This window comes from Bos indicus x Bos taurus, chromosome 2 (assembly GCF_003369695.1).
Source record: "Bos indicus x Bos taurus breed Angus x Brahman F1 hybrid chromosome 2, Bos_hybrid_MaternalHap_v2.0, whole genome shotgun sequence".
Lineage (NCBI taxonomy): Eukaryota > Metazoa > Chordata > Mammalia > Artiodactyla > Bovidae > Bos > Bos indicus x Bos taurus.
Window position 1 is genome coordinate 102,654,654 of NC_040077.1, and position 144,179 is coordinate 102,798,832.

Here is a 144,179-nt window from a genome sequence, read left to right on the forward strand (position 1 = left end):
GAAGGCAGGAGGAGAAGGGGATGACAGAGGATGAGATGGTTGGATGGCATCACTGACTCAATGGACATGAGTTTGAGCAAACTGAGGGAGATGGTGAAGGACAAGGAAGCCTGGTGTGCTGCAGTCCATGGGGTCACAAAGACTCAGACATGACTGAGTGACTGAACAATAACAATAAAGGTAAAATCATGCCTGGCCAGGAAACATTAGATAAGAGGGCTTAGTGCTTAAAAGATTAACCATGAATATCATGATACTTTGTATATAGAATATTACAGATAGAATCAGTGGACTTTTCTGAGCAAAGAATGAGTCAGCCATTTAAAATCATCATTCAAAGCCCCAAATCTCATTTGGAAAAGAAACTGTAGAACTTATATCAGTCGGCAAGTTGCTCCAAGCCCCACACAACTAGCCTGCTTATTTTGTCAAATATTACTCTAAAAGGTTAGACTACACCTTTCTAAACAAGGGTATGTCCAATTATTTCCAAATGGCAGAAGTAGTCCAAAGCACCGTTTTATTAACTATACATAAAAGGTAAAAATTTCTGGTTTTCAGAGGAATGTAAATAGATGTTGAAGACATTATACCCTTGCCTGCCCCTTTTTTTGCCTGAAAACCACACTGAGAAACCCATGAAAACAACTTCATAGACAGGAGAAGGTCAAACCCCAGTGCCTTAGAGGGAAGACAGACAAGAAGGCAGAAGTTGATTCATCCCTGAAAGCTCGACTCTGAGGGAAGTCCATTACCACCTAAGAATTATTTACCAAGCCAAAGGTCAGTGGTGATGGGAGAATAAAATATTTTTCAGACAAAATATTTAGAGATTGCATTCTTTCTCATGAAGCTACTGGAGGATATTCTCCATCAAAATATTGATGTAAAGCAGAAAACAGGGACTCCAATAGAGAAAAGAAGCAGGCAGCTTCCCAGGACCTGTGAAAGGGAAGTCTCAGGATGAAAGCTGGCAGCAGATCTGACAAGTGAGCAGTCAACACTCAAGAGGGGAAGACAGAAGGCTTAGGAGGGAAGTGTTCAGGAAAACACTGAAGCCAGTCCACTGCCCAACCAGGTGTTTCTTGGAGAAAAATTATATCATGAGACCTTTCTCAAAGATCTCAGGAAGTAGTGGATGATGTAGACATAGGTTCAAACATCTGGGTATAAATTTTCTAAACGAATAAAAATAAAACCAAAAATGTTTGCAAAAAGAAAATGCAACCACTGCAGATAACTTGGAAGAGCAAGAAATATTTCCAGTCCTTATGGTGAAAACCCTGAAGAGAGATTTAAGCCACCTATTAGGAAGGTTTGTAGAGGAAAGACCGTGCCAGGAGCGCCGAGATGACCGACCATCTACCATAAGAGAAAATCAATACATGTCTAGAATGGATGAATCAAGAGAACCCAGAGCATACATACTTACTAATGGAGAAGGCAAATACCAATGTGAACTGCTCAAAGTGTGCAGAATGATTGCTTCTGGGGAGAGAGAGAGAGAGAAGTTCAGGAAACTGATGCTTTCATCTGAATCTTTTTTAGTATTATTTGACTTTTTAAACTATGTACACACATTACTCCTCTACAAAATGTAAATTCTTTTAACCACCAATGATCCATATTAAACGGCTTTCTTATAATACATTAAAAAAAAAAACCTTCTTAATGACATCTGAATTCAGAGAAAACCAGCATGAATATTAAAAACATACATTTGCAGAGAGGAAAAGGTAGATGAAATAAATCTGGATAGCTTTAACTGCTGTTTAAATTATCTTGAGATTAACTTTGGTAACTAAGCAAATTAAACACTGATACCAAAAAAAAAAAAACACACCTCTCATTTCCTATTCATGGCTTCAGTAAGATACATTTCCTATTTCTGACTTGACTTTCTAATTAAAGAAAAAACCTTCTAATAAAATATTGATAAAATGTCATTCTCTTATAAATATCACTCAAGGGGAATCAAAAAATGTTTAGTGAATATCATGGTGAATATTAATTCATTTGATCCTAAGAATGAGTCCTAGAACCCTTTTCAAAGCATTAAGCTGCATGTCCAGAGCAAACACTGGTGGGTTCTTTTGCCAAGTAAGTCACTGGTAGCTGTGTGTGAGACAGCCTTCCTGATGTCCTGACATAGAAATGCCCCCTAGGGTACATGGCTCCTCCAAGCCCTTCTTCCTGCACTGGTAAAAGTGGCCTGCTTTGCCAGACACAGTATCTGTGCAGCCATCTGTCTACTTGTTTGACTGTCCTACTAAAGGGTAAGCCCTTTGAGGACTGTGGCCACATCATTCACTTTTCACTGCTCCAAGAGGTGTGATATCCAGCAGTTTCCCAATAAATATTCTAATGCATCAATGTACAAACTAGTGAGTGAATCAGTATCAGACTCTTGTTCAGCCTCCTTTAAAAATGTTAATGAGATCTACATTTTTAAAAAGAAAAAGGATAAACAGCATATGTGTAATTACTAGTGCATCTTTGCAGAGGTTAAAGCGTCTGCCTCAAATGCGGGAGACCGGGGTTTGATCCCTGGGTCAGGAAGATCCTTTGGAGAAGGAAATGGCAACCCACTCCAGTATTCTTGCCTGGAGAATCCCATGAGGGAGGAGCCTGGTGGGCTACAGTCCATGGGGTCACAAAGAGTCGGACACGACTGATCGACTTAACTTTCAACTTTCAACTTAACTTTTAAAAAAGAGAATACTTACCGAAAAAGTCAACTGCCTGCCCTTTGTGCTTTTGTTGTGTATCTGTAAAGGAAAGGTCAGTGAAAAATAGCTTCAGATTTCATTTACTTTTCAGAATGTATTAATTCCTTTTTAAAAGAAATTGAAACATCATACCTGTTATCATTACTTCCACAGTCAAGAAATATAATATGAATTTACCACTAGGTATCAGAACTCCAGAACTTACAGGGAAAATGAAATGATTATATTACAGTGAGAACAGTGATGATTTTAAGACACATGCATCAATAACATTCTATAGCAAATTCCACATACCTTAGCTTTATAAACGTGAGTTTTGAGAGATCAGCTATATTACATACATAAGATATGACTACATTTAGTCAAATTACACCATGCACAATTTGCATTGCAATAGGTGCCTGAATCAAAAAATAATCTCCAAATGGTGTGACCACATAACAAGTTTCCAACAAGAAATGGTACCAAAGATGTAACTTGCAACTGTGGGAAGTGCAGGCATAAAGATCACCTAGAGAGCTTTTCCAAACTATCTTCTTCCTTCCGACTCTCTTGCTGCCTTTGAGCTTGTTTTTCCCCCTTCAATGACCAACTAAGAGGGCATGGCCTCCCAGTTGAGAATCACTTCTAGACTGAGCCACAGTTACTGACTGGGTCCTATACTTCCCATACACTGTGGAGAAAGCAACACACATATAAGGATTACTTAAGTTTTTCGAGCATGGCTGGTTTTAGTGAAGGTAAATAATTCTAACTGAAAAACCAATTTGACTAGTTGGCCGTGACTGCCTGAAATAAGAAAGATTTGAAGATCGTTTTTGGTCTCAAATACAGATGCAATGACTGCTGAGGTGGAGGTGGGTAGGGCTGAATGCTATCTCCTCTTCTAGATCAGCTTGAAAAGTTCAATCAAGTAGAAATCAGATTACAGGCTCTGTAACAGCAAATGCTTTGGATTTCTTAAAGAAACAATGTACCCTGGAAGGTGAGATGGCAGAAGCAGAACAACATATGCTTTTAATGTGGGCCCTGCCAGTAATGAGGTACGTGACCTAAAGGTCTCCAGACCCATTTCCTCATCTTAACAGAAGAGCTCCTCACTGGTCAAATGTTAGTCACACAGTCATGTCCAATTTTTGTGCAACCCCATGGACTGTAACCTTAGCCTGCCAGGCTCTTCTTTCCATAGAATTCTCCAAGAATATTGGAATGGGTTGCCATTCTCCAGCGGATCTTCCTGACCCAGGGATCGAACCCGTCTCCTGCATTGTAGGCAAATCCTTTACCATCTGAGCTACCAGTGGAACTCCCTCACTGGCAAGGTGATCCATAAGGTCTCTACCAAAAAGCCTAAAATTCCTTTTCCTATTTTTCCTTTTAGCTTCTAACCTGTAAGAGCTGGGGTGTTCTGAACTTTACATGTAAAGCTTCATCAACTCATGAAAATTGCAGCAATCAACTAAGGCTCACTTTTTAATTTTTATATTTTAAGCATAACTGTAAGTCTTAATTTAAATAGGTAGGGTGTGCACTGCATTTTATAGAAATGATAATGATAGTGACTTAGCTTGACATTTTAAAGAAACCCTCTCCCTTTCCCCAGGACCAAAATGTTTATATAAATATGTATATATATATATATGACCATGGACTTCCCTGGTGGCTCAGACGGTAAAGCGTCTATCTACGATGTGGGAGACCTGGGTTCAATCCCTGGGTTGGGAAGACCCCTTGGAGAAGGAAATGGCAATCCGCTCTAGTACTAGTGCCTGGAAAATCCCATGGACAGAGGAGCCTGGTAGGCTACAGTCCATGGGGTCGCAAAGAGTCGAACACAACTGAGCGACTTCATGTTCAACCGAGACAGCAGATTAAAAGGCAGAGACACTACTTTGTCAACAAGGTACATCTAGTCAAGGCTATACTTTTTCCAGTGGTCATGTATGGGTATGAGAGTTGGACTATAAAGAAAGCTGAGAGCAGAATTGATGCTTTTGAACTATGGTGTTGGAGAAGACTCTTGAGTCCCTTGGACTGCAAGAAGATCCAACCAGTCCATCCTAAAGGAAATCAGTCCTGAATATTCATTGGAAGGACTTATGTTGAAGCTGAAACTCCAATACTTTGGCCACCTGATGCAAAGAGCTGACTCATTGGAAAAGACCCTGATGCTGGGAAAGATTGAGGGCAGGAGGATAAGGGGATGACAGAGGATGAGATGGTTGTATGGCATCACCAACTCAATGGACATGGGTTTGGATGGACTCTGGGAGTTGGTGATGGACAGGGAGGCCTGGCGTGCTGCGGTTCATGGGGTCGCAGAGTCGGACACGACTGAGCAACTGAACTGAACTATACAGTTTTATCTGTAATAGTGAAGTGAAGTCACTTAGTCATGTCTGACTCTTTGCGACCCCATGGACTGTAGCCTACAAGGCTCCTCTGTCCATGGAATTTTCCAGGCAAGAGTACTGGGTGGGTTGCCATTTCCTTCTCCAATCTCTGTAACAGAAATAACCCAAATATTCAATAGCATGAATTTGATAAAATTATAACACGTTTTTAGTAGGCAACTATACAACTCATCTGGTCCCATCACTTCATGGGAAATAGATGGGGAAACAGTGTCAGACTTTATTTTTGGGGGCTCCAAAATCACTGCAGATGGTGACTGCAGCCATGAAATTAAAAGACGCTTACTCCTTGGAAGGAAAGTTATGACCAACTTAGATAGTATATTCAAAAGCAGAGACAATACTTTGCCAACAAAGGTCCGTCTAGTCAAGGCTATGGTTTTTCCAGTAGTCGTGTATGGATGTGAGAATTGGACTGTGAAGAAAGCTGAACACCAAAGAATTGATGCTTTTGAACTGTGGTGTTGGCGAAGACTCTTGAGTCCCTTGGACTGCAAGGAGATCCAACCAGTCCATTCTAAAGATCAGTCCTGGGTGTTCTTTGGAAGGAATTATGCTAAAGCTGAAATTCCAGTACTTTAGCCACCTCATGAAGAGAGTTGACTCATTGGAAAAGACTCTGATGCTGGGAGGGATTGGGGGCAGGAGGAAAAGGGGACAATGGAGGATGAGATGGCTGGGTGGCATCACCAACTCGATGGATGTGTTTTAGTTAACTCTGGGAGTTGGTGATGGACAGGGAGGACTGGCGTGCTGCAATTCATGGGATCGCAGAGTCGGACACAACTGAGTGACTGAACTGAACTGAACTGATACTATAGGAAATCACATATAAAAATATTTAATCATATGGGAAAATATGGGAAGTATATTTAGGATTTAAATCCTTAGTTATAAAAGTTGTGTGTGTGTGCTTGAATAGAAAAGAATGTTAATAATTCTGCTTCTGAGTTGTGGATTAACTCAATATTCCCAAGGCCCAAGAAGTGGAGAGGCAGGAGAGTAAGGAATGATGGAGGCTGTGGAAAACTGAACCACTCAAGCCCTTTCAATAGCGTTCAATCTTTTTTTTTTTTCCCTACATTATGAAAGCCAAAAACCAATTTGTCAGCTTATGGTTCCTGAATCTGGCTACTACTGTCTTCCTTGTGTTTTTATACTTTGCAAATTTTCTACAGTAATTATATAATATTTCTATAAGAACTTAAAAACTTGAAGGTAGTCATGTTGGTAAAATTCAGAAAAAGTCGTATATATTTCACTGATGGAAGAATATTTTGGCACTATTTTAGCAGCAGGCAACGAGGAGTGATTTTAAAAATTCTGTAATATTAATAATGAAAATATGAGTTTCACAAATTATTAACTAAAGGTAGAAAAAAAATCAATTTTCTTTTTTTAAGAGGATGTGTAAAGATTGGGCTTCCCAGGTGGTTCTAGTGGTAAAGAATCCACTTGCCAGTGCAGGAGACACAAGAGACATGAGCTCAATCTCTGGGTTGGGAAGATCCCCTGGAGGAGGAAATGGCAACCCACTCCAATATTCTTGCCTGGAGAATCCCCATGGACAGAGCCTGGCAGGCTCCAGTCCACAGGGTCACAAAGTTGGATGCGACTGAATACAAAAAGTAAGGTTATCCCAAAGTCATACAGCACAAAGACTGAGGTGCCCAGAAAGTATTGTGACACAAAGCCAACAGGAAACGTTTGGCCAGTGCTTTCCAGGTGTACATAATAAGTATAGAAGCCTAAGCAATCTTGGTAACCAAAGCATAATACACACAATTCCAGGAATGAAAGCTAAATAAAATCTCACCTGAATGGGCAGGAGAATCTACATAGCTGGGGAAGCTGCACTCATAGCCAGGGAGAGAAGTCAGAGAGAAATTAGCCAGGTCCTGGATGCTGTTAAGGCTACCATCAGTAAAGTGAAGACAGCACAGGAAGCATTTAAGCTAGAGTTGATGACGATGGCCAGAATGATTCAGGACCAAGACGACCAAGACCAGGATCAACCGACTTCTCAACGAGCTGCTTTTAGAGAAGTCTGATCCATCTGCTCACACAGGAATGAAAAGTGATCCTGTGAGTGCCTGCACAGTGCTGTGCTTTCATCCACCTTGACATCCATGGGCGACAGACAGCATTTTCCCACCTTTATAATTGTAGACACAGGTTAACTAAACTAGTAAAGATATGGTAAAAAGTCCAACTGACTTTAAAGTCTGTGCAGGAGACATGCCCTTCCTGGGTCTTTAATCCAATCTTCATGCCTGCCATTAGGCTCATTGACCCTTCTCAGAATGGCCTGCACAGGCAAACTGGAGCACTGTGGCCAAAGTAATACTTATCTAAGCTAGGGTGTTAGTCACAAACCAGGTCAGAGTCTGAACAGTTAAGTATTTTCCCCACTTCTCCCTCATCACCATTCTAATAGAAACTTCCAGGTATCAAAAATTGTGTTTCCATATACCAAAAACAAGGTACCAGGAATAGAAGAAAACAGTCTAATTTACACCTGCATAAGGAGAATAAAACACCTACGAATAAATTAACCAGGTGGTGAGACCTGTACCTTAAAAGAATTTGAAGACAACATAATTCAATGGGAAAATATACCTTGCTCATTGACTTGAAGAATTAACATTGTTAAAATGTTCATACTACCTCAGGCAATGTACAATCAATCCTTATCAAAATACCCATGGCATGTTTCACAGAACTAGAACAAAGAATCCTAAAATATGTATGGAACTACAAAAGACCCAAATAGCCAAGACAACCTTGAGAAAGAAGAGAGCTGGAGGCATCATACTCCCTGATTTCAAAACATGCTGGCCCAGAAATAACCATGTATATATGGTCAATTAATCTATGACAAGAGGAAAGAATATATAATGGAGAAAAGACAATTTCTTCAATAAAGATATTGGGCTTAGCACATCTTTACTACTCAAAATAGGAACCAGTAAAATCAACACATTTTCGCCAATGAGAAATGTTTGTTTATTCTCGTAACATAAAAATTTGTGCTTTGGGATTCAACAAGCTCTTGGAAAGCGTTTTCTGCCTCCTGCTCATTGTGGAAGCATTTTCCCTGCAAAAAGTTATCAAGATGCTTGAAGAAGTGGTAGTTGGTTGGTGAATGGTCAAGTGAATATGGTGGATAAGGCAAAACATCACAGCCCAATTTGTTCAACTTTTGAAATGATGGCTGTACAACATGTGGTCAGGCATTGTCCTGAAGAATTAGGCCTGTTCTGTTGACCAATGCCAGAGAAGGCAATGGCACCCCACTGCAGTACTCTTGCCTGGAAAATCCCATGGATGGAGGAGCCTGGTAGGCTGCAGTCCATGGGGGTCGCTGAGGGTCGGACATGACTGAGCAACTTCACTTTCACTTTTCACTTTCATGCATTGGAGAAGGAAATGGCAACCCACTCCAGTGTTCTTGCCTGGAGAATCCCAGGGACGGGGGAGCCTGGTGGGCTGCCATCTATGGGGTCGCAGAGTCAGACACGACTGAAGTGACTCAGCAGCAGTTGACCAATGCTGGCTGCAGGCCTTGCAGCTTTTGGTGCACCTCATCGATTTGCTGAGCATACTTCTCAGATGTAATGTTTTCGCCAGGATTCAGAAAGCTGTAGTGAATCAGACCAGCAGCAGACCACCAGTGACCATGACCTTTTCCTGGTGCAAGTTTGGCTTTGGGAAGTGCTTTGGAGAGCTTCTCCTCAGTCTAACCACCGATCTGGTCATCATCAGTTGTATAAAATCCACTTTTCATTGCGCACTGCAATCTGAGAAATGGATTCATTGTTGTACAGAGTAAAAGACAACACTTCAAAGTGACAGTCTTTTTGATTTTCAGTCAGCGCAAGGCACCTACTTATCAAGCTTTTTAATCTTTCCAATTTGCTTCAAATGCCAAATGACCTTAGAACTGTTGTTCTCTGACACCTTCTAGTATAGCTGTAAGAGTATAGCTTTGATGATTGCTCTCATTTGGTCCTTGTCAACTTCTGATGGCCAGCCACTACACTCATCTTCAAGGCTCTTGTCTCATTTGCAAAGCTTCTTGAACCACCACTGCACTGTACATTTGTTAGCAGTTCCTGCGCCAAATGCATTGTTGATACTGAGTTGTCTCCACTGCTTTGTGATCCATTTTGAACTCAAATAAGAAAACTGCTCCAATTTGCTTTTTTTCTAACATCATTTTTATAGCCTAAAATACATATAAAATACATAGCAAGTAATGTCATTAGCAAAAAACATAAAGCAATGCTCATTAAAATGATGTATAACATTTAAGAATGTATTCTAATATTAAACAGCAAGATTCAACGATGCAAAACCACAATTACTTTTGTACCAACCTAATTTTTTAAAAAAGTGTTGGAGAGAATGAGGAGAAAAAGGAATACTTGTGCTACATTGATGGGAATGTAATTGGTGAAAAGTGAACATCGCTCAATCACGTCAAACTCTTTGTGACCCCATGGACTGTAGTCCATGGAATTCTCCAGGCCAGAATACCGGAGCGGGTAGCCTTTCCCTTCTCCAGGGGATCTTCCCAACCCAGGGATGGAATCCAGATCTCCCACATTGCAGGTAGACTCTTCACCAGCTGAGCCACAATGCAAGCCCAAGAATACTGGAGTGGGTAGCCTGTGCCTTCTCCAGGGGAACTTCCTGATCCAGGAACTGAGCCAGGGTCTACCTGCAGTGCAGGCGGATTCTTTACCAACACTATCAGGGAAGCCCTGTAATTGGTGAAGACACTATAAAAAACAATAGGGAGTTCCTCCAAAAGTTAAAAATAGAACTACCATTATGATCCAGAAATCCTACTTCTGGGTACTTATCTGAAGAAAACAAAAACACTAAACTTGAAAATATATATGCACCCCAATGTTCATTGCAGCATTATTTACAATAACCAAGATACAGAACCTAAGTGCCCATCAATAGATAATGGAAAAAGATGTGACATATATGTACAATGTAAATATACAATATTAACAAATTCAGCGGTAAAAAAGAATAAAATCTTGTCATTTATGACAACATGGAAGGATCTAAAGGGTATTTTGCTAAGTGAAATAAGACAGAGAAATATAATTATTCTATGATTTCACTTATATGTGGAATCTAAAAAACAAAACAGAAAGACTCACAGATACAGAAAACAAACCAGTGGTTGCCAGAGGGAAAGGGGTGGGTGGGTTGGGAGTCAGGCAAAATCAGTGAAGGGGATTAAGAAGTAAAGACTCCTAGTTATAAAAGAAATTTAAGTCACTGGGATGTAATATGCAGCATAGGAAATATAGTCAATAGTATTGTAATAACTGTGGTGATGAACAGCAACTAGTTAACAAGGTGACCATTTGAAATGTAAGTAAGTATTGAATCACTGACGCACGCATGAAACTAACACAATACTGTCAATTATATTTCAATTAAAAAAAAAAAACACAAGGGAATCACTGTGTAATAAATGACACTCTTAATGACGATTCCAAATTACCAACGTTACACTGTATTCAAAACATTTTATTTAAGTAATAAAGTACTTAATACACATTTGAAATATAGTACTCAAAAAGATTAAGCTTTTGTCAGCTGAAAGATTTCCTCACACATCTTGCTGAGCCTCATTCTTCAACAGTGCAGAATAGGCCCCTTCTATAGAAGAAACAGAGATATGCAAGCACAAACAACTTTAATGGTTCACGGTAATTAAGAAGGAAGCGTGAATCTCTGACTGAAAAATGAAAATAATTACAAGTGTATCTATACAGAAAATACAAGTTTTCAAGAGCTTAACATCAATTAGCTGCTGTCAAAATAGTTAAGGAAACCTAATATAAAAATGCTTAATAGTGGGGCACAACATATGACAAAGAGGGAAGACAAACCAAGAGAATGAACGAAGGAAGGCGAGATGTAAATATCAGAAGTGTTTTTACAAACAGGGATTCAGATCAGAGAAAACAAACACAAATTTGTCTAGGATATGACCAATGAGGTAACAGAAAGCAACCAAAAGTCAGTTATAAATCAAAAATGACAACCAAAATCCCAGGGAGTCTTAAATTATTTAATCCAGACATTATCTAACCCCTCAGAATTGCTTAGTGCTAAATATGTTGTTCATCATTCTCCATTAGAATGAAATGCAAAACAAATACATTACTGGTTGAATAGAGTGTTTCAGAGCTAATTCACCCTTTGAAGGTCAGGATCAGCAGTATTATTGTGTTAACACAACACATTTCTTAATATGGAAAAATAACATTGCAAAGAAGAAATTAAAGTAAACTTTATTTTGAAACAATCAGCCAAATTTCAAACTTCAAATAAATGGACCTTAAAATGTTCCTGAACTTCAGACTGTCCATATTCTAACCTAATGGTTACCAAAAGGGACAAAGCTGCCAAGTCTCAACAGTAACACCCTCCCCATGTTTTCAATATTATAAGTACATTAAATTTCTAGAAAGACTTATTAAAGAATTCTACTTCTTAGAAAAATGTTTTTAAATGATCCAATCTACCTTGCTGATTCACAAATAAGAACACTCAGCCCACAGTAACCTCCCCAGGTCTCCCCATTCTCGGCTGATGTCCTGTGCACTACTTTGCAGCCCTGGCAGTCCTGGGATCATGAGCGGGCCCTTTTCATTGCTACCATTAAACTTACTGTCACAACCTTTTGTATCATCTGGACAAACTCAGTTTGAAATCAAGTAATTACCAACTTCTGCCCTCCCAGAAACCTAAACATGAAAAACAATTTATGAAGAAAGAAATTAAGACCTATGAAAAAATTATGTTAAGGATATATGTTAAGGTCTACCAGAAAGACTGCATTCTAAGTCACTTATATTTGACTAAAAATTTGTTAGTCTGGTGAGACCTCCTAAGAAATACTGAAATTAAAATATGTTAGAGAAAATGTTCTACACAGTTAGATACATATGCTATTAACAGTTATAAGCTGATTATTAATAAGCAAGTATATACAATAAAATATCATGAGCCCAATGTTGATTTTCACCAAAAAACGGTAATGTGAAGATTCAAATCATGATTTCCTGATTAAAAGACTTTTTTTCTTTTTAGAAAAGGGGGATAAAAATGTAGGAATAGTCATCCAAGTAAATTATAAGTAACTAAAACACAACTGTAGAAAGCAAAAGTATTTTAACACCTATGGTGGCACATTTAGACCAGGTAAACTATTTTCATTATAATAAAACCAGAATAAATTATTTGACAATATTATCTGCTTACTAAACAAAGGCAAATATTTTTGCTGGTGGCAGGTGTGGACTTTTTTTCATCAAAGAACATTAAAAGTGAGAGATGTAAAGATACCACTTGCAGATGTAACCAAGAGTTCTGATGCCGTCTCATTAATCTTTGATATCTGATGGCATGAATAGTGACTTCCCAGGTGCTGCCGGGGGTAAACAATCTGCCTGCCGATGCAGGAGATTCGAGAGATGTGGGTTCTATCCTTGGGTCCGGAAGATCCCCTGGAGGAGGAAAATGGCAACCCACTCCAGTATTCTTGAGAGGAGAATCCCATGGACAGAGGATCCTGGTGGGCACAGTCCATGGGGTTGCAAAGAGTAGGACATGACTGAGCATCTGAGCACAATGTGAATAGAAAGACATGATGAATCAACACATATGCTAGTTTTAAAAAGAAAAATTCTTTAAAGCAATCTCAGCACTCAGCACCTAAATGGTAAATACAGAATGAATTCCTAATCTGGCAAACAATATATATATATTAAGTTAAGTAACTCTTTGGGTTAAGAAAAATACTCATGAAAATAAAGGTTTCCAATAATTTTTTTCTCCTGAAGACTCTGGCCCTTTTCACTCTTCTCACATTTTAGGTGTGCTATGAGTGTGTATGTATATGTGTGTTTGGTACACATACACATTTAAATATATATATATTAATTCAAGGGAAAAAAGTATATGAATGAGTCTGCTGCTGCTGCTTGCTGCTCCTGTTGCTACGTCACTTCAGTCATGTCCGACTCTGTGTGACTCCATAGACGGCAGCCCACTAGGCTCCCCCGTCCCTGGGATTCTCCAGGCAAGAACACTGGAGTGGGTTGCCATTTCCTTCTCCAATGCATGAAAGGGAAGTCGCTCAGTCGTGTCCGACTCTTCGCGACCCCATGGACTGCAGCCTACCAGGCTCCTCCGTCCGTGGGATTTTCCAGGCAAGAGTACTGGAGTGGGGTGCCATCGCCCTCTGTGATGAATGAGTCTACCTATTTGTAAAAACGTGACTGATGAAAACAGTGCAATCACTAGGTTATCACACTGTGGGAGTTCAGTTGTCAAGAGGGAGCAACTCAAAGGACATCACACAATCTATAAACCAGCTGGAAGGAGCCATCCAGACTTTGCCCTGCCGAACCCTTTCTGGGCGATGATTAGACAAGTCCTCATAGATGATATACTGTGTGCAGAAGCGCTGATCAGAATCAGGTTTGGCATGGTACGCGACTGTATTGATGGTTTGAGTCACGTCACTGTCTGGCTTGGGCTTTCTAATGAGGATCTGGCCCCCACCGGCAGCGACAAGCTTAATAAGGTTGTCCTTTGGATGGTGTTTGAAGGTTCCCCCCAAATAGAAGTAACATCCATCAAACAGCTTTGGCAACTGAAAAAACAAACAAAAAAAGCTCATTAAAAGCAGACAAAAATATTTAAAAACACTGCACATGAAATAAGGGAAATAAAAAGTCACAAGCAGTTAAGAAGTTATTTAATGAGGTGCAAGGACAAGACACACTTCAAGAACTCTCTGGGTTAAGTAACTCTTTGGGTTAAGAAAAATACTCATGAAAATAAAGGTTTCCAATAATTTTTTTCTCCTGAAGACTCTGGCCCTTTTCACTCTTCTCACATTTTAGGTGTGCTATGAATGTGTGTGTATATGTGTGTTTGGTACACATACACATTTAAAATCTGTTCCTCAAACTTCTTGTATCAGAATCTTTATTCATACTTGGTAGGACTTAAAGTCTCAAGAATTCCTTCCTACCATATCTAAAATATGCTTTGGGTATACCAAGCTAAACTTAACTGTAAGTCTAACAGCTTGTCCATGGAGCTTTCCAGCTCTGCCCATCCACATTCAGATCCCTATATACTACCAACCCAGGTTCCCCCAGGGCAGCACGTGGGAGGGTGGCCTCCGGGGTTCTAGAAACATTTTCCTTAGAGCACAACACATTAGAAAGCCAGGGCCAGAGAGCCACTTAGCTATAAACACATTTCTGTGTGCTTTATAGAAAAAGCTTCACAAGTCCCTTCTACAAAAATTCTTCTTCAACATTTTTAATACACTTGTACGTCAACAGAAAAATGGAATTTTGTTCATTAAAATCTCAATATGTGGTAATAAAGACATGGTTAACTAAACCTGAGCATCAGCTGTCTTCTCTCAAACTACTTGCATCTAAGACTTCCCTCAGACTCTGAAAGGTTTATGGTAATGTTTGAAATGCCCAAAATGCAGTAACCATATGAAATTATTACCTTCTGGATTTTACTGCTCATTGTTATCATCTCTCAGAATCAAGCACTTGAAATGAGCACAATTAAAATTTTAACCAGGGGTTTTCCTGGTGGCTCAGTGGTAAAGAATCCGTCTGCCAAGGCAGGAGACATGGGTTTGATCGCTGATTGGGAAAGATCCCACACGCTGTGGAGCAAATAAGCCAGTGTGCCACAACTACTGAGCCTGGGCTCTGGAGCCCGGGAACAGCAACTACTGCATCCCGCATGCCCTAGAGCCTGTGGTCCACACAAGAGAAGCCACCACAATGAGAAGCCCGAGCACAACTAGAGTGTAGCCCCCTGCTGGCTGCAACTAGAGAAAAGCCTGTATAACGATGAAGAACCAACACAGCCAATAAATACATAATTAAAAAAAATTTTAATCAGTCACCTGTACTTGTTAAAAGGGCAGGAGAAGTTTTTCCTCATGGTAATAACAGTATTAATTTATGATAAGAACAATGAAAGCAGAATCAAAAGGAAAATACCAGCTGTTCTCTGTTGAGCCTGCTTTTCTGTGGGCCTTCAGGAATTTCATACTTTTCTTCCTGTTCACATTCTTTGCTTTGTAGACATGCTTTCACCCCTGGCAAAAACCAAGGATAAAAGCAAAATAAATATCAAGTGAAAAGTATTTCTTTCACATTGAAATGAAGCCATTTACCTAAGCCATTTTTCCTCTTCATGGTTAAGTATTGCTCTGAAACAGAAAAAGAAACCTAACTTACGCCAAAACAAAAGGTAGTAAAACTGATCTTTCCTTCACAAGACTAAGCAATGAGGCAGTACTGAATATAAATTTGAGTTTTCTTTGTAAAAAACCTAAATCAATACATTATTCCACATACAAAGTAAAAATCTAAATTTTAGTTTATGGCCATTATCAAAATTAGAGTGAATAAAAAGTCCCACGAAGTTCAGCTCACAATGATCTGACCCCAAGATCTAACCATCTGCCCCACTCATCCTGGCAATCCCATGTCTAACCTCCTGTTAGACTATAAGTGATCTGACATTCAGCAAAGTACCTGAGTCCAGAACACCTCATTTAAGCTGGCCACCTAACAGGGGCTCTATAGCACTTGTTAAAATAAACAGTAAAGCAGAGTCTGCGACATGTTTGGAATTGACAGGTACACACTGCAGTCACCAAGGGATGACTGGTGAGTACTTCAAATGCCTTAGAGCTGCTTCAAGGAAATCAGTCCTGAATATTCATTGGAGGGACCGATGCTGAAGCTGAAACTCCAATATTTTGGCCACCTGATGCGAAGAAATGACTCACTGGAAAAGACCCTGATGCTGGGAAAGACTGAAGGCAGGGGGAGAAGGGGATGACAGAGCATGAGATGGTCGGATGGCATCACTGACTCGATGGACATGGGTTTAGGCAAGCCCCGGGAGTTGGTGATGGACAGGGAAGCCCAAAGTGCTGCAGTCCACGGGGTAGCAAAGAGTCAGACATGACTGAGCAACTGAACTGAACTGAACTGACAGCTGCTTCAGTTGAGATGTTCCAAGATATTATATAGTATAACAAAAGTCAGAATATTTTAATGACTAAATACTCCATCTCTTCAAAAGCATAGTTTTGTCAAGGGACTGAATTTTTCTTAACTTGGAGCTATGAATGCATATCACAATTCAACGTTCAACGCTGGCATATCTGTAATTCTCTATCACGTGATTCTTAATTTTCTGCTAGTTTTGCCTGTGTTTTGGGGTCCCTTTCCCCCAATGTTTTCAATACAAGAATCCTATTTAGCTAAGTCTGCTATGCTGAATCTTATTCTGATCAATAACTTATAAATATGATAGTTTTATAAAAACTGTTTTTTTGTATGTAATTAAAAACTATATTTTAAAAATATAATTTTAATAACCACTCACAGGGTATAAAAAACTATCTTTCCAATGAAGCTAATACTAAACTATCAATTTTACCATTTATTAAAAAATGAATTTCAAAATAAAAATTATGACTAGGTCAAAATCATACCAGAAACACTGACAGTGTGCTTACATGATATAGTATATTAAATATCAATACAAAAAACATTACCAATATAACCAAATAACTGACTTACCTCAGACTTATTATTTCACATATAAATTATTCCTTTTACTTTATGTCACTTAAATATGTAGCCCCCTTCTCCTAATGATATTTGCAGAGCATTTATACTGGTTTAGATGAACTGTACATGCCGGTACATAAAGCCAAGAACTTAACACTGAATACCCTTATGACGTCTAACTGTAACAAGTAAACAGCTAATGTATAACTACAAAAATAAATAAATACACTGTGCCTATGCTGGCTGCTTACCAACCTTATGGGTTTATGTGACTGGTTATTTAAACTATCAAAAAATCATACTAAAATTATTTTAATTGACCCAAGGGATTTGCCAGCATTAGTCAATTAACAGAATATAGCATTAACAGATAGTAGAATGAGACAAGCATGGCATCAAGAGAAATGAGACAGCAGACACCAAGAGGGCAGCTTTTTCAGTGTAAATATGCCTCAAATCATAAAACTTCCAGCCTTATAGTAATTGTTCAGTAAATTTCTGTAAAGGTAGTCAGAAAAATCCAAGGCTCTAATTATAACTGTTGAGCTAAATGAAGAATGCATTCCTCTGATATTCTCTTATTACAAAGAGAAACATTTTGCCAACTCTCTCTGCCACTTAATATCAACTAAAGAAGGAAAATATAGTTCCCCAATGGCACCCCACTCCAGTACTTTTGCCTGGAAAATCCCATGGACGGAGGGGCCTGGTAGGCTGCAGTCCATTGGGTCGCTAGAGTCGGACACGACTGAGCGACTTCACTTTCACTTTTCACTTTCATGCATTGGAGAAGGGAATGGCAACCCACTCCAGTGTTCTTGCCTGGAGAATCCCAGGGATGGGAAACCTGGTGGGCTGCTGTCTATGGGTCGCACAGAGTCGGACATGACTGAAGCGACTTAGCGGCAGCAGCAGCAACCCCGCCCTGCCCAAAAACTAAGGAACAGTTTCCAGTTCTATGATAACATGGTAGAATTATTGCTGCACAGAAAACGTGGAGAATTTTTTGAACCCTGGGTGAGAATAATGCCTACAAGGGCCTTGCAAATTACATAATCATGTTGGGTATCTCGTCTTAAGTGGGAGGAAGTTATGGAGACTGTAATGGTCATATGCACATCTTAAAGACAACAGAAATTAAATGATTATGATGAACTAAATCATATAAATTGTACCTGTTTTGGACTTAAGGCTACCAATTTGAAACTCCTGATGCTTCATCTAATCAAATTCTTCATTTCACAGGTAAAGGAAAGTTAAATTCTTTAAGTGACATAAGTGAGATAAAAACTCAGATATCTTCCAACTCCTAGATCAGTTTTTTCCTATCTTTATTTTATTAAAAAAATAAAGCATTGTAGGAAATGCCAGGTACTCTCTACTCAGATTTAATATATTATATCTCGCTTAAAATAAATGGCCAAACCACTAAACAGATGACTAAATAGGAGGATCCCTATTTTTAAGAGATTGCTGCTAAGTCGCTTCAGTCGTGTCCGACTCTGTGCAACCCCATAGACAGCAGCCCACCAGGCTCCCCGGTCCCTGAGATTCTCCAGGCAAGAACAGGGGAATGGGTTGCCATTTCCTTCTCCAATGCATGAAAGTGAAAGTAAAGTCACTCAGTCATGTCTGACTCTTCACGACCCCATGGACTGCAGCCCACCAGGCTCCTCCATCCATGCGATTTTTCAGGCAAGAGTACTGGAGTGGGGTGCCATTGCCTTCTCCGTTTTAAGAGATTAGCCGTGTACCAAAACGTCAAAAACTGCTGACTACCTGGGAGTTTGGGAGCAGGGAGAATAATGCATTTGCCTTTGTCTTCAGTGAATCAATGAGTTTGTTTAATTTGAAACCGAAGCTGCCACTCTCTCATTTGTACCCTTTGAGTTTCAGAATAGTCTCCAATGTGTCAGTAGACAATTATAATTACACTTCACATCAACTTCCTAGTTGACTTTTTTTTGCAATAAACCAATTGAACAGATTTACTACAACATGAAAAGAAGACTTTAAACTTTGAGAAACTTAAATGGTGATATTTATCTAATCCAATTTCATTTATCCAAACCAATGAAATGGATGAATCTACAAGCCAAAATACTATTTAAAATTACTGCTTTAACAAACCTAAATAGATAATCATTAAGGTAATTATTATTAAGATTAAGGTAATTATTAATAATAGAGAATAATCAAAGTTTTAATTACTCAATACTATGTTAGTTAACCAAACTGCAACAAGAATTATTAAATCTATTTTTCATATTAAACAATCAGAACTTTCAAAATATTCCTAGTCATAAACTCACCTAAAGTAATAATATATACTGTAATCCTTAATCTCTATAAAGACTTTAAAACAGGCCATTTTCACCAATTTAACATTTCCTTACTGTAGAGCAGAGAGACAATACTTAATATCCTATGATAAACCACAATGGGGAAGAATATTTTAAAAAAGGATGCATATATACATATAACTGAATCACTTAGCTGTAAAGCAGTAATTAGCACAGTGTAAACCAATTATACTGCAATAAAACTACTTTCTAAAACTGAAACAAATTATATTTTGTATTTGTACTTAATAAAGTCTATATTATTTCATCATCTGCATAGTTCAGCAGAAATAAAAATCTATGCAAGATCACTGCTTAACTTTCTCAGCTAAACAGGAGGATCTGAATCCAAACTGAAATGACTTTACACGAGTAACTTATATTGCTTATATAAACACAGATTTCTGAATATGCCAGAAAGATACATACTTTAAAATGTGTCAAGCCACTACCCTTGTAAAAGTATGCTTTATAACATCTTTACTTGTCACATGTAGTATTTTAAGATTGTGACCAAAGCTATCATTTTGCAGAGACATAGGAATAAACTAGCTATCTTACTAAAACACAGAGATTCTTTTCAGTTCAGATGTATTCCTGATCATGTCTACCATTTCAGGTAAGCTTTCCTTGTGCCCTGATTTTATTACTTTTTGATACAGAGGTAAGCAGCCCAATTCCCAAACTACTGCTTAACTCAAAGTCATTAACTCTTAACTAATTAAGGCAGCTCTGGCTACCTAAGAAACCTCTGGAACCTGCATACTAATGCAGCTTATGAATTCTGGGATATGATTTTTTTTAAAAAAAGATTCTTGTACCATCCAAAAATGTACTTCTTTATTTTAAATCTCCAGTAACCACTCTTGCCTCCTACTTCATAAAACCATACATATCTATGGATGTGTATTTTCATTTTAGCTACATAAACCACTGATGATGTTCATTAATTTCTATTAAGCTTAGTCACTTTTCCTAGTTTTAGAAGGAGAAAAAGGATTACATAAATGGGAGTAGGTTCCTGAATCCACAGCTACACACAAATGATTACAGAATTTAATGAAGACAGAATAAAGCTTTAAAATGGAAATCTGTCAAATGCTCCAAATTCCAAATGTCCAAAGGGGAAATGATCCCTCGATGAAGCCACAGAACATGCTCACTCTCTTCAAAAGCCAGAGCAATAAACAAACTCTTATTTTAAAGAACTGTTATTCTTCTGGAGCCAGTGGCTATTTGCATTGACAATTAGAATTAAATATTACTCTCAGCCAAGGCTAAATGGTATTCTAAAAAAAATAAAATGAAAATACAGAATCAAAAATTTTATGTCAAAATCAAAAATCCTAATAAATATGTCATTAGATCCAAACTAGGCACTAATATAACTCAAGAAAACTGTATATTAGTAAATTTCCTTTCTGATTCTATTAAAAATGAACACCAAAGTTGTAAAAACAAAACAAAATAAAAAATTATTTTTTAGATGCTAGTGGGCCTTTTAGTCAAATAGGCTATCTTATCACTAAATTTTAGACAAAAGGAAATTGTTTTTAAGAGGAAACTTTCTACAACAATGACAAAAATGGGAAAACAACTTTTATTCTCACTGTAATTTTAAAAAAATTGGATGGCAAGTAAAAGAGCTAAAACCAATATTATGAAATTCCACAGTGAGGATGGAAGGACAATAAAATGAAGGCTGAAAACATAAAAGGTAAATGCTCCTCTCATGCCATCATAAACATTTGGATTTAGAAATCAACTGTCACAAATCATTAGATTTTGCATTTTCATATAAATATCATTGAACAATTATTTATTTTTGGCTACATTTTAAGCCAATATTCTAATTACAAGCATGAAAGTGAAAATGAAGTCGCTCAGTCGTGTCTGGCTCTTTGCGACCCCGTGGACTGTAACCTACCAGGCTCCTCTGTCCATGGGATTCTCCAGGCAAGAATACTGGAGTGGGTTGCCATTTCCTTCTCCAGGGGATCTTCCCGACCCAGGGATTGAACCTGGGTGTCCCGCCTTGCAGGCGGACACTTTAACCTCTGAGCCACCAGGGAATTACCAGCATATTTATACATAAAAATATATTTCTTCATAAGACAGTGTGCTAAGTTTATTTATTTTACTTAATGCATATTGAGAAGCAGGTCAACTTCTATCACAAAAGTATATTACTGTATGATAAAATTTGCTTAGGCAAAATTTGGTATCAATTCTAAAACCTTGTATTATGAATAATAATATCAAATCAACCCTTCTCTTTATAAATGTGGTTAACGAACAAAGTCAGTCTAAGGTTCAAAAATTTTCCTAATAAAATACTTTAAAAACTCATACTTGGTGCTCTTTTTTCATTGTATATTTAACACAAATTATTTATGTAAGATTTCTATGTTCATTGGACAATAACCATATTAAATTGTATCTGGCTAGATCTGCATAACAGGTATACACAATTCATTGCATCAGATTCAAACAATATACACACAGAGGTTCTAATTTCCCTGATTAAGAATGAAACCATTAACTCCTCAATAAATTTTGAGAAAAGATCAAAAAGAAGATCTAATTGTTATTAGAATTTAAGAATTTGAATTTCTTCCTAAAACACTTGAGACATATATTGATGTTAAAACTGTTATAAACAAATAGACCTCTACCAAATCCAATCCATGACTGTTTACTTCCTTCGCCTGTACATATTCACACATTTATGTAATATTGACAGAAAAGATATAAATGTTTTATGCTCTTTAAAAAGTTTAAACAAATTTGTTTTTCATATTTCAGACCTAAGTTATCATATAAAAATATAAATTTTTTTCAGAAAATATCTTTAAGCATTTCAGAAATTTCTTAATCCTCTAACACTCCAGTTATTCCCCCCTATTTCTTGTTATAAGAAATAACAATAGAAATCATGTTTTTTTCCTTCTCAATTACTTGCTTGGGTAGCTCAGAAATAGGACTATTAGTATAGTAACAGATGTTATTATTTTTTTTTCTTAAACAATCTTTGGTAAAATATTTCTGTAAGCATGAAGTTGTCTAACTAATCTTAGTTGACAGAAATGCTTTGGTATATTTATTTTTTGGTAATTAGCAAAATATGAATAAAATTTTTCTTTATTTTAAAAATTCCACAGCACTCTCAATATCCTTTTAAAGAAAATTTTAATTGAAAAACATGTTCATTAATCTGATTATGAAGTTATTTGTAAAATGATGATGTAGTGATTGTCTTTTAGGTTCCACCTTCCACATCTAAAACAAAAACAAAGCAACACTGTATGTGGCCCTTCCTCTCCTCACAGATGAAAGTCCAGAGTAAAATGTTTGGCACATTCCCACACCAATTTCCTTAGGTGCTAAGGTCTTTCAAAACTTCTACATTTTATTTCAACTCAGATGATAGTGGGGAAGAGATTATGAAAGAAAAGATGACAGTCATCTGCTCTCCCTTTCACAATGAGACGAGAAATGAAGAGGCAGAATTCAATTTTTTTTTCAAAAAAAAAAAAAAAGGTTAGGCTAGAGGAGATTTGAAAGCAGTGTACTGAAAAGAACAGTGCAGTAAAATACATTTTCTCTTTCTGAAGGTTAGTTTACATCTTTAGGATGCAGTTCCATCTTCTTCATTCTCTAAGAGATGAATACAATTTATACATCTTCTATTTTTCATTCTAGCCACCTCTTTAATTACCAAAATCACCCTGTACAGGGATGGTTATTAGTTTCCTGTGAGGAATCGGCACCAAAACTAGGACTAAAGTAGAATCTCAGGCACAAACTCAATCTTGAAGAAGGAATTTTCCTATCTATGCCTCCTGTTTCTATAAAATAAATACCATCCAATAAAATATCTGTAAAATAAACATGATGAGAGAGAATGCCTGATACAATAGCATAATTATGGCCTATTCTTAGAATGTTCATGCACAGTTCATTAACTATGACCCTGTAAGATGCTCCATATATATAAAATAGAAAAATAAGAGATATTAACCAGTTAAGAGAAAAATACATTTAAACAGAAAACTTCCAGTTAAATTTGGATCCAAGGAATCCAGACTGTTTTATATAATTATTTTTGTTAATTTATTTAAATTTGTTTAATTTTTTAAGTAAGTCAATTCCCTATAGAGAAAGTTTACATGAAACTTCGTCTTCAGTCTACTTGGTTTATGGAAAATACTGAAAAAGTTAATACTAAACATTCTACAGAGTTCAGCCAGTAAAGATTTTGTCTTTCAGGCAAGTTAGTGAATATCTCAAACACAAAATTTAGTTTTAATAACTCATAGATCTTTGTGATTAGTTTTGAAAGCTTTGGCCCATCATATCATTCCTTAATATAGATGATTTTCAACTAATTTTGAATACCTCTGAACATGTTTTTAAAAATCACACTACGTTGCCTGACATTAAGAACAACACAAAATAATAGAAAAATATATTAGGATAGAAAGTGTTCTTGCAACTATTTCTTGCAACTAAACCCAGCAACTATTTAAATTCATTGTCTCAAACCCTGAACCTATTCCTCTTTGTATTTTGAATTAGAAAATATGGGGATGTGAAATTCAGTAAGAGATTCCATCCACCTTTTATCCTAAAAGAACCACTGATATTAAGAGTATGTTATTCACTACTGTGACAATCACCAAATAGCACACTATTAAGTCAGCTTGAGTCCATTAGTGATTCTATAAAAATGACATGGCCAAGCCATTAAAATGACAAAACTTCCATTTCTTAAAGAAGGCAGATTTTATGGAAATGAATACTGTAGTCTGTATATGTAACAAGATACAAGTTCAGCAAATTCACAAGAACTAGACTTACAGGGTAAGTGGTAAGTGCCTTAATATTTAAAATTTCACATAGCTTCTTTATTACTGAGATTCTTGTTACTATGAAAATCCATTCCTTTCTATAACCACTGGCAAGGTTTTTGGCAAAAGTGGAGTACAAAAACATCTATAATCATGGAAACATTTTAGGTCAATTTTTAAAATACTGAGGCCCAAGAAGACTTGACACAAATCTGAAAGGGAAACAAAGGTCCAAAAATAAGGGACTAAAGAAAAAACTTTTTTTCTACATAAATGGCCAATCAGTCCAACTTCTTCTCATACTTTTTAGCTTGGCTGACTGGCAGAGTAGAGTAACAGAGAGAGTGGCCCTGCTACTTATACATGTCACAGACCAAATCAATGGAGACAACTATCAAAAGAAAAGTGGTAGCTGTTTTACTGAGATGAATATCAACTGCTAAAAGAAAAGTTTTTACCAACCAGTTAATTTAAAACAACAGATTAATAATATAATTCAGGCTTTGATTGAATCAAGCAACTCTACCATAAAACCTTGAAAGTACAAATCTTAAAACAAAAGATTTTTCAAAACTAACTCTAACCCATCATTTGCTTCTTACAAAGAAAGTTTCATGAAAAACACTATTCTTTAATTTTAAAATTTGAAATAATTATAGATTCACAGGTGATTGCAAAGAAATGTACAGGAAAGTCTCATGCACTCTTTTTCTAGTATCCAGTGTTAATATCTTACACAACAATAGCACAATTATCAGCACCAAGAATTTGACATTGATACAGTCCAAAGAACTTACTCAGATTTCATCAGTTATACATTCACCATCTGTGTGTGTGTGCACACACAGACCTGACATTTAATCATATATGTAGACTATGTAATACAACTACCTCTAAGATCAAGATATTCAACTATATTGTAACAGGACTTCACAGGTCCCTCTTTAACAGACATTATTCTTTTTATAAACAATCAGTTAGCAAAAAGGTCATTTCATTGTCCTATTTTAGCTGTCATATCAAAAGCAGAAGACACTTTAGTAATTGAGGAGTAGAAAATAACCTTGTACAAGCTTTCTTTTTATTTTGTTAAGTCCTAGGTAAAACAAACAGGTGAGAGCTGGGAAGGTGAGAGGCAGCATCAAAGGAGAAGGTGGTTGACTACTAACTAGAAAGGAGTAACAGGAACACATTTTCATCAGAGGTTTAGAGAATAGCTAGTGTAATTGCCCCCAATCAGGTGGTACAATTGCCTGGAGGATCCCAGGGATGGGGGAGCCTGGTGGGCTGCCGTGTATGGGGTCGCACAGAGTCAGACACGACTGAAGCAACTTAGCAGCAGCAGCAGGTGGTACAAGGCAGTCTCAATTTTCAAAGATCTTCCTAAAACAAATGATATTAGCTGAGAGAGCTAAAGAGAGTTATGCAGATAAGTTTTTAGACATCACAAGGAAAAGCAATAAACTAATTTAATAGTCATATATTTAAAACAAGCATTTATTGAGTTAAATATATCATACAATGGTAATATGGGCTTCCCAGATGACTCAGTGGTAGAGAATTCATCTGACAAGCAGGAGACGTGGGTTTGATTCCTGGATCAGGACGATGCCCTGGAGAAGGAAATGGCAATCCACTCCAGTACTCTTGCCTGGAAAATCCCATTGACAGAGGAGCCTGTCTGGCTACAGTCCATGGCCACAAAGAGTCTGATATGACTGAGCAACAAAACAACAACAACAATAATGGTAACACAGATTGCTTAAGCTTACAGGTCTATTACAGGATCCATTTACTCTGGATTAAAATAGTTGGTATGACAGGAAGACTTTGAAATGAGAACATACTTGTATATATTTACCAAGAACACCTAAGTGATACCATTAATATGAAAAGCTTTTTCAAAATGTAGGGACTAAACAGAGGTAAAAAACATTAGCATAAGGTCCTTAAATAATTACTGGCAATACTGCAATAAAAAAATGAAATTAGTCTATTTAATTCCCTTTGTAATTCTCCCAAATCCAATACTTACATTCAAATTTTAGGATCCAGCATCCACTGAGAATTCCAAGCATACATTTCAGGGTGCTTTGAACTGTATCACCAGGAACAATGACATGAGTTACTACAATACAAAAAAAGCAGTAAGAGAAACAGAAATATAAACCAAAATAATTATTTAACTAGTCCACTTACATCTGAATTTTCTTCCAAGGCAACAATTTTTATACTTTGGTAAAGACTTCTTTATTTAATTTCATTCTCTATTATGGCTACCAATATGAAAAGTCAGATCACAAATCATAAATCTTAAAGCCACACAGAGTGTATGTGTGTGCTCAGTCGTGTCTGGGCCTTTGTGATGCTATGAACTATAGCCTGCCAGGCTCCTCTGTCCATCGGATTCTCCAGGCAATACTAGAATGGGATGCCATTTCCTCCTCCAGGAGATATTCCCAACTCAGGACTCAAACCCACATCTCCTGCATTGGCAGGTGGATTTTTTTTACCACTGAGCCACCTGAGAAGCCCAAAGCCACATTGGCCAAAGCAAATTTCTTTTCTATTTCCAATTACAACTAAGGAATTAAATAAAGCATTACATTGTTCGACCATTTATCTGTCATTAGCAAACTCATAAAATTGCTCTTCTGACATATGCCCTAAAATAGGGGCAAAGCTTTAAACTTTATATTCCCTAACTAAATGAAGACTGTAAGTAATTTACAACTATAGAAACCTTTTAGAATTATTACCAGATTCAAAGTATATAGTCAGATTCCAATGGGTAAAATGTATAAATTATCAAGGTGAGTTCTACAATGGAATTACCCATTTAAAATTCTCTTCTACCAAAACTAAATAAATAAATAATCCTCACCTGTACCGTCAAACTCGGCACATTTTTTAGCCTTAAGAATCGTTGCAAGCTCACTGAGCATTTTCTGTTGTTCGGAAGAAAGTCCACTGCCTATAAGTACAAGAGGCCCATCCCGACGCTGACCAGTGTTTACCTGTCAATAGAAGAGGTGATGCCATAGTGTCAAAAACATTTAAAGGCTAGAGAAAGATTAAACTGCGTTTCAATTGATATGAGCTCGGATTTCTCTACTTTATCTAGTAATTCCCAATAATTTCCATTGAATCGTCACTCAGAACCTTAAAGCACAATGCATCTGGTTCTATTTCTTTACCCCCTGCCCCTAATAAAACACCATTTGGGATACCTCTCTATAGTTAGGGTGTCTTGTTTCCTCGATTCCAAAGTGGATCTCTCTAGGGTTTTCTAACTTCATTCTGTTACCAGTAAGCCCCACCTTTTTATAAAATAACCCCAAATACCCACTTAAAATGATTAATTCTCTACCCCGCCCAAACTAACTTACTCGAACAGAGCTAAACCCAACCTGGTGTGTTTAATTTAAACTGAGATTACATAAAAAATGAAAAAACACCAAGGCTTCTAGAACAGCACTGATCTTGAAGACAGAAAGCAAAATTTTAACAATGAAAGAATTATTTTTCAAAACCAACAAAGTAAAAACAGACAAGGGAATACTGAAGTTATTATATCAGATTCACCAACAGAAATAAGTCACTGGAGTTTATGAAAAGGAAGTGCTCTAACAAAGATTAATGTTTTCACTTTAATAGAAAGACTTAGAATTTACTGGATACAAAAAAAAGACAAGAAATTTAATTCCAAGAAATTGGAATGAGAGTTAGCCAAAAGCTACCTGATGAAAAAAAGCAATGATCCGACAGATAAGAAAGGGTAAATGAGCACTACTGTATTACAAGATAAAAAGCAAGACATAATACTTTAATTTTCAAACACAACACAAAGGACCCTCCTACATGTATGAGTGTCTAAGTATTCTGGACCTCTGGCCTCTCAGAAGTTCACAGAACATGAGTGAAACACTGCAAGTATAATTACCAGTATAGTTCAGCAACTAGACTGGAGGAAATTTATATTTAAATATTCACTTCACATATCTGAATAATGATAATTTATCTGGTCTGATGCCCTACAATATTACATGTAAATTGCTGGCTACATCTCTAAACAGACTGATCTCAATAATTCATTCACTCAAAATGCATTAAATAGGATTCTACTATATATTAAGCAAGAATGTATTCATGACATTTTAAAAAACATTTCTATAAAGTTTTTTTAATGACAATATTCAGCACTTAAAAGTTTCCGCTTCCTGAACTACTTTTCTTGAAGGTTCAAGTTATAGAGGTTTTACTGGACGTGCCGTGCACACACCACACACATACTGACATCACATATCTGTCCATTTATCTTTCCTATTCACTCAATTATAAGATGAGGTAACCATCTTATAAATACTCCATAACATGAAAATAGTTCAGTCTACTTTATCAATTACTATATTATAATCATATTAAAAAACAGCATTTCAAATATTCTTGTCAGTTTACAAATGAGCATCATAAAGTAGTTCTATATGGAACACATTACTTTTCCATTTTTATAACTCCACTTCAGCTAAATGAGTTCTCTGCACAAAATAAAAAGTGAAAAGATATCAATTGTAAATATAGCCTATGATACTACTTCCATCAATTTCAGGAAAGCACCAAAGTGGGTCAAGCATTTTTCTATCTAGTTTCTAAGTTTGAATAAAAAATAGAAACTAGCACTAATTTCTCATAATTAAGGAAAGCTATTAAAAATAAATAAACAAAATCAAGCAAAGAGCTGTCAAAGCCACATATCTAATTTGGGGCAGGAGGTGGGAGTTTGGAGGCATTTGATTTGAGTAAGCAGAGGTCTCAGAATCAGGAGATTCAAAAGCTGTTCAGAAAATAATCCAAAGGTTCAATAATCTGTTTTTAGAGATATTAGATACTATGTACATTGACCTTAAATAAACTTATCTAAGGAATAATTTGATATGAAACTTTTTCTTGGAAAAATTAGTTACTCTGAATTCATCAAAATTAATGAGTTTACCAAAAACAAAGTTTAAAAAACTACAACAAGAGCCAGAGGGAGTGAGGAAGCATGCCATGTGTACATCTGGCTCCCTCCATTTGTTCCTGGTGGAGAAAACTGCTAGCACCAAGGACTTGAAATGGGAACGTGTCTGGGGGATTCAAGAAACAGCAAGGCAGCCTATGTGGCCGAAAGAGACGAGTGAAAGGGAGTCTGATGCCATCTGTGGAAGAAGATCCCAGATCTTGTCTTTAGTGAGTATACACAAAGAAGCAACTTTTTCAACTTAAGGAACTGTTACTGTTCATGATCATTGCCTTAGCCAAGTAGCTACTATTAAGAGAGTAAATAACGATATTCACTCACGGGCAGTGTTCATGTGACATGCAGGAAGTATAGGTTTCTTACATTTAACAAAAACACAAGAGTAACTGGAAGGCCAAATTAAGCGTAAGAGTGCCACTTTCAGATTCCAATAATACCATTACCATATCTTTATTTTTGACACATCTAAAATAATCCTTTTCCCGATTTTTACATAAAAGAAATATTGGCAAATGACAACTTAGTTACATTATGTTCTGCCATCAGAATCCAAGTCCAAATGAATAGAGTAAGGATCAATTTATAGTTAAGTACAATAGGACCGAATGAATACTGATCTAAATTTTCATAATATTCCGAATTCACTCAACTTCTAATTCATCTATTGGAAAAAAAATGTGTTGTGTTTTTTTTTTTCCTATGGTGGGCTAACCCTGAGCAAATCAAACTACATGTTAGTTTTCTCATCTATAAAACAAGGAAATTAAACTGCTCATTTCTAGGTTCTCTTCCAGGTCTACAGATAGGGCACACTTACAAGGCTGATGCCTGGACCAAGGAGATTAAGAGTTTTCAAAGAATAAGGGTTACCAGCCTGTGATAGCATATACTGTTGTTCAGTTGCTCTGTCATGTCCAACTCTTTGCGACCCCATGGACTGACTGCAGCATGCCAGGCTTCTCTGTCCATCACTGTCGCCTGGAGTTTGCACGTACTAAAGAAACAGAGGAAAACAACAGAATGGGAGAGACTAGAGATCTCTTCAAGAAAATTAGAGATACCAAGGGAACATTTCATGCAAAGATGGGCTCGATAAAGGACAGAAATGGTATGGACCTAACAGAAGCAGAAGATACTAAGAAGAGGTGGCAAGAATACACAGAAGAACTGTACAAAGAAGATCTTCATGACCCAGATAATCATGATGGTGTGATCACTGACCTAGAGCCAGACATTCTGGAATGTGAAGTCAAGTGGGCCTTAGAAAGCATCACTACGAACAAAGCTAGTGGAGGTGATGGAATTCCAGTTGAGCTCTTTCAAATCCTGAAAGATGATGCTGTGCAAGTGCTGCACTCAATATGCCAGCAAATTTGGAAAACTCAGCAGTGGCCACAGGACTGGAAAAGGTCAGTTTTCATTCCAATCCCAAAGAAAGGCAATGCCAAAGAATGCTCAAACTACTGCACAATTGCACTCATCTAACACACTAGTAAAGTAATGCTCAAAATTCTCCAAGCCAGACTTCAGCAATATGTGAGCCGTGAACTTCCTGATGTTCAAGCTGGTTTTAGAAAAGGCAGAAGAACCAGAGATCAAATTGCCAACACCCGCTGGATCACTGAAAAAGCAAGAGAGTTCCAGAAAAACATCAATTTCTGCTTTATTGACTATGCCAAAGCCTTTGACTGTGTGGATCACAATAAACTGTGGAAAATTCTTCAAGAGATGGGAATACCAGACCACCTGATCTGCCTTTTGAGAAATCTATATGCAGGTCAGGAAGCAACAGTTAGAACTGGACATGGAACAACAGACTGGTTCCAAATATACGTCAAGGCTGTATATTGTCACCCTGTTTATTTAACTTCTATGCAGAGTACATCATGAGAAACCCTGGACTGGAAGAAACACAAGCTGGAATCACGATTGCTGGGAGAAATATCAATAACCTCAGATATGCAGATGACACCACCCTTATGGCAGAAAGTGAAGAGGAACTAAAAAGCCTCTTGATGAAAGTGAAAGAGGAGAGTGAAAAAGTTGGCTTAAAGCTCAACATTCAGAAAACGAAGATCATGGCATCCGGTTCCATCACTTCATGGGAAACAGATGGGGAAACAGTGTAACAGTGTCAGACTTTATTTTTCTGGGCTCCAAAATCACTGCAGATGGTGATTGCAGCCATGAAATTAAAACACGCTTGCTCCTTGGAAGGAAAGTTATGACCAACCTAGATAGCATATTCAAAAGCAGAGACATTACTTTGCCAACAAAGGTTCATCTAGTCAAGGCTATGGTTTTTCCAGTGGTCATGAATGGATGTGAGAGTTGGACTGTGAAGAAGGCTGAGCACTGAAGAATTGATGCTTTTGAACTGTGGTGTTGGAGAAGACTCTTGAGAGTCCCTTGGACTGCAAGGAGATCCAACCAGTCCATTCTAAAGGAGATCAGCCCTGGGATTTCTTTGGAAGGAATGATGCTAAAGCTGAAACTCCAGTACTTTGGCCACCTCATGAGAAGAGTTGACTTATTGGAAAAGATTCTGATGCTGGGAGGGATTGGGGGCAGAAGGAGAAGCGGACGACAGAGGATGAGATGGCTGGATGGCATCACTGACTCGATGGATGTGGGTCTGGGTGAACTCCGGGAGTTGGTGATGGAGAGGCAGGCCTGGCGTGCTGCGATTCATGGGGTCGCAAAGAGTTGGACACGACTGAGCGACTGAACTGAACTGAACTGAATGCCACTGTGGTGATGATGCCACCCAACTATCTTATCCTCTGTTGCCCCCTTCTCGTCTTGTCCTCAATCTTTCTCAGCATCAGGATCTTTTCCAATGAGTTGGCTCTTTGCATCAGATGGCCAAAGTATTGTAGCTTCAGCATCAGTCTTTTCAATGAATATTCAGGGTTGATTTCCTTTCAGTTTTAGTTCAGTTGCTCAGTCATGTCTGACTCTTAGTGACTCCATGGACTGCAGACTGCAGACTGACTGGTTTGTTCTCCATGTTGTCTAAAAGACTCTCAGAGTCTTCTCCAGCTCCATACTTCAAAAGCATCAATTCTTTGGTGCTCAGCCTTCTTTATGGTCCAACATTCACATCTGTACATGACTACTGGAAAAACTATAGCTTTAACTAGATGGACCTTTGTTGGTAAAGTGATGTCTCTGCTTTTTAATACACTGTCTAGTTTTGTCATAGCTTTTCTTCCAAGGAGCAAGTGTCTTTTAATTTCATGGCTGCAGTCACCATTTGCAGTGATTCTGGAGCCCAAGAAACGAACACCTCAAATTAGAAACATCTTCAGTTACCTCCTTATCTTAAACAATCAGGTCAATCACTGAGTATCTGCTGCCTCTACTGGACAAGAAGCCTTCTCTGAACGGTTCTAGATGTGTTTACCCTTTTCTCTCATTTTCCCCCATCTGAGCAGTAAAGATACACTGAGTCCATCACCCCTCTCTTTAAAGCCTCTCATCTTCACTTCACACACCCATCCCCAACACCACTTGTAGTTTCAATCCTCTCTACTTCACAAGGACACACAACAACAGCCTCCTCACCAGTCTTCAGTCCCAGCCCGCCCTCGCTATCCCCCAGAGTCCCATTCCACTGAAAGAGACACTGAGGGTGCCTCACTAACTGGGGAATAGTCTCCACTCCTCCACAGAGAGCTCAAGGTCTTTCCCAATCTGATCCCAACCCAGGTCTTTACTTCCAGTTCCTCTTTAATACACCTCATGCTCCTCTCACACTAAATTCTAGTTTCTCAAATTTCTAAGGTCCTTTATATCTCCTTGTCTCTGGGCAGCTGTTCCTGAGATCTGGGCTTCTATTTCTGCTTTGTGTACCTGATTGCAGTGGCCAATGAAAATCCATTCCTCACTCCTTCTAGACTCTAATAGAGTCCTAATGCTGTTCATGTCTTCAAGGATTGACCCTATCTTCAACCACAATGTATGTCAAAAGCAATTATGTGACCAGTTCTGACCAATAAGACGTAAGAGGAAGTCCATTGGAAGGCTTCTGGGAAAGGTTTTAGTCCTAATACTGGACACTGTTGTATCTGGAATTGTGGCAATCATCCTACAATCACCAGCAGGGAGATTAGTGAGGACACAACCACCACACTGAAGACAGGGAAGCAGAAGAACAGAAAAAGTTTAGATCTTTGGTGCAGCCTTGTAATTGCTAAGCCAAATTATAACAAGAACTGTCATATATTGAGATTATATAAGAGAATATACTCTTTAAGTATTTGAATGAATGTTTTCTGTTATTTGCAAATAAAAGCCAATATAACACAGTATTAGATATCTTGCTAAAACTTGTACCTTCAAAGGCTTACTTAGACATCATGTTACCTTCTCTTCTGATCCCTCCTAAAATCAGCTTCTTTCTTTAAGACTCTACTGTACATTTGTATGGCATCTATTACAAATACACTGCAGTGTGTAATAATTTTTTTTACATCCATATTCCCAACTAAACTACAGGCTCCTAAGAAATAGGCATTTTTTCCACAAGGCAGCAAATGGCACCCACATCTACTCCATTGGTAAAGTAAAAAGTGGATGTGTTAGTAGCTCAGTGGTGTTTGACTCTCTGCGATCCTATGGACTGTAACCCGCAGGCTCCTCTGTCCATGGAATTCTCCAGGCAAGAATACTGGAGTGTGTTGCCATTTCCTACTCCAGGGGATCTTCCTGACCTAGGGATCAAACCTAGGTCTCCCATACTGCAGGTAGTACCATCTGAGAAAACAGTGAAGCTTAAGTCATATTAATTCTACTCTTTCTCCATACTTCGTCTATAATCTATCCAAAAGTTCTGTTGGCACTAACTCAAAAATACATACCAATCTCATAACTTTTCACAACTTCCATTGCTGTTCCCTTAATTCAGGTCATCATGGTCTCTCTCTCTTCTTTACCAAGAAACAGTCCAAGTAATTTCCCTGCTGCCACTCTTGCTGCCACTCCATCTTTTGATTAAAAGCTGCCAGAGTGAACTTTCTAAAGTGTAAATCAGATTATACCATTCCTCGCTTTAAATTCTTTCAGTGGTTTCCCCATTACTCTTAGACATGCCCTATGTCAAAGCCTTTGACTGTGTGGATCACAAAAAACTGTGGAAAACTCTGAAAGAGATGGGAATACCAGACCACCTGACCTGCCTCTTGAGAAATCTGTATGCAGGTCAGGAAGTAACAGTTAGAATTGGACATGGAACAACAGACTGGTTCCAAATAGGAAAAGGAGTACATCAAGGCTGTATATTGTCACCCTGCGTATTTAACTTCTATGCAGAGTACATCATGAGAAACACTGGGCTGGAGGAAGCACAAGCTGGAATCAAGATTGCTGGGAGAAATATCAATAACCTCAGATATGCAGATGACACCACTCTTATGGCAGAAAGTGAAGAAGAACTAAAGAGCCTCTTGATGAAATTGAAAGAGAAGAGTGAAAAAGTTGGTTTAAAGCTCAACATTCAGAAAACTAAGATCATGGCATCTGGTCCCATCACTTCATGGCGAATAGATGGGGAAACAGTGGAAAGAATGACAGACTTTATTTTTGGGGGCTCCAAAATCATTGCACATGGTGATTGCAGCCATGAAATTAAAAGACGCTTACTCCTTGGAAGGAAAGTTATGACCAAACTAGACAGCATATTAAAAAGCAAAGACATTACTTTGCCAACAAAGGTCCATCTAGTCAAGGCTATGGTTTTTCCTGTGGTCATGTATGGATGTGAGAGTTGGACTCTAAAGAAAGCTGAGAGCTGAAGCATTGATGCTTTTGAACTGTGGTGTTGGAGAAAACTCTTGAGAGTCCCTTGGACTGCAAGGAGATCCAACCAGTCCATCCTGAAGCAGATCAGTCCTGGGTGTTCATTGGAAGGACTGATGTTGAAGCTGAAACTCCAATACTTTGGTCACCTGATGTAAAGAGCTGACTCATCTGAAAAGACCCTGATGCTGCGAAAGATTGAAGGCAGGAGGAGAAGGGGACGACAGAGGATGAGATGGCTGGATGGCATCACTGACTCGATGGACATGGGTTTGGGTAGACTCTGGGAGTTGGTGATGGACAGGGAGGCCTGGCGTGCTGTGATTCATGGGGTCACAAAGAGTCGGACATGACTGAGTGACTGAACTAAACTGAACAGAACTGAGTCACCAGCAACAATGACTTTCTCTCTAACCTTCAAACACACCAAGGTCACCCACTGAGGGACCTACACACTTGCTGTTCCCTCTACTAGGACACTTGTCCTCCAGATATTCACCTAGGTGCTCCCTTGACATCAATCAGGTTTCAGACCAAATATCAGTTCTTTAAAGGCTCTCCTTGATGACCCAGGTAAAATGGTACCTTTCTTGAAGCCCACAACCTCCAGTCTATTACACTCTATAAAGTCTTCATCAAAGAACTCATTTGTAAGTTTCCAAAATTATTTTATTTATATTAGTTTATATATCCACAGTCTGTATCTTTCCTAGCTCTCATTAGAAAGTATACTTCTTGAGAATAAGAGTTCTATTAGTCTTATTTATTGCTATATGAATGCTACCTAAAATATGGAGGGGGAAAAACAACAATAAGTATTTGTTGATTTATTCTGATTATGTCTTTGAAATCACAACAGCTACTACATAGAAAGTGCTCAACTGGTGAATCAAAGCAGTTCACTAACTAGAAATTTTGCCATTTTGTTCATTTTATAATTGAATTCAATAAAACACATAAATGTCCCAAGGCTACATCCATACTCACTACTGAGCAATGGCTGGTTGAAGAGGATTCCTTCTTCTCCGGTAGCAGCAACAGTGATTTCATATTTTCACTGTCTGCATAATCCACAGGCCGCAGACCAAATATGTTGCTGGTAAAATAAGTACAGATGGGTTTAAGTAAATAAAATGTGTGATCTGATTTTTCACTAAATGAATACACTAGTGGAACCATTTTTTCAACTTCCCTAATAAGACACAATTTTTTGAAAATAAATGACTCAAGAATTCACATCAGGCATAAGAATCAAGTACTACAAGCTGCTGAAAAATAGAAAAAAATATGTGAAAATAGAAAAAGAGATGTGAAATTTCAATTTAACACCAGACCATTACAGGGACTATTCTTAACTGAATATATTGTTACTTAAACATGATTTTTTTTCACAACTCCATATTGGTATTCAAATTCATATTTTAAAATATAGCTTCATAATCATTAATCACTATGGGCTGATTACATACTTTCAAATACAAATAAAAATCACTTACTGTAGCTGTTACAGGCTCTATAGTCTATATAAACAAATACAGAAATTAGATAAATTCACAAGATGGGTATTTAGATTCACTAGAAGGAAAAGTATGTCACATGACAATTTAATAAAGTGGTAAAAAGGGCATTTTAAAATTAATTTTTAATATGTATGTACACTACAATCTACAATAATTATAGCCATCACAGAATAAACTGATGGGAGTTCAGAGAGCGATCCAGACTTCCCTGCTGCACCAATTCTAGAGTCACAGAACATCACAAGGGAAGAGACCTCAGACACATGGTATGGCTGTTACTTCACTGAGAGAAAGCTTCCACTGACTTGACAAAGGTCTCACTTTCCTTCTATTCATTCTAACAATATTCCATATCGCCCATGATTAGTCTTTCAATCATAAGGACACTGTTGAAATTACAGCACTTTGTCTAATAGTCCACTTCTTTACATACAGTTTCAAAATGATTTTAATGCATTATATCATGGCCGAAAAGTTTTTACACTGAACTTGTCTTTTGAAATCTTCTCTGGTTTTTAGATTACAGGATATCCATACAACAGTCATTATTGTTCATGTAAAAAAAAATGCAATGTGTTAAACAGGATATAAAATTATAAACTTGGTATAATACGAGCTTTCAAATTTGTATCAAATGTGTAGGAAAAGATCTAGATGGGAACAGGGAAACATTAAGAGGGAAAGAAAGGAAGAAGGTGTCAAATCTGAGAGCACTGGGTGAGAGATACGAGCACCTACTGGGTTTAGAGTCAAGGTCATTAATGACCTTAGAGAAAGCTGTTATGATGGCAGAGTGGGAAAAGAAATGAACCACAGCAAATGTTTCTCTAATGACTGCTATTCACGACTGTCAGGTTCAGTCACTCTTTCTCCTTGGGCAAGTGCTACATAAACTCTGATCAACGTGTATTCTCAGATTCCCTTACATGCCCAAGTCCTACAGCATGTGTCTTTCTTCTGAAAAGTTTTTCTCAAACCAAAGTATAATACAGTTACTTGTATTTCAACTTTCTGATTAAAAAAAAAAAAAAAAGACACCAGTTACTACACTGGAAATTGGGTCCTCCCAAATTATTATATATTTAAAGCAGGAGCGGGGGCTTCCCTTGTGGCTCAGCTGGTAAAGAATCTGCCTGCAAGGAGGGAGACCTAGGTTCGTTCCCTGGGTTGGGAAGATCCCCTGGAGAAGCAAAAGGCTACCCACTCCAGTATTCTGGCCTAGAGAATTTCATGGACTGTATAGTCCATGGGGTTGCAAAGAGTTGGACACGACTGAGTGACTTTCACTTTCACTCTCAAAGCAGGTAAGGTCATTTTCTTTCAAAAGGGAGCTGATCTCATCCACTACACTTGACATTTCTCAATTTTATTATCTGTTATGGCCATGTACCAAATACACAATCTCCTCACATACCAACGTTGTAAGTATGACAAAAAGGAATCAATATGCTAGGTCTTATATCCCCAGATGCAAAAATAAACAAAGTCACACTATATGCATTAAAAAAAAAAAAAAATCAATCAGTGCACACATAAGGACTTTTTATCAAAGACAAATGTAGATTTCTCCAAGGAAATGAAATTTAAGAGCCCAATCAAGTGTACTTTAATGCACAGTAACTACAGCATAATTATTTACACAAATACAAACTAAAGAGAAGCATGACAATATTTAAAAATGTTAAATGAAAGTACTTTCCAAAGAACCAAATCAGCTTAAAAAGGCTTTAAATCAAAAATAAACAATGGTCTCTGAACAAGGAAGATGCTTTTACGATGTTAAAAAAACTGCTTCATAAAATGACTAGCAAGATTCTAGCCATTTAGAGTCCTTACTACACAAAGCTTACTACCTCAATATGGTTTTTAAACATGTGATTTCTCTACCTGGATTATGGATGGCTTCTGCTTACACACAATTTGCTAAACGCTTAGCCTTCCTGCATTGCTAATGAACTGGAGAATGGCACATTAAAAATGCTACTGAAATAATCAGTTAACCCTTAGTCCTGCATCATGGGAGATGCAGTCTATTAAATCCTGTCATGATACTGCTTTGCCATGGACCACTGAAATTTGGAATTAGACACAAGTTTTCATGTGACACCTTAAAAAACCATAGCAAGAGAAGACAGAGCATATGTAAGATTTCTCCTTTATTATGTGGGCACAAAAAAGGCATAAAACTTTTTCCCCATAACGATATATTTGAATGAATACTGTGCTTACATATTTATGTCAAAAATCAGTTTAAAATATAATTAGATTATCTTCTTTAAAAAAAAAAAATAGGTAATACATAGAGGAAAAGCCACAAGGGACTTTTGATGTGATCAATTATTAACTGAAGACATGATTAATCAATTATTCCCCATCACTATATAAGGAAGAAGTGTTTTGTTTGCTTTAGATTTACTGCAATATCATGGAGCAGAATAAGTATCAATAATTTGCTATTAGAATGGGTTACCAAGGGAGCTTATAGAACGATTTTTTTCCTAAATGTTCTTAAATATAGCACGTTATTTTCTGACATACTTTAATCTAAAACCTTAACCTTAAAACAGATTATTTTGGAGGGATACACAATACTTAGAAAACATTGTCTTTGCCTGTAATCCTACTGAGGACAAATACTCTTTCAATAGATAAGTATAAAACTAAAAAGTATTAATCAAGGCACAAATAATGAGGTGAAATGTGAGATGGATTTTACAGGAGGTTAAAAAAAAACACACAGTAGCAAATAAAATGAACTCAAACTCAGGACTAGAAACTAGAATTTGGAAGATGAATGTGAAGGGCTTGTTGGGGGAATAAGCAATGTGATTATTGAAATGGATGGAATTAATGGAAGAAAGCTTTCTATCAGGGCTGAAGAACCTAATTACTATATGCTCATGTGTCTGAGCCAAATAGAACATGGAAAATTGAAAACTGTATGCAGGTCAAGAAGCAATCAGTCAGTTCAGTTCAGTCACTCAGTCGTGCCTGACTCTTTGCAACCCCATGAATTGCAGCACGCCAGGCCTCCCTGTCCATCACCAACTCCCGGAGTTCACCCAGACCCACATCCATCGAGTCAGTGATGCCATCCAGCCATCTCATCCCCTGTCGTCCCCTTCTCCTCTTGCCCCCAGTCCCTCCCAGCATCAGAGTCTTTTCCAATGAGTCAATTCTTCGAATGAGGTGGCCAAAGAACTGGAGTTTCAGCTTTAGCATCATTCCTTCCAAAGAAATCCCAGGGCTGATCTCCTTCAGAAAGGACTGGTTGGATCTCCTTGCAGTCCAAGGGACTCTCAAGAGTCTTCTCCAACACCACAATAGTTAGAACCAAATGTGAAACAATGGGCTGGGTCCAAATAGGGAAAGGAGTACGTCAAGGCTGTACACCGTCACTCTGCTTACTTAACTTATATGCAAAGTACATCATGCGAAATGCCGGGGTGAATGAAGAACAAGGTGGAATCAAGGTTGTTAGGAGAAATGTCAGTAACCTCAGATATGCAGATGACACCACCCTAATGGCAGAAGTGAAGAGGAACTAAAGAGCCTCATGATGAAGGTAAAAGAGGAGAGTGAAATAGCTGGCTTAAAACTCAACATTCAAAAAACAAAGATCATGGCATCTGGTCCCATCACTTCACAGCAAACAAATGGGAAAATAATGGAAACAGTGGCAGACTTTATTTTCTTGGGTGCCAAAATCACTGCAAAAGATGATTGCAGACATGAAATTAAAAGATGCTTGTTCCTTGGGAGAAAAGCTATCACCAACCTAGACAGTGTATTAAAAAGCAAAGACGTCACTTTGCTGACAAAGGTCTGTACAGTTAAAGCTATGGTTTTTCCAGTAGTCATGTCCAGACATGAGAGATGGACCATAAAGAAGACAGAGCTCCAAAGAATTGATGCTTTCGAACTGTGGTGCTAGAGAAGACTCTTGAGAATCCCTTGGAGAAGACTCTTGAGAATCCCTTGGATTGCAAGTTCATACAAGTCAATCCTAAAGGAAGTCAACCCTGAATTCATTGCAAGGACTGATGCTGAAGCTCAGCTCCAACACTTTGGCCACCTGATGCAAAGAGCCAACTCACTGGAAAAGACCCTGATGCTGGGAAAGACTGAAGGCAAGAGGAAAAGGGGGTAACAGAGGATGATACGGACATGAGTTTAAGCAAACTCCAGGAGATGGTGAAGGACAGGGAAACCTGGAGTGCTACAGTCCATGGGGTTGCAAAGAGTCGTATATGACTGAGCAAATGAATGCCACAAATAAGGCATAAAGCAATAGTCATTAGAGACAAAGACAGTATGTAGCTGTGAAAACAGAAAAACATATATGTCTACTGGCTAAACTATGGGTCAATGCAACACCAATATAATTAAAACTATTTTCAGAATATAGGAAAACCTCAACATCTTCAGTGCAGAATTTACACGTAGTGCATGACAGTATATTAACAACTTTCATATGCACCATTTTTGACAGTTCAGTTCTCTTATGACCTATCAAAGAAATCTCTTTATGATTCAGTGAATGGCAAATGACTACATATAGATAACATACTTTATCAATACTAAATCATAAAAACTGATAAGTAAAACATTTTATATAGTCACTAACTAGGGAAGTATCTTTCTGATTCCAATTTTTTTTCTGTTTCTTCACAACACATTATATTAGCAAATTTTACCACTTTTTTCCCTCTGATATATTCCTGCTGTATTTTTTTAGTGCTGATTTTAAATAATTTTAAATGTATTTCACATAAAAGTTTTGAAGGTATGACTGAAGATTTTAAATTTCTTTTCAAAAATTTAGTTTAAAATCTTGACAGACAATCTAAGTGTCCATAAACTATTGCTTTTTTACTACATAAAAATTAATAAGAAATGTTGGAGGGTCATTGTTACTGACCTGTAACTGACCAAGGTTAATAGATTCAACATAAAAATGCATATATGTAGTAATATACATAATGTATATATATCACAACTAGTAATAATCATTTATTTATTTAACACACATAGACTGAGAATATGTGCATGCAGCCTGCCCGCCACTGCCACAGGTTCCATATCCATGGATTCAACTAACAGTGAGTGGATCGAAAAATACTAAAAAAGAAAAAAAAAATTTCTTTTTAGGAAGTTCCAGAAACAAAACAAATTTGTCATGTACTAGCAACTATTTACATAGCATTACACTGTATTAAGTATTATAAGTAATCTAGAGATGATTTAAAGTATATTGAAGACAGTGCATGGTGGCACTAGTGGTAAAGAATCTAACTGCCAATGCAGGAGATGTAGAAGACCTGGGTTCGATCCCTGGAGTAGGAAATGGCAACCCAATCCAGTATTTCTGCCAGGATGATCCCATGGACAGAGGAGCCCTTAGTGGGCTACAAGCTATGGGGTCACAAAGAGCTGGACACGACTAAAGCAACTTGACATGCACAGGCACGCACATGCGTAAGTTATATGTAAATACCATGCCACTTTATTTAAGAGACCTGAGTACCAGATTTCGGTATCCATGGGGGGACTGGTTCCAAGTCCTTTGTGGACACCAAGAGGCAATTCTGTACACCTAGGGGAAAAGCTACAAACGTCATTTTGTAATAAGTTTGGCAAACATGCACTCAAGTACTTCTAAGTTCTCTTAGTCACTAAAGAACCAATGAGATAAAAGGGCCTCACAGAGCTGAGTGGGGCAAAGGCCAAGGAAAGAAAACAGGAAGAACTTTAAAGCCTGGTAAAGCTGCTTAGACATCAAGGGAGAAACAATAAAAGGAGATACAGAAGTAGAATAAGAATCTCCCAGGAGAGAGAAAAGCTTGTGTGAAGGCCTTGACATAAGCTAGTGTGGAAAATGAGAAACACCAAAAAATACAAAGAGAAGAGCGAGAAAGAAGAAAAGAAGAGGGAGAAAGACAGAGAAGACAAAGAATGCAGTGTTCTGGAAATGTAAATTGTGGCCTGAAACGAAAAGGAAGGAGCTGAAGAGGTGGACTGTCTCCTAAGGACCCTGATCAGCTCCCTGAACGGCTATCAGCAGGGGGGAGGCATCAACAGAGCAGGCCAGCTGAGAGCTGGGGTTACACAACCAGACAGCCTGAATTTAGAAGGCATCTGTCTACAATGCGGGAGACCCGGGTTCGATCCCTGGGCTGGGAAGATCCCCTGGAGAAGGAAATGGCAATCCACTCCAGGACTATTGCCTGGAAAATCCCATGGACAGAGGAGCCTGGCGGGCTATAGTCTATGGAGTCACAAAGAGTTGGACACAACTTAGTGACTAAGCACACACGCACAGGATACAATACAAGGATAAAAAAAAATGAAAGGTACAATCCTCACTTGGATTCTTTTTCATCACTAAGGCTAATAAAAAGAAAGTACTTATTGGAGTGTGTTGTAACACTTCAGCCTTCTTTTCAGGTGTTTAACATTTCAGTTTTACCCCAAAGGCAGAGATCAGAATACAGTATAGGCCTTCAATGTCCTCCCCCTCATGAATGACAGAATAATTAATACGGACCTACTGTATAACACAGGGAACTCTTCTCAATGGGAAAAGAATCTAAAAAGGAGTGGTTATATGTATATGTTTTGAGCAAACTCTGAAATTTAGTGAAGGGCAGAGGAGCCTGGTGGGCTACACTTCATGGGGTAGCAAAGAGTCAGACATGACTTAGTGACTGAACAACAAGAAATATGTATGTGTTTATCTGATTTACTTTGTTGTACAGCAGAAACTAACACAACATTTTATATCAACTATATTCCAATAAAAACTTAAAAAAAAAAAAAAATGATGAATAGACACACACCTACAGCTGTCCCCGAGATGAACTTGACCACTAGTACAAGGGGAGAAGGAGAGAGGGGCTAATTTAAACTTGCACTTGCACATATAAATCAGTCTATCCCAAATAACACATGAAACAGCATTTTTACTAATACTAAACCTGTAACATATTACAGATACCAAGACGGTCCACGATGAAATCCTTTATGAACAACTATGAAACTGCAACACATAGATTTTAATTTTTCAAGTCACTTAATCTGTGGTGAAACAAGAAGCAGCAGAGAAATTCAAAAGAGCAACATGATTCTTAACAGCTATAAAATATAAATTATCTGTTACAGAAGATGAATATTTGAAAAATTAACAACAGTAGTGGAATAATAAGTTCAATGTATATACTATATTCTAACTAAGAATTCTACATCCTTGGAAAGAAAACTCTGTTAATAGCAGACCAAGTATCAAATCCTGAACTCTATATTTCTCTTAAAAAAAAAAAACAAAAAAAACAGCTTATGATATGCTCCAAATACCCGTATACTTCTGATGTGACTGGAATAGTTCTAAGTTCAGTCTGAGACACATACAAAGCCACGGGAAAGGATAACCTGCTGCTGCTGCTAAGTCCCTTCAGTTGTGTCCGACTCTGTGCAACCCCATAGACGGCAGCCGACCAGGCTCCCGCATCCCTGGGATTCTCCAGGCAAGAACACTGGAATGGGTTGCCATTTCCTTCTCCAATGCATGAAAGTGAAAAGTGAAAGTGAAGTCGTGCCGGACTCTCAGCAACACCATGGACTGCAGCCCACCAGGCTCCTCCATCCATGGGATTTTCCAGGCAAGAGTACTGGAGTGGGTTGCCATTGCCTTCTCCTTAAGTATAGTCTATGAGGTTTGAAACAGTTACCAACATATTTCTGAACAACAAAGAAACACAGAAGATATGACATTTATTTTCATATATGAAGTTAAAAATAGAACGATTTTTCCCTCCTGGGTAACAGACTCTTATTTTAGCCCTCAAGGGGTAAATGTCTCATGCAAAACACAGTAAATTCAGAGCAAAGCTGATTAATCAGTTCAGTTCAGTTCAGTTGCTCAGTCGTGTCCAACTCTTTGCGACCCCATGAACCACAGCATGCCAGGCCTCCCTGTCCATCACCAACTCCCGGAGTACACCCAAACCCATGGCCATTGAGTCAGTGATGCCATCCAACCATCTCATCCTCTGTCATCCCTTCTCCTTCAGCCTTCAATCTTTCCCAGCATAAGTCAGCTCTCTGCATCAGGTGGCCAAAGTACTGGAATTTCAGCTTCAACATCAGTCTTTCCAATGAACACCCAGGACTGATCTTTAGGATGGACTGCATGGATCTCCTTGCAGTCCAAGGGACTCTCAAGAGTCTTCTCCAACACCACAGTTCAAAAGCATCAATTCTTCGGCACTCAACTTTCTTTGTAGTCCAACTCTCACACCCATACATGACTAGTGGAAAAACTGTAGCCTTGACTAGACGGACCATTGTTGGCAAAGTAGTATCTTTGCTTTGTAATATGCTATCTAGATTGGTCATAACTTTCCTTCCAAGGAGTAAGTGTCTTTTAATTTCATGGCTGCAGTCACCATCTGCTGTGATTTTGGAGCCCCCCCAAAAAAGTTTGTCATTGTTTCCATTGTCTCCCCATCTATTTGCCATGAAGTGTTGGGACCAGATGCCATGATCTTACTTTTCTGAATGTTGAATTTTAAGTCAAATTTTTCACTCTTCTCTTTCACTTTTATCAAGACGCTCTTTACTTCTTCTTCGCTTTCTCCCATAAGGGTGGTGTCATCTACATATCTGAGGTCATTGATATTTCTCCCAGCAATATGAATTCCAGGTTGTGCTTCTTCCAGCCCAGCGTTTCTCATGATGTACTCTGCATATAAGTTAAATAAGCAGGGTGACAATATACAACCTTGACGTACTCCTTTTCCTATTTGGAAAAGGTCTGTTGTTCCATGTCCAGTTCTAACTGTTGGTTCCTGACCTGCATACAGGTTTCTCAAGAGGCAGGTCAGGTAGTCTGGTATTCCCATCTCTTTCAGAATTTTCCACAGTTTATTGTGGTCCACACAGGCAAAGGCTTTGGCATAGTCAATAAAGCAGAAATAGATGTTTTTCTAGAACTCTCTTGCTTTTTCCATGATCCAGAGGATGTTGGCAATTTGATCTCTGGTTCCTCTGCCTTTTAAAAAACCAGCTTGAACATCTAGAAATTCACGGTTCACATATTGCTGAAGCCTGGCTTGGAGAATTTTGAGCATTACTTTACTAGCATGTGAGATAAGTGCAATTGTGTGTAGTTTGAACATTCTTTGGCATGGCCTTTCTTTGGGATTGGAATGAAAACTGACCTTTTCCAGTTCTGTGGCCACTGCTGGGGTTTCCAAATTTGCTGGCATAGTGAGTGCAGCACTTTCACAGCATCATCTTTTAGGATTTGAAAAGCAAATTAATACTATATTCAAATGCAAGAGGCATTTATAAAATGCCAGTTTGCACAGCAAAAGCTCAAAGCACATTAAGAAAGTATTCTAAGCAAAATGTGACTGTAAGAAAACAGTAAAGAAATAGAATATTAAAATTAAATAAAAATAAAATTTAAAGTAAGAAATATACATATATATATATATGGTCTCAGATTTAACTACAAAATAGGTAACTTTGTTTTATAGTTCACAGAGACAATTTCAGGATAAATTAAAAGGATAACAAAAAGTCCATCTTCTCTTTAGTACCTATATTCTACTGTTAATACATTAGAATTTCAGAGTGATAACTACTAGTAGTAACCAAATTGAGAGATATCTCCAAATATACAGTATGAAAGTGATCAAAATAAATAATGTTATGGCAGGTTGGGGACAAAGGACAGGGGATGGGAAACAGGAAGTAGGGTGGGAATTATTTCTGTTAGATACTCTATTCACATACCCAAGACCAGAGAAGGTGGAAAGCATCCTGATTATTTTTAAGAACTAAAAGTATCATTTTAACATCAAAATCTGAGGGTAAAAAATGGAAGTTAAAACAATAAATTATTCTAATTTATATCTATAGATGCAAAAGTTTTAAATAAATCCTAGGAAACTAATGTGAACTATTTGTGTAAAAATTAACACAATACACTAAGTTTATCCCAACAATACAACATGGAGTAATATTTTTAAATGTGTTAATAACATCAACAGGCAAAAAGTATAAGATCATCTCAAAATCACTTAAAATAAAATCCAGTCTTGTTTAAAAATGCTAAAATAACCGGAAGGAAGATCTTTCTTTTAAAATTGAAGTGTAGGTGACTTACAATGTGCTAGTTGCTGGTATATAGCAAAGTGATTCAGTTATACACACATCAATTCAGTTCAGTTGCTCAGTCGTGTCTGACTCTTTGTGAACCCATGAATCGCAGCACGTCACACCCCCCTGTCCATCACCAACTCCCAGAGTTCACCCAGACTCACGTCCATCGAGTCAGTGATGCCATCCAGCCATCTCATCCTCTGTCGTCCCCTTCTCCTGCCCCCAATCCCTCCCAGCATCAGAGTCTTTTCCAATGAGTCAACTCTTTGCATGAAGTGGCCAAAGTACTGGAGTTTCAGCTTTAGCATCATTCCTTCCAAAGAAATCCCAGGGCTGATCTCCTTCAGAATGGACAGCTTGGATCTCCTTGCAGTCCAAGGGACTCTCAAGAGTCTTCTCCAACACCACAGTTCAAAAGCATCAATTCTTCGGCGCTCAGCCTTCTTCACAGTCCAACTCTCACATCCACACATGACCACTGGAAAAACCATAGCCTTGACTAGATGGACCTTTGTTGGCAAAGCAATGTCTCTGCTTTTGAATATGCTATCTAGGTTGGTCATAACTTTCCTTCCAAGGAGTAAGCGTCTTTTAATTTCACAGCTGCAGTCACCATCTGCAGTGATTTTGGAGCCCCAAAAAATAAAGTCTGACACTGTTTCCACTGTTTCCCCATCTATTTCCCATGAAGTGATGGGACCAGATGCCATGATCTTTGTTTTCTGAATGTTGAGCTTTAAACCAACTTTTTCATTCTCTACTTTCACTTTCATCACATACATTTATAAATATATACACATATATACACACACATATATATATATTCTTTTTCATATTATTTTATGCTATGGTTAATTACAGGATATTGATTACAGGAGTTCCCTGTGTTACACAATAGGACCTTGCTCTTTATTTTATATATAGTCGTTTGTATCTGCTAATCCCAAACTCCTAATTTATTCCTCTCTTACCCTCATTCTCCTTTGATAACTGTAAGTTTGTTTTCTATGTCTGTGAGCCTATTTCTGTTTTGTAAATAAGTTCATTTGTATTATATTTTAGATTCCATATGTAAGTGATAGCATACGGTATTTGTCTTTTTCCTTCTGATTTACTCAGTATGATAATCTCTGCTGTGATTATCTCTGATATGATAATCTAAGATAATTAGCTCAGTATGATAGTACCAAATCAGACTGTTTATATTCTTTGCAGCCAAAGACGGAGAAGCTCTATACAGTCAGCAAAAACAATACCAGGAGCTGACTGTGGCATAGATCATAAACACCTTATTGCCAAATTCAGACTTAAATTGAAGAAAGTAGGGAAAACCACTAGACCATTCAGGTATAAACTAAATCAAATCCCTTACAATTATACAGTGGAGTGAGAAATAGATTCAAGGGATTAGATCTCATAGACAGAGTGCCTGAAGAACTATGGACAGAGGTTCCTGACATTGTACAGGAGGCAGGAATCAACACTATCCCCAAGGAAAAGAAATGCAAAAAGGCCAAATGGTTGTCTGAGGAGGTCTTACAAATAGTTGTGAATAGAAGAGAAGCTAAAGGCAAAGGAGAAAAGGAAACATACACACATTTGAATGCAGAGTTCCAAAGAAGAGCAAGGAGAGATAAGAAAGCCTTCCTCAGTGATCAATGCAAAGAAATAGAGGAAAATAACAGAATGGGAAAGACTAGAGATCTCTTCAAGAAAATCAGATACCAAGGGAACATTTCATGCAAAGATGGGCACAATAAAGAAAAGAAATGGTATGGACCTAACAGAAGCAGAAGAGGTGGCAAGAATACATAGAAGAACTATACAAAAAAGATCTTCACGACCCAGATAATCACGATGGTATGATCACTCACCTAGAGCCAGACATCCTGGAATGTGAAGTCAAGTAGGCCTTAGGAAGCATCATTACGAACAAAGCTAGTGGAGGTGATGGAATTCCAGTTGAGCTATTTCAAATCCTAAAAGATGATGCTGTGAAAGTGCTGCACTCAATATGCCAGCAAATTTGGAAACCCCAGCAGTAGCCACACGACTGGAAAAGGTCAGCTTTCATTCCAATCTCAAATAAAAGCAATGCCAAAGAATCCTCAAGCTACCGCACAACTGCATTCATCTCACATGCTAACAAAGTAATGCTCAAAATTCTCCAAGCCAGGCTTCAACAGTACATGAACCATGAACTTCCACGTGTTCAAGCTGGATTTAGAAAAGGCAGAGGAATCAGAGATCAAATTGCCAACATCCGCTGGATCATGGAAAAAGCAAGAGAGTTCCAGAAACACATCTACTTATGCTTTATTGACTATGCCAAAGCCTTTGACTGTGAGGATCATGACAAATCATGGAAAATTCTTCAGGAGATGGAAATATCAGACCACCTGACCTGCCTCTTGAGAAGGAAGCAACAATTAGAACTGGACATGGAACAACAGACTGGTTCCAAACAGGGAAAGGAGTACATCAAGGCTGTATATTGTCAACCTGCTTATTTAACTTATATGCAGAGCACGTCATGAGAAACGCTGGGCTGGATGAAGCACAAGCTAGAATCAAGATTGCCAGGAGAAAGATCAATAACCTCAGATATGCAGATTACACCACCCTTATTGCAGAAAGCCAAGAAGAACTAAAGAGCCTCTTGATAAAAGTGAAAGAGAGAAGAGTGAAAAATTTGGCTTAAAACTCAACATTCAGAAAACTAAGATCATGGCATCTGGTCCCAAAATTTCATGGGCGAATAGATGGGGAAACAATGGAAACAATGACAGACTTTATTTTGGGGGGCTCCAAAATCACTGCAGATGGTGACTGTAACCATGAAATTAAAAGACACTTGATCCTTGGAAGAAAACTTATGACCAACCTAAACAGCATATTAAAAAGCAGAGACATTACTTTGTCAACAAATATCTGTCTAGTCAAGGTTACGGTTTTTCCAGTGGTCATGTATGGATGTGAGAGTTGGACTATAAAGAAAGCTGAGAGCCGAAGAATTGATGCTTTTGAACTGTGGTGTTCAAGAAGCGTCTTGAGAGTCCCTTGGGCTACAAGGAGATCCAAGCAGTCCATCCTAAAGAAAATCAGTCCTGAATATTCATTGGAAAGACTGATACTGAGGCTGAAACTCCAATACTTTGGCCACCTGATGCGAAGAAATAACTCATTTGAAAAGATCCTGATGCTGGGAAAGATTGAAGGCAGGAGGAGAAGGGGACAACAGAGGATGAGATGGTTGGATGGCATCACCAAGTCTATGGACATGAGTCTGAATAAACTCTGGGACTTGGTGATGGACAGGGAGGCCTGGCGTTCTGCAGTCCATGGGGTCACAGAGCTGGACATGACTGAGCAACTGAACTGAACTGAAGTTAATCTCTAGGTCCATCCATGCTGCTGCAAATGGCATTATTTTATTCTATTTTATTTCAGAGTAATATTCCATTAATATTGCAGCTTTTAATATTTCATTGCATACATATACTACCTCTTCTTTGTCCATTCCTATGTTGATGGACATTTAGTTTACTGCCAAGTCTTGGCTACTGTAAATAGTTCTTTTATGAACACTAGTATGCGTGTATCTTTTCAATTAAAGTTTTCTCCAGATATATTCCTAGCAGTGGGATTCCTGGATCATATGGCAGCTCTAGTTTTATTTTTTTAAGGCATTTCCATATAGCTTTCCATAGTAGCTGTACCAATTTACAGTCCCATCAACAGTGTTTCCTCCACACCCTTCCAGCATTCACTATTTATAGACTTTTCTTATGGTGGCTATTCTGATTGGTGTGAGGTGGTACCTTATTATAGTTTTGATTTGCATTTCTCTAATAATTAGTGATTTTGAGTATTTTTTCATGTCTCTGTTGGCCATCTGTATGATAAGATCATTGTTTTTAATACGACCTTAATATTGACTTGTAAACCTACAGCCAATATTTTTTATAAAATGAGAATAAAGCAAGTATGCCAGGTATATCACTATTATTTTATAATATGGCTCTGGAAACTGTGACAAATGTAATACAAAATAAAAGTTAACATATGATCATTTGATCCTTCTCTTTACTTCTCCCATTGATTATTGAACAGACCTTTTCAATTGGATTCCTTCCCAGTGTGGAGGTGAACATTTTCAGCTTCATACGTGATCTCTTTAGCACACAAGGCCTTTCACTGCCTCTGCCCACCTTCTCTGGCCTCTTATCTCACCGTCCTCCCTCCCTTCATTCCAGTCTTGTATCAGCTCCTAGAAGTAAAACAAGTGCCTAGTACCTTAGCAACCATCATCCGCTTTCTGCGAAGTCCACCCTCTTATCCTTTTCCTTCAAATTCAGTTGAAGTGCTACATCCTCTAGAAAACCTTTCATGACTTCCTCTAGTCATTATTTTTAGCCCCTATCCTAGATATTCATAGAATCTTGGGGGCACTGAGCTATGAAGACATGTATCATACTGTTCTGTAACCACTACCGTAATTGTCTGTTCACATCTACTAGAATACAAGTAGCAGATAAAACAACTGGGGAGATGAAGATGTAAAGGGGGCAATGGAGAAGAGTGTAAGAGAAAAATCTAACACGCATTCCGTTGGAAATCCAGGAAAAGAAGGCATCTAAATAGAAAGAAGCCTTTAGCTTTGAGATAATGAAGATTCCAAAATGTCTCTTCTAGAGCTAAAGAATGGCATTTAGAAATTTAGAATAGGCAAAAGGACACTACTTATCTACAACTTCAATTAGCCGAAGCACCAAGGGCCAAAGAAGGAAGGATAAAGAACAGTTTTTGCCCTTTCTCGTCTCTACCCTTCTTCTAGAGATGGAAAAAGTCTAGTCTTGGTTACTCTGAGACAAGATATATTAAGAGTAAAACACATGGTAAGCAGAGGAAAAAAATGGAAGCACACCTATCAACTCAGATTTCAGAGTCTGAGATATTAACGGCTTAAATGGAAAATGAACTTTAGGCGGAAAAAAAACAAAAGAGTAGTAAGAACCCTACAAAGTCTCCACGACGCCCTCCCCATGCTCTATTTCAGACATGGAGGAAAGCACAGGAACAAATTTCATCTGTTCTCACCTGTTAATACTTAACTCTAAAAAAATATATACAGAACACTGGCAGAAAGAAAAATAGACCTTAAAAATGTCAAGGCTAGAGGAATTTGGGTGGCCTTGATCCCACAAAAGGGAACAGGAATGCCCAATGGGCAAGAGACTAACAATTCTGCCCAGGGAGCATACATCGTTCGTTCACTCCGATCAATACGGGGAACCAGTTCTACCATCCGAGATAAGGTGCAGCTTACGGAAACTTGGATTTACACATTCTCTTCATAGTTACAGCGAAGTTGGGAGCAGAGGGAGGCAATTCCTATTTTCATCTTGTCTGTCCCTTTAACCAAGAGATGAAAAAATGTATCATCATTTTATGGATTCAGAAAAGTGCAAGTGTTAGTCGCTCAGTCGTGTCCGGCTCTTTGCGACCCTGTGGACTGTAGCCCACCAGTCTCTCCATGGGATATTCCAGGCAAGAATACTGGAGTGAGTTGCCATTCCCTTCACCAGGGGATCTTCCCAACCAGGGATTGAACCCAGGTCTCTTGCATTGCAAGTAGATTCTTTACCATCTGAGCCACTAGGGAAGCCCTTTTGTGCATTCAGAAAAGTGAAAGTAAAAGTTGTTTAGTCATGTCCGACTCTTTGCACCCCCATGGACTATACAGTCCATCAAATTCTCCAGGTCAGAATACTGGAATGGGTAGCCTTTCCCTTCTCCAGATCTTTTCAACCCAGGGATCGAACCCAGGTCTCCCACATTGCAAGAGGATTCTTTACCAGCTGAGCCACAAGGGAAACCCTTTATGCATTCAAAGACTGACCAATTCACTCCACAAATAACTGTGGGTACAGACTACAGTCTACAGCATGCTACAGTCCATGGTGTCGCAGAGTTGGACACGACTTAGTGACTGAACAACAACAGACTACATCAGGCACTCAGGAGGGCCTGGGAGAACAGGCATGATCCCTGGAACACAGAGCACACAACCTAACAAGAAGATAGTAAGAAGCAGGTACACTACCACCTCCATTTATAACCAGGAGGAAGCACCATATACAAAGGACCCACGAAAGCCAGCCAAAAACAAACCATACCTAAGATGAAACCCAAAGGAAGAATATACCACACAATGCAAAAGCATATTTGATGGTTAGGAGGCAAAATAGCTTTGCATATCTTAAGGAAATAAAAATTTAGAAAGGCTAGTGCAAAAAAAGCTGAAGAAGGGGGACAGGAGGGACCAGAGAGACGGAGTTGGAGAGATGAGGAAAGCTGGACCACCTGAGGCCCTACAAATCAGGTTCTTAAGTCTGACTTCTATTTTTAAAACATTAAGAGTTACCGGGAAGGGTTTTAAGCAAATAAGTCATTTGGCCATAACTGTATATTTTGAAAGCTCTTGGGCTGTGTAGTATGAAGAGTAATCTAAAAAGGAGATCAGTTAGGAAATGGCGAGGCTAATCAGGTCAACAGCAATGATCACAAGATAAAACAGAAACCAAAAAATACAGAAAATACTTAAGTATGATGACCAACAGTCCAGAACAGAAGGAATAATGATGTTTAGAAACAGCTCCCGGTCTGTTACACCTTAAATTAAATCAACTCTTGCAATTGTCCTACAGTTGCCTTAGTATCCTCTACCCAAAATCATTCCTGATTTCAGTCACCAAATAAACCTGCCTTCCCTACTATCCAAACGGTACCAACCAGCTCTCCAATGCAGTAACCATCTGGCATATGTGACTATTTAAATTAATTAAAATATATTTAAAATGTATTTCCTCAGTAGCAACAGCTCCATTTCAAGTGCTGAATAATAAGAGATGTCCAGTGGCGCCTGAGTGCCTGCAACTGTCACGGAGCGTCTCCATCAGTGCAGAAAGATCCACTGGACAGTAATGGGCTGGTGGTGCACCCACACCTGCTGCTTCACCCCATAAGCCTACTGGGAATAACACAGCCATCTGAGAAGGCACCTCTGAAAGCAGACCCGCTAACCGTCTCAGACCCACACCTTGTGTATTAATGAGCTTCACAGTCTAGTGAAGAATCATGGTGTACAAACCATACGACAGACCCTGTGTTTTGGCTCATTAATCCCCACTATACTCTGAAGAAATAGAAAAGCAGCAGGCATCACCCATGTTTTATAGGTGAGGACACCAAGGCACAGAAACTAACCTGACTGAAGCTATAAAGGCAATAATGGAATCACAAATAAAAGCTGGAATCCCTAACACCCTGACCAGTGCTCCATCCGTTACAGTGGTCATGGCTGATTTAAGCAGCCATGAACAGGAACTATTCTGTTTTACCTGAACAAAGCAACCACCTGCTCTACCAAATGGATCGCTATCCCAAGAGGGTCATACCTGTTAGACATGTATATATGTATACATACACACAAACACACGACCTAGTCTAATACACGTGTGTGTAAAAAATTAAAAAAAAAAAAAAACAGAAAAATTAAAAAAATAGAAAAGATGTGTTTTCTGAGTTTGCCCCAACCATCTTATCACATGTGATGAGAAATATAGGACATTAAAAACACCAAAACTAACAGCACCAAGGTATAGTAATTTCCTACATTATTATTTATCTTTCAACTATATTATATGATTCCCTATTTTTTAAAAAAATGAAACCTATAAGATCTGCATTTTGGAATCTTTATTCCCTTCTATAAACAGAGCAAGTCCTGACTTCTGTGTGCTACTTCCAAACCTGCAAAAGTAATGGGTAAACAGAGAGGCAATTCTTGCATTTTCATTCCAACTACTTCATTAACTAAAAAGAATAAAATAATATATAGGGAGACATGAACCAAGTTAGAGATTACAGATACAAAATCCACATACAGCATTTACTTGTGACACTCTTGACAACAGCAACTTTAAAATGCAGCTGCCAGCATTCACTGATGTGTCTCCGTTCTCCAATACTGGGAAACAATTTACCTGGAGGTTCACTTGAATGATTTGAAAAATCTAAGAAACAATTTGACTGCACTTGCCTAACATCTGAATTCTTACATATTTTAAATGTGGTTATACTAAATATTCAGGAAAAGAAGAAAAGGAATAGAAGATTTACAACAATTCTAAAGTACTAGGGAACATACAAAGTAGTTATTTACAGGCTTCTAATTCTTGCCTTATTAATAAGTATGAATCAATCTATATAAAAACTGAATGACTTTTTCCAGAAACTCGAAGCTTCCAAAATTAATCTGAAAACTGTTTCTGAATTAAGAGTATACCTCCCTTCAACACGTAAGAATTATAAAGGAAAAGGGCATGAATGCTGATTTTAAGTCTAGAATATATTGGCCACATTTAAATATAGTTGTGGGAAAAAAAAACAGTCATCAACTTAGGTAGTAAAGTCTCTGCTTCATCAAAGACCTTGTTTCAATAAAAAGTCAGCGGAAAAAAATAGGCTTTAAGGTGAACTACTTACACTGCCTCCCTGGAGGCGCCATAGGTGAGTAACAGCTTGACAATGTCCACATGCCCGTTCTTCACTGCGTCATGAAGAGGCGAGTCGTTCTGATACCCAGTGGTGTTCACCAATGCCTTGTGCTGGAGCAGCAACTCCACCACCTTCAGGTGCCCATGATTGCAGGCTTCATGCTGATTAAAGGAGAGTGAGAAGAGCAATGAGGAAGACCAATGAATAATATCATAACAAAGCCACACTTCAGAAAAATAATACGAACCTCTATCAGAAAACCAGTTCTTACCTAAATACTCATACAGACCAGAAGTTATTGACAAAGTAAAAACTCTTAATAGTCTTTAAGGTAAGATAGGCTGCAATCAAGATTTATGCAATTCATGAAAAAAGATCTTTCTCATTTGAGCCTTGGGTCAAACGCTCTTTACTTGGAAGAAAAAGTAGCTTTAGTCCAATTACAGCTCCTAAATTGCTCTATAGCAAGAAATTAAAACAAGAGTGAAAAAAAAACATAGAAAATATTTCAAAACCAGATCATGCATAAAATCTGAAATCCTTCAAGGCTGAATAGTATTCACTAAATCAACTGCTTAGCCATAAGCTAAGTGGCATATATACACGTAAGCACGCAGCAAAGTGAATATCTTAGAATAAGAATTGGTGAGACAAGCCTCTAGTTGTGGAAGCTACAGATATTGTATGGCTGGTGTCAGTGACAAAAGATATAACACAGAGGAGGTACTCAGAAGGAACTTAATGAATGACATAACCGGTAACGGTGGAATGTTCAAAGATGCTTCACACTGCAAATCTTCCTTAGGTTTAATCATCTGCTAATGATGCCACTGTGTTGTACTCTAAGAAATCTCTGGCATAGCATGCCTTTAAGTACATACCTTCAAATCTTAATAGGCAAAACACCACACTGAATGCTTCTGGTCTATTTCTAAGAGAAAGGACTACAAATTAGGTCTCATGTCCCCTAAATTATTCACCAATTTTTATTAAAGTTTGCCTTAGTTGCTTAAAAGAAAAATTAACCTTTCTTTGAAAAGGTTAGCCAGACTGTGTGTGGAGTCCAAACAACAAAGTGACTCTAATCCAGAATAAACACTCCCAGCTTAAAAAATTGCAGGGAGAAGGCATTATAGACAAGTTTAAAACCTTTTTTGCACCTGGTCTAATGAGAATCTCTCCACTTCTTTGAATTTACAGTTCACAGAATAAGGGTATCCATCTCATCTCTTGATATTCTATGGTTGCATTCAAACCACATGCTAACTGTCCTAATGGTCCATATAGCAGTTGTTTCTATGTACTTGTGCCATTCTTTTTCCAGACTGTTCTTTACATTGTATTTTTAGCAATAAAAAGCAAAGACTTTAAAAATTATTTAATGTGAGCAAAGATTTCTACTACCTCTATGTGTCTGTAATTGGACAGGGTGTAAGTAAGGCCAAGACAGATCCTCAGTAACAGCCACTGCCGTGTACTACATTCCTATACCCAGTTCTTGACTTCTTTATCCTGAAAATTGTGGTTCCAGTGACATGCAGTGCTGCAGAATAGAGCCTGATGTCTGTTGTTAGCAGTTAGCTTTCCATACATGTGGTAAATTCAATATAGTAGAACCAGACTCTTAAATCTAGAAGCAGTCAGTCAAAAGGTAGGCAATTTTTCACCTGTCACAACTGAAAAGCTAGATGAAACATGATGTTTACCCTTATTTGTTTATAACATGAGTTCTTCAGATTAAAAAGAGACTATATATATGGCAGAGGGGGATATATAGACACCTACATAACTATAATAACTATAAACCATAAACAGAAAGATAATAAAAAACAAACAAGAAGAAAAGTACCAATGGTGTCCATCCAGCATGGTCTTTAACATTTGGGTCGCTTCCACTTTGTAAGAGGTATTCAACAGAAGGGATGTCGCCCTAGTAGAACAATGAGAAAGTAAAATTAAAAATTATAAAGGAAAGAAAAAAGAAACTCATGATTTTGTATTTCTTTAAGATTTTGTCTTCTTCAAGATAAAATTTAAATCTGTTCTATGCCCATTGCTCATGAGTCAATAAATAATAAGTTACTCATTCATGGATTGTTCTGAGATACCAACTCAAACTTATGTAGTCCATCTCTGAACAGACTCCAATATCTCTGCAATTAGCAACCTGTATCAAAAGTCAAGTCAAAACACCAAGAACAGTAGCCAAAGTCCATCTGATCAGATGAAGTTTTTAAAGTCACCATTTTATTTGTGAAAAACATCCTTTTTGAACATACAAGAAAACGGCTTCTGATTATCATTTAAAACAAAATTAAAGCCAAGAGGGCATCTCGGTGAAGTGAATGTTAAACCCCAAACTGCTGCCTTATTCGTAGTTAATCTACTTATCCTTACAACATTAATTTAGTTTCAGTTCAGTTCAGTCGCTCAGTCCTGTCCAACCCTTTGCGACCCCATGAACAGCAGCACGCCAGGCTTCCCTGTCCATCACCAACTCCCGGAGTCCACCCAAACCGATATCCATTGAGTCAGTGATGCCATCCAACCGTTTCATCCTGTCGTCCCCACTCCTCCTGCCCTTAATCCTTCCCAGCATCAGGATCTTTTCAGATGAGTCAGCTCTTTACATCAGGTGACCAAAGTATTGGAGTTTCAGCTTCAACATCACTCCTTCCTAAGAACACCCAGGACTGATTTCCTTTAGGATGGACTGCTTGGATCTCTTGTAGTCCAAGGGACTCTCAAGAGTCTTCTCCAACACCACAGTTCAAAACCATCAATTCTTCAGCACTCAGCTTTCTTCACAGTCCAACTCTCACATCCATACATGACCACTGGAAAAACCATAGCCTTGACTAGATGGACCTTTGTAGACAAAGTAATATCTCTGCTTTTTAATATGCTGTCTAGGTTGGTCATAACCTTCCTTCCAGGAGTAAGCGTCCCTTAAATTCATGGCTGCAATCACCATCTGCAGTGATTTTGGAGCCGCCAAAAATAAAGTCAGCCACTGTATTCCCATCTATTTGCCATGAAGTGATGGGAGCAGATGCCATGATCTTAGTTTTCTGAATGTTGAGCTTTAAGCCAACTTTTTCACTCTCCTCTTTCACTTTCATTAAGAGGCTCTTTAGTTCTTCTTGGCTTTCTGCCATAAGGGTGGTGTCATCTACATATCTGAGGTTATTGATATTTCTCCCAGCAATATGAATTCCAGCTTGTGCTTTGTCCAGCCCAGCATTTCTCATGATGTGGTCTGCATATAAGTTAAACAAGCAGGGTGACAATATACAGCCTTGACATACTCCTTTTCCTATTTGGAACCAGTCTGTTGTTCCATGTCCAGTTCTAACTGTTGCTTCCTGACCTGCATATAGGTTTCTCAAGAGGCAGGTAAGGTGGTCTGGTATTCCCATCTCTTGAAGAATTTTCCACAGTTTATTGTGATCCACACAGCCAAAGGCTTTGGCATAGTCAATAAAGCAAAAATAGATGTTTTTCTGGAACTCTCTTGCTTTTTTGATGATCAAGAGGATGTTGGCAATTTGATCTGTGGTTCCTCTGCCTTTTCTAAAACCAGCTTGAACATCTGGAAGTTCACGGTTCATGTATTGCTGAAGCCTGGCTTGGAGAATTTTAAGCATTACTTTATTAGCGTAGGAGATGAGTGCAATTGTGCGGTAGTTTGAACATTCTTTGGCATTGCCTTTCTTTGGGATTGGAATGAAAACTGACCTTTTCCAGTCCTGTGGCCACTGCTGAGTTTTCCAAATTTGCTGGCAGATTGAGTACAGCACTTTCACAGCATCATCTTTCAAGATTTGAAGTAGCTCAACTGGAATTCCATCACCTCCACTAGCTTTGTTCGTAGTGATGCTTCCTAAGGCCCACAACTTCAAGTTCCAGGATGTCTGGCTCTATGTGAGTGTGAGGGATCACATTCACCTTATTTTCTCAAAGTTATTTTTCAGGCAAAGGCAAGGCTTATTTTCTCAAAAAAAAAAAAAAAAAGAAAGAAAGAAAAACTGACAGCTTACTCTGAAATGCTGAATAAATAAAAGTTACATGTGATAAAAATTACATACACCAATGTTGTGTTTCGAGAAGAGCTTCTTCAGGGAAAAGGAAATCTCTCTCCTACAACAAGCAGCCCCAACTCCTGGTGGGGCTATTCTGTATTGATTGGAAAATATAGAAGTCATTAAATCCCTTCAAAAGAGTAACATTTGCTTTTACTGGGCTGTTTCAGACTACCTCTCAAATACAGCAAATCTAAAATGGTAGCTTACTCAGTTTTCTAAAAACAAATCTTCATGCAATATATATTTTTAAGTCCCTAGATTACCAAAGAGACCTTAAATATTCAATGGGCCTAAAAAGCAAGCACTCTACATGTTTCAAATCAGTTGCGTCACGTCCATTAAAAAAATATTTCCCATAGTTCCTCAGAGGAGCAATTCTACACCTGTGGTACAAGTTAGCGTCCATTTAGCTACTTTTGCACTATGTTTAAGTCAGTTCCAAATGACTTCAGGAACATGTGTCAAGATACAAATTTGATTTTTTTAAACAATCCCTTGAATACAGGGGCAGATGAACTGCCAGAACCACACACATTCCCAACCTTCAAAATGAAAGTATACACAAAAAATACACAAAAACCTTCTCAAAAATATCCTCAATCTAATTCTACACAGCAGTCACAAAAACATATTAAAGAAGCCTGTAAAATAATATAAACACACCTGTGCAATGGAAGAGTCATATGGAAGTCACATAGGCAATTAGAGCGACAATTTGGAAACTAAAAGCAGAATCTCTTTTAAAGTTGCTAGCCATCTATGGGGTCGCACAGAGTCGGACACGACTGAAGTGACTTAGGAGCAGCAGCAGCCGGTGGTACTTTTCTTTCAAGTCACTTCTTCATATTATCAAAGGTGTCTTCTGTTAACATGTTACCCCTAGACTACCCTGAAAACTATGAATAAAGCTAGTGCAGGTGATGGAATACCAGTTGAGCTATTTCAAATCCTAAAAGATGATGCTGTGAAAGTGCTGTACTCAATAGGCCAGCAAATTTGGAAAACTCAGCAGTGGCCACAGGACTGGAAAAGGTCAGTTTTCATTCCAATCCCAAAGAAAGGCAAGGCCAAAGAACGTTCAAACTACCATACAATTGCACTCATCTCACACACTAGTAAAGTAATGCTTAAAATTCTCCAAGCCAGGCTTCAGCAATACATGAACCGTGAACTTCCAGATATTCAAGCTGGTTTTAGAAAAGGCAGAGGAACCACAGATCAAATTGCCAACATCTGCTGTATCATCAAAAAAGCAAGAGAGTTCCAGAAAAACATCTATTTCTGCTTTATTGACTATGCCAAAGCCTTTGGCTGTGTGGATCACAATAAACTGTGGAAAATTCTGAAGGAGATGGGAACACCAGACCACCTTACCTGCCTCTTGAGGAACCTGTATGCAGGTCAGGAAGCAACAGTTAGAACTGGACATGGAACAACAGACTGGTTCCAAATAGGAAAAGGAGTATGTCAAGGCTGTATATTGTCACCATGCTTATTTAACTTCTATGCAGAGTACATCATGAGAAATGCTGGGCTGGAGGAAGCACAAGCTGGAATCAAGACTGCCGGGAGAAATATCAATAACCTCAGATATGCAGATGACACCACCCTTATGGCAGAAAGCCAAGAAGAACTAAAGAGCCTCTTAATGAAAGTGAAAGAGGAGAGTGAAAAAGTTGGCTTAAAGCTCAACATTCAGAAAACGAAGATAATAGCATCTGCTCCCATCACTTCATGCCAAATAGATGGGGAAACAGTGGATGACTTAATTTTGGGGGGCTCCAAAAATCACTACAGATAGTGATTGCAGCCATGAAATTAAAAGACGCTTACTCCTTGCAAGGAAAGTTATGACCAACCTAGACAGCATATTAAAAAGCAGAGACATTACTTTGCAGCAAAGGTCCATCTAGTCAAGGCTATGGTTTTTCCAGTGGTCATGTATGGATGTGAGAGTTGGACTGTGAAGAAAGCTGAGTGCCAAAACATTGATGCTTTTGAACTGTGGTGTTGGAGAAGACTCTTGAGAGTCCTTTGGACTGCTAGGAGATCCAAGCTGTCCATTCTAAAGGAGATCAGTCCTGGGTGTCCATTGTTGTTGAAGCTGAAACTCCAATACTTTAGCCACCTGATGCAAAGAGCTGACTCATCTGAAAAGACCCTGATGCTGGGAAAGATTGAGGGCAGGAGGAGAAGCGGACATCAGAAGATGAGATGGTTGGATGGCATCACCGACTCAATGGACTTGAGTTTGTGTAAACTCTGGAAGTTGGTGATGGACATGGAGGCCTGGCATGCTGCGGTTCATGGGGTCGCAAAGAGTCGAACACAACTGAGCGACTGAACTGAACTGAACCCTGAAATGTATAGCTGATTTGCAAACTGCTTGTTTTTTATACTCAATCTGTATTTTCCTCCCTAGTTCTGAAAATTTGTCATATTTTCTTCTTCTCCTTTACGTAGATGTAATGTCATGCACATAAATAAAATTATGGTAATTAGATAGGGTCCACAGTAAGGGGGTAAGCTTGAACCAATATATAGTTTCCAGGAAATAAATTAACTTCTGCGTCTGATTTCTTGGAATTACTTTAAAACAGAAATCTCTCAAACAGAATATTTTCTAAGTAATAAGAACTCACTTCTAGGCTTTTCACAACTTACAAGAATAATTGAGATTCTCTTAAACCACAGAAGGAAGAAAAATCAGAGGAAACAGTATTTACCAAAGCTTATAAAAATTTTTAAACAGACTTGATGCTTTCAAATAATACCTTAAAGGGAACATGTGTCACACTGAATCTTCTTATTGCTAACCTTTCATTCAAAGGAAATATTCTTCACATATTCATGCATATGGCATCAATATAAGTTAACTTTTCAAAAACAAATACACTCACACACAAACAAAACTTTTTTCTTATAAAGGTAAGCTTTTTAGAATAAATATCTGTATAAAAATAGTACAGGACAGTACAGTTAAGTACAATAATAATGACCTACCCAAGGTGGCACTGGTTGTAAAGAAACTGCCTGCCAATGCGATAGATGCAAGAGATGTGGGTTCAATACCTGGGTCGGAAAAATTCCCTGGAGTACGAAATGGCAAACCACTCCAGTAATTTTAGCTGGAGAATCCCATGGCCAGAGAAGCCTGGTGGGCTACTGTCCATGTGGTCACAAAGAGTCGGACATGACTGAGTACTTACACACAGCAACAGCCAAAACGGTTAGGTTTTTACACATAAATGAACTAACCAGGTACCTAAAATTTCTCCTTTTAGCAATTAAGTACTGTTGTTGCCAGCTTGAAGATAGAGGAAAAGGGCTACATACCTAGGAATGTGAGTCTCTAGAACCTGAGAACAGCTCTTAGCTATAAGCCAGCAAGAAAACAGGATCTCAGTCCTACAACCACAAGCAAGTATACAGTTCCTGCGAATAACCCAGATAAGCAAGGAAATGGGTTCTCTCTTAATACCTCCAGAAAATAACACAGCTGATAAACTGATTATAGTCTGGTGAGACTCATACCAGACTCTGACCTAGAAAGCTGTAAGAAAATTAATTTGCCTTGTTTAATTCACTAAATTTGTGGTTACTAGCTATGACAGCAACAGGAAGCTATTTCAAATGGCTAGGACAAGAAAACACAAGTAACTTCCACTAGGGTGATAGCTATGGCCAACAAAGGTGCCCAGAAGTAGGTATGCGGCAAGATATTACAGAATTTTAGTAATGATGTGGCCAAGCTCAAAGGTCCTTCTGTAAAGCCATCACTGTAGCAAGGGATGCTACCAGCCCAACAGAAGAGGAGAACTACTATGGATTCTCGGACCTCAGCACACCCACCAGGTGTACACAGTGCAGCAGTGCACTCTGAGAATCCGAGGGAAACAAGGAAAACGTGGGCACTGCACTATTACAAGATGTTCCTGGAGAAAATAACAACAACAACAACCAAATCTATCTCTGACAGCAAAAAACTTCATCTGTTCTGTCGACCTGCAACGTCATCAGATCTGTATTCATCACTCGGTTGCTGTAACTCTTTCCTTTTCCCTGCTCTTTGTTCCATGTTATAGTATAGCTGACCCTTGAGTAACACAGATTTGAACTGCATGCGTCCACTTAAACACACATTTTTTTCAATAAATATACTGGAAAAATTTTCAAAGTTCGTGACATTTTGAAAGAACTTGCAGACCCAGCAGGTAGCAAAGAACTGTGGAAAAAACTAAGAAAAGTTATGTATGTCATGAATGCATAAAATATATGTAGATAACAGTTGATCCTTACCCTGATCTATGGTGATATTTAAATTAAATTAATCATGCATTAGTATTCTTACACTTTTATAACTTTGCTCTCAAAGAACTACACTACCATTCAAGATGCCTCTCTGTACAGTATGCCTCTCCCTTGCAACTGGAGAAACTGCACATCAGTCTATCATCACAGGTAAGTCATTTTTTAAAAAATGTAACAATATTTCCAATAGAGTATTATGAGTATGACACTGTGGGCCATAAAAATCTTATGATTCACTTACAGAGTATAGGCCTGGCTACAGTGATGCAACTGTATCAATTACACTTGTCTACCATAAAGCAATCACATTGATGCTTCACTATCAATGCATGAATCATTATACCTGTTAATAAATATGAATTTTTCACAATATCTTTTCATTTTTGATGTCTAGTGTTAGTACTGCATATACCAAGTAAACTATTTTATATCGTACAAGACAGCACTGATGTATGTACTGACTATTCATCTCATAAACAGACAACATAAACCAATGTTACTTTGTATTGTATAAAAGCAGTACAGTATCATAAATGTTTTCCTTATGATTTTCTTAATTAATACTTATCTCTAGCTTCCTTGGGATTCTCTTATGGTTCAGCTTGTAAAGAATCCGCCTGCAATGTGGGAGACCTGGGTTCAATCCCTGGGTTGGGAAGATGCCCTGGAGAAGGGAATGGCTAACCACTCCAGTATTCTGGCCTGGAGAATTCCATGGACTGTTTAGTCCACAGGGTCGCAAAGATCAGACACGACTGACCAACTTTCACTTCTAGCTTCCTTTATTGTAAGAATACAGTATATAATACTTATAATATAGAAAATATCTATTCATTGGCTTTTTATATTACCAGTAAGGGCTTCTGGTCAAAAGATGGCTATTGCCGAGAGGAGCTACCCCACGTTCGAGGTCAGGGGCAGAAGCCGGGAGGACCCCATGCCTGAAGGGCACGGCCAAGAGGAGTTACCCACGTCCGAGGTCAGGGGCAGCGGCCGAGAGTGCCAGGCTGCGATGATGCAGGAACGGCAGAGAGGAGCTACCCCACGTCCGAGGTCGGGGGGGCGGCCGAGAGGAACTACCCATGCCCCCACACCCGATACGAGGGGCGGCGGCCGGAAGGACCAACCCCACGCCCAAGGAGCCCTGGCTGCGAAGGCGCAGGAGGGGCTAGACGAGCTATCCCACGTTGAAGGTCAGGAAGGGCAACGGTGAGGAGATAACCCTCGTCCAAGGTAAGGACCAGCGGCTGCGCTTTGCTGGAGCAGCCGTGAAGAGATACCCCATGCCCAAGGTAAGAGAAACCCAAGTAAGACGGTAGGTGTTGCAAGAGGGCATCAGAGGGCAGACACACTGAAACCATACTCACAGAAAACTAGTCAATCTAATCAAACTAGGACCACAGCCTTGTCTAACTCAATGAAACTAAGCCATGCCCGTGGGGCAACCCAAGACCGGCGGGTCATGGTGGAGAGATCCGACAGAATGTGGTCCACTGGAGAAGGGAATGGCAAACCACTTCAGTATTCTTGCCTTAGGAACCCCATCAACAGAATGAAAAGGCAAAATGATAGGATACTGAAAGAGGAACTCCCCAGGTCAGTAGGTGCCCAATATGCTGCTGGAGATCAGTGGAGAAATAACTCCAGAAAGAATGAAGGGATGGAGCCAAAGCAAAAACAATACCCAGTTGTGGATGTGACTGGTGATAGAAGCAAGGTCCAATGCTGTAAAGAGCAATACTGCATAGGAACCTGGAATGTCAGGTCCATGAATCAAGGCAAATTGGAAGTGGTCAAACAAGAGATGGCAAGAGTGAATGTTGACATTCTAGGAATCAGGGAACTAAAATGGACTGGAATGGGTGAATTTAACTCAGATGACCATTATATCTACTACTGCAGGCAGGAATCCCTCAGAAGAAATGGAGTAGCCATCATGGTCAACAAGAGTCTGAAATGCAGTACTTGGATGCAATCTCAAAAACGACAGAATGGTCTCTGTTCATTTCCAAGGCAAACCATTCAACATCACAGTAATCCAAGTCTATGCCCCAACCAGTAACGCTGAACAAGCTTAAGTTGAACGGTTCTAAGACCTACAAGACCTTTTAGAACTAACACCCAAAAAAGATGTCCTTTTCATTATAGGGGACTGGAAAGCAAAAGTAGGAAGTCAAGAAACACCTGGAGTAACAGCCAAATTTGGCCTTGGGATACGGAATGAAGCAGGGCAAAGACTAATAGAGTTTTGCCAAGAAAATGCACTGGTCATAACAAACACCCTCTTCCAACAACACAAGAGAAGACTCTACACATGGACATCACCAGATGGTCAACACCGAAATCAGATTGATTATATTCTTTGCAGCCAAAGATGGAGAAGCTCTATACAGTCAGCAAAAACAAGACCAGGAGCTGACTGTGGCTCAGATCATGAACTCCTTATTGCCAAATTCAGACTTAAATTGAAGAAAGCAGGGAAAACCAGTAGACCATTCAGATATGACCGAAATCAAATCCCTTATGATTATACAGTGGAAGTGAGAAATAGATTTATGGGCCTATATCTGATAGAGTGCCTGATGAACTATGGAATGAGGTTCGTGACATTGTACAGGAGTCAGGGATCAAGACCATCCCCATGGAAAAAAAATGCAAAAAAGCAAAATGGCTGTCTGGGGAGGCCTTACAAATAGCTGTGAAAAGAAGGGAAGCAAAAAGCAAAGGAGAAAAGGAAAGATATAAGCATCTGAATGCAGAGTTCCAAAGAATAGCAAGAAGAGATAAGAAAGCCTTCTTCAGCAATCAATGCAAAGAAATAGAGGAAAACAACAGAATGGGAAAGACTAGAGATCTCCTCAAGAAAATTAGAGATATCAAGGGAATATTTCATGCAAAGATGGGCTCGATAAAGGACAGAAATGGTATGGACCTAACAGAAGCAGAAGCTATTAAGAAGAGATGGCAAGAATACACAGAAGAACTGTACAAAAAAGATCTTCACGACCCAGATAATCATGATGGTGTGATCACTGACCTAGAGCCAGACATCCTGGAATGTGAAGTCAAGTGGGCCTTAGAAAGGACCACTATGAACAAAGCTAGTGGAGGTGATGGAATTCCAGTTGAGCTATTTCAAATCCTGAAAGATGATGCTGTGCAAGTGCCGCACTCAATATGCCAGCAAACTTGGAAAACTCAGCAGTGGCCACAGGACTGGAAAAGGTCAGTTTTCATTCCAATCCCAAAGAAAGGCAATGCCAAAAAATGCTCAAACTACCGCACAATTGCACTCATCTCACACGCTAGTAAAGTAATGCTCAAAATCTCCAAGCCAAGCTTCAGCAATATGTGAACAGTGAACCTCCTGATGTTCAAGCTGGTTTTAGAAAAGGCAGAGGAACCAGAGATCAAATTGCCAACATCTGCTGGATCATGGAAAAAGCAAGAGAGTTCCAGAAAAACATCTATTTCTGCTTTATTGACTATGCCAAAGCCTTTGACTGTGTGGATCACAATAAACTGTGGAAAATTCTGAAAGAGATAGGAATACCAGACCACCTGATCTTCCTCTTGAGAAATTTGTATGCATTTTTTGTATGCACTGGTCAGGAAGCAACAGTTAGAACTGGACATGGTACAACAGACTGGTTCCAAATAGGAAAAGGAGTAAATCAAAGCTGTATATTGTCACCCTACTTATTTAACTTATATGCAGAGTACATCATGAGAAATGCTGGAGTGGAAGAAGTACAAGCTGGAATCAAGATTGCCGGGAGAAATATCAATAACCTCATATATGCAGATGACACCACCCTTCTGGCAGAAAGTGAAGAGGAACTAAAAAAAGCCTCTTGATGAAAGTGAAAGAGGACAGTGAAACAGTTGGCTTAAAGCTCAACATTCAGAAAATGAAGATTATGGCATCTGGTCCCATCACTTCATGGGAAATAGATGGGGAAACAGTGGAAACAGTGTCAGACTTTATTTTTCTGGGCTCCAAAATCATTGCAGATGGTGACTGAAGCCATGAAATGAAAAGACGCTTACTCCTTGGAAGGAAAGTTATGACCAACCTAGATAGCATATTGAAAAGCAGAGACATTACTGTGCCAACAAAGGTCCGTCTAGTCAAGGCTATGGTTTTTCCTGTGGTCATGTATGGATGTGAGAGTTGGACTGTGAAGAAGGCGGAGCGCCGAAGAATTGATGCTTTTGAACTGTGGTGTTGGAGAAGACTCTTGAGAATCCCTTGCACTGCAAGGAGATCCAACCAGTCCATTCTGAAGGAGATCAGCCCTGGGTGTTCTTTGGAAGGAATGATGCTAAAGCTGAAACTCCAGTACTTTGGCCACCTCATGCGAAGTGTTGACTCATTGGAAAAGACTCTGATGCTGGGAGGGATTGGAGGCAGGAGGAGAAGGAGACAACAGAGGATGATATGGCTGGATGGCATCACTGACTCGATGGACGTGAGTCTGGGTGAGCTCCGGGAGTTGGTGATGGACAGGGAGGCCTGGCATACTGCGATTCATGGGGTCACAAAGAGTAGGACATGACTGAGCGACTGAACTGAACTGAACTTTTTAAAGAATCCAAAGTTATACGTGGATTTTGACTGTGTGGAGGTCAGCCCTGCTAACCTCTGCCTTGTTCAAGGGTCAACTGCAGTTTTAACTTTAGAGTCACCTCAAATCCTTTTCTGAAGTAGGTGGATAGAAAGCATAAACAAGACAGCGGAACCGCAGCAATCAGTTTTCAAGTATGCACGGATTATTCATTCTGGGTTGCAAACAAAAAAATCAAGATAGTAAGTGAAATGAATACTATTTATAAAAAGGTAAATATACTGATAAATTCTTTGATTTTTCTTCAAGTATTTGTTTTGACTATTAAAATCAATCTGAGATGGGAGCATACATTTTACTTATAAAAAATTTTTCAAAGAACATTACTGTTAAATAGGTATTTAAAAAACAATAGAAATCAAATAACTTTTCTTAAAGGTATTGTATCAGAATCTGCCAGTGAGTGACAAAACAGTATCTAATAAGTTGGAGAGAATCAAAATTCTAGTTCTGGCATTACAATTTCTAAGTAAAATGACAATCTGACAAAACTTGCATTGAAGCAATCTCGAACATTATCAATGGAGAAAATTCACCAAGGCAGCATCATGCCACCATATTTTCCTGTGATGCTTTTGAACTGTGGTATTCGAGAAGACTCTTGAGAGTCCCTTGGACTGCAAGGAGATCCAACCAGTGCATCCTGAAGGAGACCAGCCCTGGGATTTCTTTGGAAGGAATGATGCTAAAGCTGAAACTCCAGTACTTTGGCCACCTCATGTGAAGAGTTGACTCATTGGAAAAGACTCTGATGCTGGAGGGATTGGGGGCAGGAGGAGAAGGGGAAGGCAGAGGATGAGATGGCTAGATGGCATCACTGACTCGAAGGACATGAGTCTGAGTGAACTCCAGGAGTTGGTGATGGACAGGGAGGCCTGGCGTGCTGCGATTCATGGGATTGCAAAGAGTCGGACAGGACTGAGCGACTGATCTGATCTGATCTGATCTGAAGATTCCCCTGGGCTTTTTTCTATGGCCCATGTTGAGCATAGATAAACTATGGCCTGAAGGCTCGACAGCCAATTTTGTGTACAGAGCTTTACTGGTTTATGATATTGTCTATGACTACTCTGGCACTAAAATAGAATTGAATAGTTAAAACCATATTACTACAGAGCTGAAAATATTCACTTTAATTTCCCCTTTAATAAAGAGTTTGACAAGCCACGGCTTGGACTAGGTCCTAGAGATCCCCACTAATAAAGATAAATAATTCTTATGATTGAAAGAAAAATTCTCTACCAAAGTAAGTGAATGCTTAACTAGTGGTCAGAAAATAATTCCCAGAAAGCAGAATGTAGAAACTAAAGCAGTCTACATTCATATACTAGCTAGAAAAATGAACAAAAGACATTGATTACTACACTAGCTACTTATATCTATGAAGCATTAATAACACTATAATGTTAATACTGTTGTACCTAATACACACATGAACACACATACACACATATATATAAATAAAACAAAGAAGACAAAAAATAAAGTCTGATATTTTAAAACCATACCTTGCAAAAAGCAGACTAAAATGGAACTAGAGCTAACTCCAAAAATTCAAGTTGTTCAAAGTATATGGACTGCCTAGAAAATAGTCATCTTACAGGGGAACCAGACAAAGAGCATTCTACGTTCATCATTTATTAGAAGATAAACAAGAAATGAAAACCATTAGAAGAAACTCATTTTTGTGTTTTTCCCTTTCTACACAGAAAGAATATATCTGGACTTGGCCTACTCCATGTTCCTCCCAAACATTTTATGACTCTCACCACCTTCATGCTCATGGGTCTCGAAGGGTTATTTCCAGATCTCCCAAAGTTCTCTACCCACGCAAAAGACCTCAGTTTCCCAGTGAATTTACTGTAAGATTAAAAAAAAAAAGCTATCTTAAATTCAGTACTAATCTTCCCTATATTATCATTTCATAACACCTGCATGAATTCACAAACCAAAGTCTAAAAAGCTGGGGCTAAGTGCTCCCTCTATGTCCAGCACTTGTGTCAATTTCAAAGAGTAACCACTGCAAGTATGCCTCATGCTCAGCAAAAGAGGTAGCTTCCAAAAAACAAATATTGCCACTTCCGAGGTACAGAGGCGATAAACAGACATAACTCAAAGAATGGGCTATTGAAAGGAAGAGGCTGGCTGTGGGGCCCAGAGAAGTCCCTCTGTGGTGAACCACACTCAAATTTCCAGTCACTGGAGGAATGTTACAGGCCATGTAGTGAGACCTTCCGGACTCTGCACGCACCCGCCAGGAGGGTCAAACATACAGAAGCTCATGCCTTCTCGAACTGCCCTGAGCTCAGAAGCTGGGTAAAAGACATGTTGCCAGCAGTAAACTTGGCAATGGTGTGTCTATATCCATAAAGCATGAGAAGAATGGGTAAAAAAAATGGTGAAAACTGAACAAACCATTGAAAGTGAAAGTGAAAGTTGCTCAGTCATGTCCAACTCTTTGTGACCCCATGGACTACATAGTCCATGGAATTCTCCAGGCCAGAATACTGGAGCAGGTAGCCTTTTCCTTCACCAGGGGATCTTCCGGACCCAAGAATTCAAGCAGGGTCTCCTGCATTTCAGGCGGATTCTTTACCAACTGAGCTATGCTGCTGCTGCTGCTAAGTCGCTTCAGTCGTGTCTGACTCTGTGCGACCCCATAGACGGAAGCCCACCAGGCTCCCTCGTCCTTGGGATTCTCCAGGCAAGAACACTGGAGCGGGTTGCCATTTCCTTCTCCAATGCAGAAAAATGAAAAGTGAAAGGGAAGTCGCTCAGTCGTGTCTGACTCTTAGTGACCCCGTGGACTACAGCCTATCAGGCTCCTCTATCCATGGGATTTTCCAGGCAAGAGTACTGGAGTGGGGTGCCATTGCCTTCTCCGACTGAGCTATGAGGGAAGCCCAAACAAAATCATTATGGAATAGAAAAAAACAAAAGCACTTGGCAAAGTTGAAGCTGAAATATGGAAATACCGGTTTTCTCCTGCAAGGTCACAGTCCTCTGGCCCAGGGACCCTGCTTGAGGTAGGGTTCAAGTCCCTATCAATTCTTGCTTCCCCGGTTCACAGGAAGTACCACTTATGGTCAGGTTAATTCGCCTAGTAATCATGTCATTTTTCACAAACTCCAAAGAAACCATTTTATACTGGGTCTCATTGTGAAGCTGTATTTCACAGTAAGCATCCTACCTTAATTGAAGCAATATGGAGCAAAGTCTCTCCTCGATGATTTCTCTTCACAGCTGTATGGCTAATGGGCCACAGCTTTGTTGCTGAGGGGCTACACATCATTCGTCTGTAACTTGGACTGTTCAGTGTAGAAGGCGGTGTACCTGGTGAAAGGCTAATGGATTCATCCAATATAGTACGGCTATTCCTACTTAATGTGTCACCAACTTTAAGTTTGTTTGAAGGTGGTGAAGAACAGCCAAGCAATGGCATGTTTTCTAAGAGCACTGTTTGCTTAACAGAGTTTCCACCAGTGCTCTGACTGCTGCTTCTGCATCTCTTAGAAACAGGACTGGAAATTCTGTTGTGACGCCCACGCTTCCCATTACGACCTGATGGCAAAGATTTCTTGGACGGAAGATAGTTTGCAGAGACTGTCTTCTCAGGAGTCACTACTTCATTCTTGCTCTCAATTTCTGGAGACTCTATATGCTCAGCCAATGGTAAAAAGACTTCATCTAAGCATTCAGATTCTGTTACAGACCCACTTGCTAGTAAGTCTATTTCACCATTTATCTGCAGGTTAGCAATCACAGATGGTTGGCTACAGAAGGATACCAGCTTTTCCTTACTTTCCCCTTTGCAGTCAAGGTCACCATCTTCCTTTTCTGCCTCTAAATTCCATTTTCGGTTGACTTCAGCTAAAGTTTTCTTTTTCTGTTTTTTTCTAGATCTTGTGGAAGGCTTCTTAGGTCCCTCAGAAACCTCCACCGGAGGGCTCGGAGAGACAAATTCGTACATGGAGGTCTGCTGAGCATTTTCATCATTTTTCACAGAAGGCTGGGTTTGCACTGAAAGTTTACTCACAGTATATCTGACTTTCTTACTTCGAGGACTAAACCACATTTTTATTGAATTCTTCTTACTTTGTGCATCATTAAATAAACTCTTCCTAGATGTTTTTTCTTTCAAATCTGATAGGAAAAAGGAAAAGAAATTTGTTACATGAACTTAATCTCTCCCATCCTGAGCTCCCAAAGAACTGTGTTGATAGTTCTCCTAAGGTGTATCACCTTTTATTTGTGTACCTCTTCCTTCCTTCCCAGATTATGAAAGCAGATATTCTCATTCAACAAATATTTAGAGTCCTATCTGATTTTAGACCATGTTCTAGAAACTTATATTCCACTGGGAAAGACAAAATATACAAACAAATAATTAGAACATACAGTCTGCTGTATGGAAGCATAGCCATGGGGAAAAGCTATATTAAATAAACAGATTAACAGGTGAGACTTTTAATAAACAATAGTCAAAAAAAATTAAGACTTATTAGCTGGGGAGGGAATAAAGTCAAGAAAAAAAAAACAGACGTATTAGCTGATGCTTAATTTTAAAAGAGGACTTTTGAAAATTAATCAATATAATTCACTATAAAACAAACTAAAAAGAAAAACAAGTGGTTTTTCTCAAAAGATATAGAAATATATATACACTGGCCAAATCCAGTATCCATTCATTATTTTTAAAAAGGCTCAGCATCAGGGATAGAAGGAAACTTCTTCAACCTGCTAAGGACATCTACAAAACTACACACCGCTAGTGCCATCCTTAATGAAGAAAACCTGGACTACTATTTTGTTCCTATTATCTTGTTTCTGTCATCAAGACAAGGCAAAGATGTCCACTCTCATCATTCCTATTCTACATCACACTGAAGTCTTGGATACCACACCAAGGTTAAGAAAAAGATAAAAATCACATGAATTAGAAGATATAAAAATGTATCTGCTCAAAGCTAACTTGATTAGCTATATAGAATATCCCAAAGAATCTCTTAAAAAAAAACAAGTGACTGTTCAAGGTCATAAAATACAAAATCAATATACCAAATTCAATTGCAACTGTATTTCTATATACTAAAAATGAACATATGTAAACTACCAGACAATGCAAATTCTTGTTGGCAATGTTAAAGACTTCAACTATGCTAACAGCCAAAGAAAACCACGAAAATGTTTTATATCAATCAGGTGGCATGACTTGGCTGGAGTGTGGGAGAATAGGTTGGAAGAGGGCAAGAGTGGATGCAAGACTAATCGCTAAGAGGCAAAGTAGTAATATAAGTAGAAGATAACAGCCTAGTGAGGTGATAGTAGAGAAAGAAGTAGAATCATTTGAAAAATATTTAGGAGATAAGATTTACAGGATTTGGGGATGAAATGAAGAAAGAAGAAGGTGACAAAAACAATGCATATGTTTCTGGCTTATAGCACTGGATGCACCTAGAGTAAAAACACTCATGCTGGCAGGGACAATCTGCTCAGGCCCCCGAGCACACCAACATGCTCCTGTGGGGTGTCCCAAGAAGGCCAGGCCCTGGATGCTTTTTACCCAGGCCATTTCTCAGGACTGTGTGTGCAGCAAGCAACCCTGAGGGAGCAGCAGTGTTTCCCCAGGGAAAAAAGCAGGCCCATTTCTGCTTTCTCTGTGCATGCTAAGGCGCTTCAGTCATGTCTGACTTTGTGCAGCCCTATGGACTATAGCTCACCAGGCTCCTCTGTCCCTGGGATTCTCCAGGTAAGAGTACTAGTGTTATATACAGTCAATTCTCCAAAGCTCTGAGTTCCTTTCCTGTATGGCAACCACCTGTATGTGTAGGAATCCATGATGGGCCCTTTGCCAAGTATCATCACAGATGCAAAGGTGCACTGAGGAATTTCAATGGCAATGTGATAAAATATTTGCAAATTTTTTAATGCATGTACTCTTTCACAAGGCAATTTTACCTCTAGTAACCTATCTTACAAAATATTCAAAATATTCATACATGTGCCTAGAAATCTGAATGTGTGAGTGTTAACTGCAGCAATATTTTTAATAGCCCAAATGAGGAAAAAAGTCAGTGTTTATCAACTGGAAATCAGTTAACTGTGGAGGATTTATATTACAAAATCTTATGGAGCTGCTATACACATCAACTAACATGCAAAGATCCTCAAGACACTTTAAGTGTAGTACAATCCTACTTACATTTTAAAAATTCTATTGTGTTTATATTCAAATATTTTCATAAATTCATAAAAGAAAGATTAGGAAAGTTAACTAAAAACAGTACGTCTGAAAAAGATTTTGTGTTTTTAGGTTGGGAATAAAGGGTAGAGGAGTATGTCAAGGCTGTATATTGTCACCCTGCTTATTTAACTTCTATGCAGAGTACATCATGAGAAATGCTGGACTGGAAGAAGCACAAGCTGGAATCAATATTGCTGGGAGAAATATCAATAACCTCAGATATGCAGATGACACCACCCTTATGGCAGAAAGTGAAGAGGAACTAAAAAGCCTTTTGATGAAAGTGAAAGAGGAGAGTGAAAAAGTTAGCTTAAAGCTCAACATTCAGAAAATGAAGATCATGGCATCTGGTCCCATCACTTCATGGGAAATAGATGGGGAAACAGTGGAAACAGTGTCAGACTTTATTTTTTGGGGCTCCAAAATCACTGCAGATGGTGATTGCAGCCATGAAATTAAAAGACGCTTACTCCTTGCAAGGAAAGTTATGACCAACCTAGATAACATATTCAAAAGTAGAGACATTACTTTGCCAACAAAGGTCCGTCTAGTCAAGGCTATGGTTTTTCCTGTGGTCATGTATGGATGTGAGAGTTGGACTGTGAAGAAGGCTGAGCGCCGAAGAATTGATGCTTTTGAACTGTGGTGTTGGAGAAGACTCTTGAGAGTCCCTTGGACTGCAAGAGATCCAACCAGTCCATTCTGAAGGATATCAGTCCTGGGTGTTCTTTGGAAGGAATGATGCTAAAGCTGAAACTCCAATACTTTGGCCACCTCATGCGAAGAGTTGACTCACTGGAAAAGACTCTGATGCTGGAAGGGATTGGGGGCAGGAGGAGAAGGGGATGACAGAGGATGAGATGGCTGGATGGCATCACTGACTCGATGGACATGAGTCTGAGTGAACTCCGGGAGTTGGTGATGGACAGGGAGGCCTGGCGTGCTGCGATTCATGGGGTCGCAAAGAGTTGGACACGACTGAGCGACTGAATTGAACTGAACTGAATTGAAAGGGTAGAGGGGGACTTTCACATTTTACTCTACACACTTTCATACTGCTTACAAAGTTGCTAAGAGAATGTTCTCTTATACTTCTTATGTAAATTAAACAAAAAGAAAATAAAACTTGTATAATACAAGTTATATACCTAATTGGTGACTGAGCTGGCATTTGAATTCCTAAGTTTTCACTAAGTAAAAACTAACACTTTTCACTAAATACATACAATATGTAATACTGTGACTTATAAGAAATATACATTTGGCCTTTGTCCACCTTGTTGTTGCTGTGTAGTCACTAAATTGTATCCAGCTCTTTTGCGACATCATGGACTACAGCCCACCAGGCTCCTCTGTGCATGGGATTTCCCAGGCAAGAATACTGGAGGGGGTTGCCATTTCTTTCTCCAGGGGATCTTCCCAACCCACAGATTGAACCTGTGTCTCCTGCATTGGCAGGCAAATTATTACTGAGCCATCAGGGAAGCCCACTGTACCAGACACAGAGTTCCTAAAACCCTTGAAATTTCCTATATGAACCACAGGGGCATCTTTTGTTACATTTAATTGTGTTCCTAGTTACCTAAACAGCTCCAGTAAAAAAGATAAAATGGGTGTCTTTTATTATTCATAACAAGCCCTGGTTCAACCACACCTGAGTTTATGTTAATAAGATATCAGAAAGTCCCTAATGTTGGAGGCTGGTTGCCAAGGGAACCAACTTGGATTAAAGGGTTAGAACTTTCAATCCTACCCCCTGACCTCCAGGAAGAGAGGGACAGAGGTTGAGCATCACCGAAGGCCAATGATTTAATCAATCAAAACTTTGATCAGGCTCCTCTGGTAGCTAAGACCATAAAGAATCTGCCTGCAATGCAGGAGTTCAGTTCAGTTCAGTCGCTCAGTTGTGTCCGACTCTTTGCGACCCCATGAATCCCATTCCAGCCATCTCATCCTCTGTCATCCCCTTCTCCTCCTGCCCCCAATCCCTCCCAGCATCAGAGTCTTTTCCAATGAGTCAACTCTTCGCATGAGGTGGCCAAAGTATTGGAGTTTCAGCCTCAGCATCAGTCCTTCCAATGAACACCCAGGCTGGACTGGTTGGACTCTCAAGAGTCTTCTCCAACACCACAGTTCAAAAGCATCAATTCTTCGGCACTCAGCTTTCTTTATAGTCCAACTTTCACATCCTTATATGACTACTGGAAAAACCATAGCCTTGACTAGACAGCCCTTTGTTGGCAAAGTAATGTCTCTGCTTTTTAATATACTGTCTAAGTTAGTCAAAACTTTCCTTCCAAGGAGTAAGTGTCTTTTAATTTCATGGCTACAGTCACCAACTGCAGTGACTTTGGAGCCCCAAAAAATAAAGTCTGACACTGTTTCCCCATCTATTTCCCACAAAGTGATGGGACCAGATGCCATGATCTTAGTTTTCTGAATATTGAGCTTTAAGCCAACTTTTTCACTCTCCACTTTCACTTTCATCAAGAAGCTTTTTAGTTCCTCTTCACTTTCTGCCCTAAGGGTTGTGTCATCTGCATATCTGAGGTTATTGATATTTCTCCCGGCAATCTTGATTCCAGCTTGTACTTCTTCCACTCCAGCATTTCTCATGATGTACTCTGCATAGAAGTTAAATAAGCAGGGTGACAATATACAGCCTTGACGTACTCCTTTTCCTATTTGGAACCAGTCTGTTGTTCCATGTCCAGTTCTAACTGTTGCTTCCTGACCTGCATTTAGGTTTCTCAAGAGGCAGGTCAGGTGATCTGGTATTCCTATCTCTTTCAGAATTTTCCACAGTTTATTGTGATCCACACAGGTTCAATTCCTGTCTTGCGAAGATCCTCTGGAGAAGGAAATGACAACTCACTCCAATATTCTTATGCAGAGAATCCCAGGGACAGAGGAGCCTGGTGGGCTACAGTCCATGGTGTCACAAAGTCAGACACGACTGAGCGACTAACACTGAAAGGTTGTAGTTGAATCACGCGAATACACCGGGATTCTTGGCCCCTGGAGGAGAGGAATTCAATCCGGGGCCAGAGACGAGGCTTGACCGCTCAGAGCTTTTGTGTAATAAAGTTTTATTAAAGTATAAAGGAGGTAGAGAAAGCTTCTGACATAGGCATCAGAAGGGGGCAGAAAGAGTACCCGCTTGCTAGTGTTAACAATGAGGTTTTATGATCCAAAGAATGTCTGGAGGTTGTAAAGACCTCATCAGACCTACTGCCATAATTTACATTTTAAGATAACACTGTCCTCAGGCAAGATACATCCTTGTAAAGACCAGGTCTACTCCCATAATTTACATTTTAAGATAACAGAAGGTTGAATCCAAAGACTGTCCTTAGGCAGGATACATTATTGTTATATAATCCTAAGGAATGCGGAAAAAGAAAAAAGTTTGTCCTTTCTTCCTCCTTGAGAATTCCAGACCCCTCTCTCCTTGGGGACCCCTAGACTCCCTATCAACCTGCCTAGGAAATGACTCTCTCAACACACATACACACACACACACACACACACACACACACCCCTATACAAAGAAGTCTCCATTTAAAAAAAAAACTCCAAAACACAGTTGGAGAGTTTCTGGGCTGATGAACGTGTGAAGGTGCTGGGGAAGCTGGACACCCAGAAGGGACATGGAAGCCCTTTGCCCCTTCAACACACCTAGCCCTATGCACCTCCTTCTGTCTGGCCGTTCCTGTGGTATATCCTATTACAACAAACCAGGAATCTGGTAAGTAAAATGCATGCCTGGATCTGTGAGACATTCTAGCAAATTATTTAAATTGGAGGTGTTGACAGGAGCCTACAATTTATAGGCAGTGGGTCACAAGCACAAACTGGACCTGAGAGTGGCACCTAGGAGGACGTGGGGGCGGTCTTATGGGACTCCTAACCTGTAAGATTTGACACTCTCTCCAGGCAGACAGTGTAAGAACTGGGTAAACTGACACCCAGCTGATGGCACATCATTGCTTGATGTGTGGAAAACCTGCACATCTGGCGGCAGAAGTGAAACAGTACTTACTGTATGTAATAGTAGGGTGAGTGGTGGTGGTGCTTTAGTCGCTAAGTCGTGTCCGACTCTTGGGACCTGTAGCCCACCAGGCTCCTCTGTCCATGGGATTTTCCAGGCAAGAACACTGGAGTGGATTGCCATTTCCTTCTCCAGGAGATCTTCCCAACCCAGGAATCAAACCTGGGTCTCCTGCATTGCAGGCAGATTCTTTACTGACTGAGCTATGAGGGAAACCCAGTAGGGTGAGTTGAGGACACATAAGGGAAAGAGAGCTTTTCTTTACACAACTTATAATCTTTATGTGTATTTTATTTTTTCAGACCTACCAATCTTGCCTATTAACAGAGGCTCCAGAAATAGAGAGTAAACTGTACAGCATTTCCCTTTCTGATTCTGGCAGTGGTCCCTCTTAAAGCTCTCTTGCTTTGTTTTTGCCCTTAAGCCCATTCAGTTCAGTTCAGTTCAGTCGCTCAGTCGTGTACGACTCTTTGTGACTCCATGAATCACAGCACACCAGGCCTCCCTGTCCATCACCAACTCCCAGGGTTTACCCAAACTCAAAAGTCAGTTAACGATAAGCCAGCTGGAAGGAGAAGAGGGTATCGGAGTCAGAGCAGACCCTCTCACACTCTTTTTCCATCCGAACTGAACTGATGCTCAGAAAAGTGCAATTAAAACAGGATCTTGGAAATAAAGGCAATCCAAATGAAGATCCATTCACACAGACTTTACATCTAAATTCAACATCTAAATGTCACTTTTCTCTGCAGTGACAAACAGATTTCAAAACTAAGTCCTTTCCAACATAATCTGGAGACGAGAGAAAAGGTCAAAATGAAATGTTATCAGGATAATTTTTTAAGAAAGACTTAGAATTACAAAGACTTAAAGGTTAATCCTTTGCTAGTCTGTAAAAACTCATACTTGATTTTTTTAATTTATTATTAAACACAGCTGATGACATTTTCAATTAAAAACATTGAATTCTGAAGTCCTTAACAGTTATAAAACTTACAAAATGTAGAATTAGGCATTTTAAAGGAAAATTAAGACTTGCAGGTAGTAATAACATAATTAACTAAAAAAAAATCTAAACCTAAAAAGACAACAGAACTTCAAACTGAGGAGCACATATTTTCTTCAGTAACAACAAAATCAACAACAGACTTTAAAATGAGGAACACAAATAAAGGAGTAAATGAAGACAGCATATATTCATGCAATTTATATGTACACAATAATCTTACTAATCTCACTAATCATCCAGTAATAAATTTACTCAGGATGACTTTGATTATGCACCTTGTCCTAACTAAGCAAGAATGACTACAGCAAACACGATTTGAAGTTTTGGATTTTACACAGCATGACTAAGTTACCCAGCATAACTAAGAGCGTAAAAAGAGAAAACACCACCACTGCTGGAACATAAATCAAACTTTCAACAGCTACAACAGGTTTTATGGGCGAATGCTTTTAAGCATAAATTATCATATTCATTTCATGAAGAAAAATATTGGTTCTTCCTCTACATAGTAAATTTCTTAATGACATTTAAAAGAATTCTATTCTCTGAATTTAAATATTTCTGAGTACTCCACAAAACACCGAGGAACGGAGACGTACATGCTGCTAAGGAGCTGCTTAGCCAAGAGTTTTTCTTAAAATTTAATAATAAACTATAGAAAAGGGAAGCAATTAGCAAATGTGATCTAGCTATCATTAATCTACATCAAAGGATTATAATGATGTACATTGTGTGCCTTTCAAATTATTCTCTATTATAGGTTTCACAACAGAAGTTGAGAAATCTCTTTGACAAACTAGTCCCTTATTAAAAATCAAAGGAAAGTACTTTGCTACCATCTGTGCAACATTAACGCCTTCACTAAAGAATGATTATTTTGTAAGTTAAGAAGTATTCAGTTCTATTTAAAACAAAACAGCAGTGACACAGCTATTCAAATGCTCATCTTCATCTATTATAAAAAAGTCATAGCATATATGAAACACTATGCAATTCGCTACAGAAAGACCAGCATCTCTCCCAAAACCTTTCCTAACAGAAAGGAAAATTGAGACCCATGAAAGCATAATCAAAGTGTTGCTGTTTTTTTTTTTTAATGTCACCAACACCAACATATGCTTCACAAAACCTGACCAGCACCTGCAATGTCTGATTTAATAAGATGGGGGACAAGAGAAAATAAAACTTTAAAGTTTAATGCCACTCGTAGAAAGCAGATTATGTTTTAAAGAATAAGGTAAAATTACCCATAAATGGTTGTCAGAAAAATTTATGACAATCTCTTCTCTTTACAGAACACTGAACCAAGAAAAATCTGTTCAAGTATTTAAAAGCTCATTTTAGAAAGTATTACTATGAATTAGGCTTCTTTGTCTCCAGTATACCATATACCATGTCCATGATTTGACAAGGTCTTCCTAATTACCCATTTTAATTACAGTAATTATATATTTTATAGTAAATGAAAGTAACAAGGTTCATTCGGAAGATAAATTGTGAATTACAGGTTTAAAAAAAATAGAGAAAATGTGGCTATGTCCAACCATTCCACTTAATCATATTCAACAGATTACCATTTAATAGAACCATATGATTTTGGAGCTAGAACTTAGGAATCACTTAATCTAATACCTTTATCTTATATTATTTTCCAAGTTCCTCATTACAAAGAGGATGAACCATTATTTGTCACCAACTGTTAGCTCCCTTTACATAGTCATCTTGTTTGCCTTATAATATTTTGGCTTTAGACGTACTTACTAGATAAAAAATATATGGAATAAACTATAAAGACACAAAGGGAAATACCAAAAGAAACCACCTCAATTCCCTTCAAGACTAAATCTGTTTTGGGTGGCTAAACCTTGAGAGGAAAAGGTGATAATGATGCAACTTACAAGAAGTAGAAAATACTTTGTACCATGGAAATAACACATCCAGATAGAAATTTACACTTCAATATATTTATATTCTAGATACATTTCATCTTCTCTAAATATAGCAAAAGAGATGTTACCATTATAAAATGGATTATTGAAACCAAAATGTAAGAATTTGTTTTAATATTGTTTTAATTAAGTTTAGTCTCTAGGATATGAATTAGTCTTAACACTGCCAATTTTTTCCTAACACAAGTCAACAAACTACCCACACTTCTAACAAAAGTATGGTGCTAAATGATAAAACAATAGGCAAGATACTGACAATATGACCATCCTGCATAACCTAGGCCCTCAGTTTCCTCATCTATAGAATAAAAATCCTAAAATTATGATTATAGGTTAGGTAAACAGTAAAATTTCAATTCATTTTAAAATAAGTAAAATGTTAAAGCCAGCACAGCTGAAGTCTGATGATGACTAACGTAATCATCATTCATTATAATAAGGAAAATAAACACAAAATGGCCTTTTGAAAGTGAATCACTGTAATTCACTCCCCACACTCCACTTCTGCTCTTATATGAGAAAAACAGAATTCCAGAAGGCCTCAGCTTCCACACGAAAACTTGTTCTCTACTCGGCAATTTTCCTACATCTCTTTTTTAATGATGAAATATCAAGGCATTTAATATTCCAAGGTCCATGAAATGTGAAAACCATACTGATAACTCAAACATCACTAACTAATAGTAAAATGTCTTGAGGAGCCCCGATTCCTCTTGGCATCACATGGCACACAGACCTCAGTGAGCCGGAAGTGACTACAAGGGACCCACTGAAGGTTATTCTGCTCCCTCATTAGTACCATCAGAGGTATCACAGCGCTTCTTTATGGGCTAACCTGTGTCTCTCCCAAAATTCAGTTTGAAGTCCTAATCCCATTACCTTAGAACATGGCCTTATTTGGAAACCGGGTCATTGTATATATAATTAGTTAAGATGAGGAAGATGGGGCCCTAATGCAATATGAACCATGATCAAACAAAAAAGGGAAATCTGACACAAACATGCATATATGGAGAACACATGATCGCCTTCTACAAATCAAAGAGAGAAGCCTGGCACTCATCTTTTCGTTGCAGACCTCAAAGTAACCAAACTAATGCACCCCTTGATTTCTAGCCTTCAGAACTATGAGACAGTAAATTTCTATTGTTTAACCCATCCAGTCTGTGGGACTTTTTTACAGCAGTCCTAGCAAGCTAATATCTGACTATACAGCAGCTGAAGAAGAATCAAATCAGAACATCATGACAGCCACAAACAAAATAGCACCCAAATTTCAATGCCTGGCCAACATTCCTAAAAGGCCACACATCTTTAAGAACCTGATGCAAGCCACTTTCACAGAGACATGACATTTTTCATATCACACACTTAAGAGAATCACTAATCCCCACCCTCAACACTGCTAAAGTTGCGTGGACTCTTGATTAAGAATTCCTGCCTAATAAATGGTACAGGGATGGGGAGGGAGCAGATCATACACCCATCTTTTCTAAATATAAAGTAAAACACTATCAGCACTGCCTCTGATAAAAAAGGAAAAGAACACAGAGGAACTAATAAAACTTTTCCTCATTGTGCCTTTAAATAGGTTTATGCTATTTTTTAAAGGTAAGTACTTTTAAATATATGTGCATATAAAATTATATCTGAAAATAAGCAAAACTTTATCACCATAGCACATTTTATCATGAAAGAATAGAATCTAATACAATAATCAGAAAACTAGATAAAGAAAACTTTTCTTTGGTAAACTATAGTTCAAAGTCTTCTCAAAAATATGGACCTGGTCAGTAAGACTCAAAGTAGTTGTCTTATTTCTTTATTTTGCCCAAACAACTTCACCTTTAGTAGCTGAAAATAACATATCATGTTGGAAAATAAGATCATAAATTTTAAAAAATAGAAATTCTACCATTTTGTATGAGCTTAATCAATCATTCATGGCATCCTACCAGTCAAGAAAAGGTTCTCCCATAAACACAAGCTAACATGGTATTATCTGGTCAATAAAAATCCAATTCCAGTATCTGATTATGAAGATTCAAAATGCTTTACTTTCTTTCCACAGCTGATTAGCTCTCAGCAGAAAGCACAATGGGAAGATACATAGTTAATACACAGAGTCTAAGAACAATTTTGAAAAACATTAACCTCTGTTTAAATAGAAAAGAAAATGAATATTAGGTTTTGCTCTTTCAAAATGTGCACATCTAATAAATCTGTAGGAAAGTGATACACAGAAGGTTGCATTCTGTCTTGTGAAATGATATTTAAGTGAGTTTTAAGGACAAAATCATTATTACTAGGGACAAAAATCACTACTCCATATATATTATACAGAAATTATTGTAACAGTAAAAAGCGGGCAGAAAGAGAAGGCGATGACAGAGGATGAGATGGTTGGATGGCATCACTGACTCCATGGACAAGAGTCTGAGTAAACTCCAGGAGTTGGCGATGGACAGGGAGGCCTGGAGTGCTACAGTCCATGGGGTGGCAAAGACTCGGACACAACTAAGTGACTGAACTGAACTGAAAAAGTGGGTAGTGTAGGTGAGGAAAAATCTCTGAACTGACAATCCAAAGAAACAGGCTTTATTTCTCCTGCTCCTGGTACTAACTATATGCGAGACTTCAGGCAAAATCATTTAACTTCTCTGGACCCTGGCTTCTCATCCATAAAATAAGTCAGACTTAATTATCTCTGAGGTACCTATCACCTCTTGATTCATAACACTATAAACCTTCAAATCTGAAATAAGTCATTCATATTTTATACATTTATAAAATCAATATGAACCTCAGTTATTTAAGAGAGACAGTGATACTTCCTTCTTACCTGAAAGATCAGTGTCGTGCAGCAAATTCTGAAGCTTACTACACAGCTGGATCATGCTGTCCAGCTGTCTGTTTATCTTCACATCTTGTATCCAGGCTGGGGTATAACACACTGGACATTCACTTCCGATGCAGTCACTTACACAATTACTTAAAAAGGATCAAAAAATATATAGATATCAACACACATTCAGCAGGATCTAAATTCAAAAAAATAAACAGTATGAACAGAAGTAAATGAAGCAGAGGCTGTTCTAATAAACATTGGTCCATCATGAAATATTAGTTAAAACAGTGTTTTTGAAAGAGTATATCACACTTACATACACATCATGCAATCCACATCTAAAGTCGCTTATGTAACTTGCTACAAAGAGACTATACCTGGTCAGACAAGAGTCTGCATAACTTTTCCCTGTAAATAAATCTATAGCTTCTAAAGAGAATACAGAGGGAGATTTAAAAAAAAAAAAATTTAGTCCCTAATGCATACAAGCCATGCATAAGAACCTTGCCTATTCTAAACCTAACACTGTGCTTCATAGAAATTCCCAAAATTACTGCAAAGACAAAGGTAAAGGTATTTTTTCTTTTATTTGTGTACAAGAGTCTAAAGGCTTTTAAAGTAGTTTTTGAGAAAAGATTTTGGTTCTTTCAGGTATTTTTAATCTGTAGATTCAGTTAAATGACCTCAGATTATCTGTCCAAGAGTTACAATCTCATAATTAGAAAGGCTTTTATTAAATTTCTTGGTGGCTCAGATGGTAAAGAATCCGCCTATAATGCGGGAAACCCAGGTTTGATCCCTGGGTTGGGAAGATGCCCTGGAGGAGGGCATGGCAACCCACCCCAGTATTCTTGCCTGAAGAATCCCCATGGATGGAGAAGCCTGGCAGGCTACAGTCCATGGGGTTGCAAAGACTGAGCAACTAAACACAACACAACACACCACCACCATTTATGACTCCGATGAAGATGTGCACAAACTTTTGTTCACAACTCCCCCCTGAAACCTATCTGTGAATCCCGAAACAAGAACCGTCTACTCTGCATGGTGGGAGTTCCCTGGTGGCCGAGTGGTTAGGATTCCAGGCATTCACTGCCAGGGCGCAGGTTCAGTCCCTGGTTGGGGAACTGAGATTCTGCAAGCTGTACAGCACAGCTGAAAAAAAACAAAACAAAAAAAAACCTTCCGCACCTTCTCTAGCTTCACCAGATGGGCTGCAGCAGGAAGGGGTGAAATAATAGCCATAACAGCCACATCTCCTCCAAACACCACACCCCTTTTCCTATGACCCTGTTGTCTGCAGGCAGAGGACTCCTCCCACAGGAGCCCCCTTCAGAATATTTAACCTGTCTTCTACTCAGCAAAGGAGAAGGAAATGGCACCCCACTCCAGTACTCTTGCCTGGAAAATCCCATGGACGGAGGAGCCTGGTGGGCTACAGTCCATGGGGTCACTAAGAGTCGGACACGACTGAGCAACTTCACTTTCACTTTTCACTTTCATGCACTGGAGAAGGAAATGGCAACCTACTCCAGTGTTCTTGCCTGGAGAATCCCAGGGACGGCGGAGCCTGGTGGGCTGCCGTCTATGGGGTCGCACAGAGTTGGACATGACTGAAGCGACTTAGCACCAGCTACTCAGCAAAACAAAAAAATTTGCAAAACCGTAAAAACAGTGCCACCTTGCCATTTTTTCTTTGGTTTGCCAAAGTTATTTTCCCTTAAAAAGGGTTCTTTAATATTACTATGCAATGTTTTTATTATCGTTATTTTTAAATGAATTAGTATTGTTTAAATGTCTCAGTTTTACATGGGAAAAACACACACCCATAAACAAAAGCTCTTTGAGGGGCTCAATTTTCAAGAATGCAAAGTGGTTTGAGCCCAAAATGTCTGGGTCCTCCTGCCACATATCTTGAAGACTTACATCTGAGAGTTCATGAACTACTTTTATCAGGGACTGGCATGAAAGTATGATATTCTGAAGCTGCCAGAACGTGTCAGTAAGATAAAGACCTGTGTTCTGCCAACCTTCCCTTGACTCCAAGGCTTCAGCTGCACTGCGACATATTAAAGCCATCTTTTAAAATCTCATGGCAGTCGGAGAAGGCGAGGGTAGGACGCCTTGAGAATAGCATTGAAACATGTATATTACTATATGTAAAACAGTTGACCAGTGCAAGTTCGATGCATGAAGCAGGGCACTCAAAGCCAGTGCTTTGGGACAACCCAGAGGGATGGGGTGGGGAGGGAGAAGGGAGTGGGGTTCAGGATCAGGGGACACATGTACACCCATGGATGATTCATGTCAATACATGGCAAAAACCACCACAATATTGTAATTAACCTCCAATTAAAATTAATTAATTAATTAAAAAATCTGCATGGCAAGAGTTCCCTGGTAGCCTAGTGGTTAGGATTCCAGGCATTCACTGCCACAGCCCAGGTTCAATTCCTGGTTAGGAAACTGAGATTCCACACATAGCACAGCGCCCCAAAATGAAAACAAAACATGGCATTTACAGCACTGGTCAACAGCTTTAATATCTTCAAGAAACACAAACAGCTACCCTAATTCTTGGCAACATATAATGAAAATGAATCAAAACTACACTGAATCAGTTCTTTCTTCTGTTCACATACAGACGACCATTTTCTCTTTTAAGATAGTTCTCATGCCTCTCTTAATCTTTCATTGGTTGTTTTAAATCACAGATCCCTTCAGAATCCAATTAGAGGTATGGAACACAGACAAACAGGTGTCTTACATACAGATCCCTTCAGAATCCAATTAAAGGTATGAACACACACATATACACATGCTCTACATACAATTTCAGGTTTGTTATGCTCTAGATGTGTAACTGATCTATTATATACAGTGAGTACAATCCTGAAATGAAATAAATCTGCTTATTCCAGAGTGGAGGCAGGGAGCAGACAAATTTTAGACAGGCATTATGGGAGGCCTTTTGGAGGAGGTAATACTTGAGCTGAAATACAACTGATGAAAATCTAGCCTCACAAAAATCTGGCAGAAGTGCAGTTCAGATGGAAAAATCTGTGAGTGCAAAAGTCCTGGGGCAGGAGTGATTTTGACATGTTTAACGAACCAAAAGGAGAAGGTGGCTGAACAGTGTGGTCCGAGAGGCAGTCAGAGACTCTGCCCTGTGCAGAGTCTTGTGGACCCCAGCAGAATATTCTGATTATAAAAGGAAACCACTGAAGGATTTTAAGAGAGGTTATCATATTTTAATGATATGAATGTGATTCAGATTTTCAAAAGATCAATCACAAGAATGTAGAAAATGGAGAAGGGGACCAGTTCTGAGCGTTTTTACAATAGGCCAGGGAGAGATCATTTGATGGTGGCTTGGACAAAAGCATAAACAGGAAATAGAAAAGTGGGAAAATGAAAGACTTAGGGTACATTTTCAGGTGAAACTGAGAACTTTATGATATGGGATAAGCAAGAAAAATAGCAGCCAGGCGTGCCTACTGGTTTCTGCTTTGAGCAACTTTGGTACCATTTATTCCAATGGCACTGTTGACTGCTATGAAGATTACCGAGGCAGGAACAGGGTAAAGACAAGAACGAGCAACAGATCTGCTCTCAACATACCAAGCCTGGAATCCCACTTCATCATCCAAATGGAGTTATCAGGTAGGCAAGAGATACTCTTTCCTACTCCATCCTCCTGCTGGATGTGCCCCATGGAGCAGACCTATGTTTCTACATAGAAACAAAATCCAGACCCTAACCATAGCCGCCTCCCACAGTCCCCAGCGCACCCAAGTCACATGGTAAATTACTTTCATATGTGCTTAAACTTCATATCACAGTTTGCTCATGCCAGATAATCACAGTCGTAACTTGAAATAATTAAAAGGTTGATTCAAAGGAGGCTATATTAAGCCTGTCTCACAGACAATTAAACCAAGACATTCACTCCTTTAATTGATTTCCTCTTGAATAAGAAATAAGATGAGATGAAAATCTCTAACCTCTCAGCCAGGGTTTTAGTGGATATAATTTCATAGCAACTGTTATGGCTTGAATTGTGTCCCCCCACATAAAGATGCTTAAGTCTTAAACCCCAGGACCTGTGATCTTATCTGGAAACAAGGTCTTCGTAAATGATCTAGGGTAGATGAGATCATTAGGGTGAGCACTCTAATCCAATATAACCAGTATTCTTAGTCTTATAAAAAGTGGACATTTAGACACAAATAGGCTACTCTGGCCACCTGATGTGGACAGCCCACTCATTGGAAAAGACTCTGATGCTGGGAAAAATTGAAGGTGGAAGGAGAAGAGGGCGACAGAAGATGAGATGGCTGGATGGCATCACCAATGTAATGGGCATGAACTTGGGCAAACTCTGGGAAAAGGTGAGGGACAGGGAGGCCTAGCCTACTGCAATCCATGAAATTGTCGAGTCGGACACGACTTGGTGACTCAACAACAACAAAAGGCACACACGGGAGACTGCCGTGTGAACTTGCAGGCTAACAGCAGAGTGATGTATCTCTAAAAGGATCATTGCCAGAAACCAAAGATTTTCTACCAGAAGGTAGGCGAGAGGCATGATACAGATACTCCCTTACCTCCCTCAGAAGGGACCAACCTCACTAACACCTCGCTATCAGACTTCTAGCCTCCATAACTGTGAGACAATAAATTTCTGTTGTTCTCAAAGTCACCCGGGTTTTGGCACCCTGTTATGGCAGCCTTCAGAAACTAATACAGTAAATGATAAGAACTTAGGTTTCACAGTTTGCAGAGGCCTAGATTCAAAACTAACTGGAAGAGTAAGAGAGGCATATTTGAATTATACAGTAATTAATTTTCTCCCCAAACTTAGTAAAGCTATTTTCTAAGCTTTGTACCTGTCAATAAGTTATCCTCTTTGACCTTTTAGCTTCTGATTTGTAAATTAAGACAGATAAAAGGATCAAAAGGAGATAATGTACAGTAAGTCATTTTGCAGTCCATGAGAATTATACAACAGAAAATAATACCAGTATCAACATGGTCACGTGACTATTACCTTAGTAAAAAATACACTTACATTAAATGTGTGTGTCTATCTATCATAAGCCATCATTACTTACCTACAGAAGATATGCTCACATCCGCCTAAGCACACAGGCTCCCTCAGAATATTAGTGCTGTTTGAAGAAAGAAAAATAATCAAGACTTAGGTCACTGTTAAACATTTTTTACCCAACATTTCACAAGTCCAAGACCCAACACTACTGTACTTGTTTCTCAAAACATAAGATATTAAGGTCATATTCATTTGAAAGGCTGTAACTCCCTGATTAAATATTGTATCATCACACATCTGCTGAATTCAAATAGCAACTACCAAACTCAGGACAAACTGTAACACTTTTTATAATGCATATGCTGTGAAATCATAGAAAGAAGCAACTTTGCTCAGTATCTCTTTCAAGTAAAACCAACCACTGGCCACTTCTTTCAATTCATGATTCAAAGTGTAGACCATAAATCTCAAAATGAGACTCACAAATAGAATGACTATACAGTGAACTGTCCAAATGAAAATACTTCTGAGAGTAAAGGGTAGTGATAACTGGATAGAATAGCAGGTGGAAACCAAGACTGTCATAGAAAATAGGGCATCTGGTCCCCTTGACCATAAAAATTTATGGTTTCCCATTAACAAAAAAAAAATTGCTTTCCAGTTGTTGTCAAGTAGACATCTATTTTTTACAGATGTCTTTTCAGAATTGCAGCTATTCTTTCTATTTACAGGAAATTGTTTTATTCTTTAAAGCAACTGGGAATAGGAATCATCAGGTTGGCAGTCTGCAGAAAATTAAGTATCCCCAGCATTGTCCATCAAAAAACACCTGCTAAGTTTGATAATCCTAAGAAGGTAAAGCTACTTAACTAATAAACACAGATCAAGTCATTAAAGTCAGAGGGCGTAATGTGGCAAGAAAAAACAGAAGTAAAGCTTTTTAAAAATGAACTTTTTTTGGTTTATTACACTAACCCTAGGACCTTTAGGTATTTACATCATTATTATCCAATTATCTCTGCACACATCTCACATATCAATAAAAATAGTTTTCTACATTTCTTGAAAGATCAGATGCATCACACTGCACATTTTAATAGATATGAACATTAAAGTGAAATTGAGTTTTCAGCAAGAGTGCTAAAAACAGAGCACACCCACAATGTTATTCTCAAGATATTGAAAAATGGTGCTCACTGACATTATAAAACCCATCACTTTTTAAAAACTCAGAATATCTGATTCCTCTATCACACTACATAGAACATAGTGATAAAAATATGACTTGTGCCAGCAACTTCTGGCAATTCAGAAGATCTCTGCTGCAATGCTCATGCTAGTCCTATAATTTCTGTTCATTATTTGAGCTACAAAACCTAACCTCTGATCTCCGAATAAGTGTGTTAAACTCTACTTCATTACAAGCTCTGCTTCTGAGATATCAAAAGTGGTGTGACCAAAAGTCCTCTTATCATAATATCCCCCTTCTCTTTCACCCTGACCAAACCTCCACATTCAGATTGCTCTCCATCTGGAGAGACTTCCATTCAGTATTAGCTGCTTGGATTCCCTACCAACCCAGGCCACAGAGTTTTACATGCTTCAGCATCATCACCCTAATTCTACTAACCTCTCAGACACTCAAGAATGCCGATCTACAATGCTAGACAGGCCCCCCAGTCAGCTCTTTCTATGCCGGCACTCAGGCTCTGAATAACCACTATAAAAAGACAGAAATATATACAAACTTGTCTCTAAAACTCATCAGGTAGTTGTACCTCTACCAAAATGATGTAGATGTTCTGTGAGTAAACAAATGAATAGACTATTAAAGCAATGCCCAAGCTCTAAATCCCATTAAGCTTACTGAAGCCACCAGATTTATTCCTACTTCCCCACCCTCCAGGTTCAGAGTTGTCCTTGGATCCCATATCTTCTCTGATTTCTAAAAGAGTCTATTCACATGACTATAGCCACCTTTCATCTGCTGCTGCTGCTGCTGCTGCTAAGTCGCTTCAGTCGTGTCTGACTCTGTGCGACCCCATAGATGGCAGCCCACCAGGCTCCCCTGTCCCTGGGATTCTCCAGGCAAGAACACTGGAGTGGGTTGCCATTTCCTTCTCCAATACATGAAAGTGAAAAGTGAAAGTGAAGTTGCTCAGTTGTGTCGGACTCTTCGAGACCCCATGGACTGCAGCCTACCAGGCTCCTCCATCCATGGGATTTTCTAGGCAGAAGTACTGGAGTGGGGTGCCATTGCCATCTTCTAGCTGCATCTAAACATGCAAAGTTAATCTCTCCTGCAACATTAAAAAAAAAAAACCCTTTAGACCCCACCCTCCACTCTACCTTCCGCCCTACCTCTTCCCTTTCTTGTATAAGATCTTAAATAAAGAATCTGACCAGCAAATCCTTCCCTGGCTTCCCTGGTGGCTCAGAGGTTAAAGCGTCTGCCTCCAATGTGGGAGACCCGGGTTTGATCCCTAGGTCTGGAAGATCCCCTGGAGAAGGAAATGGTAACCCACTCCAGTATTCTTGCCTGGAGAATCCCACGGACGGAGAAGCCTAGTAGGCTACAGTCCATGGGGTCGCAAAGAGTTGGACACGACTGAGTGATTTCACTCCCACTTTCACTTTCACCAGCAAATCCAGGAGTCCCCAACCCTTTACAGCACCAGGGACTAGTTTTGTGGAGGGCAATTTTTCCATGCACTAGTCGGGGAGTGGGTGGGGTTTGGGGATGATTCAAGAGCATTACATTTATTGTGCATTTTATTTCTATTATTATTACATCAGCTGCATATCTGATCATCAGGCATTAGATCCTGGAGGTCGGGGACCCCTTAGCTAATCTGCCTTTTCTTCCTAGCTTTAACTCCCATCACTGTTCACACTGCTCACCAAAACATGTTTTGGTCCTCATTCTTCCCAACATTCCTGTGAAATAACATCAACTTCACCTTCTTTCCTGAAACCTTCCCTGAGTTTTAATTTTCTTAATTTGCTGAGTTCAATACTTCCTTAGCTGCTTCTTTTCCTATTTCTCAATGGAGGTGTACCCTCAGGATGCAGCCCACAGCCTTCTGGCTCTCTCTGCCAATACTTGACTCAATCACTTGATTCTATTTATAAACTTAAATTTCCTGCCTAAAATGACTCTGAATTTCTTGATCTACAGTTCTTACCCTTTACCCTAGCAACAAGATACTACTGTGCAATTAGCAATGAATCTAGTACTATGAATAACTGGTCAACTATAATAATTATTTTAATTAATGACCTTGAAAATATTTTTTATTGCTATTAATAAATGAGAAAAGACACTGGGAGAGTGAATGAAAAGTACATGCATGTATGAGTTAGGGCAAGGAGCAGGGAGAGGAGTGTTACAGCCAAAGCTGGGAGTAGTTCAAAAGAATTCTAATGGAAGAGCTCAAACAATAGATTCGCTACACAGAGGGTGACACTGATTTCTGTCAAAAGTGAGACTTTCTCAAATGTCTAGAGCTTCGCTGAGAAGATGCTCTGGAATAAAAGAATCCTTATTACAACCAGACGATACCTATCAAAATTTTAAATGTGCCAAACTTTAACTCAACTATTCTACTGCCAGAAATTTATTTTTCAGATAATCTCAGATGCTTCCAAAACTGAAACTTCAAAATAGTAAAGATATCTATCTAAATAAGACACCAAAAGCTTCCAGAGACTAAGATAAAATATTAGATATATATACATACATATTTTTTTAAAGAATTCAGAATAGCATAAGTCATCTCAAGGGAGACAATGGACATTAGGTCTTCACAGTGAATGACTAAAAATTATTTTGTACTTTGAATACGATATCCAGTCATCTTCCACAGTAGAAAGTTGATCACTGTAATCAGAAAAGTCATCTTTCAGAGTAGGAAGTTAGGGAATTAACAAATAATGTCCAAAACAGAAAAAAAAAATCTAGAACTAGCAATAGAAACACATTTGGTCATGTGGAAGTTAAAAGAATTAAGAGATGAAAGAGGCTGTACCTAGAGTACAGAACTCAAAGGTAATAGGAATGAGGCAAAAGAATGTTTCATTACAGTAGTACAGTCTTTGTCCCACTGATTTTGTCAACCGTGTTCAGGCATAATTTCAATTTAAAAGTTTTAAATGTAAAGACTCATGGACAAGGACATTCACGCTAGGCGAAGTCTTGTGTTTACATAACACAAGACTGGAAACTAAATTTCTACCAAGGAAATGGTTAAATAAATCATGATACATCTACCTGATCATTGGTTTCCTCTCATCTGGGGTACAAAGTGCTTATACAAATAGAGAACCACTTAAGGGACACACAAGTAATTGATCACAGTGGGTCCTTGAAGAAGGTTCAGACTTACTTGTCATTCATTTAACAAATATTGAATGACTGTATACTGTGTTATTTTAATTCTTTGGCATATACATGTATTACTTTCAGGTTTTAAAACCCAATTTTAAACAGTGCTTCACAATTTGGTTACTCCAAAGCAAAAACTGCTTTTATCACCCCTGTCAGTGTCTGTTAACATTTCTCCAACACCTTAAGTCCAATGCCAAGCCCAGGACTGCTCAGACTGTCCCCAGTCTAGAATATATCAACAGTTCTTCCTCTTCCAACACATTTTCCAAATACTCTCCAGGATGACAGAATAAAAGTGACACTAAACAAAGAAGCATAGAAACACTTGGAATTTTGTTTCCATACCATTCTCTTCTGCAGAATCTGGACCCCGCAGCAGACACGCACAGGACACAAAGCTGACTGCATTATACTCCTTCCTAGTGAAAGTGAAGTCCCTCAGTCATGTCCGACTCTGCGACCCCTTGGACTTGTAGCCCATCAGGCTCCTCCGTCCATGGGATTTTCCAGGCAAGAATACTGGAGTGGGTTGCCATTTCCTTCTCCAGGAGATCTTCCCGACCCAAGGATTGAACCCGGGTCTCCCACATTGTAGGCAGACGCTTTACCATCTGAGTCACCAGTGGCTTACTAATCTAGTTAGGTAGCTTTATAAGCCAAGTTAACATGTGTCTTAAGTACAAAATATTCTAAAGTTCCACACGTGGCATCAAGCGGGGGCTCTGGAAACCAATGCTGAAAACTAAGTATTCTATATTTTATCTTCCTTTTTTTTTTTTTTTTTTTAAGTCTCCAAATAGATCATAGTCCTACGGACAAGAAATCTTGACTTTCATTTTTTCTGAGCTCCCCAGCACACCATTACCTACCTAGCATGGTGCTATGTGATTTCAATAAATCCTTAGTGAATGAATCAAGCAGAAGACTACATACAAAAATGCATTTATATTAGCAATTCTATTTTATCCTCACCCTGTATTTTGTCTGATACACAGGGGAAAAAGTCCAGAGGAATAAGAAAATACATTTGCATGGTAACAGGATTTCTGCACCTTGAAAATTCAGCTACTTTACTTTTTTCCATCTGCCATCATACTTTTGTTACTTTACATGTAGTTGATTTAGAAAGACCTGTAATCAGAGGATTATAACTAAGTGAAGAAATAAGTAGGGAAAACAGACTTTTTTTTTTTTAAGGTCTTACTGACAGAAAATTTTCTTTGCAAAGAAGAAAAAGAAAGTAAATTCAGTTGCGATCACAATACTGAGGCAGACCTATTTCTAAACTGAAATGGTCCCTAAATTTCCATGAGATATCAACTGCTATTTAGTATTAGGCAAGATAGCTACTGGGCTTCCCTGGTGGCTCAGTGGTAAAGAATCCGCCTGACAAGTAGGAGACTTGGGTTCAATCCCTGGGTCCGGAAGATGCCCTGGAGGAGAAAATAGCAACCTACTCCAGCATTCTTGCCTGGGAAATTTCATGGACAGAGGAGCCTGGAGGGCTACAGTCAATGGGGTCACAAAAGAGCTGGACCTGATTTAGCTGATTTAGACAGCTACTACAGTGCTCATGCATTTCAGAAAATCCCCATGCTATTTTTAAGCGTGGACCAACACACTTACCAAAATGCAGAGGCTCACCAAGTTAATTAAACAATCTGGGTTTTTTTCTTAAGGGGAAAAAATAAAATTGTTAGCAAATAAAGGAATATGGACAATGACAGGAAAGCATATTACTTTGCACAGTTATTCTGTATGTCAGATTCAAGTAAATCACAGGGAAAAATAATAATTTGTGTCTAATTATTCAGTTCAGTTGCTCAGTTGTGTCCGACTCTTTGTGGCCCCATGGACTATAGCACACCAGACCTCCGGGTCCATCACCAACTCCCGGAGCTTACTCACACTCATGTCCACTGAGTTGGTGATACCACCCAACCATCTCATCCTCTGTTGTCCCCTTCTCCCGCCTTCAATCTTTCCCAGCATCAAGGTCTTTTCAAATGAGTCAGTTCTTCGCATCAGGTGGCCAAAGTATTGGAGTTTCAGCTTCAACATCAGTCCTTCCAATGAATATTCAGGACTGATTTCCTTTAGGATGGACATGGACAGATTGGATCTCCTTGCAGTCCAAGGGACTCTCAAGAGTCTTCTCCAACACCACAGTTCAAAAGCATCAATTCTTCAGCACTCAGCTTTCTTTACAGTCCAACTGTCACATCCATATATGACTACTGGAAAAACCACAGCTTTGACTAGATAGACCTTTGCTGGCAAAGTAATGTCTCTGCTTTTTAATATGCTGTCTAGGTTGGTCTTAACTTTTCTTCCAAGGAGCAAGCATCTTTTAATTTCATGGCTCCAGTCACCATCTACAGTGATTCTGGAGCCCCCCAAAATAAAGTCTCTCCCCCCAACAGTTTCCATTGTTTCACCATCTATTTGCCATGAAGTGATGGGACCGGATGCCATGATCTTTGTTTACTGAATGCTGAGCTTCAAGCCAACTTTTTCACTCTCCTCTTTCACTTTCATCAAGAGACTCTTCAGTTCTTAACTTTCTGCCATAAGTGTGTGTCATCTGCATATCTAATTATTTAGTGTCAATAAATATTGAATAAATCAATGAGTCAAACATCAAAGGGGTTAATAGAATTCTATACCATAATGTCTTAACAGAATAGAATCTACTATTATGAGACAGATAAGCCACAGAGAATATCATGTATATCCAACTCAAATAGTTTCAGTTATTTTGTCTTCCCATATATTCCCTTCCTATCAAAACAAAACAGTATCTAAAACTGCTGATACTCCTGTTCGTAAAGTATCACTTCCCCTACCAGGTGGCTCAGACGGTAAAGCATCTGCCTATAATGCGGGAGACCCAGATTCAATTCCTGGGTCGGGAAGATCTCCTGGAGAAGGAAATGGCAACCCCAGTATTCTTGCCTAGAAAATCCCATGGACAGAGGAGCCTGGTAGGCTACAGTCCGTGGGGTTGCAAAGAGTCGGACACGACTGAGCGACTTCACTTCACTTCACTTCTTTCCCCTACTTGATGTTTAAATACTGAGTTTCAAGGCTTAGACACAGGCATTCACCTTTGATAGATGAACTATTCCTGCCACATCAGTAAACAAGAATCACAGTCATCAGCGATTTCAACCCTGAATGTCTGAGCCTGAAGGGCAACCAGGAAGGAAAACAATACCTCCAACCCAGCAGTCAGTAGCCTGCAGCCACTCCCTACAGCGAGCCCAGAGGCTACTGGCCCCAAATAGCTGAGATGCCTCTGAAAGGAAAGACTTCAGTGAGCCCAGACTTGCATCTTCCCATACATAGAAAAGTGCTAAATTCCTTAACCTGAGATATCTGGTTTTAATTCACAAAAATACTTCTAATATTCAGACTACCCGCCTTTTGTTGCAAACTTCTGTGTAAACTGACTCCTCCCAGCCCCCAAGCAATTCTCTCAGGGTTACCTGACCTGCCGTCTCCTGTGCTTGTCCTGTGCTTGAAGTCCTAAAAATTCCCACCGAATAAAACAAAACTCTCAAATTCTAGGTTGTGACTATTTTTTAAGTCGACATTTTTATACCCTCTTTCCCACTTACTTCCAGGAGTATGTTTTCAATTGCCATGTATTTGCTGGTAACTTTCAAATTTGCACTCTGAGCCTGAAACTCCTCAGGCCCAGACCTGCATAACAGTAACTTTACTTGCAAGACCATCTCCTCTGCTACAGAGGTCAGTAACTAAAAGGTGCTCAATGTGTCTGGTAAGTTTCCTCAGCAGCCCTATATAACACCAGGTCTGTGTAGCCTGTTACAGGACTGTGCATGTCCTGGTTCTAGCTCTAAATCCCTAGGGGGAAGACCTGCACCTTTACATCTGCCCTGAAGCCTTGTTGTTGTTGTTTTGTTCAGTTGCTAACTCCTGTCCAGCTCTTTGCAACCTCCTGGGACTGCAGCACGCCAGGCTTCCCTGTCCATCACCAACTCCCTCAAACCCATGTCCATCGAGTCTGTTATGCCATCCAACCATCTTATACTCTGTTGTCCTCTTCTCCTTCTGCCCTCAATCTTTCCCAGCATCAGGGTCTTTTCCAATGATTGAGCTCTTTGGATCAGATGGCCAAAGTATTGGAGCTTCAGCATCAGTCCTCCCAATGAATATTCAGGACTGACTTCCTTTAGGATTGACTGGTTTGATCTCCCTGCAGTCCAAGGGACTCTCAAGAGTCTTCTCCAGCACCACAATTCAAAAGCATCAATTCTTCAGCTTTCAGCCTTCCTTATGGTCCAACTCTCACATCTGTACATGACCACTGGAAAAACCATAGCTTTGACTATACAGACCTTTGTCAGCAAAGTAATGTCTCTGCTTTTTAACATGCTGTCTAAGTTTGTCACAGCTTTTCTTCCAAGGAGCAAGCATCTTTTAATTTCGTAAGTGCAGTCACCATCTGCAGTGATTTGGGTGCCCAAGAAAATAAAGTCTGTCCTTGTCTTCCATTGTTTCCCCATCTATTTGCCATGAAATGATGGGACCAGATGTGATGATGAAGCCTTAGTCACTGTTTATTATGGGTAATTATCCCCCAGGAACCTATGGAGGATTCCTGGCATTTCAAATGGACTAACCAGGTCTTCCGGTACTTCCACCTGCAATGTAATCTTAACCTAGATGCTTTAATATCTTAATTTAACAAACACTTAGAAACTATATGTCCAACACTGTGGCTGCAAATGTGAACCTACCCGTATGAAATGTGTAGTATAACTGAAAGAGAAAAGTGCCAATCAAAGAAATCAAAATACCACAGAAGTAAATAAATCCCACAATTTGGAGGACATGGTACAATGGTTTGTGCCTTTTTCTATGTGTATATCCAACTTAACTAAAAAGTTTTAAATGATATTTTGTATCCAAAACATGCTAATAATTCCAGAATCTGAGAACAGAAAAGAGTTTGAAAAATCAAGTCATCCCTTTCCCTCATTTTACTTATGAGGAGGCCAGAGTTCAGGGAAAGTTACACAGGCTGCTCTCCTTAGGGAGTAACAATGCTTCTAATCTAGGATCTGACCTTGTCTTAACTCTGCCCACCTGACTCACTCCCTTGATATTCTATTTACTTTTCAGCATATTTTCATTTGCTATAATCTTCTATCCGCTCCACCTATAAAAATCTATCTAAACCCAATTCAAAAGCCCAGGAAGCTTTCCTCCATTAGCCCCACACAAGTACTCATTTCTGCATCCCCTAATTTACCCTGGATTGTGTGTTAGGTAAGGTAAGGTAAGGTAAGGTAAGTCACTTCAGATGTGATTGTGTGTTAGGGTAACACATTTCACCTCTTACAGCTCAAGATACCCTCCTTGAGGGTGGAAAGCCTCAGGGCGTCAGAACACACAGGTAGTGCCTCAGCAGTTGCTCATTGTCCTAACTATGAAGGCAAGAATCATCCCAACAAAGGATCAATGGCCTGTAAAAACGCCTCTGAACAATCAGAACTAATGAAGAAAGACAAATTCCTGATGCTGGCATCGGGAATTCTATCCTTTATTTTACAAGCATCAGTATAGCAATTCAAACAGAACACACACTGCTCTGAGTACCTTATAAATATTAACTCATTTAATTTCCTTAACAAACTTACAAAGTAAAAACTACTAACTCATCTCACAGATGAAGAAAAGGAAACATATAAAGATGAAATAATTTGTCCAAAATCGCTGAGCCAGGATTTGAAGCCAGGATCCAAAATCCATTCTCTTAACCACTAAGCTATGCAACTTCAAAACAATGTCAATCACCTTTACTATTAGTAAAATGACCAGAGGTAATTTAGAAAAATAAAATCGCCTATCTTAAAAAACACGAAACTACATTTTTACTTTTTACTAAAAGTTGATTTAAAAAAATCATTAGATTAAGGATCTACAGTACAACACAGAGAATATTCAATATCAATGGTTTATGGTAATAAACCATAATGGAAAATATGAAAAAAATGTGCATATATGATAACTGAATCACTTTGCTGTACACCAGACACTAACACTACGCTGTAAATCAACTACACTTCAATTTTTTTAAAAGTCACTAGAATTCCAAGTTAAAATTGTGGTAGATGCTAAACTCCAACCCCCACCAATAAACTATATCAAGAGGTATCTTATTATTTTAACTCACAAAATAGTGTCAAATGACACCTGGGCTTTCACACTACATTTCCTAATTCCTGCTTTCTTTAGGAACACATTATTCTCATGCTTTCTGTCAGCCCCTCAAATGACAGTCTTCCTGTTGCATTTTTCCAAATCTTTACATAGCTACTATTTGGTTTCGAGGCAGGCACTTAACACAAATGTCACATCTGGCCTCTTGAACAATTTCATCAGCTTTGCCTTGAAGTCATACTCATGTTAAAGGTCAAGAAAGGATGCCCTGCAATGTAGCCAATCCACCCTCACCCACCAGTAATGCCGGTTCTCCAAAAGAGATAATGTTCTACACAGGACAGGTGACAGCTGGGAACGGGAGATGGATAACAGCTGCAAGCTGAATGTGAGGGTAATTGGGGTAATCACTAGCCCACTGAGCAAAACTGTGAAGCTCTATAAAAAGGACATACTGACATACAATTGCAGATAATGTGACTTTGTTTTGAATGATGCCTAGCAAAAGCAAGAAACAGGGCATCCTGAGTTGCTCCTTTCAAGCTATGATACAGCCACTAGGCAAAGCATTAAGTGGGAAGACTGGGCTGGTTTTCTCCCATACTTTACTCGCCACTGCTACTGCTACTGCTAAGTTGCTTCAGTCATGTCCGACTCTGTGCGACCCCATAGACAGCAGCCCACCAAGCTCCTCCGTCCCTGGGATTCTCCAGGCAAGAACACCGGAGTGGGTTGCCATTTCCTTCTCCAATGCAGAAAATTGAAAAGTGAAAGTGAAGTCGCTCAGTTGTGTCTACTCTTAGCGACCCCATAGACTGCAGCCTACCGGGCTCCTCCATCCATGGGATTTTCCAGGCAAGACAGACAATGTCAAATGTGCAGTGACAGGAAGAGGAACATCAATCATTTCTAAACTCTAAACCCCATTTGACACTAAATTTTCCATCAAAAAGGATTTTTTAACCTTAAGATGTTTTAAAATAGTTTTGCAAACTATTGCCTATGCACCAAATCAAGCCTGTTTTTGTACAGCCTTTGAGCTAAGAATTTATGTTTTTAAGGGTTGTAAAAAACAAAAGAACAGTGTGTGGCCAGCAAAGCCTTAAATATATACCATATGACCCTTAGAGAGTTTGCAGAGCCCTATGTTAAAATAAGCACAAAAGGAATAGCTAAGATTTAGTTAATCCATCAGTCGTTCACATATTAATTTTGTGTTTTCAATCACTGGAGTTAAATATTATTAACCATGCAGAATGAGTTGTATTAAAAGTCTGGACCTAGTTACTGATGTCTACTTTCAGTCTTTTTTGGCTCTTATTGTTTGCTCACTTTAGTAAAACTGGAAAAATAATGGTAGGGTACAAAACTAAAACTGGCTTTATTAGATTTCAGGACAACCAATAGATTATTCCTATAGATTACCTCTTTTGTCCACCTTCCTCCCAAACCATTCAGCAAGCAGACTGTATTTTTGTATTTTTATAAGACACTTGTAGGACTTTCCTGATGTCCAGTGGTTAAGCATCTGCCTTGCAATGCAGGGAATGTGGTTCCATCCCTGGTTGGGTAGCTAAGATCCCACAAGTTTTGCAGCAACTAAGCCCACAAGTGACTCAACTACTGACCCCATGTGCCACCAAGGAAAGATCTCCCATAACAAAACGAAAAAAGAAAAAGGTCCCACATGAAGCGACTAAGACCGAATGTAGCCAAAAAAAAAAAAAAAAGGCAACTACTGTCAATCACTTGTTCTATGATAATCACCACAATGGCCACCCCAACAGTTGGAACTCTGTCTAGTGAAGCAACATGCTGCTACACTCGCGCCTTCCATACTGAAATGTACCATCTGAATGTCTAACTTTCATTGACTTTTAAAGGTGTGACTACAGTTGCTTCTGTTTTAACAGCCGGCAGAGCCGGTTTGTTTGAAATTTTTTATTCTCAGATGGATGACCTGTGAGCTATGGGAAAATACACACAATCAGAATGTCTTCATATACAAACATGCCACTTTTCTAGAGTGTCACGATGTCATTTCATCACGTTTTAAAGTTTTTGTAAAACAAAATGTAAGTACAAAACTGACAGTTAAGTCCTTTCAGTTTGAAAAAGTTGCTATATTACTTATGCTTTCTGTACAACTAAGTTCTCCAAGTTGGAAATCACAGTGAGAAAACAAAGTCCAAAAAAGAAATATGACAGAACAGTCACAAGCAGAGAGAAAAGTTGCCAGAGTGATAGTGATGCAGAAATGCTGAGCTGTGCACGCAGCAGGGGCTCAATAAATGATTTTTGAGCAGGAAAAGTGACATAAACCCTTTTCTGGTTTTATAAACCTTCTTGACCTCTATATTAGGAGAAGCTACAGGAAAAGGAGAAGCAAGGAGTACCAGTCATAAAAATGATGGAATGAAAACCTTGAAATGAAAGGATTCCCATGGTGTCTAACAGTATGAAGGAAAACAAGCAAAAGTTAATAACACACAGCATCTCTAGGAGCTGGAATCCCAAGCCACACAGTCTTTGATCAAACCAAGGAAATGTGGAATTGAATGCGCAATTGGCAGTGTCCATTACACTGGCATCTTCCAGTCAATTCCCAACAAGGGTACCCAAAACTCCCCCTCCCCAAATAAGGCTGCGGCGGAGAACTCATCAAAGGAGCCAGTTCAGCAAAGTGACTGCTGCTTTATATTTAGCGGGCCTCTTCAAACATTACAGCCCTGGGACTAAGGTTCTGAAATTAACCTGGACACAAGAACCAGGGGCAAGGTGACCAGTGCAGATGCCTCAGCCCAACAGATTCAAACTCTGGAGGCGGGAACTGGGATCCTCCTCTTTAGCCACACCTCTAGACTCTTTTGCCCGCTAAAGTTCAAAAACTACCATCTTAGATGGTGTTTGGTGCAACTGAAAGGCAGAAAGTCGCCCGGAAAGGATTGAATGGGGGCCAGACTGGGGAGAACGAACACCAGATCCCTGTTGCTGTTCAGTCGTTAAGTCACGTGGAACTCTTTGCGACCCCCTAAACTGCAGCAGGCCAGATCCCTGGGCAGGTATTAACATACTCGCCCGCCCAAATAGGGGGCGGGAAGGGGAGCGGGAATGAAAGGAGGAAATCGGAGGCTTGAGGAGACCCCTGGCCGCGCCGCGGCCCTCCCGGCAAGCCCCCTCGAGAGTCGGTCTTTACCAGCGTGAGCAGCGCAGCAGCTTCTCCAGCCGGTCAAGCGCGGCGCGGCTGTGGGCCCAGGCCCCGCGACCGGCCGGCTTCATGGCGGGCGCGGGATGAGGCTGGTTCCCGGAGCGGACCCTCGGCTGCCGGTTCCCCTGCATCGCCCCGGCCTCGCGGGGTAGGCTCCTCCGAAGGCAGAAGGCTGAAAGAACTCGGGCAGCCTCCGAGACACCGGACACCGGAGACCTGACTCCTCGACCCAAGCCCAAGCAGTTCCTACGTCTGGGCCAGAGGGACGCCTAGGGGGCGGGGCGCGCGGGTGGGCGGGGCGCGCGGGGTGGGCGGAGCAAGGCCGAAACGCGCCAAAAGCCAGGGCACGCTAGCTGGTGGGGCGGGGCCTAAGCAGGGGGAGCGGCCGCCGCAGGACCCTTGTGTGGCGGGAAAGGGGGCGGGGCCACAGGCCATCAGGAGGTATAAATGCAAAAAAACTGAGAAGATTCTAAGGAACTTTAACTGAATTTAATCAATGGAAAGTCACAAGCCGAGAAGTTTTAAGTATTATCTATGTTACTCGCTCAGTCGTATCTAACTCTTTGCAACCCCCGTGGACTGTAGCCCGCCAGGCTCCTCTGTCCATGGAATTTATCAGGCAAGATAACTGGAGTGGGTTGCCATGCCCTCCTCCAGGGGATCTTCCGGACCCAGGGATGGAACCTGGGTCTCCTCATTGGCAGGCGAATTCTTTACCGTCTGAGCCACCAGGGAAGCCCTATAAGGAGCGCTATTTCGACAGTTGCTTTGTTTGGGAAAGCTTTGCTGTGACACTGAAGATGCCACTCTTGATTCCTAAGAAAGTATCTTTTTTTTCTTTCCCTACTTCCTCTTCCACCCCCACCCCAGGCTTATCTGTGATCGCCGTACATACAGAGGGGCTTAGCGGTGGTTCAGAGGGTAAAGCGTCCACCCGCAATGCGAGAGACCTGGGTTCGAATTCCGGGTCAGGAAGATCCCCTAGAGAAGGAAATAGCTACCCACTCCAGTACTCTTGCCTGGAAAATTCCACGGACAGAGGAGCCTGTTAGGCTACGGTCCATGGGATTGCACAGAGTTGCATACGACTAAGCAACTTCACTTAGATATACACAGACACTAACTACTACTCACCCCTTCACCCCGCCCCCATCCACTCCACTGCCAAATCTTTGCATTTTTCCCCCCAACTTACTCCCAAATTTTACCATTTCTGTCTTCACAACAGGTCCAGTTGTATCATTTTAGCCTAGATTTTCCCCATCACCTTCTAGCTGATTCCCCCGTGTCCCCCCAAGTCCCCTTCAATCTTTACACTGCAACTGTCTAAAACATTCCCAAATAAACCCATGGTTAGTAGAACTGGAAGGAGAAAACTGAAGATTTTAACTGACCTATGATAGCATGAGAAACTAAGCACATATTATATATATAAATATACACACATTTGAATATATATAAATTATGTGCTTAGTCACTCAGTCCTGTCTGACTCTTTGCATCCCCATGGATTGTAGCCCACCAGGCTCCTCTGTCCATAGGATTCTCCAGGCAAGAATACTGGAGTGGGTAGCCAGGCCCTCCCCCAGGGGATCTTCCCAACCCAGGAATCGGACCCAGGTCTCCCACATTGAAGGTGGATTCTTTACTGTCTGAGCCACCAGGGAAGCCATATAAAGTATATGTAAATATATATTATTCATATGTTTCTGTTTATATATAAGTATATATTTACATTATATATGTTATAAATTTCAAAAATTTTATAAGTATATTCTTTCTTATAATAATTTTTTCCATTGTGGCCTAAAACATTTATTAATATACCCTGGAGGAGGATATGGCAACCCATTCCAGTATTCTTGCTGGGATAATCCCATGGGCAGAGGAGCCTGGTGGGCTGCAGTCTGTGGGGTTGCACAGTCAGGCACAAGTGAGCAATTGAGCACGCATTTATTAATATATTTAAGTTTAGGGGTAGCCAAGAAGTTAATCCTTGATTTTTAACCATGTTAGGCATTGTTTAGAATTTACAGACAAAACAAGCTTTCAGTTCAGTTCAGTTGCTCAGTCGTATCCGACTCTTTACTACCCCATGAACCACAGCACACCAGGCCTCCCTGTCCATCTCCAACTCCTGGGGTCCACCCAAACCCATTTCCATCAAGTCGGCGATGCCATCCAACCATCTCATCCTCTGTCGTCCCCTTCTTCGGCCCTCAATCTTTCCCAGCATCAGAGTCTTTTCAAATGAGTCAGCTCTCCACATCAGGTGACTGAAGTATTGGAGCTTCAGCTTCAACATCAGTCCCTCCAATGAACACCCAGGACTGATCTCCTTTAGGATGGACTGGTTGGATCTCCTTGCAGTCCAAGGGACTCTCAAGAGTCTTCTCCAATACCATAGTTCAAAAGCATCAATTCTTCAGCTCTCAGCTTTCTTCACAGTCCAACTCTTACATCCATATATGACCACTGGAAAAACCATAGCCTTGACTAGAAGGACCTTTGTTGGCAAAGTAATGTCTCTGCTTTTTAATATGCTGTCTAGGTTGGTCATAACTTTCCTTCCAAGGAGCAAGCGTCTTTTAATTTCATGGCTGCAATCACCATCTGCAGTGATTTTGGAGCCCCCAAAAATAGTCGCTAAGAGTCGGACATGACTGAGCGACTTCACTTTCACTTTTTACTGTCATGCATTGGAGAAGGAAATGGCAACCCACTCCAGTATTCTTGCCTGGAGAATCCCAGGGACGGGGAAGCCTGGTGGGCTGCCGTCTATGGGGTCGCACAGAGTCAGACACAACTGAAGCGACTTAGCAGCAGCAGCAGCAAAAATAAAGTCAGCCACTTTTTCCACTGTTTCCCCATCTATATGCCATGAAGTGATGGGATGAGATGCCATGATCTTAGTTTTCTGAATGTTGAGCTTTAAGCTAACTTTTTCACTCTCCTCTTTCACTTTCATCAAGAGGCTCTTTAGTTCTTCTTCACTTTCTGCCATAAGGATGGTGTCATCTGCAACAGATCAGATCAGAACAGTCGCTCAGTCGTGTCCGACTCTTTGTGGGCCCATGAATCACAGCACATCTGAGGTTATTGATATTTCTCCCGGCAATCTTGATTCCAGCTTGTGCTTCCACCAGCCCAGCGTTTCTCATGATGTACTCTGCATAGAAGTTAAACAAGCAGGGTGACAATATACAGCCTTGACGTACTCCTTTTCCTACTTGGACCAGTCTGTTGTTCCATGTCCAGTCTAACTGTTGCTTCCTGACCTGCATACAGGTTTCTCAAGAGGCACGTCATGTGGTCTGGTATTCCCATCTCTTTCAGAATTTGCCACAGTTTATTGTTTAGCAACCTTAAAATGTTAGATGAACTTAGAGAATTAGTTGGCAATTTCAGGAGCCAGTCTTTTTTTTTTTTAATTATAATTTTAAAAATTTTAATGAAGTATAGTTGATTTACAATGTTGTATTAATTTCTTCTGTGGCTTCCCTGGTGACTCAGAAGGTAAAGGATCTGCCTGTCATTCACGAGACCCAGGTTTGAACCCTGGGTCAGGAACATCCCCTGGAGAAGGGAATGGCTATCCACTCCAGTATTCTTGCCTGGAGAATTCGATGGACAGAGGAACTCTGGAATTGGCAGCTCCAGTCCATGAGGTGGAAAAGAGTCGGACACAACTGTGGAACACATTTGGAAAGAGACTGACACTTTCCACACTTTTCATATATATGTATATATATTCTTTTTTATGTTCTTTTCCATTATGGTTTATCACAGGATACTGAATATAATGCCCTGTGCCATGAAGTAGGACCTTACTGTTTATTCATTCTATATGTAATAGTTTGCATCTACATCTGCTAACCCCAAAGTCTCAGTCCCTCCCCCCAAACCCCCTCCCCTTGGTATCCACAAGTCTGTTCTTAATGTCTGTTTCTGTTTCATTTATGTTGTACTCTAGATTACACAAAGTGTTATCATATAATATTTGTCTTTCTCTTTCTGACTTCACTTAGTTGATAATCTCTAGATCCTTCCATGTTGCTGCTAATGGTGTTATTGCTTTCTTTATTATGGCTGAGTGATATTCCACTGTAGATATGTACCAGCCCATCTTTTTCCATTCATCTCAAACAGTCCTACTTCTAATCCCACTTCCTGTACTGAATAATTGTGTGATTTAAATGAAGTCTTAAGTTCTTTGAGAATTTGTTTCCTTATTCGCAAAATAGGGATTTATCCTGTAGAATTGTCAGATTATTAAATGAGATAAATGTAAAGTCACCTACATCATAAGTACCCAAAACCAATGTGAAGATGACTGGTACTGTGAATGCTTTCAGTTCAGTCACTCAGTCGTGTCCGACTCGCCAGGCCTCCCTGTCCATCACCAACTCCCGGAGTTCACCCAGACTCACGTCCATCGAGTCAGTGATGCCATCCAGCCATCTCATCCTCTGTCGTCCCCTTCTCCTCCTGCCCCCAATCCCTCCCAGCATCAGAGTCTTTTCCAATGAGTCAACTCTTCACATGAGGTGGCCAAAGTACTGGAGTTTCAGCTTTAGCATCATTCCTTCCAAAGAAATCCCAGGGCTGATCTCCTTCAGAATGGACTGGTTGCATCTCCTTGCAGTCCAAGGGATTCTCAAGAGTCTTCTCCAACACCACAGTTCAAAAGCATCAATTCTTCGGCACTCAGCCTTCTTCACAGTCCAACTCTCACATCCATAAATGCTTTGACTAGACGAACCTTTGTTGGTAAAGTAATGTCTCTGCTTTTGAATATGCTATCTAGGTTGGTCATAATTTTCCTTCTAAGGAGTAAGCGTCTTTTAATTTCGTGGCTTCAGTCACCATCTGCAGTGATTTTGGAGCCCCATAAAATAAAGTCTGACATTGTTTCCACTGTTTCCCCATCTATTTCCCATGAAGTGATGGGACTAGATGCCATGATCTTCATTTTCTGAATGTTGAGCTTTAAGCCAACTTTTTCATTCTCCACTTTCACTTTCATCAAGAGGCTTTTGAGTTCCTCTTCACTTTCTGCCATAAGGGTGGTGTCATCTGCATATCTGAGGTTATTGATATTTCTCCCGGCAATCTGGATTCCAGCTTGTGCTTCTTCCAGTCCAGTGTTTCTCATGATGTACTCTGCATAGAAGTTAAATAAGCAGGGTGACAATATACAGCCTTGACGTACTCCTTTTCCTATTAGGAACCAGTCTGTTGTTCCATGTCCAGTTCTAACTGTTGCTTCCTGACCTGCATACAGATTTCTCAAGAGGCAGGTCAGGTGGTCTGGTATTCCCATCTCTTTCAGAATTTTCCACAGTTTATTGTGATCCACACAGTCAAAGGCTTTGGCATAGTCAATAAAGCAGAAATAGATGCTTTTCTGGAACTCTCTTGCTTTTTCCATGATCCAGCAGTTGTTGGCAATTTGGTCTCTGGTTCCTCTGCCTTTTCTAAAACCAGCTTGAACATCAGGAAGTTCACAGTTCACCTATTGCTGAAGCCTGGCTTGGAGAATTTTGAGCATTACTTTACTAGCGTGTGAGATGAGTGCGACTGTGCAGTAGTTTGAGCATTCTTTGGCATTGCCTTTGTTTGGGATTGGAATGAAAACTGACCTTTTCCAGTCCTGTGGCCACTGCTGAGTTTTCCAAATTTGCTGGCATATTGAGTGCAGCACTTGCACAGCATCATCTTTCAGGATTTGAAAGAGCTCAACTGGAATTCCATCACCTCCACTAGCTTTGTTCATAGTGATGCTTTCTAAGGCCCACTTGACTTCACATTCCAGGATGTCTGGCTCTAGGTCAGTGATCACACCATCGTGATTATCTTCGTCGTGAAGATCTTTTTTGTATAGTTCTTCTGTGTATTCCTGCCACCTCTTCTTAATATCTTCTGCTTCTGTTAGGTCCATACCATTTCTGTCCTTTATGGAGCCCATCTTTGCATGAAATGTTCCCTTGGTATCTCTAATTTTCTTGAAGAGATGTCTGGTCTTTCCCATTCTGTTGTTTTCCTTTATTTCTTTGCATTGATTGCTGAAGAAGGCTTTCTTATCTCTTCTTGCTATTCTTTGGAACTCTGCATTCAGATGCTTATATCTTTCCTTTTCTCCTTTGCTTTTTGCTTCCCCTCTTTTCACAGCTATTTGTAAGCCGTCCCCAGACAACCATTTTGCTTTTTTGCATTTCTTTTCCATGGGGATGGTCTTGATCCCTGTCTCCTGTACAATGTCATGAACCTCAATCCATAGTTCATCAGGCACTCTATCTATCAGATCTAGACCCTTACATCTATTTCTCACTTCCACTGTATAATCATAAGGGATTTGATTTCGGTCATACCTGAATGGTCTACTGGTTTTCCCTACATTCTTCAATTTCAGTCTGAATTTGGCAATAAGGAGTTCATGATCTGAGCCACAGTCAGCTCCTGGTCTTGTTTTTGCTGACTGTATAGAGCTTCTCCATCTTTGCCTGCAAAGAATATAATCAATCTTGTTTCGGTGTTGACCATCTGGTGATGTCCATGTATAGAGTCTTCTCTTGTATTTTTGGAAGAGGGTGTTTGTTATGACCAGTGCATTTTCTTGGCAAAACTCTATTAGTCTTTGCCCTGCTTCATTCTGTATTCCAAGGCCAAATTTTGTTGTTACTCCAGGTGTTTCTTGACTTCCTACTTTTGCATTCCAGTCCCCTATAATGAAAAGGACATCTTTTTGGGGTATTAGTTCTAAAAGGTCTTGTAGGTATTCATAGAACCGTTCAACTTAAGCTTGTTCAGCGTTACTGGTTGGGGCATAGACTTGGATTACTGTGATATTGAATGGTTTGCCTTGGAAACGAACAGAGATCATTCTGTTGTTTTTGAGATTGCATCCAAGTACTGCATTTCGGACTCTTGTTGACCATGATGGCTACTCCATTTCTTTTGAGGGATTCCTGCCCACAGTAGTAGATATAATGGTCATCTGAGTTAAATTCACCCATTCCAGTCCATTTTAGTTTGCTCACTCCTAGAATGTCGACATTCACTCTTGCCATCTCTTATTTGACCACTTTCCAGTTTGCCTTGATTCATGGACCTGACATTCCAGGTTCCTATGCAATATTGCTCTTTACAGCATCGGACCTTGCTTCTATCACCAGTCACATCCACAGCTGGGTATTCTTTTTGCTTTGGCTCCATCCCTTCATTCTTTCTGGAGTTATTTCTCCACTGATCTCCAGTAGCATATTGGGCACCTACTGACCTGAGGAGTTTCTCTTTCAGTATCCTATCATTTTGCCTTTATCCTAAAATACATTGAATACTTTTATCAGATGCCTTTTATTTTTTATCAGAGCATACTTTACTTTGTGATCAGTGTAAATGAAGATTTCACATTTTGGTCAAATGCTTTGAGAACCAAATAATTGTTACTGGTCTATTCATAGTGCTATTAAGTGAATAATGATGCAGGTGCAACGAGCTCTTTCTCCTATTTGTTTCCTTTTTCCTTCCCTCTACCACTGCTCCATAGGTCTTCCCCAGTGGCTCAGTCAGTAAAGAATCTCCCAGGAATGCAGGAGATTGCCTGCAATGTAAGAGGCCCAGGTTCAGTCTCTGAGTCAGGAAGATCCCCAGGAGAAGGAAAAGACAACCCACTCCAGTATTTTTGCTTGGGAAATCCCATAGACAGAGGAGGCTGGAGGGCTACGGTCCATGTGGTCACAAGATTTGGACACAACTTAGTGACTAAACCACCACCACTGCTCCAATACCTCCCACCCCCTAACCTCACAAAATTATTGGCAGCTGTTTTGTGGTGGCCACAGTTAACTGGTCAAGAGAATAGGCAAAGTTATTCTTCCATCAGCCACTTCCCCTTCCATTCCCTTACTCCCAGCCCTGCAGTTCTGCAGTTCAGCTGGCTGATGCTTAGCTTTTAGTTGAGATGGGATATGTGTTTTTAAACCAACTCTTCCTCCCAGCCCTGGATCCTGAATTTCAAGAGCCAGTTTTTTCTCACACGTCCACTGGGCGTGCAGGTAAAAAGATGAGCAACCTTTCAGGATGAGGTCCACGAACAATGTGTGAAATCCTGAAATTCTGCTCCCAAAGAAAACCTCCCCTGGGAAATCTAGTCCACTTATAGGATTCCAGTGGAGTCTTAGCTTAGGGCATTAACAATATCCCTTCTCTGCTTTAAAAGGGCGAAATGGTATCTTCACATCATTTCATGGCAAATAGACAGGGAAATAAAGGAAACAGTGACAGATTTTATTTTCTTGGGCTCCAAAATCACTACGGACTATGACTGCAGCCATTAAATTAAAAGATGCTTGCTCCTTGGAAGAAAAGCTATGACAAACTTAAATGAAAACCTGTTGCTGCTGCTGCTGCTGCTGCTGCTAAGTCGATTCAGTCGTGTCCAACTCTGTGCGACCCCATAGACGGCAGCCCACCAGGCTCCCCCGTCCCTGGGATTCTCCAGGCAAGAACCTGGAGTGGGTTGCCATTTCCTTCTCCAATGCATGAAAGTGATAAGTGAAAGTGAAGTCGCTCAGTTGTGTCCGACTCTTAGCTTCCCCATGGACTACAGCCTACAAGGCTCCTCCATCCATGGGATTCTCCAGGCAAGAGTACTGGAGTGGGTGCCATTGCCTTCTCTGAAATGAAAACCTAGATGGCATATTAACGGAGAAGGCAATGGCACCCCACTCCAGTACTCTTGCTTTGAAAATCCCATGGACAGAGGAGCCTGGTAGGCTGCAGTCCATGGGGTCGCACAGAGTCGGACACGACTGAAGCAACTTAGCAGCAGCAGCAGATGGCGTATTAAAGAGCAGAGACATCACTTTGCTGACAAAGGTCTGTATAGTCAAAGCTATGGTTTTTCCAGTAGTCATGCACAGATGTGAGAGTTGGACCATAAAGAAGTCTGAGCAGCAAATAATTGAAGTTTTTGCATTGTGGTGCTGGAAAAGACAAGGAGTCCCTTGGACTGCAAGGAGATCAAACCAGTTAATCCAAACAGAAATCAACCCTGAATATTCACTGGAAGGACTGATGCTGAAGCTGAAACTCTAATACTTTGGCCACCTGATGCGAAGAGGCAACCCATTACAAAAGACCCTGATGCTGGGAAAGATTGAGGGCAGGAGGAGAAGGGGATGACAGAGGATGAGATGGTTAGAGGGCATCACCAACTCAATGGACCCGAGTTTGAGAAAACTCCAGGAGATGCGAAGGACAGGGAAGCCTAGCAGGCTGCAGTGCATGGAATCACAAAGAGTCAGACACAACTTAGCAACTGAACAACAAAATAGTATCTTATGTCCCTTTCTGTTTCCCTGCAAGGACCTCCTGAATTCTTGAGTTTAGGTTTGCTGCTTCATTTCACTCCTAGTCTTTCATTCTCTTCTTCCAATTAAGCATTATTCCCCAGAACTTTAGACTCTTCCAAAATTATTCATCCTACCCCAGTGTAACACTCTGGTACCAGGAGGTAATCTGAATGATACAAATTGGCTTGCTCTAGCCTACTTACCCATTCTGCTCTCTCCATGCCCAGCCCCTCTTCACTGTGATTACCATCTATAATTCTACTTTGGGCTTCCCAAGTGGCACAGTGGTAAAGAACCTGCCTGCCAACATAGGAGACACAAGAGACATAGGTTTCATCCCTAGGTTGGGAAGATCCCCTGGAGTAAGAAATGGCAACCCACTTCAGTATTCTTGCCTGGAGAATCCCATGGACAGAGAAGCCTCAAAGAGTGAGACTGAGCACAAGCATGAATTCTACTTTACTCCAAATGGGCTTCACTTGTGGCTCACCTGGTAAAGAATTTGCCTGCAATGTGGGAGACCTGGGTTCAATCCTTGGGTTGGAAGATCCCCTGGAGAAGGGAAAGGCTACCCACTCCAGTATTCTGGCCTGGGGAATTCCACGAACTGTAGAGTCCATGGGGTCACAAAGTGTCGGACATGACTCAGCCACTTTTACTTATTCCAAAGGCATCTTGTGCCTGGACCTCTTTCCCAATATTCAGGCTCAGTATAACTATTTGTTGAAAACAGTCTAAATGCTAACTTTTTTGTTGTGTTTGAAGTATTTTACAAGTAGTAAATTCCTCAGATTCATTTGGATGAACATATGTAACAAGCAAAATGGGAGAAGCATAATATCCAGACTCTCAGCCCATGGAATGTAAGTTATCCCACAAATTTAGCATGTACACTAGTTCTTCTCTGGCTTTTAATTATGATGTCATGCAGTGAACTCACCACCTCAGTTCTTTTGAGTGCTTTCTCCTTGACGGAAATAAATTTTGTTTTCAATGACCTGGCCACCAACGAGTCCATCCAGGGGCCCGGTATCCCAGGGGGCCCAGCTCTGCTCCAGAGTCGTATTGGTAAGAACTTTGGGGCTTAGTTGGATTCAGATTCCAAACCTCCTACCAACCAAACCTCTGCTGTAGTTCAGGACACAAACTGCCAGTCTGGATTGATGCTGCTGGAGCAAGGTCAACCTCAAGCTCTGATTCTCTCTCCTGTGGTCAATTCTCCTTGTCTGAGTTTCCTTAGAGAAGCAAACACTTAAAAACTTTTTTTTTTTTAAATTTTGATACAGTTTTTCAAGGTTACTTTCCATTTACAGTTATTGAAAAATTATTGGCTCTATTACCCATGTTGTACAACACCTAAGAGTTTGAGCCTGTCTTACACCCAATAGTTTGTGCCTCCTACTTCTTACCCCTATATTGCCCCTTCCCACTCTCCACTGCGTAACTACCAATTTGTTCTCTATATCTGTGAGTTTGCTCTTTTGTTATGTTCACTAGTCTATTGTATTTTTTAGATTCCACATGTAAGTGATATTATACAATATTTATCTTTCTCTGTCTGACTTATTTCACCTATCATAATGTCCTCCATGGAGAAGGCAACAGCAACCCACTCCAGTACTCTTGCCTGGAAAATCCCATGGACGGAGGAGCCTGGTAGGCTGCAGTCCATGGGGTCGCTAAGAGTCAGGCACAACTGAGCAATTTCACTTTGACTTTTCACTTTCATGCATTGGAGAAGGAAATGGCAACCCACTCCAGTGTTCTTGCCTGGAGAATCCCAGGGACAGAGGAGCCTAGTGGGCTGCCGTCTATGGGGTCGCACAGAGTCGGACACGACTGAAGCGACTTAGCAGTAGCAGCATGAAACCTCGAGCTCTCCCCAGAAAATGCAGTTTGAGAACAATTCATAAAGAACAATCGAATGTGGTAATTGATAGAATAGAACAAACCTCCCCCGCATCTAGGAGGGTGGTGTCTGCTCTCTACCTATAAATGAGCCAGCCTTCCTATGATGTGAAAATGCCATTAATCTACGTTGAAGTCATAAGTTCTGTGCCATTTTTTTCTGGAAACCAGTGTGGCATAATGATTAAGTGCCTTGGAGCTCTGGAGTCAATCAGAACTGTGTTAAAAACCAAGCCCTGTCATTTCCTAGAATTGTGTCCATGGGCTCATTGTTTAACCTGTCCTGGAACTTAGTTTGATCTTTTGCAGACCTCAGATTAATGTATATCAACCTCATATTCGTAGGGTTGTTGAGAGAAAGGAATGACAAACTGTGAGACTCTTCTAAACCAAGACGGCAGCACAGCCAGTGCAAATCTCTTCACAATGGGCTGTCCTAAACCTTAATGTATATATTAAATAAAGCTTATGTCACAGAAAGTGCACAACACATTTTCCCATTTTTAGAACCGGTTTTAGCATTGTTGATTTACACTAAGCCAGTTATGCTTGCTTTAAAATTCTCTTATGAAAGAGTACCTCTTCTGAACAAGAAGGAGCCACTCAGTTCTGTGCCTATGGAACAGAGATACTAGCTGTAGCAACTCCTTTGCAAATATGATGTCGTAACTCTGAAAAGAAGCTTGAATTCTGTTTAATGCCCATAATCTCTCTTAGTATCTTCGCAGATGCAGTATCTACTGAATTCCTAACATCATCCTTGGCATGGTGTTAGGACTTGATAATAAAATCCTTATAGTTTTTGTTCAGTTAACTTGGAGATCTTTTATTTACAATATTTTGTTCCTCCTTTAAGAGCAAGAACACCTCAGCAGTTAAAAACAGTAATTTGCGGGACTTTCCTGGCAGTCTAGTGGTTAAGACTCTGTGCTTCCAGTGCAATGGGCACAAGTTTGATCCCTGGTCAGGGAACTAAGATCACATATGCTGTGCAGTGCAGCAAAAAAAAAAAAAAAACAAACAGTAATTTTGTTCTATGTACTATAAGCAGCATTATGAAGCAAACCAAACAGTATGGCCAAAACTAATCAGTACCCACCCCCTGCAGAACCATATGATGAAGGTGGATCCCCTCTTGATTGGTAGGGTTGTGCATACCTGTATTGATCAAGATAGTGGCTGCAGCCTCTTTGTGTTGCATGTATAGACACAGTCTCAAGGTCACGTAGACCTTGGCATTTACTGAAAAACTACCTAAGTCTCTAGAAGCGTGTAAATAGTTTGAAATGGTTTCTGATAGGATGTTAACCCCATTCTTGTGGGCACCTACCAAATTTCTGTCACTGGATCAGAAGTAACTAGTCTAAGGGCATGGGTATATTAATAAGTCCCTTCAGCAGAGAATTTAAAGGTTTTCGTGTCTTCTGTATTTCCTGATCATTTATCAAATTCGGTCTGACACAGGTATTTCACTGGTCATTGTTTTTTGTTCAACAGACTTCAGAGTTCAGCCCATTCCACTGCCTTTTATTGCTTGCTGTTTTTAAGGAGATGCCTCAGTAGAAACCTCCTTTTTCTGTACAGCGTAATTATTGAAGCACATAAAGTGGTTATAGCTGGAATTTATCACTTTCAGGTGGAAATACTCCCAGCCAAATAAAAGATAGAGTAGGAATGCCAGACGCGATTTATAACAGGCTCACTGACATTTTGTGTCAAGAAGCTCTACCAATGAATAAGCATCAAGTCATAAATCTCTGTAAACGTGATTAAAGCAAGCAAGTTATTCTTTGAGGGGACACCATAATAAAAGAATGTTGTGATGCAAAGCAGGAAAATTCTGTTGACAAAAATCACCAAAAACAGCTGTCAGTAAAATTTACAAACAGCTTGTTTTAAATTCTGTTGAATTCCAGCAGCTGTTTGTTTGCACATAAAGTGTTCATTTACGAAACAAGAATTGGCCCTAGTTTGGGTTCCATTGTGTTTCAAAATTTTGTTATTGGTTTAATCAAAATTCATACAATAATTTAAATTTCTTTCCAAGGCCTAGTGAGAGGTAATCAGTATATTTAAGTATACCTTAGACACAGTATATGTTCAATAAATAGTGAAATAAATGAGTGAATAACTGTATACCACTGTCCCTGAAATTACAAAGTGCATTTCAGCTTTTTTTCCATTCACATATACTGTTTTGAAAATTATAGTTTGTTCAAATTGAATTCATTTTGTTAGTGTTGGTATAACCCTTAATAGCCCATCAGAAATAGATTTTAGAGTTTAGAACATTTAATTAAAATTTAGTTACTATGTAAAGTCAGTCTGTGAGAGCAAGTTTATCAAATCTCTCAATATTTTGCATACGCCTTCACTTAGTTGCTTTTCTCACTATTTAAAAGATAGTTTATATATTTCTTCATCTGTGAAGCAGGGATAATAGAAAATACTTCATTGCTATTGTACAGATAAAGTAAACTAATACCCTTAGCACAGTCCTTGATTGATACATTGTAAATTCTTAATACTATCACTTATTACTGTACAAAACTCTAGGTTCAAGAATAATAAAGTGATAAGAAATTTATTCTTAAGTAATAAGAATGACAATATCCTCTTCAAAGCTCAGATCAGAATCCAGTATGTTTCAACTTTTAAAAATATATGTTCCCTCAGCCTCTCTTTCTGTGTGTGTGTGTGTGTGTGTGTGTGTGTATGTATGTATGTGGCACTAGTGGTAAAGAATCTACCTCCCAAAGCAGGAGACTCAAGAGACACAGGTTCAATTCCTGGATCAGGAAGATCCCCTGGAGAAGGAAATGGCAACCCCCTCCAGTACTCTTGCCTGGGAAATTCCATGGACAGAGGAGCCTGGCGGGTTACAGTCCACTTGGTGGCAAAGAGTCGGATACGACTAAGTGATTGAGAACACACATGCAGTTTTTAGATGTTAATTGGGCGATTGGGAAGTTGCCTCAAATGATAAAAGCTTATCTTAAAAATAACCATACTAACACTTTTCACTGTTAAGCCAGACATACACAATGATAATCTTTACAAGAATTATTCAAATCATTGAGAAAAATATACAGTCATTCCTCAACATGGGGCAGTAGTCATAGGGTAGGGAGGGGATGATTGGTTCCAGGAACCGCCATGGATACCAAAATCCGAGGTTGCTCAAGTGTCATGTAAGCCCTCTGCGTGTGCGGGTTCCGTATCCAAGGATAAACCAACCTTGGACCATGTACCAAGTTTGGGACCCACAGTTGGTTGAATCTGAGGATACAGAACCCACAGATAAGAAGGTACAACTGTACATTTACTAAAAGAATTCTATGTGTAAGTGGACCTGCACAGTTCAAACCCCTGTCATTCAACAGTCAACTCTATCTACTGGTTTTTAATTTCCAAAAAGAGTCTATAGAATGCAGACTTACCATATAATCTTAACAATCACCTAATGGTACAGATGTCATTATCTCTTCAGTAGACAGAAAAGAGGCTTCAGATTGTTTAGTTATCATCCCAATGACACACAGTTTATAAATGGCAGAGGTGGGAAATAGATCCAGGTCTGCCTGTCTTCAAAACCCAAGTTTTAAGCACCTGCATAACCTACTTTTAATTAAATTTAACTTCCAAGGATTTTTAAGTCCAAATTAAAGACCAGAGCGCATACTGACTTTCAGCACAATTCTTCATTATAAAATTATAAAAGAAGTTTAATTCATAGTCTTTTCCCTCAAGAGAATTTACTGTCTACAGATAAGCCTAATATAAGAAACAATACAAATTATATGAGACAGGTTATAATTAAGTGTTTCATTATGCAGTGCATCTGTAAGTATCACAAATGTCAGAGAATAGAGTGTTTAAAATTGCTTATAAGAGACTGGGGTGATGGTGGATGTTTTTATGGGAGAGGTCAAAGTGGGAGTTCAGTCTTGGAAGATAAAAGTTTGAAGTAGTAGGAAGGCAGAGGAAGATTATTTCAAATGGGCAAAATCATATAACAAAGAGACACATAATGGGGGAACATTGGCACCAGTTTGACTAGAACAAAAACATTAGATTGAAGCATACGAAATGACTGTTTTTGTAGGTCAAAATTGGTCAGGTAACAGCAATTTCAGCTGGCTCGAGCTGCTGCTGCTAAATCGCTTCAGTCTAATACATATTAAATAGTAGTGATTATGTATAGTGCATGAAAGTGAAAGTTGCTCAGTTGTGTCTGACTCTTTTCAACCTGATGGACTATACAGTCCATGAAATTCTCCAGGCCAGAATACTAGAGTGGGTAGCCTTTCCCTTTTCCAGGGGATCTTCCCAACCCAGGGATCGAACTCAGGTTTCCCACATTGCAGGTGGATTCTTTAGCAGCTGAGCCACAAGGGAAGCCCATGTATAATACATAGCTGACTGCAATAAAGAATTTCTGGAATTTGGGAGAGGAGTCCATGAAAAGCCACTTTCTTGAGATGGAAGCAAGCAGGAATGAATTAATAATGGCTGAGATTATTATTTGCTCATTTATGCACTGTAAGAGAGATTTGGAAATAGGTTGCTTAGATGTTCAAATAAAAGCCCTGGTTCAATTAAAGCAAACTGAGTAAAATTAAAGGACTGAATTTTTTTTTAAACTTGCCTTTTCAAGGCAACTTGAGCATGAGAATAAAAATTAACTCACATTATTAAAAACAACAATTCACATTTATATGGTTTTGGCATCTATCAATGATGTGTGGTAGCTGGTTTATACAGGTTCAAAAGATCCAACACTAAATTTGTAGGAATTTTACTAGCTATTTGTTAAACATAGCCATTATCAAAAAAACATATTATGTAAGCTTAGAATTAAATAAATTGTTTCTTAAAAGTAGTAAATATTTAAAACTCATCACGTCCTAAGTGTGTTACTACATTTAAAAATTATCTATCTTCTTAGTGTGAATTATATGTTTTAGAAATTTCTATGATGAACATGCTATAGTACATAAAGGTGTGGCCCTGCACATTTCTTGCCAATTTCATGATCAGTAACCTCCTCTTGGTGGCTTGAAATCTATGTTGCTTCTTGCTTGCTTGCTTGCTAAGTCGCTTCAGTCGTGTCTGACTCTGTGCAACCCCATAGACAGCAGCCCACCGGGCTCACCCATCCCTGAGATTCTCCAGACAAGAACACTAGAGTGGGTTGCCATTTCCTTCTCCAATGAGTGAAAGTGAAAAGTGAAAATGAAGTCCTGCAGTCATGTCCAACTCCTAGCAACCCCATGGACTGCAGCCTAGCAGGCTCCTCCGTCCATGGGATTTTCCAGGCAAGAGTACTGGAGTGGGGTGCCATCGCCTTCTCCGGAAATCTATGTTAGTTACAGATTAATATGTCATGTCTGTAATTCTTATATTATGAATTGGCACAAAAAATTGATGATTTGTTTTTCCAGTATTCAAAACTAAGTCAGCAAACAATTCATTCACATCACTGATAAACAGGTTTCACTTTATCTTATTCATGAATTTAACACGAATATCAACCAATATGTGTGGAATTATGCTCAGAAAGCCAGTTATTCAACGTTTACCAGCAGAACAGTGCATCTTCCCATCTGGTGTCTCCCTTCTCATCCCCACCCTCCACCCACCACACACATCCCCACCCCCTGCCATGAATGTCTTCAGGCTACATTTCACGTTCATTCACAGACCTGGTGTTGTTGGCTATAGTACTGGTGTCTAGCTATTCCCTCTTCCCAGGCTTTGACTCAGAGTCCCACAGTGATTCCTGCTGCCATATGCTCTGAGATCCTGAGATTCTTACTCCTTTGGGTTCCACAACCCCAGTCCAAAGCTGTCTCTAGTGGCTACCTTCGAAAGTTTCTCTGGGTCAACACTGCTTTATTAAAATAGGAAGATTTCCTTTTCTGCAATATTGTACCTGGGAGCTTCCCTGATAGCTCAGTTGGTAAAGAATCCTCCTGCAATGCAGGAGACCCGGGTTCGATTCCTAGGTTGGGAAGTTTCCCTGGAGAAGGGATAGGCTACCCACTCCAGTATTCTTTGCTTCCCTTGTGGCTCAGCTGGTAAAGAATCCACCTGCAGTGCTGGAGACCTGCGTTCAATCCCTGAGTTGGGAAGATCCTCTGGGAAAGGGAGAGGCTACCCACTCGAGTATTCTGGCTTGGAGAATTCTACCAGCTGTATAGTCCATGGGGTCACAAAGAGTCAGACATGATCAAGTCACTTTCACTTTCAATATTGTACCTATTCTGAACTAATTATGTTGCCTCGTGCCTTAAGTATCTCCCAAAAATAATATATGAAGTTGACTCTTCTGGTTTTGCTGTGCTTTTTATGTTCACATCACACATTTCTGAGGGCTGGTTTGGAGAAGCACCTCCTAACCTACTTGACCTTCTCTGTGTGTTTCTAGCAGGTGTTACTAGCTAATACACTGTTCATTTAACTTATTTATCTGATTTAATATTTGTATTTCCTTATGGAATGTATCGGAGAAGGCAATGGCACCCCACTCCAGTACTCTTGCCTGGAAGATCCCACGGATGGAGGAGTCTGGTAGGCTGCAGTCCATGGGGTCGCTAGGAGTTGGACACGACTGAGTGACTTCACTTTCATGCATTGGAGAAGGAAATGGCAACCCACTCCAGTGTTCTTGCCTGGAGAATCCCAGGGACAGGGGAGCCTGGTGGGCTGCCGTCTCTGGGGTCGCACAGAGTCAGACACGACTGAAGCGACTTAGCAGAAGCATGGAATGTATGCTCCAGGAGAGCAGAGGGCTTTTTTGTCTACTCATTTCTATAACCCCAGCACACAGAACAGCACTGGGGGCTTAATAGGTATTTACAAAAATGAATGAATGGGGACAACGTGACAGATCTTATGCCGTAGTCAGAATTAGCTTGGCCCTTTGATGCTAAGGACATTATTTCTGGACCAAATTTGCTCTACATTCCCTTTAATTAAGAAAAGGTTTTTGGTTTTTATTTTTCTGTTTTTCCTCTAGAGATTCCTAAATCATTTGTGCCCGCTACTGTGCTGTGCTTAGTCACTCAATCATGTCTGGCTCTTTGCAACCCCATGGGCTGTAGCCCACCAGGCTTCTCTGTCCATGGGGATTCTCCAGGCAAGAATACTGCAGTGAGTTGCCATGCCCTTTTCCAAGGGATCTTCCCAACCCAGAGATTAAACCCAGGTCTCCTGCACTGTAGGCAGATTCTTTACCGTCTGAGTCACCTGGGAAGCCCAAGAACTGAAGTGGGTAGCCCATCTCTTCTCCAGGGGATCTTCCCAACCCAGGGATCAAACCCAGGTCTCCTGCATTGCAGGCAGATTCTTTACCAACTGAGCCACCAGAGAAGCCCCATTTGTGCCCTACAAGTTCTCTAAATATGATTAAACTCTTTTCCTTGGTGGGTGTTCCTTAGACTCCCCTCCCCACACCATTCCCTAGTCATACATAGAGTTGTAACTGGAAAGTTATAATGTAACCTAACTGTCTAAAGAGAAATAAAACCTATGAGCCTGTAAAATCAGAATGTTTTTAAAAAAAATTATTGTCTTAATGGTTCAAATCAGAATTTCTTTTGTGAGATGGTTTGGTAAAATTCTTGATAAGATGTTTGGCTAAGAAAGGTAATCATAAAAGCTAAAGCAGCAACAGGCAGTGTTTAAACTACTATGGACAAGGAGAAAAAAAATTAGCTTTGGGGCCTGGAAAGGAGGAAATGGGGGAGGCGGGGACAGAAAGAAGAACCAACAAGACTGTCACGGAATAGGGCTTGCAACAAGAAAAGGCAGCCAATGAAGAGTCCCAGGAGTTGGACGGTGAGAACTTTAAGAACAAGTCCTTAATAATGGAACTCTTTTAGCCAGCTATAGGATTACTATGGAAACAAATCTGAATTCCGTGGACTTATGGGGCCTGGCTCCCTGAAAAATGCTATGGATGCTCTCTATGTACACTGAGGTAGAGATAATGGTATTTCATGTCTCTTATGCCAGTGAAGTAGCGAACATATTTTTGCTTACAGATCAGAGCACATCATCATATGCTGCCCAGCCCACCACACCAAAAAAAAAAAAAATACAGATAGGAGCTGGCTGACAAACTGAGACCTTGAAATGATGTAGAAAGTATGAAATTGTTAGCAAAATGGTGAGAGCCCAGATTTGAGCAAGTAATGGCACCCCACTCCAGTACTCTTTCCTCGAAAATCCCATGGATGGAGGAGCCTGGTAGGCTGCAGTCCATGGGGTCTCGAAGAGTCGGACACAACTGAGCAACTTCACTTTCACTTTTCATTTCATGCACTGGAGAAGGAAATGGCAACCCACTCCAGTGTGCTTGCCTGAAGAATCCCAGGGACAGGGGAGCCTGATGGGCTGCCGTCTATGGGATCGCACAGAGTCGGACACGACTGAAGTGACTTAGCAGCAGCAGCTTGGAAATCTAATCTTTTGTTTTATCTCAGTAGGGCCACCGGGTAAGAAGATTCTGGGTTTTTTGTTGTTTTATTATTATTTTTTAAACATCAGATACTTTCTGCCCCCAAAGGGAAACATTTTGTTCACAGAACAAGAAGGACAAAGGCTGTGGTGTTGGAAGATGTTTCAGGCTTCTAGCATTTCACCTTCAAAACCATCCAAACAGCCCACCAAATGTGTGCTTATTCTGCAAGAGGCAAGAGACGAGAGTCTGTGTGGGTAAAAAACATTACCTGAAATTTTTTTCTGATTATATTATCTTCTCAATAGAGTTCTATTTTCACATTCAATGACATGATGTCCAAGATTTTCACACCTTTCTGGCTTATTACTTTAGGTGAATGTGGGTGCTATGATGGCAGTAATTATCAAAACCCAGAAAGAACAGGAAAAGGAAAAAGACCATTTATTTTCCAGCTATTTTTAATGGGTAAGACTACTTATAACAAAAAAGAGAAATATACTTCAAATGTATACGTATTTTTAAAAGGATTGATGTGCATCTTTGGGGTAGGAGTAGGGAGATAAAAAAATAGGAGAGATGGAATGACAACTAATGAATAGGCTAAGAAACAAAAACAAACCAAAAATGAAAACAGGACATTGTACTTGAGACTTGGTCCAGAGCAGAGGGTGCAGGTTCAATCCCTAGTCAGGGAATGAAGGTTCCACGTGTTGCCTGGCACAGCCAAAAAATTATATATATATAATAAAAAGATACATGGTCAAGCCCTTGCCCTGCCATTTGCTAATACTCTGACTTTAGTTAAGTCATTCAACGCATCTCACGCATCACATGGTTCTTGAGCATGTACGTGCCATCACTCTGTTAGGTGCTGGAAAACCAATCTCTCTCCCACCCCCGTCACAGATTTTATTATCTCTGCTTCCCTTGTATTAACTCTATAATAGGAATAATAATAATTACCTTCTCATAGTGTTGCTGTGAGAATCAAATAAGAGTATCTTATGTAAAAACAGTATGTAAGCTATACACACCAATGATTATTATAAAGCTGTGACAAACCTGAACAGTGTTATTAAAAAGCAAAGACATCACCTTGCTGACAAAGGTCCATAGTCAAAGCCATGGTTTTTCCAGGAGTCATGTACAGATGTGAGTAAGACCATAAAGAAAGCTGAGCACCAAAGAATTGATGCTTTCAAACTGTGGTGCTGGAGAAGACTGCTGAAACTCTCTTGGACTGCAAGGACATCAGACCAAATATTTCTCCTTATCTGACCTCAAAATAAGAGGTACTCAACCAACTCTACTGAATTTCAATTTGTTAAAATTGAAACAAATTTTTTAAACTTCAATTGTCAGTGCACAATGCCTTCTGCTGAAGTAAATATCTTCTTTAAAAAAAAAAGTAAATCCATCAAGATTTTGTGCAACTCCCATTATGATCAATAGACAATGTGGCTTGCTTTGAAATTTTTCATCTGGATTTCATTTCCAAGTAGGAATTAAATTTCCTTTCTTGAATTGTAAGGTGCCAGAATAAATCGTTGAAGCACTGGGGGAGAATCACAAAATCACACTCATTCTGTTCTAATACTAGAACCACAGACAAAACAACCCCCTATAATTTAGAGATATCCTCAGACATAGGTATTTTTTAATTACATAACATCATTACGACATAGTTAAAAATGTATCTAAAGATATTTTTTTTAATATTGAATTAAAATAACAAAAAAATAAAAACAAACAAAATAGCAATTTAAGACTGGTTCCAAATAGGAAAAGGAGTACGTCTAGGCTGTATATTGTCACCCTGCTTATTTAACATCTATGCAGAGTACATCATGAGAAACACTGGGCTGGAGGAAGCACAAGCTAAAATCAAGATTGCCAGGAGAAATATCAACAACCTTAGATATGCAGATGACACCACCCTTATGGCAGAAAGTGAAGAGGAACTCAAAAGCCTCTTGATGAAAGTGAAAGAGGAGAGTGAAAAAGTTGGCTTAAAGCTCAACATTCAGAAAACTAAGATCATGGCATCTGGTCCCATCACTTCATGGGAAATAGATGGGGAAACAGTGGAAACAGTGTCAGACTTTATTTCTGGGGCTCCAAAATCACTGCAGATGGTGACTGCAGCCATGAAATTAAAAGACGCTTACTCCCTGGAAGAAAAGTTACGACCAAACTAGATAGCATATTGAAGAGCAGAGACATTACTTTGCCAAAAAAGGTTCGTCTAGTCAAGGCTATGGTTTTTCCAGTGGTCATGTATGGATGTGAGAGTTGGACTGTGAAGAAAGCTGAGCGCTGAAGAATTGATGCTTTTGAACTGTGGTGTTGGAGAAGACTCCTGAGAGTTCCTTGGACTGCAAGGAGATCCAACCAGTCCATTCTACAGGAGACCAGCCCTGGATGTTCTTTGGAAGGAATGATGCTAAAGCTGAAGCTCCAGTACTTTGGCCACCTTATGCAAAGAGTTGACTCATTGGAAAAGACTCTGATACTGGGAGGGATTGGGGGCAGGAGGAAAAGGGGATGACAGAGGATGAAATGGTTGGATAGCATCACTGACTCGATGGACATGAGTTTGAATGAACTCCAGGAGTTGGTGATGGACAGGGAGGCCTGGCATGATGTGATTCATGGGGTGCAAAGAGTCGGACATGACTGAGTGACTGAACTGAACTGAACTCAGGGAATAAATTTAATATCAAGTCAAACAGAACCATAGCCCCATATCCTCTCTTATTCTCATTCACATGCTGTATTTCTTTAAATAAAATTCTAGCACTAACATATTTGTAGCTCAAGCAATCTTGACAAGCTCTGCTCTGCTAAGTGTTCTATAATTAATCAAAAATTGTTAAGTATTACTTGAAATGAGTATTTCTTTTAAATATTACTTGCTGACAAGCACATCAGTTTTGAAGTAGTGGTAGTACCTATTTTAAATAGTATTTGATCCATGGATCTTCTAAATAAAGTTGCCACTAACTTTTGAAAATAAAAGTTACCATAAGACATCATTTTCTTTCTTACAAACTGAAATATGCCTGCAGACATGAATAAATTGGTTTATGTATGCATTTCTATATTGTGCTTTACTTAAATTTACAACCAAGTAAACACAGAACAAACCACTACATAATACAACCAAGATCAAAGGCAAATAAAAGGAATAGTGTGTGCATACATATATTATTGTAGTAGGATAAAAGATTAAACTGACTCATTCTTAAATTCACAAGGTTGAAGAGTTACAGACTTTAGAAATATAGGAAAGAGTTTTTTCTGCAGTAAATTATTGCAGACAATTGAACATTTCAAAGTGTGAACAACTAGGCCTATGTAAGCATAAAGAATAAACAGATCACTAAATTTGGTTTATGTAGTGTTTAAGCATGGTGTGATATATGTGATGGCTTAGTTCTGTGTGAACATGAATCAAGACGTCCGCATCCTGTCAAAGTAACAATCGACCCAACCTTGCTAAGAGAGTAATATGATTTCCAAGTAACGCACTTCTTAAAGAATGAATTTAAGGAGAAAAATGGCACTTTGGAAGAGAAGTACAATCATATTCCAAATAGATTGTACTACAGCCTCTGTATTTTAAGTAGCTTCACTTATCATCTTTATGTACTACTTAATACAAATAGTTTATTTATTAAAATGCCTAATGAAAATTTGAATACAAATATGGTACTCATTATTTTACAAGGTTTGGTATGTTTTTTAATACAGTAAAAGTTAAAAATATTCATCTTTGTGAAAATCAATATTTTAACTCACTGAAATAAGTACAGGAAGAGCAATTTTATAATTGTGACTATGTTTTTAAAATAATGAACCTTTTATTGCTTTCCAACATGACTTTAGAAAGGATTACAGCTCTTTTTTTTATTACTCATATTCTGCATAAACAGAATATGAAACAAAGAATGTCATGAAACAATTTATAAAAGTATATAATCACAGTCAATGATTTACTTAATATTTAAGTGAAATATAATAAAATCCTGTATAAATTATGTTTTTATGAGGAATAATCATTTCACATCTTATATTGAAGCTACATCCATCACTGGTGAGATTTTCTTTAAAATACTCCATTAAGATCAATTGTAAGGTACCTGAAGGAAATAAACTGCAAATACGGATCTCTTCTTAAGATTCAAATTCAACCTAACATTTATGAATAATATTTCTGTTGCGCATCTATCTTAGAACTAGGGGTGAACAAAAAACCCAGTATTAATGACCCAGGGTTCATTAGAAAGTACTGGAAGGGTAGGTGCCAATAGTTTTGATTCCTCACTTGTATGGATGATCTTGACTGAATCACAATGAGCAAAGCTGTTCAGTCAGTCATATCCTCCTTTTCAATTACTTAAGTCGAGAAGAGACTGAAAATTTATTCTGGTGATGATTTTCTCTGATACTTAGAATTAACAAGAAGAATACATCGAATAGAAAGAGATTCCATTTCAATTCCAGAATTAAAAGGAAGGATATGAGAGATTTATTTCCACGTGTTGCAGAATAGCAATGCAACAAGAATGGCTTCCTCCATGTAGTACCTGTTCAGTTTGTTAAAACTCGACTTTCATGTAGGAAAACAAAACGTTTTTGGTCAAATAAGTATCAATATTTGAAAGATCTTTCCAGGGAAATCAATCCTGAATACTCTTGGAAGGACTGATGCTGAAGCTGAAACTCCAGTATTTTGGTCATCTGATGCCAACAGCCAACTCATTGGTTTTTTTTTTTTTGTTTGTTTTTGAGCCTGTAAGAAAAAGATAATAAACAGTTATGATATGAAACCCTTCCTGAGAAGAACGTTAACCATTACTAGGGAGACCAAGGATACCAGTTTCTGTTCCATACTATTGCAACCAGGCTTAAACACTTTGCAGAAGTGCATTTCTGGTCCTACCCCAGCCATAAATAGGTATCTCTTATTACATCACAGAAAACCCAACTCCATCAACAAGATTTGAGATTTCCAACTCATTGGAAAAGTCCCTGATGCTGGGAAAGATTGAGGGCAGAGGGAGAAGTGGTCATCAGAGGATGAGATGGCTGGATGGCATCACTAATGCAATAGACAAACTGGGGACTAATACCAAATAGTGTCAGATCCTGGAGACCCTCTTGGGGTGGGGGGGGGGGGAGGTACAGAAAAAGGAATGAGCCAGAGCTATTTCAAATCTCAGTATTCTGAAAGGGGAAGGTCCACTTGGGGTAAAGTATCCACCTGCCAACCCAGGAGCCACAGGATATGCGGGTTTGATTCCTGGGTCGGGAAGATTCTCTGGAGGTAGAAATGGCAACCCACTCCAGTATTCTTGCCTGGGAAATCCCGTGGACAGAGCAAGGTAAGCTATAGTCCATGGTCTTAAAAGAGACTTGACTAAGGTACTAAACAATAAAAAAACGGTCTACTTGAGGTGGGTCCTCTTAACTCCAGGGCAGAATTTCATAATAAATACTAATGTAGGAGAATGAAAAGAAAAAAAAAAAAAGAGGAGAAGGAGAAAGAAGAAGAGGGCGATAAAAGAGATATGATGGTTCTTTAACTTAAAAAATGAAATCAAAATTGTGAAAATGAATTATTCAACAACAGTTAGGTTATAACTGCAGTTACATGTTCATCTTTAGAATGAACAAAGTATGAGCCAAAACTTCACTGCTTTGGGGTGTAACATGGCAAAGAAATGTTTTTGATAGTCAGACATGGCATTCTTAATCCATGTTTTAATCCATGTATGGGCCTCTCTTAATCCTTTGATAGTCAAATAGTTCTTTTTGGAGCTCCTCCCTTGTCATCATGCCTACTACTTTTTTTGCTCCTCTCCAGTGGTTGGGTAGTGAAATTGGCATTTGCTCAAGATTCTAGCAGTTATCTATTATCACTTTCAGTGACTTCATGGAAGTTTGCATTTTATGCAATATTTGTATTTTCACTTTGAATTTGATTTGCTGTTGCATTTATATCATATTCTCCAGATGCTGATGTTTTAAGCAGTGGGGAAAATGAATCTAAGTGTGCAGAATTCTGTTCCATTTGAGTGAGTACTAATTTTACAAATGGCCAGTTTTGTATTATGTATTTGTAAGTGTTTTGTATTTTCTTTCCTATACAATCCTGTACACATCCAGGCATTTGATTATGAAAACTCAAAAGAAATACCTCTTTGATCTCTAAATAATCAAGAATGGCTTGTCTTTCTGAACATCCTACAAATGACTCGATTTTTATATAGATGAAATGTTATCATTGAGAAGTATGTTTCTATTTCATCCTCAGAAATTTTTTATGCTATTCTCATGTCATAATAGTACATCTTTGCAATATATGTCTAGTCTTTAGCAAGTTAATTCTTTATCTCAAAATTTAACTTAAAAAAATAGCAGAAATATAATTACTTATCCACTATCTGGTGAGTTGTCAACAAACAAACAAAAGAGTCTCTATTTTAATTGCTTTTCTTTGTGGCAGTTTAAATTGATTAAAAAATGATTAGTCAGATTGTCAACTTTGTTGTTTGTACAAATATACGTAGGGAAAGGGTAACTATAAATTATGACAATTTGAAATGCAATTATAATCTCATGATACAATGCATATTCACAGTCAGAAAAATATAACATTGGCAAGAGACTTGTTGCTAGGAAATAAAGCTCTCACTACCAATTAGTATTCCTGGAAGTTTTCTATTAAATGAGTGTATTATTTCATTTTGAAAGTTTCTCTGGATTAATTTGGAAAATCAAATGGGGTTTACATAAGAACTAAGGTGATAAAAAAATAGTAAGTCAAACTTAAATCTATCCAATGCTTTTCAAAAATAATTAAGATTGGGTATTCTGACAAAATCCCATTTATAATATCAAATCTCCACATTCCATTTGTACTAGTGATGTGGGAAAAATCATCATAATGCATCATAAAATTGACTGGTTTGATTTTACTGGGAAAAAAGAAAAAGGTTTACTTTTGGAAGAAGCACCTTCATTGCCCAAATTGTTTTGCATTTGGTTCACTAGAAAACAAGCCATTATTGGCCAATAGATAATCAGTAAATGAAAAGATGTAATACAGATGCACTCTTTTCCGCCACCTTTAATGCCTAAATCCTAATAATTTGGTTCATAATCTGCCCATTTTGAAGCAATCTATATTTTTCAGTCATTTCTTTATTTAGAATCCTGTGACCCTTCTCATTGCTTTAAACAGTGGGGGACACTTCAGACAATAAATACACTATGGGCTTCACTTTTCCCTCTCTGTCAGCCACAAACATGCTCTAGTAACTTTGAGAAATGACTAATCATTTTCCCTAGAACAATGGCCAGAAGACTTTTTGTTAGAATTTGATAAATTAGTTCAGTTCAGTCTCTAAGTAGCATCCAACTCTTTGCGACCCCATGGACTGAAGCATGCCAGGCCTTCCTATCCATCACCAACTCCTGGAGCTTACACAAACTCATGTCCATTGAGTCAGTGATGCCATCCAACCATCTCATCCTCTGTCATCCCCTTCTCCTCCCGCCTTCAATCTTTCCTAGCATCAGGATCTTTTCTATAGAGTCAGTTCTTTGTATCATGTGGCAAAAGTATTGAAGTTTCAGCTTTAGCATCAGCCCTTCCAATGAATATTCAGGACTGATTTCCTTTAGGAACAATTAGTTTAATCTCCTTACAGTCCAACGATTCTCAAGAGTTTTCTCCAACACCACAGTTCAAAAACATCAATTCTTCAGTGCTCAGCTTTCTTTATAGTCCACCTCTCACACCCATACATGACTACTGGAAAAACCATAACTTTGACTAGATGGGCTTTTGTCAGCAAAATAATGTCTCTGCTTTTTAATGTGCTGTCTAGGTTGGTCATAGCTTTTCTTCCAGGGAGCAAGCATCTTTTAATTTCATGGCCACAGTGACTGTCTGCAGCAATTTTGGAGCCAAAGAAAATAAAGTCTATCACTGTTTCCATTGTTTGTCATTTGATCCATGGCAGGAGCAAAAAGCTCTGTCTCGTACACACTATTGCTCTCACTTTCCAATGAGTAACAAAGAAGTAGCCTCATATTAGGAAAGGCCAGGGAGATAATAGAAACAGTAGTGATATTTTAGGATGATTCTCAATTATTGTTAGTCTTGCTTTGAATTAAATGTTTCAATAAACTCAATCACAGTCGTTTTAGTTCATGCGTATCAAAATTTAGCAAGTTCCTAGAAACTTGCTGCTGCTGCTGCTAAATTGCTTCAATCGTGTCCGACTCTGTGCGACCCTATAGACGGCAGCCCACCAGACTTCCCCATCCCTGGGATTCTCCAGGCAAGAACATTGGAGTGGGCTGCCATTTCCTTCTCCAATGTGTGAAAGTGAAAAGTGAAAGTGAAGTCGCTCAGTCGTGTCCGACTCCTAGCGACCCCATGGACTGCAGCCTACCAGGCTCCTCTGTCCATGGGATTCTCCAGGCAAAAGTACTGGAATGGGTTGCCATAGCAGTACATAAAAAATTACCAAATGATTTAAATTTCCCAAGAAGGTTTAAATCACTAAATTTACCAAGGAGGAAGTATCACTAAGAACAAAGCTAGTGCAGGTGATGGAATTCCAGTTGAGCTATTTCAAATCCTAAAAGATGATGCTATGAAAGTGCTGCACTCAATATGCCAGCAAATTTAGAAAACTCATCACTGGCCACAGGACTGGAAAAGGTCAGTTTTCATTCCAATCCCAAAGAAAGGCAATGCCAAAGAATGCTCAAACTACTGCACAGTTTCACTCATCTCACACACTAGTAAAATAATGCTCAAAATTCTCCAAGCCAGGCTTCAACAGATGTGAGCCATGAAATTCCAGATGTTCAAGCTGGTTTTAGAAAAGGCAGAGGAATCAGAGATCAAATTGCCAACATCCGCTGGATCATGGAAAAAGCAAAAGAGTTCCAGAAAAGCATCTATTTCTGCTTTATTGACTATGCTAAAGCCTTTGACTATGTGGATCACAATAAACTGTGGAAAATTCTGAAAGAGATGGGAATACCAGACCACCTGACCTGTCTCCTGAGAAATCCATATGCAGGTCAGGAAGCAACAGTTAGAACTACACATGGAACAACAGACTGGTTCCAAATAAGAAAAGGAGTATATTGTCACCCTGCTTATTTAACTTATATGCAGAATATATCATGAGAAATGCTGGACTGGAGGAAGCACAAGCTGAAATCAAGATTGCTGGGAAAAATATCAATAACCTCAGATATGCAGATGACACCATCCTTATGGCAGAAAGCCAAGAAGAACTAAAGAGCCTCTTGATGAAAGTGAAAGAGGAGAGTGAAAAAGTTAGCTTAAAGCTCAGCATTCAGAAAACTAAGATCATGGCATCCACTCCCATCACTTCATGGGAAATAGATGGGGAAACAGTGGAAACAATGACAAACTTTATTTTCTTGGGCTCCAAAATCACTGCAGATGGTGACTGCAGCCATGAAATTAAAAGACGCTTGCTCCTTGGAAGAAAAACTATGACCAACCTAGATAGCATATTAAAAAGCAGAGACATCATTTTGCCAACAAAGGTCCGTCTAGTAAAGGCTATGGTTTTTCCAATAGTCATGTATGGATGTGAGAGTTGGACTATAAAGAAAGCTGAGCACCAAAGAATTGATGCTTTTGAACTGAGGTGTTGGAAAAGACTCTTGAGAGTCCCTTGGACTGCAAAGAGATCCATGCAGTCCATCCTAAAGATCAGTCCTGGGTGTTCATTTGAAGGACTGATGTTGAAGCTGAAACTCCAATATTTTGGCCACCTGATGCGAAGAACTGACTCATTTGAAAACACCCTGATGCTGGGAAAGACTGAAGACAGGAGGAGAAGGGGGAAACAGAGGATGAGATGGTTGGATGGCATCACCGACTCAATGGACATAAGTTTAATTAAGCTCCGGGAGTTGGTGATGGACAGGGAGGCCTAGCATGCTGCAGTCCATGGGGTTGCAAAGAGTCAGACATGACTGAGTGACTGAACTGAACTGAACTAAAGGAGGTTTAAAAAATTATATATTACTGTGAGATGCCTGAGGAAAAATAGGTTGTAAAACCACTAGACCATGGTAACTGCCATGTCTTTCTTCCAAACAATCTCTATGGAAACTGCAAACATCCTCTGTCCATTTACTCTCCCTCTCTGAAGCTTTCAAATTCATGACAAAATAAATGACAGACATCAAATTATGGTAGAAGAATCCTGAATTGTGGGTCTCTCATTCACTAAAGAATTCACATACTCATAAATTTAAGTTTCTCTTGCATCCTCTCACCTGCTTTGCTCCAATCAGACAAATTTCATCTTGATTTTTCCTTTGTGTTTCTCTCATTTTTACTTGCTTCTGTATCTATTCCTACACCGAAATTATTTTTCCCTTCCTTTCTTCCAAAGAGAAGAAACTTTCTCATGCAAGAAGTCAATAAACATATAACGATGCTTGGACAGTTTTCTCAAATTTAACCCACCTTCCTCTTCACCCTCAGCATTTAGCAATTCTTTTAGTCTTGTATACAGCTGTAACTGATAATGAAAAAGATTTCATAAATGTCGATATTCTTCCTTGAATTTATCATATTCCTCAAATGTAGCAATTTAGTGAACTTCATAGTCAAAACTATTGCTTTTCCAGTGGTCATGTATGGATGTGAGGGTTGGACCATAAAGAAGGCTGAGTATCAAAGAATTGATGCTTTCGAATTGTGGTGCTGGAGAAGAATCTTGAGAGTCCCTTAGACTGCAAAGAGATCAAATCAGTCAGTCCTGAAGGAAATCAACCCAAGTATCCATTGAAAGGACTGATACTGAAGCTGAGACTCCATTACTTTGGTCACGTGATGCAAAGAGTCAACTCATTGGAAAAGACCCTGATGCTGGGGAAGATTGAAGGCGGGAGGAGAAGGGGATGATGGAGGATGAGATGGTTGGATGGCATCACCGACTCAATGGACATGGATTTGAATAAACTCGGGGAGTTGGTGATGGACAGGGAGGCCTGGTGTGCTGCAGTCCATGGGGTTGCAAAGAGTTGGACACAACTGAGTGACTGAACAACAAATAGAATAAGAGATACACATGAAAATTTTTTTCTTTTCCCTCCTCACCGATAACTCAAGTTAAGTACCTAATTAATGCAAATTTCAATAAATTGGCAATCATGGGTTTCTCTGGTCAAAATTTAGTTAGGTACAAAATCTAATTACTTTCAACTAGAAAGCAATCTCTTGAAATTGTTAATATTAACATGAACTAGTATTATTTGTATTAGTATTATTGTGTTAAAAAAATGAATACATACATTACATGAGGTTGAAATAATATTGTAAGAAGTGGCAGGTAAAGATGATAGAAAAGAGAAAAATAGAATAAATGTCCTTAATTGTCACAGTGGTAAAAAATATATATACACTTAATATAAATTGAGTCTGGCTGAGTCTATATTTTTCAAATCTTTGTATTATTTAATCTATTCTTTTTATTATTTTGTTTTTTATTTAAATTTACCAAAATAGTAGCATGAGACATAGTTAATGTTTTCAATTTAAATTGAATTAGATTTATACATTAATTTATATTTAATTTGTAATTTTGTTGATTTTATATTTTATTTAAATATTTATTTTAGTTTATAAGAGCTATTAGCTTAAGAAATTAGTCTTACCTTTGTATGTATATATGTAAGTAAACCTCAGTATGAGAAACATTTTTTTTCCATTTAAAAGCTACTATTTTAAAATACATTGTAAAAGCTACTTGACTCAAAAACATTATTTGAAGTCTCTATAAGGCTTAGCTAGTCAATAGCTTTCTATTCTTCCCAATTCTCCAACAAACTTGCAGGAATAGAGTATATCTCTCAAAGCCTGAGAGACTACAGCACCCATGCACATGTTCACCTTATGGTTAAAGATATTCCAGATACATTTGCTCTGGGATGTCATTTGCTAATGCAATCTTTATGAGTTAAGCATAGTTTTCAGAATAACTGCATACCCACTCTGATTGGAACTCTCATGGTTTGAATATACAAAGTTTCAGTTAAGATCAATATTGGTTTTCAGATGAAAGTTTACATAACATAAATTCCTCAAGTAAAAAACAAAAAAGAGTTAATAGACAATGATGATAGATGTCAGAAATGTAAACTCTTGAGGTCTTACTCATCTCTGAAAACTCAGCTACTTTGTCATTTCCTCCAGGAAGACTTCCTGGGCCCCCAGGCTCCAACGGTGGGCCTGGTGCTGCTCCTCTAGACTCTCAGAGTACCAGTCCTTATTGTGTTCTTTCTCATTAATCAGATGGAAAAGGAAAGGGTATAGGTGTTGGTCTTTTAATTCCTATATCAGATAAAAGGCCTGTCTCAAAGTCTCATACCCAATGCCTAGTGTATAGTAGACCCTCAATGTTTATTGAATAGGTCTAGCTCCTGCAAATCTTATTTTCCAGGAGGAAGAACACTTTTAATAAGAGGCTCTTTCTCACGGGTTACTCAGCAAATGTCAAGTCTTTTAAACTATTGCCTAGGAAAATCTTACACTGGAAACTTTAACCTTTAGAAGCCATATTAGCATTTACTTAAATGCTATGTTGTGCAATGAATAACCGGCTACATCTAAAGTTAGCTAACTTGTACTCCAATAACACAGATTTAATAAAAATGTAATGTGGATAGTAAAATTATCAAAAAGTGTAAACTCCCAGCTTATTACTCTCTAGCAAAGAACATATTCTCTACTTAATCTTCTATTTCCTAATGATCTATGTCCACTTAGTCATTCTTAGAATCCAGTCAAATCAATTACAGTATCAGTTCTTACAGCTTTCAGGCAGGAATATCCTTCATTTGCCCACATCTGCATGTTTCCCTGTGGATGAAGATTTCATTGTATGCCAGGTGAAAGTATAGCTCAGTTGGTAAAGAATCCACCTGCAATGCAAGAGACCCAGGTTCGATTCCTGGGTTGGGAATCCCCTGGAGAAGGAAATGGCAATCCACTCCAGTATTCTTGCCTAGAAAATCCCATGGACCGATGAGCCTGGTAGGTTGCAGTCCATGAACTCACAAGATTTGGACACGACTTAGCAACTAAACCACCACCACCACAGGTGAAAGCTGATTTTTAAAATGACATGTTCTTTGAGTAAATTTCCTTATTTGAAAAAAATAAAACTGAAAAGATAGGGGCTTTGGAATAAGCAACAGTACAACTGCACTTAATGTGTGTCCACTCAGGCTTTCTCTATGCTCACTACTTTACCTTTTGTTGTTCAGTCGCTCAGTCGTGTCCGACTTTTTGTGGCCCCATGGAGAGCAGCACACCAGGCTTCCCTGTCCTTCACCATTTCCTGGAGCTTGCTCAAACTTACGTCCATTGAGCCAGTGATGCTATCCAACCACCTCTTCCTCTATTGTTCCCTTCTCCTCCTGCCTTCAATCTTTCCCAGCATCAGGGTCTTTTCCAATGAGTCAGTTCTTCGCATCATATGGCCAAAGTATTGGAGCTTCAGCTTCAGTATCAGTACTTTCATTGAATATTCAGGTTTGATTTCCTTTAGGATTGGCTTGTTTGAGCTCCTTGCAGTAAGGGATTCTCAAGAGTCTTCTCCAACACTACAGCTCAAAAGCATCAATTATCTCAGTCTTCTTTATGGCCCAGCTCTCACATCCATATATGACTATTGGAAAAACCACAGCTTTGACTATACGGACCTTTGTCAGCAGAGTGAAGTCTCTGCTTTTTAATACACTGTCTAGGTTTGTCATAGCTTTTCTAAATACATCTATAAATAGTTTATGATTCTTCCTCTAGTTTTCCATGAGCTCATGTACTCATAATTATTTTATATTTTATATGTATTTGCATTCATTCCACAAGTATTTCTTGAGCATGTATTATACATCAGGTACCTGTATAGTTCTATAATATATGTATATTTCTTATAGCAAAATATTTCTAACCTATAGGAGGAAATTAGATATATCAGTGTTTTGTAAAACTGTGAATCTATGTGTTCTGCACCTAAGCACAATTACAGCTCTCCCAAGCTAGAACCCATGAAATTATTTGTGCCCATTGGTTAGTCTTCAAAGCATAAGAAAGAGACCATGTTTGGAAGAACCATGTGTCATTCCCCTCTAATTATAGTTCTGGTACTGTTGACTGATTTATTTTTGGTCTCAGTCAGTTCAGTTCAGTCGCTCAGTCATGTCTGACTCTTTGTGAGCCCATGGACTATATAGCATGCCAGGCTTCCCTGTCCATCACCAACTCCCAGAGTTTATTCAAACTCATGTCCATTGGGTCGGTGGTGCCATCCAACCATCTCATCCTCTGTTGTCCCCTTCTCCTCATTTCCTGATATGTTATCATCTCCTCCCAGGTTTCATACTCTTCATGGAACTCTTGATATTCTATCAAAAAACTTATCTCTCCCCTAGCCTTTCTATCTCAGTAAATGGCATGGTCATTGACACTGTGCCTTATATCAAAAATTTAGGAGTTAACCTTGATTTCTCTCATCCCCTCCTCAGTATCTAAAATTTTGATAACCACTGGCTTTATCTTCAAAGGTACCACAAACCCATTAATTTATCTCCATCTCCTCTGTTCTTACCTGGTCCACCATCATCTCTCACCTAGTCCACTGAAATCACTTTGCTATTAGCTTTCCCATTTCAACTCTTGGAATTTTGCTGTTCATTCTCTGCACAGCAGTTGGAGTGATGCTATAAATCTAAACAGACACTGTAACTCCAGTGCTTAAAGCTCTCCTGTGGCTTCTTTTTCCATGTGAAAGTTTCATGATCTTCAGAGGTTTCATGATGCTCCCCGCCACCCCTCCCTGCTCCCTGCCCCCCACCCCATCTAACTTCCTTTCCTACCACTCTCTCCTCTGCTCACTAAGCTGTAGTTACTTTGGCTTCTTGCTGAAATACCAAAAAGGCAAAAAGCCTTTTCCTTCTTCAGGGCCTTTGCATTTCTATCCCCTGGGTCAGAAACATTTTACCCCAGTTCTTTGTGGTTTAAGTGCATGTATGCTCAGTCATGTCCAACTCTTTGCGACCCTATGGACTGCAGTCCACCAGGCTCCTCCGTCCATGGGATTCTCCAGGCAAGAATACTGGAATGGGTTGCCATGCCCTGCTCCAATCTAAATAACTCACCTTCCCTTCATTCACTTATCAGTTTCCCTCATTATAGCTCTTCGTGATCTTGTTTTATGTATTTTTTGTGGTCTACTTCTATCCACCTAATCATAATCTTCATGAAAGCAAGAGACTCTCTCTATTTATTATTCACCTGAATGCCTGGATCAGACACTTGTTCACCTAAATGTGTGCCTCAAACATATTTGGCCAAAAGTATTTGTTGGATGAATAAGTAAATGAATACTTGAATGAATTTTCTTTTTTAAAAGTCAATATGCTTAGAGTATAAACATAACTCATGACACTGCAGTTCACTCAGAGCTAGGTGACTACATAAATGATCCTGAAATAGGAGAGAAGTGGGAAGGGCACAACTTTTGAAAGAATGACATGGCCCAGAGGACAAAACATAAACCAAGCAGAATCAAATGGGCCCAAGATGGTAGACAAGTCAACTTTGACTAGACCTTGACCCAGAGGCATCATGACATTTCCAAGGCACTACCAAAAGACCAAAAAGTGGGCAGTGGCCCAATTCCTGGAAATCCCCACCCCTTCCCCAAAATAGTTGGAATAATCCTCCCACTCATTAGCCTATGAAATTACCCAGCCCATGAAAGCTAACCACACCACATTTTGAGGCCACTGCACTTCCCCTCTGTGATGGCCAACACTTTGTCTGTGGAGTGTGTTTCTCTTGAATAAATCCACTTCTCACCTATCACTTTGTCTCTCATTGAATTCTTTCTGCAATGAGACATCAAGAACTCAATAGGTCCTGAAACCCGGTCTGTGATCTTAGTGGAAAGACCATGGGTTTTGGCTGAGTTCAGGTCCCAGCCACATGGATTTGAGTCCCAAACTGGGTTTTGGCTGGGTTCGAGTCCCAGCACATGGATTCAAGACTCAACCTGAGGTAAATGGCTTCAATTCCATGATGTAGGTACTTGAGCTTGAGGTTAACTGACAGATTCTTTTGTTTCTTTTTTCCCAGCATAATTCACTGCCTGTTTTCTGAAACAATTTTCTGGCTTCAGAGAAAAACATTCTCAAACAAACACCACTTTAAACAAAGACCAATCTTTAAACAAACTTTCAATATGAATAGACAATGATCATTTTTAGTTATGTAAATTTATAACATTTGATTAAAGGAAAAATTTAGTACCTTAGTGATATGCAGGAAATATGAAATATATGCTAATGTTTGAATTGTACACATATGGTAGGAAGAAAAAAATAGTTTTTTAAAAGATAAGGTTTTATAACTCTGTGCAATTTGCTTATAAGATATAATAAATGTAATATTTTTCCTAATTAACCAGGAGTTAATAGAGGATCTAATCCATTTTTATCAAAAATGAAAAAATGAGTTATTTTTATATCTTAATATATTAATATATTTACCATATTATATTTGTATATTAAATTATACATTTAATATATAATTTTACATTTAAATTATACTGTTTTAATGTATTATTTTTTACATATTTATTATATTTTACTGAATATTGAAGTTCAGCTCTTGGATCAGACAGAAAAAAATATTCAAGTCACATAGGAAAATAAAATTCTCTTATGAGATAAAATAAGGAAGGCTGGGAAAATTCTCATGGAGACAAAATACAGAATTAAAAAATATTTTTAAAAATTATTGCAAGACACATGTATCATTTTATTCTTAAAGAAAAATGCTTTCTTGCTTTATGACAATATTCAGAACCTCTCCCTAAATGTACATGGAATTACAGATTCTACTGAATGCAGAAAAGAATACAGCAAGTTTGTCTGAGATCTGGCAGTCATGAATAAGGAATTTCTAGACTCGCCTTGAATGCCAATGAATGTCAAATTCATGAAACTTACTAATAATAGCACTAACATTTGTGTAATACTTTATAGTTTATGGACACTTTCAAATACATTATCTCATTTGGTTTTCAAAATGACCCTTGGGAAAATCAGAATATATTTGATGATATTTAACTGATGGCAGAAGTTAGGTCAGGCCTGAAGTCACTTAATGGCTTCCCAGATGGTTCAGTGGCAATAAAAATCTGTTTGCCAGTGTAGGAGTCATAAGAGATGTGGGTTCAATCCCTGGGTCTGAAAGATCCCTTGGAGGAGGAAACAGCAACTCACTGCAGTATTTTTGCCTGAAAAATTCCATGGACAGAGGAGCCTGGTGGGCTACAGTCCATGGAGTCACAAAGAGCCAGCCAGATACAACTGAGCAACTCGGCACACACACACACACACACACACACACACACAGTGACTTAATTGTTGTTTTTGTTCAGTTGCTCAGTCATGTCCAACTCTGCGACTCTATGGACAGCAGCACACCAGGCTTCCCTGCCCTTCACCATCTCCCAGAGCTTGCTCAAACTCATGTCCACTGAGTCGGTGATGCCGTCCAACCATCTCATCCTCTGTCTTCACCTTCTCCTCCTGCCTTCGATCTTTCACAGCATCAAGGTTTGTTCCAATGAGTCAGCTGTTCGCATCATGTGGCCAAAGTATTGGAGCTTCAGCATCAGCCCTTCAGGGTTGATTTCTTTTTGAATTGACTGGTCCTTGCTGTCCAAGGGACTCTTAGGAGTCTTCTCCAACACCACAACTCAAAGGCATCAATTCTTCAGTGCTCAACTTTCTTTAAGATCCAACTCTTATATCCATACATGACTACTAGAAAAACCATTGCTTTCACTAGACAGACCTTTGTCAATGTAGTGATGTCTCTGCTTTTTAATACACTGTCTAAGGGCTTCCCTGATAGCTCAGTTGCTAAAGAATCCTCCTGCAATGCAGGAGACCCTAATCTGATTCCTGGGTCAGGAAGATTTGCTGGAGAATGGATGGACTACCCACTCCAATATTCTTGGGCTTCGCTTGTGGCTCAGCTGTAAAGAATCTGCCTGCAATGCAGAGACCTGGGTTTGATCACTGGGTTGGGATGATCCCCTGGAGAAGGGAGCGGCTACCCACTCCGGTATGTCTGGCCGGGAGAATTCCCTGGACTGTATAGTCCATGGGGACATGACTGAGAGACTTTCACTTTCACTTTTCACAGGTCTTCTTCCAAGGAGCAAGGGTCTTTTAACTTCATGGCTGCAGTCACCACCCACAGTGAATCTGGAGCCCAAGAAAATAAAATCTGTCACTGTTTCCAATGTTTCCCTATCTATTTGCCATGAAATGATGGGACCAGATGCCATGATCTTGATTTTTTGAATGTTGAGTTTTAAGCCAGTTTTTTCATTCTCCTCTTTCACCTTCATCAAGAGACTCTTTGGTTCCTCTTTCCTTTCTACCATAAGGGTGGTGCTATCTGAATACCTGAAGTTATTGATATTTCTCCTGGCAATCTTTGATTTCAGCTTGTGCTTCATCCAACCCAGCATTTTGCATGCTGTACTCTGCACGTAAGTTAAATGAGCAGGGTAACAATATACAGCCTTGACGTACTCCTTTCCCAATTTTGAACCAGTCACTTAATACTGTATTCAGTTCAGTTCAATCACTCAGTTGTGTCCGACTCTGCAATCCAATGAACCACAGCATGCCAGGCCTCCCTGTCCATCACCAACTCCTGGAGTACAACCAAACCCATGTCCATTGAGTCGGTGATGCCATCCAACCATTTCATCCTCTGTCGTCCTCTTCTCCTGTATTATCCTGTATTGAAATAAGCAAAATCTACCCTGCAGCTTAACCTCATTTTACTTGGGAATAAAGCTTCGCATTGCACAAGAGAACATAGGTTGAACCTGCAGCAGCCCTGGGACACTCAAGGCAGCAGTTTACATTTCCACTAAGATGCAAATAGATGATTACAGAACCTTTTCTGTCAGAAGATTTGGGGAAAAGATGAAAGAAAGAGCCTACAAGCACTCTACTTCAGAAAACGTGGACCTCCTCCAGTGAGGAGTTTGCATAAGTAGGAGCTCTGGAAGAGAAACCTGGTCTTATCCATAAACCAGCTGGGACCACCCTATTCTCACTTTAAGCTGTGCTAGTGAACATTATGTGTGAAAGTGTATTAATGTTCTTGAAAATGTTCATCTGTGCCAATTTTTTAAGATAATGAGTCAAGGCATAGTTAAAATTCCTTAAGTGATGGGCTTCCCTGGTGGCCTAGATGGTAAAGAATCTGCCTACAATGCTGGGTTCAAGCCCTGAGTCGGGAAGATCCCCTGGAGAAACCCTGGAGAAGGGAATGGCTACCCATTCCAATATTCTTACCTGGAGAATTTAATGGACAGAGGAACCTGTTGGGCTATAATACATGCAGTCTCAGAGTTGTACATGACTGAGCAACTAATATTTCACTTCACTTTAAGGGGGGTTTAGACTAAGATGTGCAGAGTGAGTAGGAGCTAGCCAGGTAAGGAAGAAGGGCTAGCAACAGTATTCCAGGCAGAGAAAGTGGCATGAGTGAAAGTCAGAGGCAAGAGATGGTACAGCCCACTTTACTACTATGTGCCAGAATTCTTCACTAAGAAATTAATTTGTGTTTTCTTTACATAGCTATAGATGAATCAGAAGCACAAGAACTAATTTTTTTTTTTCTTTTTCAAATCTCTCTGTCCCAGTTACGCTTCCAATTGAATAGAGTCCTGGACCCTGATTTGCAGAGTTAAGAAAATTTGGGGGATTTCCCCGGTGGTCCAGTGGGTAAGAATCTGCCTTGCAATGCAGAGGACATAGGTTGGATCCCTGTGGGGAACTAAGATCCAACATGCTATGGAGCAACTAAGCCTGTGTACTGCAACTACTGAGTCTCGCCACAACTAGAGTCCATGCCCCACAAGGAAAGATCCTGCATGAAGCACAAAGATCCTGCATGATGCAATTAAGACCTGATGCAGCCAAATAGAAAAATACTTTTAAAAAGAAAATTTTCTTTTGTAAGAGAAAATAGTCCAAGAAAGTAGATAGGCTTTGAAGTTGTAAGATCAGGAACCAAACATGACAAAATTGAAAGAGGCTCCTAGGAGGGTTGATGATGAGGGATCCTGAGAGGAGCAGATCTGCACTCCACCTCTTCACTGTATCCTGGGGAGGTGTCAGGAGCTTGAAGAATGGCTGGGTCCAATCACCAAAGCTCCTAGCTTCTGCAAGGGTCTCAGGACTCATGTTACAAATGATGCCTCTTTACAAAGAAAATCCAGGCTTGGACAATAAACAGGAACCTATTTGGGCCAAAGAGAACACCTACTAAATCTGTGGTAAGGTGGGGTTGGCCGAGGGATAGATGTATTAGTTTCCTTTAGAAGTATGTAATTGCTGTAAATACTCATTTAGAATATGTCAACTGCTTATCTCAGACTCAGAAACCTTAAGATTCTGACCTCTGATCCAGGCCTTTGGAATATGAGTGGCTCATATTTACTTCTGTGTCCAGAATTAGTAGGATTTCTGAAGGTCTCGGAATCATCAATTTTACACATTTATACATTCAGAATATGTGTGTGTGCTCAGTCGCCTATGATTCTTTGTGACACCATGGACTGTAGCCTGCCAGGCTCCTCTGTCCATGGGATTTTTCAGGCAACAATACAGGAGTGGGTTGCCATTCCTACTCCAGGGGATCTTTCCAACCCAGGGATTGAACCCATGTATCTTGTATCTCCTGCATTGTCAGGCAGACTCTTTACTATTGCACCATCTGGGAAGCCTACATTTAGAACTAGAAGTATTCATTTTCATAATGATTTGGCAAACTCTATATTATAATTGTCATGATCACAAAGGCCAGAAACCAATATGAATATAGGCAATGCAAAGGTAGAACATTTACCACATAAGAGTTAAAATAAGAGGAAACACTCATATACACAGCACCACTCTTTTCCAGGTACTGTTTTAAGTGATTGAGCTAGATTAAGTTGCATGATACTCTTAACAGCTCTATAGATAGATACTACTTTTATCTTAAGTGTATACTGCCAAGAGAAGGATAGTGGATGAAGAAATGCAAATCCTGAATAGGTAACATTTTCCAAAAGGAGAGAAGATGACATTAGGCACCAGTGAAGTAAAGCTAAAGGTAATTCCTGGATCAAAGTCAAATATGATCATAAGGAAAAAATAATCCATTATTTGTACCAACATTAAAACCAGACACAGAACAACTTTTTGCCACATAGAGAATGGGTGACATGATTATATGAACTTATT

The 144,179-nt window shown here is 39.3% G+C and overlaps 1 protein-coding gene across 2 annotated transcripts; it reads right to left on the bottom strand.

The window, feature by feature from the left end:
- Window positions 1-10,678: 10,678 nt before the first annotated feature.
- Window positions 10,679-103,321, bottom strand: BARD1 (BRCA1 associated RING domain 1). Of its 2 annotated transcripts, XM_027566761.1 has the most exons (11): window positions 103,029-103,321; window positions 89,318-89,374; window positions 84,198-84,346; window positions 71,293-72,245; window positions 56,928-57,008; window positions 55,067-55,239; window positions 35,817-35,925; window positions 26,895-27,027; window positions 26,046-26,138; window positions 15,229-15,326; window positions 10,679-13,838 (listed from the first exon to the last, which is right to left on the bottom strand). In XM_027566761.1, the coding sequence occupies exons 1-11, from the start codon at window positions 103,169-103,171 to the stop codon at window positions 13,506-13,508; spliced, it is 2,322 nt and encodes a 773-aa protein (XP_027422562.1). In that variant the 5' UTR covers window positions 103,172-103,321; the 3' UTR covers window positions 10,679-13,505. The 2 variants fall into 2 exon arrangements, with proteins under 2 accessions (XP_027422562.1, XP_027422571.1); XM_027566770.1 differs by lacking the exon at window positions 15,229-15,326 and having other exon boundaries at window positions 13,722-13,838; window positions 103,029-103,308.
- Between the last annotated feature and the right edge of the window lie 40,858 nt (window positions 103,322-144,179).

Coding starts and splice junctions, on each gene's coding strand:
- BARD1 (XM_027566761.1), bottom strand. CDS start 103,171: ATGCAGGGGAACCGGCAGCCGAGGGTCCGCTCCGGGAACCAGCCTCAT. Junction 35,926..55,066: donor GGCGCCTCCAGGGAGGCAGT/GTAAGTAGTTCA, acceptor TTATTTTACCAG/CAACATATTTGGTCTGCGGC. Junction 27,028..35,816: donor CAACCAGCCATTGCTCAGTA/GTGAGTATGGAT, acceptor TTCTATTGACAG/GTAAACACTGGTCAGCGTCG.